The 144,179-nt window shown below is 40.6% G+C and overlaps 2 protein-coding genes across 3 annotated transcripts; both read left to right on the forward strand.

Annotated features, from left to right (window-relative positions):
- The first annotated feature begins 33,332 nt into the window (after window positions 1-33,332).
- CPEB4 (cytoplasmic polyadenylation element binding protein 4) lies at window positions 33,333-117,593 on the forward strand. 2 transcript variants are annotated; one of them, XM_044454372.1, is made up of 9 exons: window positions 33,333-34,107; window positions 34,217-35,368; window positions 59,098-59,179; window positions 103,852-104,025; window positions 106,144-106,233; window positions 107,184-107,302; window positions 109,660-109,774; window positions 110,027-110,208; window positions 113,102-117,593. In XM_044454372.1, exons 2-9 carry the CDS (start codon window positions 34,244-34,246, stop codon window positions 113,327-113,329), a joined length of 2,115 nt encoding a protein of 704 aa, XP_044310307.1. In that variant the 5' UTR covers window positions 33,333-34,107; window positions 34,217-34,243; the 3' UTR covers window positions 113,330-117,593. The 2 variants fall into 2 exon arrangements, with proteins under 2 accessions (XP_044310307.1, XP_044310308.1); XM_044454373.1 differs by lacking the exons at window positions 33,333-34,107; window positions 34,217-35,368 and adding an exon at window positions 40,416-40,746.
- On the forward strand, window positions 59,225-84,247 carry LOC123035786. The gene is made up of 2 exons (XM_044454374.1): window positions 59,225-65,599; window positions 84,236-84,247. The coding sequence occupies exon 1, from the start codon at window positions 62,715-62,717 to the stop codon at window positions 63,996-63,998; it is 1,284 nt and encodes a 427-aa protein (XP_044310309.1). The 5' UTR covers window positions 59,225-62,714; the 3' UTR covers window positions 63,999-65,599; window positions 84,236-84,247.
- Window positions 117,594-144,179: the final 26,586 nt, after the last annotated feature.

Genomic DNA, 144,179 nt, shown 5'->3' on the forward strand with positions numbered 1-144,179 from the left:
TCGGTCTCTATCTATCCCTTTTCATTATCTCATTAATGTATGCACATGCATGTGTCTTGGATGATTCACACCAGTCACAAACATTAAAAAACCCCTAAAACTCCATTGCCCTTTATTTAAATAGGCTAAGGAAGTATCCTGAATGCTTTGCAAAGATCTTTTCCCGTCTCATCCGGGGTGGGGCAATGCATTTTGGGATCTACATGTAATTAACAGGAAGAAAACATGCCTTCTGTCATGAATGGACTGACTTACCTGAATCTTTACTGCTCTTGGGGATGCTATAGTGACTCAGTGTAAATTGCCGCTTTGCCTAAGAGAAGCCTTTTCTTTGCATGATGTGGGAATGGTAGCCTTTGTTCAAGTCTTTCATTACAGTAACCGCAAGTGATTATTGGGGAAGGGATCAGAGATGGGGTAGCTGAACATAACAAAAGTCCATACACATGAACATGGGTCTTCAAGAGAAAAATATTATTGGGAAAAGGGGGGAGGTTGTGGTTGCTGGTCAAACTCTTTGTGTACAATACAGCCTTTGTTCCTCTTTCAGTTAGTCACTCCTTGACTCAGAGGCCAGCCCCACACTGTTAATGCAAACCAGTTTCAAACCTGTTCAACTCTTATTGCTTTCCATGAGAAAGCTGGGATAACGCTGTAGGTCATTGTATGGCTTGAGGACTTTTAATAAATTGTATTAGGTAAGAACCATGACAAAATAAGAGACCTCAGAGCTGTCTTTGAGAAGCACAAAATTTACAACTATTTCAGACAGGTTTAAATTTGTGCCAGGATGGAGGAGACAATGGTGGGGGTCTAATGGAGAGTAAGGGAGGCTTTAGGCCACATACCCCAACTGCTGCCAATCTTCTGCATTTTCTGGTCCACGCAGAGCTCTGAAAAGCAGGATTACATTCATTTGAAAATAGAGGCATGACTCACATTGAAGAGAGAGCGCTCTGCAGCTGCTCCGTTCTGCTTCTGCCTCTCGATGATGACTTGGATGCAGCACTGGCACTGTGCAAGCAGGATACAATTTGTGGAACGGAGCCTCCTCTGCAGCTTCAAGCACTCCCTCCAAATCTGCTCCAGAGGAATGGGGGACACCCTGTAGACAATTTGGAGGGCCTGAGTGGGGAGAAGAAGGGGTGGGAGTGCCATTCCCCGAGCACTATCCTCCCACTTGAACAATGCCAATGCTGGAGCTAAGCCCACGTGAAACGACACTGAGTGAGTTAATGTGGGAGATGCTTGTAGTGAAGCATGGGCTGCAAGGAGTCACATCACTCTATTAATACAGCAGCAAATAATACCCTGGTATAATTGTCATGAGCGATAAGGAACTGTAAATAAAATCAAAGATATGCTGGAGTTGAAAGGTCTTTCTTTACATCAGATGGCTATTCCAGTCAATTTAGAAGCTAATCAGTGTTTTCCTTAAGTGAAGAGTACTGTTGTGACTTCTCATAATTATGTCTGAGCCACTGCTCTGCAATTTAGCTGCACTAAAGCAGGGAGAATTCTACCACATCTCATTCTCATGCTGGGTATTTTTCTGCTGTCAGCTCAGAAGGTTTCAAAGATAAAGCAAGTTTGCTTCCATGCATGTCCTTTTGCACAAGTTGTAGCTGTCATAAGAGAAGAACCTGCAATATAGACCTCTCAGAAATACACACAGATACACACCGTGGCCAGCCATGTTACTCCTAGTGCCAGTGCCATCTTCAAGGGAAAGGCAGCATACGAGAATATACTTTTTGACTCCTTCAATCTTTTGTATATATTGGATTTAATTTATGATGGTGAAAGCCACAGATAGTTTGTGAATACTTGTCACTAACAGATGGCAAGTCTATGGAAAAGCAGTGGCTGAAATCACAAAGCCCTTACTTGGAAACTATTTCAACTGAGATCAAAGAAACTAATTTCCCTGTCAAATATGTAGGATTAAGATGTTATACTGTAGTGTTGCTACTCCAAAACTGTTACTCTCAAATCTGAAAAATGTGAGTTATCTGTTCTTTTGAAATAAGACCTGCTGAGAGCTGAAAAATACAATCAATTCTAGCTTCCTTTTGCTTGTTCTCAGCCCTGTAATATATTGGATACCATGCCATCAAATGTCTCTCTGCATCCATGAAAAATTGAAACTTATTGTTGCTTAGGCCATTGTAGCTTCCAACAACCACCACAGCATCTTTCAGAAAGAAAAAGAACAATTTTAGAATGCACAGAAAGAAAAGCAGGGCCCTTCCCTCTCTCTTGAAGTTAGGTTTTACAAAATATACTTCATAGTAGCAGTAGCAAGTGGTTCATTTGCTCTTGTGGGAAAGGGTCGGTCAACTGCCTCCTTGTGCAGCACCACGGGATCTATTGAAAGAAGAGGCAAAGTTCAGAAGAGGCAAAGCTTTCGTTGGCTGGAGGCTTCTGTTGGTCATTCTGACCCTGCAGTTGTTTGTTTGTTTTTTTCAAGAAAACCTTCTCTGTTCAGTTACAGATTCGTGGCTATTTTGCATCAGTCAATGTCGCTTGCCTGCCCCACCTCCCTGGATACACACCTTAATGTAGTGAGGGGGTTTCAGAGTGTCAGAGAAGCCAGGAGCGATGCTGCCAGGAGGCCAGAATCACTCACCAGGTCAGTCTCCTAGCAGGTTGTCCCAAGGCAGCATGGTCAAAGGAAGAAAAGCTTTGCAGATACCCTAGACCAGGGGTGTTCAACCTGCAGATCAGAATGGCTATGAATGTGGCCCAACGCAAAACTGTAAACTAATTAAAACATTATGATTTTTTGTGATTTTTTTTGTAACTCAATCGTGCAATTCTCAAGCGTGAACTTTGGCGACAACTTCATGTTGCAATGTCACAAAAAATAAACATACGTATGCTCTTGCTATTTGTATGCATGCATGGCTTCAGCTTTATGGTTTTGTATGGCTTCCAGTGTGTTATCAGAGAACCAATGTTCAATTTGGATGCCAGGAAGCACTTCCTGACAGTTAGGACCCCGAGGGCATGGAATGGGCTTCCACGGGAGGTCGTTGAGGCCCCATCAGTGAGGGTGGTCAAGGTTAGGCTAGACATGCACATGGCAGGCATGTCATGAGCAGAGCCGGGGGTCAGACTAGATGGCCCAGGAGGACCCTTCTGACTCACTTTGTTTCAGTGTTTCTATGTTTCTGTCTTCCAAGTGCAGACAATTGAATTGGCACCATCAGATGTTGCATGTGCTTGGCGAGTGAAATGCAGCTATTATCAATAATATTTCAACCTACTGTTGCAAGCAATTTTATACATTTTGACATGTTGGCTAAACACAGCCCTCTGAACAGCGAAAAATATGCAGCCTTGCTTTTTGATTTGATACAAGAATTTGAAAACAGATTTCAAAATTTCTGGGAAAATAAGCATTATATTGGTATATTTGTGACTCCATTTTCAGTTGACATAAATATGTTACCTGCCAATTTTCAAATGGAAGGCAGAGAGCTGCAATCTGACATTCAATTTAAAGAAAAATTTAATCATGGACTTTTATAGGTCCTATCTTCCCAGAGACAAATATCTCTCATTTTACAATTATGCCTTATTCATGTCTTCACTTTTTGGCAGCACCTATATTAGTGAGCGACTAATAGTGAGCAACTATTTTCAAGAATGAAGCACACTAAGAGTAAAATTAGAGCCAAAATATCTGATGAGCACCTTGAGAACTCTCTGAGAATTGCAACTACTTCCAGCTAACCAGATACTGATGCATTAATTTCTCAAATATAACGCCAAATATCCTTTTAGTTTTATGATGCCCTCTTTTCTTTTACTTTTACAATAAAAATATCAAAAAACAATGAAGTTTTATTACTTAGATATCTTCTTTTTCTATATTAGGGATTGCAAACTTGGGACCTGCTCAATGATTTTAAAAGACTCTCCTAACAGGGTGCTGCATAATTAGGATTATTATGTGAGGACTTTTTTGCTTATCTGTGGTAGTGGATATAACAAAAATTGTGCACAGAACTTTTTTTTGCTGTTCAGCTTTCATTAGCGTTTATGTATTTAATGTGTGGCCCAAGACAATTTTTCTTCTTCCAGTGTGACCCAAAGAAGCCAAAAGGTTGGACACCCCTGCCCTAGACAACAGACAAACAATTGGGTCTTAGAGTAAATCAAGCCAGAGTCTTCCCTAGAAGCCAAATATAGTTTGGGCACATCATGAGAAGACAAAGACTCCCTGGAGAAGACATCATGCAAGGGAAAGGGAAAGGCAGAGAAGGAAAAGGAAGAACTAGTATGAGATGGATGGACTCCATGAAGAAAGCCACAGCCTTGAACAGAGTTGAGCAGAGCTGGGCTCCAAATAGTACCCTCACACACACTGCCGTTATTTGTTATATCTCTGGATCCCCTTAAAAAGGGCTTTTGGCAGGGCACAGGCAGTTCCTTAATGGGCACATATAGAGCCCACAGGGCCATATCGACAGGGACACATCTACCAGCCACAGGCAGCTCCTCCAAGGAGCTGCTGAATGGATTGCAGAATGGCAATATTGAAATCCAGCTGTCAAGCTGGCTTTAGTGGTTTCTACCTCCACCACAGAAGCCATCTCAGAGTGCAAAAGTGCCTTGGAGAGCTGGAAATGGCTACTGGGTGTGGCAGGGATGAGAGCAAGCCAATGCCAACCCCTCACAAGTGCTGCTTGGGCACTTATGGGGTAACTGGATTTGGTGGGGCAAAGGGGACAAGTACTGGAAGTGTGGGGAGAGGATCAAATTACCAAGGGAGAGATTGTGCACCTTTTTTGATGCATTCCCTAAGCAGGAGATACTGTATAGCTTTTCCTGCATTTATTCCATTGACCTCCCTTCCTCATTTCCCCCTCTTTGGAGCAGTTACTTCAGGTACACAGAATTTATCTCCATTTATTTCCCAGCCATCATATTTGCATTTACTCCTGCATTTATTTGCTTATTTATTTTTATGAACTGTTAGGAACCTGTAGTAACTGAAACACGAAGTGCTCCAAAAAGGAGTTGTGAAAAATGTGGGGAGCCTATACCTCCCATTTCTGGAGTGCTGGGACTTCTCCGAAACATTCAACACTTAAAATTAGGAGGATTAAATTATTGAGGAGGAGATATTGCTGTTGGTGCACCTTCCTTTACAGCTCCCCCCCCCGCCCAAATTTCAATTTAAAGCCTGGCAATTACAGCTGAGCATGAATTAGCCTCTATGCTGTCTTGCTTTGTCAGAGTCCCTGTTTGCTATGCATGCCACTGCACTGCTCCCTTTTCACAGCGGAAACAGTCAAGGACATTGACTAGGCAAGACTGCACATATTGGAAAAAGTGTGGTTGCAAAAGACCATCACCAACAACATAACAGAGGCCCAATTGCATATTTCTGATGCACCCAAAAAAAAAAAAAAAAGCCAAGGAATGAGAGATGGCCCTTCCAAAATGCTGTTTTGGGACTGATAGAAGTACAATCACTGTAAGATTGTACGGAAAGCCAGTGTGGTGTAGTGCTTAAGAGCGTGGGACTGAGACTCAGGCAATCTGGCTTCTAGTCTCCACCCAGCCATGGAGCCTGCTGGGTGACTTTGGGCCAGTCTCAGCCCAGCCTACCTCAGAGGGTGGTTGTGGGGATAAGATTGAGAACAGGAGGAGGAGAATGATGTAAGCAGCTTTGAGTGTGTTATACAAAAAAGCAGGATATAAATCTAAGCAATCAATTAGATCATGAAAAGCAAGCAGCACGAGTTTAGGTTTTTGTTTTGATCTTTCTTTCCAAGTGGCTTGGCAGCTGATCGCTGAAAGCCCTGATAAAATTGGTCTGCCAGGATCAGACAACACAATAAAATATTATGGGCAGGAAGAACAGTAGAAACCACAGGCTTTCTGCATGGCTTGTTCCCTGAAATATAAGCCACCCTATGGAAGATGCTCTGGGTTCAGATGGCATGAAAATCCATCATGTGGCCGGCCATGGTGAGTTGCTGCATCATAAAAACCAGGTCAGTGTGTAGGCATAGACTAATACCTGGCCTAGTTGTCTTTCTCTGGTAAGAAATTCCACTTTGTGCCTCACAACTTTTACTGACAGGACACCAAGGGATACCTGGGTGCCTTTCAATCTATCAGAAAAGTTCTGGACAGAGTCCAGAACTGACAATAGAAATGTCCAAAAGCAAGCAATTTAAATCATATCACTTCTTTTCATGGTACAGAAAACTTGTGCTGGGAAAAGCTAATGGGTGGAGCATTGAATTCTTGTTTAATTTAATTGCATTTTACCTCACAATTTCTCCAAAGACCTCAGAGCAGTGGTGCCATTTTATTCTGCCCATAACCATATCATGGAGAGACAGTGACTGCCTGGGATGGCTCAAAGGCACTGAGTGAGCAAGGAGGGCCCTGCGTCCAGATCCCTTCAGTTCTGGCTCAACAGTGAGATACTCCACAGGGCACCATCTCATAAAATGTCACCAGCCACATATTATGCAGGGACATTGTACAGTGAAGGGGCTCTTTGTACATTACACCCAGCACAATGGCTGTGCTGCTGATCTGGGCCTGGAAGTGCCCCCTGCTAGTCCTATCCCTTGTTTACACACGGAGAATGAAATGGAGTTGTTGAGGCAGTCACTCAGCACTCCATGATTTCTTTGTAATGGGTATCAACTGTTAGGCCAGAGGGTCAAATCCAGCCTGCTGGCATTCCCCAAAGGACTCTGCCTCCTGCTGGTCCTGCCTCCTTTCTATGATGGCTCGTAATTTGCTTTCTTCTGTTTTTACTCACTCACTCAACACACACATTCTAAGATGTTGACATATTTATCCTAAAGCTGAGATACTAGCAGTGTGAAGTTCAAACTGAAATATGTTGACATTTTTGCCCCTGCCCACCACTGGAACATGGAACCCAAAAAGCTTATTCTCAACTGAATCCATCTTTGGGACCTTTAAGGATTCTCATCTATGCTGGCCTGCCATGGACTAATAATGATTGAAGCAGCTCACCTTGGCTACTCAAAACTCCTTCCTGTTCATGTTTCTGTTAGTAGGCGCTTTCTTCATGGTATCCTTTCTCTCTCCCTTTCTGTCTCACATTCTTTTTTTAAAAAGCAGCATTTATTTATCACAGCACTTCAGCAGAAATGTGCATTTTGCAATAAAGGTAAATTTAAAAAACAGAATGCAACAAGGAAAGGAATAACTATAAAAGGGGGATTTATGGTATCTACAGAAATAAGGTTATTTTTATTTCTAGTCGCAAAACTGGAAGGGAGAAATTGTATCTTGTTTGTTTGTTTCAATTAAGAGTCAGGAGATATGTAAAATAAATCTTTCTTTGTAACCAAGTCTCCTGCTAAACATGCTCTCTTGCTTTGTTTCTGCTGATTTGCTGAGTCACTTCCAGGTTCTTGTTCCCTGACTTCTGTTTATGCCTTTTCTCTGGGTTACCGAGTTAAGCTTCCTATCTGCTCCCTGGATTTTTATTTAGTTCCACACATACTGATAAACTCCTCCTTATTATTACCTTTATAAAGCAATGACGTCACCCTATCACAAACTTCTTTTTCCCTTGGTTGTTTGATATCCCACAGAGTAAAATACTAGACCTGCCTATTAAGGACAGAGTATTGTGGATATACAAAGCTGAATTAATACATGCTAGCATTAAGACACTGGTTCACGTAACATGTTCTAATGGCAGTTTGTAAACAGCAGGGGGCTGAACAAGGACTGAGTGTGGTTTGTTGTCGGAATGATGTGTTATTGTGCTGTTTGATCCCAGCTGCACTAAGAAACTATGGGTTGTAAACCATGAACAGCCCAGCTCAATAAAAAACCCACAAGTTCTCTTCATGGGTTGCTTGTGGCTATGCTAATCCACCCTGCAAATAATCAACCACCTTCCCCTTCTGTCCTCCACCAGGCACCCCAGAGGACTTGGTGACAAAACTGCCTTGCCTCCTGTCCTTTTATGGAAAAATGAAATGTTGACAGCTACCTCTGGTTTTCTTTCAAAATGGGGTTTTTGACAGTGACATATGCATGTATCTGTCAATTCCCCCATTACCTTTGTCAAAAACCTCAATTCAAAAGGAGGCCTTTGTTTTGATAGCTGTCAAAGCTCCACATTGCATTGCACATTCCCATCTTTCTGAGCAACCAGAGTCGCAGGAAAGGATGGAAAACTGTGAAGACACTGAGCCAGATGAGCCAGCTCCAGAAAGGGCAGGGATATTAATTTCTAATAATATTTCTGGAGTAGCTGGAGATCCAGGGAAGAGGAGAAATTGTGGATGGTACTGCCAGGTCAACACTTGCAATCAGGAAGATTACACTGGAAAGGGGGAGAACTTGCCACCAGACCCTTTCTGGTGCATCTACTTCTCCAGCTTTCCCTCCTTTACTGCTGACAACACTGCACAGATTAGCCTAATTGCAGCCTTGTCTTGTCAGTTTATCTATATTACCAACTGTACGTTGCTGCCTTTGACCACTGAAACTAACATGGACATCACCCAGGCAAAATATATCAGACAGAATGAGTGCGCACTGTCCAATTTAAAAAAAATAAATATATAGAACTATGAAATGTTTTGGGGCCAAAAATATGATCCCAGTTGAACATTTCTGATGCTTGAGCAAGGCAGGGGTGGCAAACAAAAAAGAAGAGCAATTATAGTGGGTGAAGGAAGAAGGGTTCAGCTGTAAAGGACACTGGGATACTGGCTGGAGGGCCAAGGGACAAGGAGCAGAACAATCCAGAGTAAGCTTGCTCATTTGCCAGGGACATCCTAGGTAGTTCAATGAACAATCTGCCCATTGTGGGTTATTTGCAGAGTGGCTTGGCATGACATGCCAACACAGCAAATACGGTGTAAAAGGCAAACGTGCTGTTGAAAGGATGGTGCAGTGATTGCCGTGCATCTCTTACAAGACTGAAAGCCTCACAAATGCTTTTTCAGAGTGAAATCAATACAGAAGCCACAGTGTCTCTGAATGTACCCTGGCTTTTATATGGATCCAATCCCAAGTTTCAGATAAGCCACTTGCATAGGAATGAGTGTGCCAAAAGCTAAATGGCTTGGGACCTGGATACTTAAAGGAACGCTTGCTCCCATATATGCCCTCCTGCCCCTTGAGGTCAGAAGCAGAGGCCCTTCTCCAGGAACCCTCTGTGAATGACATCAGGAGGGTGAGTACCCGGAGGAGCGCCTTCTCTGTGGTGGCACCCCACCTATGGAATGCGCTCCCCAGAGAGGTCCGTCTGGCGCCGTTGTTATTTGTTTTTCGGTGCCAGGTTAAGACCTTTTTATTTAAAACTTATTTTAATTGTTAATTTATTCATTTAACTAGGTTTTTTTTTTTAAATTTAGTGCTGAGAATGCACTGAGGTTTTATGGCACTGGGGTTTTATTGTATTGGGGTTTTATTGTATGGTTTATTTATTGATGTTGTGAGCCGCCCTGAGGCTTATTGCAATGGGGCAGCATAGAAATGTTTTAAATAAATAAATAAATAAATAAATAGGAATGAGTGTGCCAAAAGCACTGGGGAGTAGTGTGTAACACCATTCCCTATCTTCTCTGTGGCCGGGTTCACACACTATGGCAAGCAACCTTGTGCTGTTTCTACACTGTATGGACTTTTGCCCAAACTTACCCGTCAGACAATCACATGGTTACACAGTAAAGTGGCTTCCTCACTCCTGGCTCCCTGCTCCATCCTCCTGGGTTTGCAATGCATTCAGGCAATGCCCATGAGCAAAATCCGTGTCCTTTTCTATTCTTGTCTATGGACCACAACAGCCTTCTCCGGAATCATCTGCTGTGGTCTGGAAGCAGGTTCCCCCTTTCTCCCTCCCACGGGTACCTGCATGTTTGTGGAATTTCCCAGTCACTCCAGTGCCCACAACTATCTTTATTACATGAAAATCAATAATGACAAATTCTTCCTTTCTCCCTCTGTGCATTTCCACACTGCCTCCTTGTTTCTAAAAGTAAGCATGGAGATGGACATCACTTGACCATAAAGTGAATACAGTGAACAATAACGTATCTGTTGCTAGAGAGTAGAAGGCAGTAAAGCTCAAAAGCTAGAGGTGGCCATTTCTGCAGCCTCTCTTGCCAGGAGACTCTATGGTGTTTCCATACCAACAACTGCAAAATGGTGGATCTTGGCTGTAGATGATCAGAGGAGCTGTGGAAACCTTAAAACATACCACTGATTCTCTTTGTGGTTTCAGAAAACTCAGCCTACTATGCAAGAACCCCAGAACTGGGTCCAGATCACACAACAGCCCCTCAGTGGTGGTTTTGCACGTTGTGCCAACTCACCCTGTGTGCTGATCACATGACAGTGCAAGACTCTGTTTCTACATCAGCTTTTGGATTTAAAGCATGCCTGTTGTAGGTCACCATGTACAGACAGGATGTGCCGTATCACAGGCAGCAAGCCTACACGTCTTCTAGGTACATTTGCCCATAGCACAGAGCAATGGCTCCATAAAACCTCACAGAAGAAAGAACAGTCTTTCCTGGAACACCAGCATATCAGTTCAGTGCCATGGCTTGGGCTCCAGTGCCTCTTTTCCTGGAAAAGCAGTTCAATTATTAATCAGGACCCTACTGCTGTCACTGGTGGACAATGGAGGCTTTTGCTTCCTTTTATTTACTCCTCTTATTCAGCAGATCTCTCTCTTCTTTCTTTCCTTCATTTTTTACAGCTCAGCAGATTCATGTATGCAGAGGCATCAGCTGATAACACAATGTACGTGCCACTGAGAGAGAGACAAGGAAAGCATGGTCCCATCCCAGTGTATTGAAAAGCACTGTGTGTGTGCAAGTTTAACTGTGGGCGGGTGTTACAGTTTGAGGTGCTTTCCTTTTATTTGCTCTACCACAGAGAGTTTGCTTTGCTGCTAACAACAGATTTGGGATTAGCAAGTGGAGGACTCAGGATCATATCTGCCCTCCCCGCTCAAGAATTCAGAACTATTGCAAACTTCTATCCCCACCTCCCATTCATTAATTCATTTACTGGAGGTCAATTGGAACAGTGTGTAATATGGAGAACAGTGCTGCCAATGGATTCTTATTCTCCCTCCTTTTTTGCGGGGGAGGGGAGGGGTCACAGAGTAGCTTAACCAGGAAGTGGACGAAATTGTCTGGTGTGAGCCACCCTTTCCTTGTCCCAACAAGGCACGCTACATCAGGCTTAACTGTTGCATGCCATGGCAACCTCCATCCTCAGGTCTCACGGAGTGCCATACTTTCCTCCAAGCAGAACAAAGCAAATGACTTGACTCAGTGTGATGTCAGAGTCCCACAAACACAGCACGCAAAGGGTTTCCTTGGAGGCTTCCATGGAAGTCAAAGTCCTAAACTTGGCGGCAGAAAGGAGCTGTGCGCTGTACAAGAAATGGACAGTACCACTAAACATCCTCTGTGATTTCTGCAGGATTCCTGGATCCCTTGTATGAAAGCAGAGGGGAGCAAGTTCTTTTGGCAGGGAAACCCATTACAAAAGGCTATCACCAACACGCTGTGTAGGAAAGGTTTGCAAGATCCTGGGTGAACACAGTGGCTCCATTGTCTTGGAAAATTTCTTTGTGGCCTAAATCAGCCAGATAAAAGGCTTGGGATGGCTCCTGAAGGAGATTAGTTGCTGCTGATCTCCTGAGCCAAGCCCCAGGTGACAAAGGCTCCTAGCAAGGGTCATACAACAGGAAGAATGTGTATACTGAAAAACTTGTTCACTGTTCAAATAGAAAAGAGAAACAGTTTCTATTTAGAGCTATTGCACCACTTTTACAGCTAGAAGTAAATATATGGTTGCCATTACTACAAGGGTCACAAACACACATGCAATTCAGCAAGCCACTAAAGATTCCTGCATTGTGTTCTGAAAGTAGCAACCCCAGCGTTCCACCATTTGCCTGTTTATAGTGAGCAACAAGCAAGTGCAAACATGACACACACCTATCACATGCAAAGCCCTTTTGTAACTAGGAACACGTTGGTTCTACCATACTGCCCAGAGAGAACATGATAATCTTAGTTTTAAAGCATGAATTTAACAAGGTAGTCTTTTACATTGTCAAACAAATACTGGATCGATTAACATGCAAGTCTGGTTTTCTTAGTTCTGTGTGTTCACTTAGTGATGTTTGGCTACTGCAAAATGCTTCACTAGAGGCTGGTTGTTTCCCTCACATCTGGTGACAATAGAAAAGCTCCTGCAGTCCATTTGCTCTTTCTCCCTCTCACACAGTTGTATCTCACCTTTTGTACAAGGATCTTAAGGTCGCATGTGTGCCAGGCCCATTTATCTTAACATGTCTGTAAGGTATGGAAGGCTGAGGAATAACAACTGGCCCAAGATCTCTCAGCTTCATGGCAGAGTGTAGGTTATTAACTGGTATTTTCCCGGTTCTAGCCACCCGTTCACCACCTTCCTTTAGGGCTGTGTTGTATTTCCATCCTCCTAACCATTTGACACCTCTCTGTTCAGTATCCCCCCAACAGTGCTTTGTTCCGCACCACCGCAACTTCCTGATTCCAGTGCAGACAGCCCTGTTGAGCAGGCCACGTTCTCTTAGGTTTCACCTGCTTCTATTGTGCTCTTGGGTAATTTTAGTCTCTGGGACTAATGGTTTATGGGTCCCCTTCTTAGCTTTTAGAGCAAAATATGTATACAGCCTATTTAGTATCCCTGAGGGAAGTAATCTAAACAAGTGTGGTTTTGCATTTGAAACCATGGCAGGACCTTGACCACAGGAAAATTCAGCTTGTTTCTGTTGGCTTGATGATAAGTGTATTTTCTTGTGAATAAGAAACATTTTGTTGTGGAAAAGGAAATGCTAAAGATAAGTATCTGTAACCTGGTACATGCCCAGAAGGCTACCTGCTGACTATAACAAACAAACAAACCCCTCAGAAAGAAAGGAGAGAAGAATGGAAGAAAGGATGCCATCCACAAGCTGTCTCACCTCTTGGGGACTCCGAGTTGTTTGCTGCTGCCTCTGCCACCTGCTTCTCTCTGGGTGGACATTTCAGCCTTTCCTGCACCGCTGCTTGTATTCAAGTGAATATGCTCAGGAGCAAGCACACTCACATCCCGATCCATTCTCTTCACCACACTGATTTCCAGGCCTTTCTGTCCCCTCCCTTTAGTTCTACCTTTCCCTCACGGCAACCTTTAACCTCTCCCACCTGTCCAGCGGTTCCTAAGGTGAGCTTTCACTTTCTTGACATTTCTGGATCCCTGGTAATTCCCTCCCCGCTACTGTATCTTTGGTAAAGAACTGCATTGCTTCTGGAATCAGTGCTCCTTCCCCCTCAGCAGTCAGACATTGGTCTCCTTTAATGCAGGCATTCTTCTCCATGCTATCTGGGTCTCATTCTCCCTGCAGTCCACCTCGCACATCTCAATGGCCTCCTGAACCTTCTACCTTGCTTGTTGCAACTTTTCGCATAATCCCTTCAACTCCCCCCACCCCTGCACACCCGGCTCACATGTTTATGGTGATTCTTAGCATCTGTACATCCATGATGAGAAAGAGCTTTGAATCTGGAAATGAGGGATTTCTTCTCACCAGCACTGTTGTCACCTACAAGGAAATGGCTTCTTCGGTGGGCAATCCTATCTATGGGGTAACTTGTTTAGTTAATGTTTATATTTCAGGGCCTAGGGAACTCTGCCAGTGTAATGCAAAGCTGCACAAGCTGACCCTTTGCAACCACCACCAATTCTGTTTGAACACTTTGGAACCTCCTAGTATCTGGTATGACAGGCTCAAGCATGAGATGAGACCAATACCAGAGACAAAGACAATCATATTTAGTAAAGGGATATTTTGTACATAAGGGATTAATGATATTTACTTTGAGGTTTTCAGAAGAGTACTTAGTAACAGTTCTTCCAGACTGAAGAGAGACTGCTGTTATCACAAGCCTCTTAGCAACTTCTTTTACCTCAGGCAAAATTTCCAAAACCTCTGTCCCAGTCAAATCCACTTAAAGCCATGTCCAGCTTCAAGGTAACCGTCTTCTTCTGATACTGAAATTCCTCCTGTGCTGCTGCTGGCTGCTTGGGCAACCTATCTGGGTGTTTAACTGCTTGCTTCTTTAACCTTCTTCTGGCAAGTTGCTAAGTAAGCTTCCCAGCATAGTACAGCCAGCTGCTTCCTCCATCTGATTTCCACCAGCCAGACACAATATCGAGAGAGAAAGAATAGTTGAATATTCAGGTGTTAGCTGTTCACTTTCTCCTTGGCTTTCTCACAGTCCTTCTAAAACACCACACAATAAAAGCAGACCCACCTTCCACACTCTTCAATTGCCAATTCTCAACTCCCACCTAGCTGGAATCCCTGGCCGAACAGAGTCAATTTTACTCTGCCTAACAATATTCAAAGCAATTTGCTCTCTCCCCACTTTCAGAACGTCACTAAACAACTACTGCAGAGGTCTTCGACAGCAACAAAACAACACCTCAATCCTGTTCAATTACAGTGCAACCTCAGAGGCCACACAAAGTAAACATTACAGAACAACAACCATTATAAACGGGGCATTTCTTCACATCAGTTATCCCTTGTTTTAGTTGAACACGCCAGTGACTATACAACGCTAGCTCTCTTCTGTGTTAATTTCCATCACACTGTGCCATACTTAATATGGGAGGAAAGATAAAAGAACGAAAGAAGACTGAAAAGGCATGTAGGGCTGGTGTCATTCTACTGATGTGAGGCTTGCAGTAAGCAAGCTTTGTACAAGGTATTTCACAAGTCACTGTGTACACTGTTGGACAAGGTAATGCATAAAGTGTTAGGCAAGCTATTACATAAGGTGTGGTGCATGCTTAGAGTCGGGCCTTGTGCAAGATTTTGGAGGCACTTTTCCTTGCTGCTGTTAGCATTGCTGTTGGAGGCCTGGGTTGAGACTGGTCCAAACAAGTTAGTTTGGGATTTTAAAAAATGTTCAAAATATTGAGCCCTTAATTTAGACAAAGAGTTTGCCACCTACCTGGGAGTCAACCCCATTGAACTCAATGTCTATTTCTTCTGACTCGACATGTGTAGGATTGCATGGTGATAGATGTATATTTTAGAGGCTGATAGGCATGAGTCAGTGCCAGCAACGCCCCCCCCCCCTTGTGCTCTGAGTCCTCTGAATGTACATGCTTGACAGAATCAAATTGTTTATTTAATTGTTTTGTTTTAGATAGCACAACCATGCTGCAGCACATGCAGAAAGCTGTGAAAATAATTCCTGCCTAGAATAATCTACAGATAGGGAAAGTAAACACAGTAACAGTTAAAATGGAAAACCTAGATTGATGTGCATAAGAATACACAATATAATGAATGCAGCAGAAAATAGCAAATTTAGAGCTCTGCTGAAAGAGCCACTTCTGGCATTAGCAGAGGTGGCGTTGCAGATAATTGCATCTGGCATTCATTACAGATGCACGTTATTGTTTGCATATGCTGGTCACTGTGAAAATATAAAACTGAAAGAAAAGCAAAACCCATAGTTTTTAATGCAAATATGATCATTTGAATAGATTTTTTTTTAAAATACGCTGTTTGATAATATTGCCTAAGAAAAATAAATTACTAAACCCAAGAGGGCAACAGAGAGCATGATAGGCTTCAATGGGATGGGGAGAAGGGAAACAACTTCTTTCCAAGGACAGCTTCCTATGATGACGCTTTGCAATGTGAGGTGTTCATGCACACCACTCCTGCCACTAAAATCCTCCTGTATCGGAAGATCACATGGGTTAAACCAAGTGATGCATGAATGAACCTGGTCAAAATTCGTAACTGGCTTGCCAAATGGCAAACCAATATTATGAACACAGATAAGAATTCTATGGTGTTATGAGTATCTCCAAATATTAGTGGAATTATGTCAACAACATGTGTCTTAGGAGTACCTTAGGAAGAGGGCTGCTACCTTTTCCATGCCTGATGCCATCATGTCTTATGATGCATCCTTCTCTGTTTGGCTGTTATCACATGTACCTCATTCATTCATTCATTCATTCATTCATTCATTCATTCATTCATTCATGTATTTATAGGCTGCCTATAACTGCCGAGGCTTCCTAGGTGGCTTACAGCACAAGCTGATTTACCTTGGTGACACTAGATGGAATTGGCAGCTACAGAAGCAGCAGCGGTGGTGTAGCTAAAGCTGAACTTCGAGGACAAATTCCCAGGCCCTACAGGCCATGGAGGACCCAAATGACTATTCAGAGAGGTGCAGGCAGTGGGGTCATGGAAAACTGGCCCGGTATCAACACTGGGGCAGCACTGACATTCAAAGTCCCATGGAAGCTAATGCTGCTTGCGATTGTATTCTCTCTTATTTTGCCATCCACTGAAATGTGGTGCTTACAGCATGAAAGTGGGACTCAGGAGACCCAGGGTCTATCCCTTAATCAGCTATGAGGCTCACTGGGTGACTCTGAGCCAGGCATGGACTTTCAGCATAATCCCATTGAAAGGGCCCCTGTAACGATTAAATAGAGGAGGATCATATATGCTGCTTTGGGTTTCTTGCTGAACAGATGATATAAATGTAACAAATAATTAATACAGACAGACTTTCAAAAGGAATATTATTGTTGGGAGCAGCCAGCAAAACATGTACATAAAATGTACAGATGCTCCTTATACATAAGCTACATTTCTACAAAGGAATAGTAATATATATGATACTTCTTTCTAAATTATCAGGACTGCCGGATGAGTCCCCCCAAACAACATACTAGGAATACAGGAACACTTGGTGGGAGGTGGGGGGAAAGAAAGAGAACACGAGTTCTGTGCTTCACAACTGAAGTGACACATAGAGGACCCACGCGGATCCATGAAGTCCAGCAACTAAGATTCCCTAGCTGCATCACTGAGCCAAAGGAGCAGGAGCAGATGTGAAAACGAAAGCAAACATATTACAGGGATCATCCTGTTGCTGATGCTGTCAGGTAAAGGGGCTGCTTCTGCCAATCGCTTAAACTGCTTAGTGTTTTGATGAAGAATATCTAAGGACATCATCTTTTGCACATTTACACAGAACAGGTCCTATAAGGAGGTCCTGAATCTCCATTCAGCTTGGTTTGTGCCCTGTAAATGCCCATCTTGAAAATGAAAAGGCAGCTTTTTTTCTTGCTGCCACTCCATGCTGCCAAAATTCAGTGACAATTTGGTGGCACAATTGTGATTTGCAGGTGGCAGGGGCCACAAAAAGGATCAAGGCTGCATGTGGTTCCTTATATTGCCAATCTTCTAGAATGTTCCTTAAATAACAGTCCAAGGGACTTGAGATTAAGGAGGCAGCCAAAGGGGAGATGCTGAAACTCAGACCTACCTGGACATTTGTGGGGCCAGGAGACTGGCTGTGGAGGCTTAGTAGGAAAAAGGCATTTTGCACACTCAGTGTTTCTGACTTGCATTTTACATCTTTCAAGAACGAACGCTGAAGAGGTCTGAGTTCTGAGGTCCCTGAAGCCAAGGGCATCCTGGTTCCAGCCTTTCCTTCCCACCTGTTTCCTACAACCCCCTCTGCTTATACCACCAGGTTTTGGTCCTGAACTTTGCATTTCCAAAGTTGGTGGTGGTGGCGGTGGCAGCAGCGGCGGCGGTAGCAGCAGCAGCAGCAAAATCAATTTGGAAACTTTAACATAGCACTAGTTTCCTTCACTTCCACCACCCCACTCAGTCTCCTTAGGAACTTATGTTGATAAAAAAAATGTAATTTGGCAAAGGTATTAGACCAAAAGTAATGAAAGAGTACAGGCTCAGAGGAACAGACTGCACTTTGGGAGTTGATTGCAATTTTCTATTCTGCCATCCTCATTTCTCCCCTTAGAACTTGATCTATATAGAACCCAGTTCTGAAAATCCTTACCCTTCACTCATCTGACAAACATTCCTAGGCTAGTGCCTAGAACACCCAACAAATCCAGAAGGAACACACAGAAGAGGCTCTCTGAATTAGATCTTGTGACATTCTTTGTTGACACATCATGACAGTCACCAGAAACCTTTTCTGGTGTTTTCTTTCTTTCTCTCTTTTTCATGCGTTTTACAGTAAACCAAGTGTAAGGAATATTTACTTAGTCATTTGAGCAAATGCAGAACCCAGTTGGATCAAGACAGGCAATTATAACCTGTCTAATGCAATCTGCACAGAGATTTTGAAGTCACACCCTATTGCAAGGTACAGGCAGAGTCTGAAAGCCCCTATTTTATTACAACCCTGCAGAGGCAGGCAAATGTTCAGAAGGGAAGCTAACACCTAGTTGTCTTTTCTCTTCAGATTGCTTATGGGTTGCTCACACCAATAGATTTGGCTGAAGCCCATAATGAAGCAGGCCCCTTTGGACCTATCTGGTGCTTCCCAAGGCTAAGTGAGAGTAAGTGAAGCTGGACCCTGCACAAGTCTTCATTTGTGAATAGACTTTGGAAAGGCAGATAGTCTGTCTCCAGAAACGGTGTCTTTTGCCAGGATTGGCAAATGCTAATGCTACCAGGATTGTGCTGCAAAACGCTACCAGGATTGTGCTGCAAAATGAGTGTGTGTGCATGCAGCGGTGGTGGTGGTGCGGGGGGGGGGGGTAAGTCATCCCTTACTCATTATGGAGACCCGACTTCCATATACACCATTGTACCTATCATGCTGAAAGGTAGCTGTGAGCCATTTTCACAAGAATGGTTCATAAGGAACATAAAGGGATAAGTGTGCCCTTTTTTAGAGAGTTTCAGAATGTAAATGCTATTGTGGCATTAAAAAATCCTACATCTTTTCATCCAAAATTTGGCATATTTGAATTCCTCAGAAGAGGGAACCCTCATTGAAAGCTTCATCCAGTCCTGCAATAGTTCTTGGCAGTTCCTCCCCAAGAATTGATTGAGAGAGGTGGTGTTGCACAAAACTGACTGCACCTCCCTGGAAATTTGATAGGTGCGATCCACTCCGGAGGAGCTACTCTTCCTGCAAATTTCACCAACTTGCAGCTAGCAAGAAAGTTCCATTTTCCAGACTAGTCCATGGGAGGCATGAATTTCCAAATCTCAATATGGGTTTGGTACCAAGTCAAAGCAGATGGCTTCTGAATTGTTTCGAGCAAACTCCAGCCATTTTCCAAAGTGCCAAGCTGAATCTTGCTGTCAATATACATGTCTAAGAGACATGTACACATTTTTATAATGTATTTATTTTATGTATGTATGTATGTATGTATGCATGCATGTATTTATTTATTTGAAAGCCACCTGTTAACATCATGCTAGTTGTATGACCAGTGAAGCTTCATTCTAATTTAACACAGCCAACAAGCAGCTCACTGAATTCAGTGCCAAAAGATATCACGAGAACCTCTTCACAGATGGTACCTTTCCGATGCATACAGGAGAAATATGTGAATGACCACCATCCCATACAAAAATCACGTTCCGATTACACAAGCTTGAATGTTGCAGAGTGCTATAACATTTGGAAAATACAGCACACCACAAAATAGATATTTGCACAATTTTACATTTGCATGAGGCCAGACAATTTTTTTCCTATGAGGTAAAAGGTACATCATTGAATTTTGTGTGTGACTAATTGCAGGTGGGTTGGGAGATGAAGGAGGAATATGATGGGAATGATAAAAAAGCTATTGTTTATCCCACTAATAAAACAGGATTCAAACCAGTTTTTAGCCTCTGGCAGCAGTGCTGTTGTTATAATGAATAATGCTGCTTTTCAAGTACATCTGGTCTGGTGATTTTAGCAACAGTTTCTTCCCACACCTGTCCTGTACCATTTACACTTTAAACTGATTTGTTTCCTATACTCATGGAATATCTGACAATAGCCCTGTGACCTCCAAAGACACTCAGATGCTATCAAATTTAATTGATTTCCATTTGCTTAAGCATTTTGTCACTTTAAAAGAAGAACTTGACTTAAAATAGAATCAAATTAATCAAGGGATGGAAACTGAGTTTTAATATATCCTATGTTACTCATTATTTTAAGAGTGCTTCCAGACAGAAAGCTTCTTCTTCCTCTTTAAAGCTTCTTCGCTTTTCTGGTAAGGGAAAAAAGGGAAAAAAAACAGCACTGGGAAAGCACCAAAAGGGTTACCATTGGAAGACAATGTCATCTGGACTCCTTTACACCTAATAAAATTATGTGAATGAGGCAGGTCAATGGCACAATAAATGTCTTGTCTGGAAACACCCTGTAATTTGTTACCATCCTTAAAGCTTGGGAATGGAACAGTTAGGAATGTAATTAATGTGACATATATTTTTGAAAAATATTTTAGAGTTATCCTTTTTCCAGAAAGATGCAAAAATAACAAATGTCAAAATAAATGGAGAGGATCATAGATCAGAGAACATGCTTTGCTAGAAAACAGCTTCTGTCTACTAGTAGTGCTAGGAACCTGTTCAAAACCTTGGGAAAGTGCTACCAGTGTAAACTAGATGGATCAGTGGTCTGCCTTAGTTTAAGGCAGTTTTTCATGTTCCCAAATAAATGAATGAAATAGTGAAGAGGAAAAGACAACAAATGGTCAGAAATTAAGACTGCTTATGGCTGTATTTCACATTTCACCAGTGTTACGGGCACATGTGCCATGTGTAAATCACTTGGGGTATTAATAATTCAAGCAGTATATACATTATAAATAAATAAAAAACTAAATGTTTAGGAACTCAGTACCTTGATAAGTAACATATTTCCATACTTTTGGGGGGGGTGAGTTTTGTTTTCATATTTAGATTCATATATTTAGTTTCCTATGCCTTAACTGTGACTTGACCAGGAATTGTCTTTTCTCATTTTTTGATGAACAGAAGCAAATTAGAGGTGGAATAGTTAAAGAACTAAGAAACTCTGTTGTGTGGGGGGGAGGGAATAGTCAATAAATGGATGATTTCACGATCAAGAACTACAGTTTCCTTCAGAATGTCTGCATCAAATAATCACTAAGAAATAGAGCTAGTATGATGTACCAGTTAAATGCTGAAATGGGACTTGAGAGATTCAGGTTGTCATCACTACTTAGCTCTGAAACTCACTGGATGACTTTGGGCCAGTCGGGTACTCTCAGCCTAGCCTACTTCACAGGATTGTTGTCAGGATAAAATGGCGAGAAAATCATCATGAACAGAGCTGGCTGGAGCCGGAGGCCAGATGAGATGGCCTGGGAAGTCCCTTCTGACTAGCTCTGTTTCTATGTTTCTGACCTTGTAAGTCACCAAGGGTTTCTTGCAGGAGGAAGAAAAGCAGGATATAAATAGTGTCAAGGATTTTGTACTCCAGTTCTTAGTCATACACTATGCAGAGTGCATAAATGAGTGCTGGAAAATTGTAAGTGGGAGTCACAGTGGAACAGCTGCACAAGTACATTTTCTGTTACCTTTTCTTAACACAGGCACCTTTCAGGTGTACTTACTAACATATTGTCAAAATACCTATCAGCAGTTTCCTATCATTTATGAGGTCTAAAATTTTATAATGCCAAGCTTCATGTTTTATGAAAACTATGCAAGACTCCACAAGTTTAACTAATTCACAGTGCCATACTATGCATATTTACTTGGAATTAAGACCCATTGAGTGCAATGGGGCTTACTCCCTAGTAAGTATGTTTAGAAGGACAACATAAGGACTTATTTCTATACACTAAGAGCAAATTCCATTGAACCCAGTGCATAGGATCAGGCTGTAAAAAGGTATAATTTCAAGGTCCTTTTTCAGACACAAATTGGATTTTAAGCACAGAAATCCTACTGAGTTTGCTGTATCTTCAGGAAATGTTGTGCTAAACCTGTTCATTCCTCAACAGAGGCCTTTCAGAGTGTCAAATTAAGGGGTGATCCTCTGAACTACAGCAACAAAATATTTCATATCTAGATTTTCATCCACTAACAAGAATCAGTTGATCTCATCATACATACATGCCACTGACAGTTGACAGAAGGTCAAGGAAACATTTTCAGCACTGTTTATTTCCTTTTTCCTCCCTTTCACCAAACAGGTATGCCACCTCTACCGCAGTGAATGATGTTGTTCCATAAGTAAGGGAATTTTGCATTAAATCTTTCCTTCTAAGTGGTTAACTATCATTCCTTCAGCAGCAAAAGAACTGACACCACAGCATACTCTACAGTGAGGAAAGAGGTTCTTTAGGTGCTACAGTTTTCCACCAATACAGCCTGGGATTATGCAGATATGGAAGTGCTCTTCAAACAAGTTAATCATCTCAGAAAAAGCCATTTAGTTTCTGACTTCTGCCAGTTCTGAATGCCTGTGCTGACGTATTTAGAAAACAAATGGCTTGTGAATTCTTACAATACTTATGTGCTGTTACACTAGTACAGGGGTAGACACACCCTATTCTAAATATGCATAAACTGGCACAGCAGGTCCTGTGATCAGGCTGTAAGCTTTCCTGTTTATTTGTTAATTAAAGAAGAAGTTACTGAAAGATCTAATGTCAACCAGATACAATATCTGATGGGCATATTCCTTTCTCTCTGCAACAAAGTCAAATTTATGAGCTTACATTTGTCCTCTGTCAGTCATATTTTGGTCCCAAGTACACAGTTTTTAATGGTTCTAAGAATAACGCTACATGTAAGCTCAACAAAAGAGAGGTGGAGGTGGCAGGGTTGCGCCATGGGGGAATCCCATGGCACTCAACTTGTCTCTCTAGATCATTTTGATGCTTGTGTGTTCCATTTAAAAGAATAATCTGTAAATGACTTATTATCAAGAAAAGTTATTTGTTTGCACTCATCAAGCTTTAAACTTTGAAACCTAATGTGGAACTAATTCCTTTTAACTAACTAATCAACATGTTTCATTCATAAGCTGGGATTTATCAATATAGCACATGAAAGGGGAGAACATATTATTATTTCAATTTAGATAATATGCAAAAAAAAAAAAAAAAAGCAGCTCTGTATTTGTAATGACCTGCTTTCACTGAATATAATCAAGCTGCAAAGCTCTATTACAGGCTGGAAATAGCAGCAGCTTACTTTAATGAGATTGCTGGCTCTGGGCCCCAGCTGTTCTGTGCAGGGCTGTCCCTTTGCTCTATGACCTACCAATATGTGCTGTCATCAGTAATGAGACAGACCTGGTTTCCTAGCATGGGGAAAAACTACTAGGCATGTGCTCTTTCTGCACCCCCCCCCCTCCCGCCAGCAGATGCCCTAGCTTCCTTTTCCTACTTCAATGAAGGGAAAAGTGGAATATTAAACATGCGATGTTTCCACCTCAGCCTTTGTTGCACGAAGTGAATTGTGAAAGCCAGACTCATAGATGTAAGCTTTTCATTTTGCCCTTCCAAAGTGTACTGAATGCTCCTTACAGGGCGTTCTGTGGAATTATCTGCCAATATTATACAATTTTATATGGGTTTGTCCCACACACTCCTGAACAGTGACTCTCTGGTATTTGGCAAGGCACGGCTATAGGTGATTACAAATTGTAGACTAAAGTTTGAATTCTCTGGATTTTGTGAATTTATGCTTGATCAAAGACTGCAATGGGAATGTGTAAGGAGAAGCTGAAAAATCTGCACCTGATCTGCATAAAATGTAGCAGATTGCAGATGCTCTTGTTGTTAATACAGGAATGCAGCCTAGAGACTACCCACCCCAACAAGCAATTATCCATCTTCATCAGAGCAGCCGCCTCAGTATGATCAAGAGAATCTGGGGGTTTCATACATACAACCTCTGAATACTCCAGCCCAGAAATCTGACATTGGAGTCTCTCTAAAGTCTTTGTGGGAAAACATGGGGATAAATAGGTTGCATTTAGGATAGCAATATATTTTAAATTCATGGGACCTTAATTCATTGCAACAGATGAAATCAATTGTCTTTACATCACACCAAGATGTACTTCGAGAAAAACACAATGTTATCTTCATCTGCTGCCTCATTTTCTATGTATTTGCAGAAAATTATACTCTCCTGCCGCACACACAGTTCTACAGAGGCTGCAATATCTTATACATCTTTACCCTGGAGTAAGTCCCACTGAATTCCATAAAAGCAAACATGCAAAGGATTACACTGACTTGATTCACATGATCATGTCTGCCATGCCATATCCTGTTTAAGCTTCAGGGAGCTATGGCATGTGCCAGGTAGTTTTTAAATCTTCAAGCCTTACCTGCAGCCTTTTGTCATTCTAACAGGCAGTGGATCCTATGTGGATTATTTAACCTTGAACAACCCATGCTGCCTAGATTTGGACAACCCAACAAATTGTGGCTACAGCATAAATATTTGACCATGCAAACCAGACCTGAGTGTGTGCATGTTTGTGTGTGCGCACACACTTTGTTGGCCTTCCTTAGCCGTCCCTGACTGAGTTATCTCCAGGCAACCGAACAGCAGCTAATATAGACTAGACCAAATTTAGAGGGTATCTTTGTTTCAGATCCCACCCAAGGGAAAATTTGTAGAATAATCTTACATGTGTTTCCTCAGAAGTAAGTCCCACTGTGTTCAGTGGGTCTTACTCCCAGGTAAGACTATATAGGATCATAGCTTTAGACTCTCAGAAACAGGAGGCCATTTCTTTTGTACACACACAGTCTTTGTCTGAAGCCGAATGCAACTGCAGTTCCTGTTTCCTGCACTGTATTGTTTCCCTGATCTGCCAGTGCAACAGCAAAGGCTGGTTCTATATGCTCAATAAACCATATAAACTGGGCAGAAGGCACATTTATATGTGTTAATAGTGTCATTTAATAAAGCCACTTTTGCTATTTTCCTACGATTTGCATTAAGGTACTACGTATCGACACACTCTCATATGTTAAACAAGCTTTTAATAGAATTCACTGCCTTGGAGCCTGCAGTCTCTCTTTCTCTCTCCGTTTTTTTAAAGACATCACTGCCCAAAGAACTATTTCAGATGTAGTAATTATGTAATATTAATGAACAGTATCACATGCAGTTGTATTTGCAAGGCCTTTAATGCGGTGAAGAGACCTGATGCTGTGAAAATGCCCCAGGTTTAACGGCTCATGTAATATATAACAAATGCATAAATAATTGAGAATCAGGAATAGGTAACATTTTCAAGAGTGGTAATACTCACAACTATGTACATTAAAGTCTGGCAATTAATCCCATGGAAACCTCCCATCTCACCAGACTTAGCAAATATATCTTGGATACAACAAGGGAATGAGAGGAGTGTGCCAAAATATGCATTGTCCTGCCGTGTTTTGACTTTATACTTCAGTGATGTTTAACAGAGTCTTTTCTTCTGTCCGCTGTCCTTTCTACCATTCTACATGGAAGACCCACTGTTGTATGTCATGTCAGAAATATCAGGAATATGCATCACTGTACCTCTGACCCCAATGGCTTCCTAGTCCAAACGGCGCTGTATGACTTCCATTCTAATGATCTATCCTTCCCGCTGACACGATTTCAGTCTATTTGAAGCTGCTAATTTATTTTCAGGGACTGTGAATAGATGCAGCAAGACTTAAAAGGTTGATGTTGGACCAAATAATGTGCTCCAGCTGTACCTCAATGTTATTTATTTGCTAAATGTGGACCTCAACGTTCCTTCAAGTAGTGCTTAAGGTAGCTGATAGCAATGAAGTACAGTTGGAGGTGGAACAACAATATTTAAAAAAAAGTAAGAAATCAATAAAAATAACAAGTCAAACAGTTTCAGCAAAACAGTATCTCAAGCATGATAAATAAACATATGTGGCTGACAGCTCTCCGCCTAACCCTACCTCCATTATCAGCAATTAAGAAGTCTGGGGGGTTGTTTAAAATCCAGTGTGCTGACTGACAAGACTGAGAGCTTGGTTCTCCTCTGGTTAGATGATAATCTGACAGTTGTAATCCACACATGGTACTCAAGTTGCCTGCTCCTAAATGAAAAGGAAAAGCACCTTCCAGGATATCATGTTCATTCCAAGAGACACTATCATATAAACGTATGAAAATCCCTCATGCTGAATCAGACCATGGAGCCCATTTAACCAGCACTGCCAACACTGACTGGCAGCAGCTTTCTAGTCATTCCAGTCCTAAATGAAGGCATGAGTCTAGGGCCTCTTACATGCAGAGCAGATGCTCTTACACTGACTACTGGCCAACAAATATATTTATAAAGTAGATTTTAGTGCATGTGCTTTATATTTCAGTATGTTTGAAATGTTCAGAAGTAACATGCTTGGCATCGCTGAGCTGTGCATGGTCACTGAATCCGAATCATAGGAGCTGCCTCCTGGGACAACAGAAACCCCTTTGCTTCGTACTGGCACCAAACAGTTCCCGATGAGCAAGCATCACGATTCCTGAACCAGGATCTGGTTTGGCAGGGTATGCGGTTCACAGCAGCAGGTCTTCCACTGAGTGAGTTTTGTGAAGTGGTGGAATGTGGCCTGTGGCTTCACAAGGAAAGGCAATTTGTGCTGAGGAATCTATGCTTCCTATAAAATTCCAGTCATTCCATAGGGAGCTGAAATATTATTGAATTCTAATAAAACTTGCTGGGTAATGTGTTAGATTCATAAATTTTGATGCAAATGGAATAGCTGCTCAAGATAACGAGTGGTAGATTAGACTAACTTAATAGAGGGAGATAGATAAAGAGGAAAATGAACAGGGAGATGGGTTTCTGCAGTAGGAAGGGGCAACCTGCTTCCCTCCACATGTTTTGGCTTACAACTTCTCATCATCCCTTATCATTAGGTATGCAAGTCAGGGTGGATGTGAGTTGTAAGACAAAATATCTGGAGGGGCCACCAGTTTCCCACATCTCCTGTAGAGCTTGCCACCAGTTCAGGGCTCCGAAGAGTGCCAATCATGGTCCACTAGTCCAACCAGTCATAGCTGGGAATCTTGCAAAGCATTCTGGGTGAACCATAGAATGTTCCGGAAAGCACTTCCTATGTTCCTAAGCAAGAGTACATGTCTAGGATCACTTAACACAGGGTAGTGTCATTTAGATCTTGAATATATATTTTTGTTTTTTACTAGAACCCCTAATTAGACAAAATTAAAAAAAAAACCATGCCCAAAAGAAACCCACACACAACATGTCAGGCCACTCATGTTGTCGTCTATGACCTAAGTACATTTTTAGTCTGCTTCTGGGAAGTAGTCATATGTGAGGGACAATGTGGTGCAGCTAGTGATGGTGTGGGAATGTTGGAAATTCAAGCTGAAATGCTGTTAAGATCACTGAATGGCTAGAGCAGAGGAGCAGCTCTACCCTATGGAAAAGTCAAGAAAAAACTGGGAATGAAACTAGAGGATGTGTAGCTTCCTGCAGAGGTCAAGTGATCCCTGCTTTTCTGGGGGCGGAGGAGCGGGAGTTAACCTGCTTTTGAATGGTCCCCCTCACACCAAATTGAGAACCACTATCTCAAAAAAGGCTGCTCCCTATGCTTCTAGGCAGCAAAAGCGCTATTCCTAGTGCCTTGTATACGTGTAACAAATATACGTTGGAGTTAGCAAACTATTCCCTTATCTTCTTGGCTTTCATGTTACAATCCATGTAGGGAAGGACATGTGTTTTAAAATCAGGAGGTTCCATGTTTAATTTCTCCCAGGAATCATGTTTTTAAAAATCACATAGCAGGCAATAAGAAATACCTTTGAGACCCTTGGTCAGATTAGAAGGTAGTAGGCTCAGTGGAATGGACTGGCCTGAGACAAGGCTTGTTATACTCCTGGAATAAGCTTGGGGCTGGCTTCAACTATCCATTCTTCTTCCCAGTCAACATTGTACCATTTGCAAGACAATGTTATGCATGTCAATTTTTTTAAATATACAGATAGCACTTCTGTGTGAAAAGTTACATGTAATAACCTTCATATGTTATTAACAAACCTACATATGACACTGTGCTGTGCTGATCTTCATAATCAGGGTGGCCTGAAGTGTTAGCACACTTCAGATGTAACAGTGAAATAGAGCATATACACAACTTCCTAGATGGAAATGATACATATACAGAAAAATTTACACATGCAAATCAGCCCAAAGACATTTGCTTAGTAGTTCAGAGGAAGTGAAAAGAACAAATCCATACTACAATCATTAGCAATATTGAATGGATGCTGAATTAATCAATGTTCCTTCTAATGAATGCTTTATTTTCTAAGGTACATAATCCATTGTTTGCACCACCATGCTTCAGAAATGTGGAGTGTATTGTTTATACTCCTTGCAAAAAAACAGAAGTATTTGAAAGTGTGTGTGTGTCTCTCTCTGTGTCATTTGCATTCTTGCAGAATTATTTGCATAGTTTAACAGGTTCTGTGATATGAATATAAATATTGGTGAGCGTGGGAATGGAGAAAATCAAGGAAACTGGAATGGGATCAAGCACATAGGAATGAGGAGAAAAGAAACAAAGTAACAGGATATAAGGAATGAGTTACAATAAATGCATCTAGCCATGTGTTGAGGTGCTTCAGCTTTGCAAATTTAGTTTGCATAACAGAACTCTGGTTTACTTATCTTCAGGGTGTATTGCAATATACATCTTTATTTGCAAGTTCTTTGGAATGGGCTGAGAAAAGGCATTAGGGATTATCACTTATGGTTGTGGATTTTTAAAGGATTGCTTTAAAAATTGCTATGGAAGCTTCCTCTCCTGTAGGTTTCTGCAGTAAAAGCAAATTTCCAACCGGAACACCCACATTTCCATAGATTTACATAGTCTTCTTCATTTATTCTCGCTGTAAAATCTGGGGATTTGCACAACACTGCTGTGTGCTCATCAGTTCCCCTAATGGTAAGGAGTTTCACAGGCAATGCCACAAGGTTTAGTTTCCCTTGGAAAAGAGAATGTAGTAGAAACTTATGTCACATTTAAAATAATTGATTCTAAATGTTCATGTTGGGTGTAAATACAGAACAGGCATTCTAGCAGGAGAGCGGATGCACTGGCCCATGCACTGGATTTCCAGAGAGTAGTTGCTGCATTCCCTTTCTAAAGAATGCACCCCATTTTACCTAATTCCATTTATACCTTTAGCTCCCCCTTTGCTAAATTCAGGCATTTCAGGTAAAATCGTAATGGTAGATAAGGAAAGACAATGTGAAATCCAGCAGTGACTGAGGTGGTAGAAAGGACCTGAACTGAGCAAGATGGCAGGGAGCATACTGTCTAGATTGGTATGGTTACAGAGACTAGAGAGTTTTAGCAACTATAGATGGCCAATGTATCAGCGGGATAAACATATATCCACACTTAGGTCTATAAGCATCTAATCCCACACTCGCTTCCATCACCTATCTTGTTCTGAAAAAGTGATGAGAGAAACTTGACTCATGATATACTTTAAAATGTGGTGGTATTATTATTTATTTATTTTCCGATTTATATCCTGCCTTTTTCCCACAAAGGGCTCAAGGCAGCTTACATCATTCTCCTCCTCCATCTTATCCCCACAACAACCACCCTGTGAGGTACGTTGGGCTGAGAGTCTGTGACTGGCCCAAAGTCACCCAGTTGGCTCCATGGCCAAGCAGGGACTAGAACCCAGATCGTCTGAGTCCCAGTCCCGTGCTCTTACCCACTACACCACACTGGTACTTCATGTCTGGACAACTAAGACTTGAAAAACAGAACTGTAATAAATTGCACATTGCAGGTGAAGGGAGAAAGTGGGACAACATAATGCAAAACATAGAGAGGATGCAGGGCATGATGCCTTGCATTTCCTTTTGTTTGTTATGCTTAATGCGAAGTGTTGCATGTGTTGGACAGCAGGCAATAACTGCTATTAATAGCAAAAATGTTCAGATCAATCCAAAGCATGTTCTATTGGAAGCAAATGCCATTGCAAGGCCAACTCTAGGCAAAATGAGTTTCTTGCACTGATGTTTTGGAATTGAAAGAGTGCTCTGTGGTCTGGTTTTATAATTTTTAGAAACCAAACCATACGAGAAACACTTTTTCACACAACACTCCTACACAACATACTGCTTGGAACTCATGTTATTTGCTACAACAAGAGCATGAAGGGTTGATTCTACATCAGTTAATTTCTGACTGAGTTTAACTACTTTATTTAAAAAGTTATTTACATGAATCCAAATGCATTGTCCCTTCAGATTCACCATTAGGTAGAACTACTTCTTTTTAGATGAAAACTACCTGTGCTATAAAATGTAAAAGTTGAATTATTATCCAGCACATGTCAACACAAATGGTCTCTGTAGTTAGGTCTTCCAATGGGTACTTGAGCTCGATGGTGACTTGTGCTGGAGTTTCCCGTTTCTGAATCTTCAAAAAGGGAGTATTTTGGAATTACGAGAAAACCGCAGTGGGTTGTGGTATGTGCATTTTGAATATTCACCCCCAAGTGTGTGTGGGGGGTTGCCATGGTTTGCCACATCAACCAAATAAGGAGACAGGGTTGTTGGAATGAAAAACCTATAACAGACCATGGAAATACTGACTTGGTTTACGCGATCATTTCAGCCACAGTGTCATAACAGTGCCCTGTTACTCAACAGAACCTGCAAGTACACATGAGCATGAAAAGGTATGCTAGTCTTTCTCTGTGTGTATGGGTGCAAAGGGTTTCAGTGGGGGCCAACCAGGACCCCCAAAAGGTCGATAGTTTAGGAGGCCAAAGGGGACTCAGCTTCTCTGTGTAGTGCCTTCTTGCTCATCTTCCTCCTTCCCTCATTTGGCTTCTGAATGTGGCTGCAAAAATATAATTTCAGACACAGATATTGCACAAACCACAATAATGCAATGCCTGTGTAGACCTCATTGTCCTGGAAAAAGGGAGATACGTATTCTCTAGATTTCCCAACACTAGTAATGGCTCCAAGCAAACAGAACTAAGAGTGCATTCACCACCCTACGGTGGAGCTGAGCAGGTATAACAACCTCAAAAAGTGACAGGTAGTCAGTGCTCAGGAAATAATTCACCGCAAAATCTAGATCAGCGCTCCCCAACCTGGTGCTTCCCAGATATTTTGGATCATAGCATTCCCAGAATTCTAGGTCACTGGCTTTGCCTGGCAACTGAAACATCTGGAGGGCACTAGAATGGGTAAGGTTGGTCCAGTTCTAGCTTTTTCTAGCAGTATCCCAATAGGGGTTTGATGTTCCCCTATCAGATGGTCCACCAATTGGCTATAACAATGGTTGACTATCTGTTTCATGTTACCAAATGTAGGATATGACTTGGATTATAAATACCATGAATGCTTGCCTTACGCCAGCTTTTGCTTTCCAGTAGATGAACTGGGGCAGTGCTGAGGCTGCACTGCATGCAGGGCCACTATTCTGTGTATGCAACCCATGCTCTGGAACTGAACCCCCCTCACATAACCCATTACCTGGTTTAGGAATGGTAAACTCTCACATAACCCACACTTGCCAGATTGATATGACAACAATCTCCAAGTAGGGTTGCATATGTAACCAGCTCATTGTGGGGTAAATAACTCACAATAAGCCATGATGTGTTGACTAAACACAGTCACAGCTTTCCAGTTACAGCCTGACTCAAGTGTCAGCTTTCTCATTGGAGAAGCATTCACTGCCCACCATGCAAACCTTAAGGGCTATTACATGAATCAGGCAGTTCCCTCTGAAGAAAGTGGGTAGGTCAATCATCACCATGATTTCATTCAGTGGTGAAAAACAGGCGCACCCATGCTGTATTTTTAATGAAAGCTGGACATTGGGAGAAAATCGTGCATGGGAGGGGCAACTGTCTCCCGGGGGGGGGGCAAGCTCATGCCGCTGCCTCTAAAATGATCCTGACAAGCACAGCTGCGCACCCTCAAGCCGCTCCCTTCTCAACCTGCTCATCCACCCCAGCCAACCAACCCACAGGGTTCAGAGCAGCTTGGCAGGTCAGGTGCACTGCTTACATAAGCACTTCAATTTTTTAGGACAGTAACTTTAAAAAGCAAACCCCCAAACCAAGCCAAGAGAACACCTGCAGGGTTGAATCCAGGAAATGCTTCCCAGCGAGCATTCCCACCCATACCTTTTCTTTTGAACCGCCCCGAGCCGAGCCGAGCCGAGCCTCGCCTCCCCGCAGCCGCCAGCGGCCTCAGTCCCCTCCCCCCCCCGCTAGCCAAACAACGGACATACAACGGCCCCGAGCAAACGACACACTAGTCCCGGTAACTCCCGCTCACGTGCCTCTACAATGCGCATGCGGGAGCTGCTGGTGATGGCTGTCCAATCGGGGTAGCGAGGTAAGTGGGTGGGTGCCTGGAAATGATAGGCAGCGGGCAGCGCTGGGCTCCGTTGCACCAGCGCAGTCTAAAAAGAGACGACGGGGGCGTGGCCAAGCAGAATCCTCAGGAGCGACAGCGAGAAGCCTTCGCAATTCTGCCCGCGGCTGGCGGACAGGGAAGGGGGCGTGGCCGCTGGTCGAGAAGGAAGAGCGCGGGAGGCGTGGCTTCTCTGAACCGGAAGTGCCGCGCTACTTCTCTCCAGCTGGTTGTCATTTCGATCGGAGGCTTGGTGCTGTAGAGACGACGGCTGCGGTGGCGGCTGAGGCGGCCGGGCCAGGGTGGCGAACTGGCGGATTGACAGGAGAGCCCAGCGCCGCGCGACTTAATAGGAGCTTCCCCTCCTCCGCCTCCCGCCCGAGTAACGATTGTTTTACATGAGGGGCAAAGAACGACGCCGGGTGGAGCCAAGGCGGAGGAGAAGCAACCACAACAGCAGCCCCAGAGCATCGGCAGCGGGAGGAAAACCACGACCCCTGGGAGCCGCTACTGCCATCATCTCCGCCTCTCCCGCCGCCTCCTCCTCCTCCTCAGGAGCCAGCAGGCTTGATACCGCCCCTCCCTGCTCTTTCGCCACTAAGCGATCCTCGTGACCCTCCTCCCTTGAGAAACCGGCTCCCATGGGGGAGAGAGGAGCCCGGCTCCCTGCTAGCGCCGTCCCCTCCCCGACGGAGACTGCTTCCTTGCTGAGGTAAAGTCACTCCCTCTGCGCGGGTGGGGGCGAAATCCCTACTCTTTTCCATGCCCCCCACCGCCCAATCCTCTGAGAGAGCAAGGGCGGCATCAGACCCACATTTCCTTCCCTTCCGCCTCGAAAGAGGCTCCTGTGAAGAAGCTGCCCCCCTCCCGCTTAATATTCTCAATACAAGGATCTGAGCCGGGTTCCCTCCCTTGCTGTCGCACAATAAATTACTCTGGTGACGGCTGTAAAAAAAGTCTAACCTCTGCTCCCCAGGTCTTTTTTCTCCAACCTCCCCTCGAAACACTTGAGTGCTGATTTTCTGAGGTGAAAATTTTCCTCTGCAGGAAGCCACGATTCATCTGAAGGACACGCAAATATCGGATCATAAATAGGCGAGCTTGGAAAAGCAGGAACCCACCCAACCGGCCGCGGCAGCAGCAAGAATCCACCCTTCTCCTGCACAACTCACGCCGTATACATACACGCAACACGCACTGAATGCCGATGCCTAGAGATTAAAAAAAGGAACAAATCCTCCCCCCTCCCCCTTCACGTAGAAAGGCCTTGTCAGAAGGGCATCCGCATAGAGCATATTACTGGTAGAGTCCAACAAGGCAAAGGCAGTAGCAGCACAGGCTGGGGTGGGGGGAAGCCCTCCTGTACAGCCTGCCCCCCCCGTTGAAATCCTGAGGTAAAATCCTTACACTTTCGGCAGCAAAGACTGTTAGAAGAGAACACAGATATATATTAGATTATATAGAATTTATTAAATTATTCCAGATTTAAATATATTTTTGGAGCTGTGAAGGACTGAGGAGTGCCAGATGTCATGGTATCTTTTTTTCCATTAGCGTGTACATGGGCAGGTTGAGGTGGTTGATAAGGCAAGAAAGTTTTTTTTTTAAATCCCTCCTTTTTGTTTTGTTCCCAGGAGTTTTCTTTCATCCCCACTTCATTCTTGTACGTTTCCTAAACCTCTTATTTTGTTAACCAAAGATTTACTTTCTATTTCTTCTGGCTGTCAGAAGGAAGTGAACACCAATTGACCCATGTCAATATTTTAAGTGATCTCACTTATAAAAATCCAGGAATAATACCCCAATCGGATATCTCAAGTGGGTAGGTGGAAAAAAGGGGGTGGAAGATTTCTGATAAAATATATTTTCTATTCTGTTGCTTTAGTAGAAGAAGAAAAACATTTTAAGGTTTGTTTTTTTTTCCTTTCCAGGCGGAATTGAAATCCTAAATAAAATAAATGGGGGATTACGGGTTTGGCGTGTTAGTGCAAAACAACACCGGGAATAAGTCAGCTTTTCCAGTCAGATTTCATCCACATCTGCAGCCTCCGCACCACCATCAAAATGCAACCCCCAGCCCTGCTGCTTTTATAAATAACACAGCTGCCAATGGCAGTAGTGCTGGGTCAGCTTGGCTCTTTCCTGCTCCAGCTGCCCATAACATTCAGGATGAGATTCTGGGGTCAGAAAAATCTAAAACTCAGCAACAGGAAAAACAAGACTCCCTAGAAAAACAGCAGCTTTCCCCTAGTCAAAGTCAGGAAGCAGGCATGCTGCCTGAATCTGAGAAAACTAAATCTGAAGAAAACCAGGGGGATAATTCTTCTGAGAATGGCAATGGGAAGGAGAAAATAAGAATAGAATCGCCAGTGTTAACAGGATTTGATTACCAAGAGGCTACAGGGCTAGGTACATCAAGCCAGCCCTTGACTTCTACTGCATCTTCTCTGACTGGTTTCAGTAACTGGTCAGCAGCTATAGCTCCTTCTTCGTCAACAATAATCAATGAAGATGCGAGTTTCTTCCACCAGGGAGGAGTCCCTCCTGCTTCCGCTAATAATGGTGCTCTGCTGTTTCAGAATTTTCCACATCATGTCAGTCCTGGTTTTGGGGGTAGCTTTTCCCCTCAGATTGGACCCCTCTCCCAGCACCACCCTCATCACCCCCATTTTCAGCATCATCACAATCAGCATCAACAACAGAGGAGGTCTCCTGCAAGCCCTCATCCACCTCCATTTACACATAGAAATGCTGCTTTTAATCAACTGCCTCATCTTGCTAATAATCTTAACAAACCACCTTCTCCATGGAGTAGCTACCAAAGCCCATCACCTACACCATCTTCTTCATGGAGTCCTGGTGGTGGTGGTGGATATGGTGGGTGGGGTGGGTCCCAAGGGCGAGACCACCGTAGGGGACTGAATGGAGGAATAACACCCCTGAACTCCATCTCGCCCCTGAAGAAGAATTTCCCAAGTAATCATATCCAGTTGCAGAAGTATGCACGGCCCAGCTCTGCATTTGCTCCAAAATCTTGGATGGAAGACAGCTTGAACAGAGCTGACAATATTTTTCCTTTTCAGGTAAGATTATTTTACTAATACCAGATAAAGCTGTATTCATAAAATTACAAAAACATTGCATGAATACCAGGGCTTTTTCATTGGTTCTATTCTTAGAATTTCATAATTGAGTACTTCTATTTTTAAAAGTCACACGTAATACACACTTCATCTTGTGACATTTCAGATGTTATGATTGCTCATCTCTGCATCCTAGATGTTTTGTTTAGTATTTGTTAGAGAAATAACTGTAGCCAAATAGCACATCCTACATGGTTAGCTTGCTGTGAAATTAATGTTCCTGATGAATAAAACAGTAGCAAGAGCAATTACTGGAATCATAAGTTGGTTGAATAAAATAAGCCTTAAAATGTTGGAATAGCTGAAAGTCTAAAGCCTTTTAAAAACCATATGGCAATATAGTGCAACAAATAATTATTGGATCCTTTAACTGGTTTCTTAGAAAATATGTCTATAGCTTTCTGTTGTAGAACTTCTCTTTGGATTGGATTGGATTGATGTACAATTTTTCAGGCTACTTAAAATTACAGTTTTATAAAATGTTGAGCTGGTCTCCTCCAGCAAGGGCAACAGATTTTAGTGGTAGATTATAAGTCCTGACTAAAAATAGATGTGAACTCATTTCAGACGTTGGCCTGTTCTGTTCCAATGTGTCCATATGCTGTCAGGAAATCGGCTGTCAAATGTATTGTGAATTTTTCTCCAGTTTGTGAAGATTAACTGCTATTAAAATCTGCTGGTTGGTAATAACAGTGAAAAATAGGAAAATAACATTTTTTGTATTTCTCATCTACGATTAAACTTGGTGGGTTTAATAATTTTATAGATGGAATCTTGAAACCTTAGGATTTCTGGATGGGTTATGGAAAGAAGAAGAAACAAAGATTGCAAAATTACTGTATTTCTAGGCATGGTATAAGCCGATATATATGACCTAGTTTTGTTGTAATTTGAAATGGAAAAACTATTAGTTCAGAAGAAATCCATACTTGTGTTAAATACAGCCTTAAAGAGCTAAATATATTTTATAATCTAGTTACACTGCACGCAGAAATGACATTTCTAGTATTATCTTGCTTGTATGGCCTATGCAGGTTTCTGGTAAGACCACTTTCATTAGTGAGGCTTTTTAGTTTGTGCTACATAGTAATAGGTCTTGAAATAATTGTAAAATCTGGAAGCAATATAAAGGTTCATGCAGAAGACCAAATTTAACCTCAGAAATCATTAGCACTAGGATTTGGCTGTAGGCTTGGAGGGGGCATGCGTTGAACCTCACTGCAGCAAAACTTGGCTCCTTGTTTAATTTATTTGGTACCATCATAATGTAGAGGAGCTATCCCATGACTGATTAAAACTGCATTCCTTAATCCTATAGTTAAGGCCTCAAATTTACAGATTTTGAAAGTAGGTTTTTTTCCCTCTTGGCACAAAAATACTTGGTAGCTACACTTTGGATTATTTTTCCAATTGTGACATATGCTTGTCTGCTTTTTTATTGTGGTCAAAAATAATTTGTGATAGTACGTTGGTGTTTGATTACCAAAGCAATAAATTGAAGGCCATATTATGACTAAATCTGATACAAGGCTATGCCTGTCAAAATGAAAATACAGTATTGAAATGCTTTCTGGGTTTTTCTTAAATTTTTGGTATTACTTGTGTTCTGCACAGAGCAAGACAAGTACAGGGCATCAAAAGAATAACCCAGCATTGCAGATACAGATTTTTTTCAGTGAATTTCAAAATAATCTGGTTATTAGTTGTTCTCCCTCTCCCTCCCCCCCAAACAATTCATGTAGAATACTTTGCACATGGTTGCTTTAAAAATATCTAAAAACAAATGTATGGGCCCTTATTGTTCGAGTGAGTGTGCAAATAATGTTGTTCCAAGCAAAATGTGTGCGCATTTGTTTATGAAGCTTTACAAAAATGTAGGGTCCTAAATGCCGCATTTCAGTTCTCTACTTAGATCTGTGTTTAGTATATAACTGCACAAGCTATCTTGGCAGCTGTAGCAAACAATGCTTGTCTGTAGCAATATCGGTTGTTCCTGATTAACCCCTTTCACTAATGGATACCTTACTGCTGTGATGTATCTCTGCACAAGTAGCAAATATTAAACTAGTTGGGTTGTTTATGAAGAGGGATTTTGCAGTATTTATATACACGGAAGCATCACAAGATCACCTTTTAGAGAAGGTGGCCTTTATTCTTGAAGGACTTCGAGATGCTTATTGGCAAAATGCACTGCTCAAGATACATGAATGGTTTGGATTTTTTATTTTTATTTTTTTGGTGAGAGGATGTTGTCCATTTAGCTAACTAATAAGAACTTACTTAGGATGTAATTATTCCATGCTGCTTCCTATTATGACATAGTACATAAACTGTGAGTATTATCAAAAAGGAGATGGTTATTGACTGCAAAGTTACACTCACTAAACGGCCAGTGCCAGAAGGGTGAACTTGGATGTGAGGATTAAGGGCTTATTAACTGGTTCTTGTGTAAATGGCTAGGCTCTTCTGTTGCACTTCTTTGCTTATGAATAGCTAAGGAGCAAGCAAGTAGTACCCACTGTTGCTTGGCAGTACATTGGACCAAATTTTTGGATGTTGATGAGATGCCAGAAAGTATTCTGTTGACAGAACTCAGTCCTTTCCCTAGCGATGGCTGTTGGGACTACTGCACCACTGCAGTGCTGCATGAGAATTTTTGTCCTGTGCTGCTGGGGAGGAAGCATCAACTCCACCAGTTTTATTACATAGCATTTGCTGGATCTTTTAAGGCCCCTTAGAGCAGTGAAAACTATAGCAACACTGGCTACTAATTAAGGGTACCCCTTGCAGGAAGCTAGGTATGTAGTTGCATGGGGGCCATCGTTACAGCTCTAGCAGTGCAAGCCAGTATTTGGACTGCTGCATCTGAAACAGATTTTGGATTGTGAAAACACACACACTCGAAAATAGCTATGGAGGTTGCCTTTCATCTGGCCAGAAACAGTTGCCCCCTAGTGAACAGATAAGGTGTGAATGGCAATTGCACACTGGTTGGTTTTCTTATGTTAATTTCCCAGTTTGACATCTGTGTATAGATTGGCATGACAATGCAAATTCTGCTATATTTTCCCAACTAGGAATATAACATAATGCAGTATGAGCTGTGCTTATAGCTCTTTATGTTCCCCTCCTGCCTTAAAGAAGCCAGTATTATGAGACCAAAGACAGATGAATGTGTATGCAGAGCCAATGTAGGCGACAAGGCAGAAACACAGCATAAATCTGTGGAAGTTCTGTATGTAGCTCATCTACCCTTTACCTTCAAGGGCCAGTAATCTTTGAAGAGAGCATGTGTACCTCTGATGGGACAGTGTGTAGGACTTCAAGCCTGGTAGTGCCAATGATATCCTAGTATTGCTAGGCCTTACTTAGAATAGAATGGTAGAGTTGGAAGGGGCCATGAAGGCCATCAAGATGCCTTGGGACAGCACAGGAGCAGAAAGTAGCTGTAGAGTTAGGCAATCAGTCCATAGTTATTTGCAAGGTTTTTGTAAAAGTGAAAACAAATTCCTATTGCAGGAATAAGGTCTCATACATTTTGGTTATATTCCCATGACTGGATTGTGTGAGCGGATGTTTGTAATTCCCAAAATATTACACACACACAAATACCTTTTCTTTTTCTATTTTGCTTAGTACTTGCAAAGTGCTTTAAACACTTGAAAGTGCTGAATAAACATGATTGATTTAAAGTATTTATAAGCTGCCTTTTGAGATAACGTGTCTTCAGGGTGGTTTACAAGATAAAATGTTAAAACAAAAGATTACAGTTATCCAAAACAGTAGCATAAAATACTGATGGTAAATTCCTATTTAAGAAATAAAACTGGGCATCTGTCCATTTAAAAGTTGACTAGAACATTCAGGTCATTAAGGCCCATGTAGAAATCATTAGGGAGGGAGCCATGCATACACCTTGTGGAAGGGTATTCCACAAGGGTAGGGCCACCATAGGAAAGGCCCTGTCTCTTATGCCCAGCAGCCTAAAATATCTTAACAGTGAATGTGTGAACAGTACATCTGTAGCTGAACTTGGTTCCTAAGAAGGTTCTTTATAGGTGCAGGTACTCCTTCAAATACATGGTCCCAAGCCATTTGTGGCTTTAAAGGTGATCTCCAGTACTTTAAATTGGTCCAAGAAACAAAATGACAGTCAGTGCAGCTGGTATAAATAGGTGTTATATGTTTTGTCTAGCTGCAGTGAGCAGTGCAGTACTGCATTCTGCCTTAGCCGAAGCTTCTGAATCCTCTTTAAAGTCCGCTTCATACAGAGCACATCACAGTACTAGTCTTAATATATCCAAGGCATAGATGACTGTAGCAAGATCTTTTTCCAGATAGAAATGCACCTATAAATCAGTTAAAGCTAATACAAGGCAAAGGCAGAGCTTATAACTGGTACCTTTTGCATTTTCATGGATAGCAATGAATTCAAGAGAACCCCAGATCGTGCCTTGGTCCTCCCAGGGGAAAGCCAGTCCATCCAACAATTCAGCAATTTTCCCCACCTTTCCTACTATGTCTAGCTTACCTGGCCATGTGGAAAAAGCAGCATGGAAATATTATAAATAATAAATCTTTTGTATCTTTTTAATATTTTCTTATGATGCACAGAAGATCAAACCAGGTCACACAAAATGGAGGCTTAGTACTTCAACAGCAGATTAGTTTTGTTTCACATCTGTTTTAAAAAATCTGTTTTTAACTCCTTTTGTTAGCAAACCATGACACTGTTTGCTTTCCAGATTAGAATGTACTATCCAGCTAATGAGTCAATGAAACATGGTCTTAAGGGGAGGGGTGGTGCTACGGGGAACAGCCACAAGTACAATGGGAAGCTAGTGCTTCATATCATAACCATGGAAACTAGGTCGGTTTAGCACTCTAGAGTGGGACAAGTCAGTGGAGGTCTTTTCTGTGAACTCTGTTCGTTTGTCCCATTTTCAAAGCATTAGTTTCCTGTTGTGCTATCAAGCACTAGCTTTCCATTTCTCTAGTGGTCATTCCCTCAAGTGCAGGGAATGCGTGTAGCACTACAACACACATTGTCTTATTTTCCATTGCATCAGTGTTTGAGACCAGCAGCCTATATTGGGCTTCTTCATAGCCTTTGGGATTTGCTGATACATTTGCAGAACCTTGCTTCCTGCTGTGTGTTGTAAAGAAGTAGGACCTATTTTACAATGAAGACAGTTAAGGTTAAGATAGGAAAATACATCCTTGATTGTAGACAGAAATCTAATTTCTAAAGGGAGGAATTATAACTTAAATTCAATAGTCTGCTGTAATGTGGGATCCTAGAAGATCCATTAACTTAAGTAAGTATCTGTTGGACTTAACAACTTTTTGTTGCTAAAGGTAAATTTCAATCAAATGTTTATTCGTGAAACTGATTCATTTTTCCATAAGCAGTCCCACTGACTGTAGGACTACTTGCACATATGTTACTTCTTAATCAAAGGCAAGTGTGTTCATGGTGCTTGAAAGGCTCTGAATGAATTTTAACTGGATAGCTTAAAATCTATTTTTCTATGTCTATTTTTATTTACCACATACCCTTGATATAATACCATGTTTTAAAAGAAATACAAAATTATGTACTTTGGACATGTGTGGGGTACAGAGAAGGGCAACAGAATGCAGGGGACAGGAGCACAGGGGAGCAGCTCCCCTATGAGTAGTGGCTACAGCAATTGGGACTGTTCAGCTTAGAAAAAAGGCAAGTAAAGGGAGACATAATAGGGGGGTTTAAAATAATGCATGGTGCAGGGAAAGTAGCGAGGATAACACTTGAACCCAGGGTCATCCCATGAAGCTGATTTGTGGGAGGTTTACGAGTAGGACAGATAAAAAGAAGTCCTTCTTCAAACAACGTATAGTTAAACTATGGAATTTGCTGCCATTGGAAGCGGTGATGGCCACCAACTTGGATGGTTTTAAAAGGTGATTGGACGGATTCATGAGGAGGAAGCTATGAGTGGCTACTAGCCTTGCGGACTGTGTGCTACCTCCTTCACCAGAGGTGACTTGCCTGCATGCTCAAGTTGCTGAGGAGCTTGGGCAGGTGAGGGTCTTGCACCCATCCTGCTTGAGGGATCCTGTGGGCAGCTGGTTTGCCATCGTGTGAATGGAGCGCTAGGCTAGATGAACCTTTGGTCCAATCCAGCATGGCTTTTCATGCTTTTCCTGTGACATCATCAGGAAAAAGTAAGCTGGAGATAGCTAGAGAAAATAATTTTAGAGGGGCTGATTTATATGATTTATCCAATAACATCTTTTACCCGGGAAGCAGAATGTGTTCTATATGTTGTTTTTCCTCCTGCTTTTGCTATCTATGATAATAAAATACTACACTCTGGATTATAAATTGTGACATCTGTTTTTCAATATTTGCCATATCTGATCCTGCCCTTGGATATGGCCAGGGTTTTAAAATGCTTTCTGTTGTGAAGCTCAGGATGGTGCTTTAAGGACTGCAGGGGTATTGCTTTTTTATACTGCTCAAGCGGATCCAGATTGTGTTCATTTCATTTAAAACACATGCACACAACTGGTTGTACAACTGAACCTAGAACTGAAAATTACTCAGATTTTTATCTGGGTTGGTACAGCTTGAAATGTGTTCAGCAAGCGTGAGACAATTTTTATTTGGGCAATAAAGCCTTTTTTGGGGGAGCCCTCCCTTGTTTCTATATAGCTAAAATTAGTAGCAGAATTAAGAGCTCTTTTAAAAATCATGTACCGTTGGGACAGTGGCTGAGGTAGTTTTGTGGATCTGTAACCAGGCATACATTTTCCCTTTCCTGTTCCAGCATTCTAAATCTTCCTGCTTCTACCCTGCAATTTAGCATGTGAAGCTTGAATAAGAGTAATTCCCTTGTGGCAGGAACCTGTTAGGTGTTGGCTATGATACCATGGAAGCCAGCCTACTTCCTGTTCCCTGAGCCTTTTAGAGCAGAGGTTCTGGGAGACACTGGGAATCCATGAGCTCCATTCAGGCAGTCTGCAGATAGCTTGCAGAATGGTTAAGAATATCTGTACTTGGCACTGCCCTTGCTTTATTTCTTCTGATCTCCTGACCAAAGTACATACTTATGAGTGGCATTGTGCTCAAGTCCAAATACAGAAGGAGAAGAAACATTAAGCCTGACCGAATACTAAAGCTGACAAACATGACATCCAGCTTTATGGAACTTAGCTTAAAAAAACCAGGTACATCTATTACATTAGAAAGGCAAGATTACAGTGATTAAATTATGAGTTTATATCAGCTGTGGTTTGAAGAAACAAAAAGCAATTTAATAGGCTGCTGATAGTCATGGCAGTTTTAAAAGAAGGCTGGACAAATTTGTGGAGGATATGGGTCAGTGGCTACTAGTCCTGCTGGCTATATGCTACCTCCATTATCAGAGGTAGTATGCCTGTATAAATCAGTTGCTTGAGCACCCTGTTTGTGGAATCCTGTGGGCAACTGCTCCCCTGCCATGTGAACAGAATGCTGGCTTAGATGGACCACTGGTCGGATCCAGCATGGCCCCTCTTCTGTTCAAGTGCTTTGCAAAGAGGTGGGGGTGGGTTGAGCAGTGCTGTTTTACAACATTTTAATTTCTTGTTCCTTCCCCCTTTTTAGGACTAAAATTAATTGCTCATATATGTGAATGTTCACATACCAACTTTCCTGTTTTAAAGTAGGGGCATACAGCACGTCTGCCTGATTCCTGGGCCATCTGCTGCTCGGCCTGCAGTGATTTATGTATGTTTATGGATGTTGTGATTCCAGGATCAAAACTATGGGAGAATATTTTGTAGTCCCAATTCTGTGGTAGTCTATTTCTCTTCACCTTACATGGCTAACGGAGCTAATGATCAAAGCAAATAATTTCACCAATGGAGTTACGTTGTTTGTTACTAAGAATGTTTCAGTAAGATGCTTAAGATGTGTTATACCAAGAAACAAAGAGCAAAAGGAGCAGAAATATTTGGATCAACATAATACTTTATTACTGCAGTAAGTACATTTTGAAACCTCCTGGCTCCTTAGTTGTTCTGTAAATTGGCAATTATACATTGGAAATATTTTTTACAGCTGTAACTATAAGGGTTCTTTAAATAATAGTTTTAAAATGTTTGTTTCAGAACTCTAAAGCTTTTTCTTTGGAATTATGAGCACTATGTAATACAGTACATAAAGCATGATGACTGAACAGATGCCTGTTCTATACATTCAATTAAATTATTTTCATCCTCAGGAAACTTGGTTACTAATGCCTCAGCCTTCAAAGACTTCAGTTTAAAAGGTGCATCCCTGCCCTTGCTTACAAGCAAGTTTATCACACCCAGACAGGCATTTGATTCTACAATGTTCAGTGTTCCTGTTGACAATCTGAGGATGAGATTTTTTCCCCTTGGGGAAATACCAAATAGAAATCTTCAGTGGAAGCTTTCAGGTGTTACAGTTTGGGTGCTACGGGTACAAACTGTGGTACACCCTGGTTCTTTAGTCTGAGTGCAGGTATACTTCGCCTAGGTTAAGAGTAGGGTGAAAAGTATCAGCACAAAAATCCATTGTGGTGCAAGGGGTTATACAAAAAGTAAATGTCATAATTTTATGCTCTTTCTTCTCTTGTACCACACTGCATTCTTGCTTAATTCCAAAGGCTAATGCCAGTGTTCCTTATTTGGTTCTTTGCTGTGTTGTCTTAGGGGATGTTTTTAGTCCTCAACTTCCAGGGCCCCAAACCTTTAGGTTATGTGAGAACCTCTTAGAAATTGTTTTTAAAAGCTATGGTGGGGAGATTTGGCCAAAATCGGGTGGTTAGAGGGCAAGTCTTGTGGATTTTATGACGGCTCTACCCTGCTTTCTCCTTCCATGATTTGAGCATGAGCTCTTCCATTTTAAATATTGTCATGCTTGTGGAGTAGATGAAAATGGAACAGTTTTGCCAGCACAGTGGGAGTATATGCAATTTGCAGACACTGTGCTTGTATTCAGAACATCCCAGAATAAGATTTGACTGTGTACTGCTGCAAAAGATGCAGATGTTCCAAAGTTGTATTTACAGCAAAGCTTTTGAAAGCAAAATATGTGGCATAATTGTGTGTGTTTTTTTTTAAATTTCTAATGCATTCACCAGTACTGCAATGCACACTCTATAAGCTTTGAATCTTGGGACTATGTAGTCTTAAACAATGCCTTCATTTTTTCTCTTGTAAAAAGCCTTTATGATTTTAAACTATTTTCTCTGGCCCTTTTATTTATTTATTTATTTATTAAAACATTTTTATGCCGCCCCATTTGCCGAAGCCTCGGGAAGGCTTACAACAAAAAAAATGTATCAAAAATCAAAATGAACTTACGTTATTCTGTATACATTGAGAATTAACTGAGAATTCATGGAAATTGAAAGCAGCATAACATGTGCAATACCTGAGCTAAAATAGATGTATCCTTACACTTCTGGACACTCTGATAAGTAATGTTACATTTTTAAATATTATTTCTAACCAGACTTGAGGAAAAACAACAACTTAAATTTTCCTTCAAGTAGTGTGAGATGTAGAATACTCACAGAAGTTTTTTGCTATATATAAAATATTTCTTTATTTCCATCAGTGTTTCCCTTTGCAAAAATACTTCTTAAGAACTGTGAGGTCTAATTAATTTCTTATAAACTTCTTGTGTCTTGAAAAAATCTATAAAATAGTGTGTTAATACTTGTATGTTTATGAGAAAATAGCAGCTTTTTTTTTTACCTGTTAGCAGTTTGTATTTGTTAATGGGGGTATGTAGTTATTTATTCATGTAATCTGTATTAGCCAGGCTATTAGTGCAATTACTTACTGATTCTTCATAGGCTTTCCAGTTCATTCTCTTTTGGGTCATTTGTTAAAGCAAAACTTAAGATATACTGTAGCAAACTAGTAAATTCCAGGCACTAATGCTTTCTTGTGACAGTGGCCACCAATTTAGTTATACTACAAAATATTCTGTCAAACTTCATGTGTTTAGGTACTCTGTGGTCATGAAAGTGATTGTTCCACTGCATCATACTGGGTGGAAATATTGATCCATCAAGTAGCAGCTCTTCAAGTTCTCTATTGGCAGTACCTGACACTTTTTTAAGCATAAGATGATGGGAATTGCAGAAAACGAGTGCTCTGCCTCCAAGCAAAGTGTGTTGTCAGCTCTCCACAATGAAGCAAACATTTGCTTCACAGAGATAAATGAGTTCCCTTTTTGAATGCTACAACATGAAACAAAAAGTAGAATTGCTAGTGCTTCACAGAACTGCTTTTTGCTGCATATTTTAATGTGTTATTCATGGACACCTAATTTAATGTAAATGGTATGTAAGAGGCACAAGGCAAATTTCCCCAAAATGTAAACCCACTTCTGTTGAAAAGGTTGGTTTGATTCCTTTTTTCCTTAATTTCCCCTACAGTAAAACTACTTGATAACTGGTTCCCATAGTAAAGTGTGTGTTGGCCAAAGTAAAAGTTGCTTTAGGATTTAAAGGGTTAGCACTGGTTTATTAGGCAAGTTAGCTGACCTCTAAAGGTGACTTCTGATGTTACACGAAAACTAGGTCCTAATTTGCTTTCATCCCGTTGTGCTCAGATATTTGAGGTGTACAGTAAAACCAGCACAGCGACTGGCAGTTGGCTTAGGATCTTGGCTGCAAGGTTGACCATGTGTCTTTTGACATACACATTAATTTTTGAGCGTACAGAGAGCGTGGTGACCTGTTGTGGAAATGTGTGGACGCATCCTGTCTCTCTGTCAGTGAAGCAGCTTTTAATGAACAAGAGTAGGAGGAATATGCTATATTACTTCTTGGCAGTAAGATGTATGTTATGTTATTACCATATGAAAGTTCAATGCATTTTTCCTAGTAAAACTATGTATATTTTAATTTCAAGATATTGTTCAGTTATGAAGGTTCTACCTGAACAGATGTATTTTGTCTATGAAAAATGTTTAGAAATCATTATAGAAGTGTTTCACTAACTGTGGCCTGGCCAGCTTTACCTGTGCCGGAAAAAGGGAAATGGTCTATGGTGGTAGCAGAATAAAACCTTTGGATATTGAGAGAGTGAAAGAAGGAAAAAGAATGGGCTGAGATCCTTTGGGGAATCATTCTGCCTCTGGGGAGTCATAAAGAAGGATCAGTGTGAAATCAAAAGAATTACATAAAGAAATAGAGGAACAACCTGTTTGTCTTCAGTGTTTCCTAATCAGGTAAAGAGAATTTACATAGCCTCCATTTTCTGACTCAAGGCAGTGTGTGCATACATGAGCTGAGTTTGGAGAAAGGGTGACTATATTTAATATCTACTAGTGTCTCCTCATATTTTAAGAATATTAAATTAGTATCTTTTGTAGACACCTTGCAAGACGTAGTGGAGTAAAACTGGCCCTGCACAGACTCTATGACCATATCTAATTAATTATGGTGCCTAGGTGACTAATTCCTAAGAGTTTCAATCTTTCCCTGATGCTCTGTTGTCCCAGATGTAAAAAAAAAAAAAAATCACGTGGCTTTTTCTCCCTTTCTATGGCTAGAACAACTTGCAATTGACAGGTTGAGTAGAATTCTTGGCACCTTGACTCTGCTAAAAGGCACATGATAATGCCTATCAGCAGCGGCACAAAATGAGTTCTGGTGGCTCATATATTTGATCTAAGTTCTTCACCGAAATATGAGAAAGGTAGAGTTCTTACTAAAATAAAGCATTCTGTGAATATGCTCAAATTTAATTACACACTTCTCTTCTAATGGGATTTAGTAGTCTTTCTTTTGTTAATCTTTGCAATTACTCTGTCAGGTAGAAACTTGCTTCCTTTTTGACTGGTGGGGAGCTGACACTGGTAGAAGGTGCCTTGCCTAAGGCTACCTGTTAAGTTGGAGGTTGGAAGTGGGTAACTTTGGCTGGGTGACTTGTGGCCCTATGGATGTTATGGCTTGTAATTACCAGCTCTAGCCATCATAGCCAATGGTGCGGAAGGATGAGAACTGTAGGACAACATTTCTGAAAGGCAATACATTGCCCACCTCTGCTATGTGTCCTCCTTTATTTGATTGACTGGACCAGGTGGGCATCTATTCTTCACAAAATTTTGACCTTTTCTTGGAGGATCGTAACATTGTCTATTCACCCACATTACCTTCTTTTTTGAAAAGTGAGAGTTGAGGTTCATTTACTTGCTAAGGATTCTAAATAATTCTCAAATTATGTTTAATTCCACTTGCCCCAAGCTTTTCAGATCTTTCTGATACACAGATATGGATATAAAATAGGACAACTCCTTATTCATTTAAGGTAGGCCATTATACCCTTTCTTCCCACATGTTACAATTCTTCTGTTTTGATTGTAAATGGCCTTTTCATAGTTTTATGTATAGAGTGCAATTTTGAGCAGTGAACATGCCCAGTCATGTACCTACTGAATTTCAGATGGTGCCTCCAAAGTGTACTAATGTCTCTTAGTACTTCAGGAATGCAAAATACTGTTTGGGAATCTGGTGTAGAAAGAGGATACAGAGAATATAACATGCCTGTAACAATAGCATGGTTTTGCTCCCATTTCCAAATTGCTATTTGAATTCAGGGAATTTTTTTAAAGAGCAGTTGGATTATTCTTGGGATGGCAGGCAGTTTCTGAAATGGTGAATAGTCCAGATATGCATAACCCCTATGAAACATGGCTGTACTGTAAAATTTAAATTGCTAATGTGATACTGTTCAACACATAAGAAGTTTTGGGTCTGTCTGGTTGAGGGTCCTGAGTATTTCAGTGGAAGGCTGTAAATGGCCTGAGGAACCATGGAAGCTGAGATCACCTAACCTTTAAAGATTTTGCGTCCTTCATATCACATGCTGACACAGCTTTATGCTGTTCTTAATGCAAGGTAGTGTGGTATTGTTACTCCAGTGTGCCAGTTCCTCACCCAGAAGAAGGGTGCTTTGCCTTTCATAGTTAAGTGGTGATGTGATACTGGGTAGGTGTGACTCTTCTTGTTGCAGGAGGACTGCAGCGACAGGATAAGGCCTACTTGGTAATCTCTCTACCTTATAGGGAGGAAAGTAAATCACTCTTCAAGACCAGTTAGTAATTTTTAATGTTTATGCAGCTGTTTTTGTAAGTATTCAGAGCAACCTTACATGTTAGGGCACTATGTTAACTCCTATTGAAGATATAAAGCAGGGAAGTAATACCTGCCTATCTGTTTGTGATTGGCTGAACCAAGGAACATCAGATTCAGGGCTCCTGCTTTTCAATATTAGGTTAGGGTAGAAATAAGTTTGTAGAAACAATGTATGCAAGAGACTAAAATGCAGAATTCATTATTTTTATATGCAGTGATGAGAATGCCTCATGTGGAACATCAGTTACTAATAATTACTGCCATGCTTGGCCATGCAAATATTCCTTTAAAGAATAGCACCGTGCTCTTATGAAATAGTAAAATATTTGAGCTAAGCTATTGCCCATTCTGGGCACAGTGATGCCAAGCTGGTAGAAGTTGGCAGCTGAAGACTCAGCAGGGAAGGTTCAGAATATTGACCATTCACTGAGGAAAAACTGCTGCATTTTTAACATAGGAGGAATAGATAAATATAAACCTGGTTCACACGTAATGCTATCCATGGCTTATAGTGCCTTGCAGAGTGCTGTCTCGCCTTTGACTTTTCAAAATTCTGTTGTGCTACAGTCTAGAACGAAATTGTAGTCATCAGGATTGTTACTACATACTTGATGTGAACAAGATGCTCCACACTGTGAAAGGATAAAATAAAAAAATGTGGCACAAATGTTAGCTAAACAAAAGCAGACAGTCACTTGTTGGTTGCCTAAGTATTCATCTTCTTTGCTGTGACATGCCTAAATAAACTCTGATGCAACCCCTATCTGCAGAAGTCACACGCTCTGTATAGTGGAATGGAGTCCACTTGTTTGCAATTAGAATATCGCATGATCTCAGATTAAATACTCCTGTTTCTGGAAGTGCGCAGAGTTTGTTGGAAAGGATAACTAAGCAAGCAGCATCAGGAAGAACAAGGACTTATCAAAATAACTTGCAATAAGTTAAGAATAAAGTGCAAAAGCACCAATCTTGGTTGGGCTGTTAAAAATAACCTAAATTATGAACATCCCCATAGTATTGCTAGATCCATTATTACAAAATGGAATGAATATGGATCAAATATTAATCCATCTAGAGAGGGCTGTCACCAAAATTTAGTGACTCAGGAGGGCATTAGAGAAACAACCAAGAGGCCAATGATAAATCCAATGAGCTGAAGAGAACTGCCATTAAGATGGGAGAAACCATTCATGGAACAACTGTACTTGGGCTTCCCACAAAGTTGGAGAAGATGGCAAGAAGAAAGTCACTGCTGAAATCAACCTCTATTAAGGCCTGTGCTGAGTTTTCAAAAAGTCACGTGGGAAAAACAGTCCATGTGAAAAAAATGTTATCTGGTCTGAGGAAAAGAAATAGAGCTAAATGCAGGGCAATACTAAAAGAAATCCGTTTTAGTCTACAAAGCAACAGGGAATGAGGTGCCGATTCAACTTCCAGCAGGACTATAAGCCTAAGCACATAACCAAAGTAACTCTGGAGTGGTTTAAAACCAAGAACCAGTATGTCTTAGAATGGCCCAGTTAAAGCCCAGATCTTAGCTGGATAAGAATTTGTGGCAAGACCTGAAAAGAGCTGCTACTTCTTAATGATTCACATCCAACCTGACAGATCTGGAGCCATTTTTCCAGGAAGAATTAGCAAATATAGCAAGATCCCGATGTGCAAAGCTAATGGAGACTTACCCAAGAAGACTCACAGCTGTAATTGCTGCCAAAGATGCTTCTACCAGTGTTGACTTTTTGGTTGTGTAAGTATTCATCCCACTAAGTCCCAGTTTGTTTTGTTTACTTAAATTTTGTGCCACAATAATAAAAAAAACTTTGCACTTTCAACATGTTGAATATCTTGTTATATTGAGTAGTAACAGTGCCAACCACAACCATTTTAATCTTGGTTTGCAATATCTAGGGATGTGGAGGAATCTATATTAGGACCAGCAATCCAACAAATTCCTTGGGTTTGGCTCCCCGGGCTCTGGCCCTCTTTGTCACGCCTGTGAATCCAAGTTCCTGGTGAATGTGCCCAGAGTTTGTGTGGCGTTCGCCAGGAATCAGGCCCTGTATGACCGATGCATGAGCAGCATCCCACTTCCATGTCTCATGTAGCAGCCTTTGTTTGTGCTGCTGCACGTGATGTGGAAGAAGGTTGCTGGTTGTTCCACTGTCATTCTGCAAACGCTAGAGGGGTGGATTCTGCAGAGTTTTGTCGCAACATTAGTGAAATAACAAAATGTGGAAAAGTCAAGGGTGCGCATGACTAACCATGCAAGGCATTATATTTAACTCAGAGTTTAACTTGGTGGTTATTTAACAAACTCTTTTGTTGGATTGTTTGTTACCCTCCTTTGCCTTCTTCCTTCATGTATCTTAAATACCTTTGTGATGCTGTATTATAGTGTGTGAAGTGTTTTGTTTTTGTTTTTCCTACCACTCTTGGTTGTTGCATCTGTAGTCTAGTGAAACAACTCACCGTTCTGGGTTCATTAATAATGTTAGCCCACGGTTTAAGCAAGCTAGAATTCACAACAACTAATATTGGTTTGTTAATGCAGCTGGGTTCACACAGCACTTCATTCCAGATTTTGACAACTCATGAATTATGTAACCATGAGTTAGCGTTATATGCAAATCATGTTATAATGAAGTGTTGTCAGGCTAGCGAGAAATGCTAGAGTAGGACTGGTGTCAATATTTTGCCAAAAGTGGACTTGTTTTAGGTATCACCTTTACAATTTCACTTTCCTCCTCTTCCCTATTGGTGTGGTGGAGGCAGTTCAAGCAGGTGGTTTCCACATCATATGGAGAACTGTGTCGTAAACATCTATGTCTGATTTGATTTCAATATCTTAGTCTTCAAAGTAGATACTGGATTATGATATCTTTAATAGATTATAGGCAGTCCCTGGGTTATGAACAAATTTTCTTCCTGACAAAATGGATATTTGCCTTTAAATCATATGTCAGATCACATGTGGTTGGCCCTCCATGTTTGTGGAAGTTAGGAGCATAGGGCTCCCATGAAAGTGGAAAAAACATGAATATCTCTAGCCACCACCGCTGCCCCCTGCCCCCCTCAAACTCACTAGTGCTTCCTCTTTCCAGCAAGGAAATGTCAGAGGGATTTCCCTCTCTGGATAGGTGGGGCTGGAAGTCATGCTTTGGAGGCCTCCCCTCTCCCCTTTCACTTTTTCCCCTCTATGGTGGTGATGGTTTTCCGCAGTGATTTTAAAAAATAGTATTTATGGCAGCTTGTTCGTAATATCGATTGTTCATAACTCAGACATTTATAGCTTGGGGACTGCCTGTACCTGACCTCTTGAAGATGGGTGTGGGAGTAGAATTTGTAATCTTGTAACGTAGAATGGTATTCCAAATATGTATGCATCAAAGTTTATTCTGATATTTTGACATTCAAGAGTTAGAATGTTTATAAAAAGAAAATGGAATGTTGCACAGGGTAGTGCTTCTTTCTGCTTGGTCAAAACATCATTGGTCCATGTTTATAACCCTAGCCACAGAAAGCTATTCTGAATATAGTTGTGTGTCACTTTGGAAAGATGCTTGGAATTTGCTGAGTTTTCAGGAGACAAGAGTTCCATAATTGTCGAGGTGACTCATGGCATTCAAACATGGTGCATAGAGGGCATTAGCAACAAGGCACCCTTTCTGGTTGTACATAGATACAGGGGAGACTTTAAGCAATTCATACTTCACTTAAAGGAACTTTTAATACCAGGAATACCATGCTTTAATAGGAGTAGTAAAACAAACAATTAAATTGGAGGTTTAAAATTGGATATTTGCCTATACAGTAAGAGATGATTCCAACATCCACCAAACTGCCTGGGCTGAACCCAGGCATGTCTGTCATGAACAGAAAGTCTCCGTTTGTTTGCAGGTGGAATTCAGATCCCTCAGAGGCTTACTGTTGGAGGGGCAGAGTTTTTAGGTTATTTGAATCGGAAGCTCCTACTGCTACCTCCAGTGTTATTTTAGAGCCACAGTATTCAAGTGGAACTCCAGGGTTCTGTGAGAATCATCCAGGGGTTTACTCTTACGATTACAGTGAAATTGTAAGATCTTCATTACTTTGTTTTGTTTAAAAGAGAAAAATCTGTAATAAGGTAAAGTCTTCATTCATTTAAGTTCACACAAGCCATTAAAAGCAGATTAATTTGTTTTAAAGCCAAAGTGGTATTGTTTGAGTGGATTCAGATTGTAAGAAATATGCAGTAGTGACTCTAAGCAATAGTAGACTCAGTCCCTCAAAGTTAAGAAGACATATGAAGAGAAGTACCCACATTTGATAGGCAAAAACATAGAATAGTTGAAGCATGACTATGAAGAGCTCAAATGCAAGAAACAGTATTTTTCAAAATTTATGTACAATGATAAGAAAATTCGCTTGAATCTTCCTGCCTCATTAGATATCATTTTGCTAAAGAAGGGGAGGCATATACACTTGGTGAAAAAATAGTAAAACCTTGTGCCGAAGATCTAATTACCTGTTAGATTGGAAAGAAATCTGCCAAAGAAATGGATAGCGCACCACACAGATACAATTGTTGCTAGGTGCATTAGCAATATAGCACTTTTTTGTGAATTGGTCTCGTTGAAAATATTTTCTCCATGGTTTTACAATGCAGTTAGTTGAATCTTTCGACATTGCTGGTTTGGCTATTTTAATTGTTCTCGTATGCTATTTTTTTTAACTGTCCGTGAGAATATTCTTATGTGCCAGCCTCTTAAGGTTAGAGCTACTGGTGAAAACACTTTTGATGTTATAAATACATGGAGAAGCATGGACTATCTTCAGATTTATGGTTTTCCATTTGTGCCAACAGAGAAAAATCTTTATTGGATTCATAAGGAGGAGTCATATCAAGAATAAAAATAATAGCCCCATGTATTCAACATGCTCATTGCTCTCTATACCATCATGCGCTGAAATTAATGCCAGAGAAAAAGACATTTTAGATGATGTGAAAATCATTAATTTTATCATGAGTGAACTAAACGCAAGATAATTATTACCTTGCAAGGAACTATCTAGTTCTCACAAAACAGAGGTACACTAGCTATTCTGAGGACCGTTTTTGAACAGGTTGTATGAGCTGAAAGAAGTAAAATTTTTAAACTCAACTGAAAAAGGATTATTGCTCACAATTATTTGACAACATATAGGTTCAGATTATGGTGTATCTTGCAGCTCTATTTTCAGTTTTAACCAAAGTAAATATATTCCTCTAAGGGACCCAAATGCATATATTTAGAGTTAATGATAAATGTCCTAAATTTAAAATTCAATTTAAGGATTTCATACATATGAAAAAATTATGGAAACTGTTTTGAAAATTTAAGTGACTTCATGATAAAAATGAAATGAATCTTCATAAAATTGCTCAAGAACTCATAATAGAACATTTGTTGGATCTACAAAAAACCATTAAGAGAATAATTCCAGCACAACAGAATCCTATGTATAGATTAAAAGCCCATTTTAATCATTGTCAAAATGATTATTTATCAGTGAAAGACAGGAAACAATTAGTTGATATATTTATAGATTGGCATTAAAAATTAAGTCTCAGCAAGAAGAACTTCCTGATTTTTGGTTGCAGGTTTACAGTGACGATTCTGAAGTGTCCATGCAATAAAGATTCTTGTTCCTTTTGTTACAACTTATTTGTGCAAAAAGGCTAAAACGGATGCAGAATCAGAAATACACTTAAAACTATCATCAATATCACCTCAGTTTGATTTTCTTTGTGGCAAAAAACAAGCATATCCAAGTCATTAAGATGAAGTATATTTTTCATATTTTTCATTAGTGATGCTATACTAACATTTAGTAATATATTCAGTAAATTGAGTATTGTTTAGTTTCTAAGTAATAAATGGGTTTTATGCATTTATAAATGGTTTCTGTTTGCATTATATGAAACGTATTATTGCAACATTAATTTTGTTCAAATAAAATGCATTACATGAAATGTTCTGCATTGATTTTTCACATTGAGAAGGGTTCCTTGGGTATCTCAAGTTGAACACCATTGTTCTGTTCCTCCAGTTCTCTGCGGCAGCTTTTCTGGAGGCACAGAATCTAATACAAAGCAGAAGTGGTCTGAACACACTGACCCAGCCACCTCGTTATAGGTGGTACTTCACTGAGCAAAATTCTAGACCCATTCCCCTGGTTCTGCTAAACCTGCGAGGCTGCAGTCCAAAGCACAGTTCCTACGGAGCACGTTTCATAGTAGTTTTTTTCTTAGTAAATGTGGTTAGGATCATGTTGCACATGACGTCCTCTAGTTAACAAGCAGAAAGAGCATTCATACTGAAACTGGGAAGTAGGATATATTACTGTGCTGTTGTTTTGGATGTTTTACAGTGGATTTATTCTGACTGTAGCAATCTGCTGAATTACTGATGCAGGAATTCTGGATTCTAGTCTCCATTCAGCCATGAAGCTCACTGGGTGACTTCTAGCCAGTCAGTGTCTCTCAGCCCAGCCTACCTCACAGGGTTGTTATTTATTTATTTATTTATTTATTTATTTATTTATTTATTTAGACAACTTATATGCTGCCTCATTGCATGAGCCTCGGGGTGGCTTACAATCATTAAAATCCTGTATAAAATGCAAAAAATTTATCAAATCAATAGAATACATAAAATTGTGAGGATAAAATAACACAATTGTGTTATTGTGAAGATAAAATTAAGAGCAGGATGAGACTTCGTAAGCCACCTTGACCTTTTTTCAGGATAGAGGTGGGATATAAATATAATGAATATAAAATACATTTTGTACTTGCTTTCAAGCTTAGTATGCTAGTTTCAAGGACTGTTTGTGTCTACCTGAATTTGCAGTTGTTTCATCAATGTCTTCAGCTCCAAAATGAATAAATCAAATTCCATTTACTGGCAATAGTAAAAGCCAGTACTAGTAGGGAAGTAATAGCAAGTAATCAGTAATTTCCTTGCATGTAGTTCTACAATTTTCCTCATGGCAACTTACATTAACAGTACATGAAATACCTAATATAGGTATAAAAATAGTTAATTTTTAAATTTGAAGTAATTCTCTACATATATTTTAAAATTTTCTAAAGACTTCTATTGTAAACATACTTGGTGGCTAATAAGGACTGCGTCTTTAGTAATATTCCTCCCACCCCTGACTATGACAGATAATTTTGTATAAAGCTGCCAACAGTATTCCCTACAGGATGGTCTTTTAAATGTTTTTTCTTATTCAATTAATAAACAAACATTTCTTGGAAAATTACAAGTTGACCTCAAGAGCAGAGTCAAGAATTGCAGGCAAAACCTTTGCATGTAGTTAAACAAAACCTCATTGTTAACCTAGTCGTATCCTGAGCAAGTTTATAATGCTTATCTGGAGGGAAAAGACAAGATTTTACACTTTAGATAGGTAAGCTAAGTAGCATATTTGGACAAATATTACTCTCATTGAAAAATGCATAAAAGCAATCAAATAGAAATGCAGCTAAAAGGACTGCTGTTCATATGTAGGAGTTGATTTTAAGTGTTGGTAAATGGGATAGTTAAGTTTGATGCTTCGACTAAAATTATTCTGAACAAATGCATTTATACATATATGCATGTATACATTGTTGCATTGAAATAATTGTATAATTTAAAAATTATTTGGTAAATATTTAATATTATCAATCCAAACTGTATTACTATATAAATATTTAAATATGGATAGGCAGGAAGGCTAAATTTGGAAATTATATGTCCACAGTGATCTTTTTGTTTTTTGTTGAGCGTTTGCTGTTTTGCTCAAGAAAGATTGAACCATGAAAGTATTTCCAAAAGGTGGCTTTAACTACTGTATGTGAGAATTCTTGGTAAATGTGTTACAGATGGACTTAGACAACAAAATAGTAATATCTACAATGAAAGTGATCCGGTCTCAGTTAAATATTTATGTAAATTGCAATGTTGGTCTGGCTACCCTGAATGAAATTTCAAAGGGTGCCCTGTAATCCTGTTATCTGGAACACTAAGCAATTTGGAATACCAATATTTGCAGGAAATAGAATTCCAAGACCTGCTGTTTTTATTGTGTAGTATTTGAAATTACTGATAACTATAGCACAAAACAAATGACGTTCTGTACTGAGATTCTTTTTAAAGGTTTAGTCACTGTTTCAAGCAAAGTAAATGGATGAGCTTTTTGTTAGGGGTAGCTTTGTGCTTACTGTCAGAAACAGTTGTTTTGTGTATGATTTACAAATGCTTCAAATTTTTTAAGGATTATTTTGATAGATGTATACTGTGGGGAGAAAAGATAAAATGGCAATCTACCTGGAATAAAAGAGACATCAACAAGATAAGCCAGTGTGGTGTATTGGTGTAGTGGCTAAGAGCATGGGACTGGGACTCAGATGATCTGGATTCTAGTCCCCTCTCAGCCATGGAGCCAACTGGGTGACTTTGGGCCAGTCACAGACTCGCAGCCCAACCTACCTCACAGGGTTGTTGTTGTGCGGATAAGATGGAGGAGGAGAATGATGTAAGCTGCCTTGAGCCCTGTGTAGGAAAAAAGGAGGATATAAATCAATCAATCAATAAAATAAGGAATGCATTAAGAGCTTTGTTTGGAGAGGACTTGGCCCTCTTAGCCGGAAACATATCACCACTTAATTTATATAAATATATGGCAGCCTGGATATTCTTCACTAATTATGCAATCCTGTAGGAATGCCTGTGCTTAAGTAGAATTCTGTATGAAGCCACTGAAATCTGTTTTTTAATTAGGATTTGAAGAGTCAAACTGGTTTTAGTTGGCAAAAGAAACCTTGAAGCAGATATGCTAACATTGTTCTGTGATTCCTAAATGTCATGCATTTACTAAAATTTCAAAATTGTACAGTGGTACCTTGATTCAGGAACTCTGGTCACAACCCGAATTGGTCATGAACCAAGTCAAATTTGCCCATAAGGTTCAATGTAAATAAGGTTAATCCATTCTGTAAATATTTTTTATCACAAAAATTTGAAACAAAGTAACAACCATAAAGTAACAACTTTGCCATCTTGTACTCAAAGGCCAGATCAGTCACACAAATACCATGCTCATGCTTTTCTACAATATCCTCCTTCAATTCCTTATTTTCTTCAAAACCTTCTTACCATTTTTGTTCTGCACGTTCTGGTCACCTTCATTACCGCTCTGCATGTTCTTTTTATCACCATGCTTGCTCTGCACTTTCTTTGGAGCCATTACCAGCAAGTGACCACAGGTCTGTCTGCGACTGTGAGTGGGGAAGATGGCTGCGATTGCGATCATGCTAATGCAGGGAAGATGGACACGATTGCGATTGTGTTCGTGCAGGAACATGGCCGCGATTGTGGTCATTACCCGATGTGGAGTTTGCGAACGGAGGCAATTTTTTTCTGAAATTTTTGTTCGTGAACCGATTTGGTTGTGAACTGAGGGGTTTGTGACCTGAGGTACTACTGTATTTCCAAGCAGAGTATGTTTAAGGTAATTTGCACAAGTTGCCATGAAACTTAAGAGGAGATCCATGCTATGTACAATGACAATGAAATTATCCCATTAAACAGGAGAATTAAAATTTCTTCTAGAATGAATGTTTTTACTTGGAATCTAAAGCAGTAAGATGCAATCCAGTATTCCTTGCAAAAAACTATGGAGGCTTAGTTTGTACATCACAACCACTTGAGTTTTTTTTCTTTAATTCTGTGTTACTGAGAACAAATGAGTTTCCTTCTGTTTGCTTTTTGATTACTAAATAACCCAGGAATGCTCTGTGATGTTTATTGTGATGTGTGAATCAAGGACACTGGCTTGCCTCTCCCCTGAGAAGATAGTTAGAGAGAGACAAGCTGTTCTCTGGGTTGTTGAGCAATCCTACTTGTAGCAGGAGCGATTCAGTAGCACATACCAGTGCACACTGCTGTTCTTAACAGCCCAGTGTTTAAGTAAAATCTGGGCTGTCATTCAATGAAAACTAGGATATTGTATATTCAGATCTAATTCTCCATGGAAAAGAAACCTCTTGACTTGATTGCACAGAGATGTGACACTCATTTAGGAGAACAGGTTTTCTTAAAATGCAAGATTTTTTTGATAGTATATATTAAAATCCTTTGTCTTGTTTTGTTTGCCCTTGCTTTGTCCTATTTATGGGCAAAATAAATTTCACAGCAGTGAGCCTCATACTGCATATGAATAATTATCCAAATGTGGTTTTGATAAAACATATCTTATATTTATAATTTCACTTTGATTTGGGGTCACCAGTTGTCTCCCTTATACCCAGTAATGCTTCAGAAAATGCTGCAGCCCCTGGTGCTTTATCTCATTCTCTGAGTCCCTAATAGTTTGCTTTAATTAATTACTGCTTCACAGCCTTTAAAAAAGTATAATTATTGGTTCTTTTTGAAATCTAATTCAAAAAGCTATTTGTTTTATCTGTTGGTAGCATTCTCTTTCTAAACTAATATATGTGTTTATTTACAGGAACGCACGAGAACCTTTGACATGCATTCACTGGAGAACTCGCTAATTGACATAATGAGAGCTGAAAGTGATACACTGAAAGGTAAATTTAGATTGTTATTTTCCTTCAGTAAATAATTAAGCTGACATAGTTGCACACAGTATGACGTTTCAGTATATATAGACTAGTTGAACAGTTGCTTCTTCCTTCTACTTGCTATTTTGTCCAGACCTTCATTTTTCCATGTATCTCAAGTTATAACACATTTGTATATACCTAATAACTTCTTTGTAATAATAAAATTTAGGGGCATCATTTCCAATGTTTTAAATGACTTTGAATTGGTAACACTTTTAAAGTATGGGATTTAAAATTGAGACTGATCCATACAATCCTTCTAGTCAGTTGGCATAGTTTCCTGAAAAGATTATTTATACAATTAATATGGCTCAGGCAATTATTTCCTTTTGGTATAGCATAAAATAAATTAAAGGATGGTTAGAATATTAGATGTTTTGTTAAATTAGAAGGGAATCAAATGAGTTAGTTCTTGAGCTATGATAGTAATATCTGTTTTGAAAACAGACAGCTTTGTAAATGGACAAAATGGTCCAAGGCATCTATCAGTTACAGAGCTGATTAACTTTGGATTGGATGAAGAAAGTGACTGGGTTCACGCACTATGATAAGCCATGGTGGCTTATAATTAAGGGTGGAATGCTATGTTGTCTGAACCCAGCCAGAGTGGTTAACAAGCCACTAGTTTTTAAGCTTATCATGTTGTGTGAATCCAGTTTCTAGTTAATGCTGTGTTATACTGTGGCTCTTTTATGTTAATTGATTTATCCTGAAGTACAGTGTGCTGCAGAATCCGTCCCTAAATGAAAGTATGAGTTTCTGATAATTAGGGGAAGGTAAAACATTCTGTTTTCACTTCATAAAAAATTAGTTAGTGTTGCTTGACATTTTGGAAAATATAGTTCCCATGTGCCTACAGGCATCCCTACTACAAGGCTTGGAGGTAGGGTGTCTCCTATTTGTACCTGGAGACTATGTTTCCCAGCAGCACCCCTGAACACTAGGAATCCATACCACTGCTGCTTAGTCATCTGAAGTGAGGAGGCAGCAACAAAGGTTTGAATCCCCATTTTCCAACCTTGACCTGCTCAGTAGTTATTACTTTTGCCTGGATCCATTTCATATTCCTGCTGACTTCATTAGATCCTGATCTCATCCAAAATAGAAGTTGGGTTCCTAACCTCACACTCAGTACTTAACTCTGGTAAATCCTGACACTACACCATTCTACAGAAAACTTGACAGAAACATGTCAATGGCAGCACTTGGTCGTTCTTCTGAATGTGGAGAATAAATGAAATGTCCATCATCTGACAAAATAAGCAACTCAATATGTAACAGCAAAGGGATTTATGAAACCACATAAATAACCTGCCCTGAAAATGGTTAGGAATCAAAACATAGCTCCAAGATACTAATGTACAACTCCTTAGAAACAGCACGTTATGCAAGTAATTTGTCTTGTTTGGGGTCAGTGTTTAAGCAATAAGCTTAATTTACATGTCCCAGAGTTTCATGTGTCTGGCTTTTTATTTGCCCAAGGCTTTTGCTGTTATTCATTATTGACCTTGGGGTGGCTATAACAGATTTATGATCTGCCTTGAAAGTACATTTCTTCTATTGTCAAGGTTGTTGGTAATAATGAAATAAATGTAACACTTCAATGGTGCTTCTTATCTTTGAATGATCTTAAAATGCTTGATAGACTAGAATAGTTGCCATCCTAATCCAGAATGAAAAGCAATAGATAATACTGTTACTGTCCCATATAGTGATTTAAAGTATGGAATCAGTTGTTCACTTGAAACATATGGGTGACCTGAGTAGCAAAGCATTTGCTTGCCACAAAAAAGAAAAAAAAAGGTTAAATCAAGGCTTCTCTGACTTCTTGTACCATGATCTTTAGAACAAGTGCAGTTGAATGTTCAGAATATTATGACCAGGTTGCCTTGTGTGCAAGAACAAACTACAACAACCTCCTCTCTTTATGGAGAAATCTGTTGAAATAAAAATGTAACTCACCATTTCTAGAATCTATTTCTATCCAGCATAATTGAGTAGTGTGTTGTAACCAGCTTGAACAATAACAATGAGCATTCTTTTCAGCTGGATATTTTTGGTGTAGGTCCCCAGAATCTTTCAGGAGATGCAAGGCCTTTTTTCATATTATGTATTAGTTTGAAATGGTATCTTTTCTGCTTTGCTTTTTTGGGAATGAGAACCTCCAAGCATGTGCAGGTTACTCACGCCTCATCACTTGAATATCCAGTGTTAGTTTCCATGTATCTGGGATAAGTGAAGAAGAATTCTAAGCCAGACAGGCATACTTTAGGGTGTACAAAGATTTCTGTTATGTCCAGTTCTTCGTTGTGGCCTCTGTGCATCACACATACGGGTGCTGTGCCTGCGCAGTGCTTGTAGCCGGGAAGATTTGAAAACTTAATGGTTTTGGTGGGAACTCCGCACCCCTCCCCCCAATAGAATAAGAAGACGGAGTGCCCGCCGTTTTCCCAGCCCGCCATTCGCTGCGCCTCGAGCCTTTCATCTCTCAGTTCGTAGCTATATTGTGTATCTTGATCCCCTTTGAACCGTTGCTCTCTGTTCTCTTAGCTTTCTTGTTAAGATTTCCAAGTTATTCATCTCTCCCCATTAGAAGTTTTCTTCACATCTCCCCTTTTTTACCCTCCCCCCCCAAAAATAAAGTTTATTCTCTTCTTACATTTCTTGTCTTCGCTATCTTCTCTTTTTCAATCTTGATGGCTCAATGTGCAGCTTTCCACAGGTGTTCTCAGCATGGGGCCAAGATGTCCCCCACTGATCCGCACAACCTGTGCCTTCTTTGCCTTGGAGAAGGTCACAGAACTGATAAGTGCAGCAATTGCCAGGCCTTCACCAAGCGGGTGTGAAAAAACTGGGAGAACTGCCTGCGCAAGCTTCTCTGGGACCAGGCCTTGGTCACATCTGACCAACTGGTGGCCCAATGCGCTGCACAGTCCTCCTCTTCGGCTGCCCCTCCACCCTGCCCATCGGCTGATGGTGCTGCTCTGCTGGAGGGCAAACACTCCTCTAAGTCTCATCAAAAACAAAAGGAGAAGAGAAGGCACAGCACATCCGACAAGTCCTCTGGTCATAAGAAGCCTAAGAAGGACAAGGCAGACAAGACGGCTCACAAGTCCAAGAAGGCCGATCAGCCCCGTCATCGTGATTTGGGATCGTCTGCCCTGTCGGTCCCGATGGTCGTTTTGGTACCAACACCAACCGGACCGGCTCTTCAACTGGCAATGCAGGTGACCCCACCAGGGTTCCCGCGACAGATCACTCCTTCCTTCTTGTCCTCCCCAGAACATCAGGAGGCAGCCATACTGGGATCAATTTCCGACGGAGAGATCTGGGACTCTCCACAGATGGCTCCCCTGATGGCATGCTCACTTACCCGGCAGCCTTTTCCTGAGGCTTCCCCAAGGGCCCTGCCTCAACAGGTGCGGTACCAACAGTGTGCTTCTGTCCGTCGCTGCAGAGAATGGGTGCAAGCGCCGCATGGATCTGCCCATCGTGAACCATGGACGACTATGCACCATATGGATATTATCCATCAGTACGCCAGTGTACACTGTCTCCGATCCCGAGGGATGCTCCATCGACATCTGCAGCAGTTCAGACCAGGCGGCCTTCCTTGCTGGCTGACTCCCGCTCCAGTCCTCTGCTTCATTACGACTTGGAGTCAGAGGATTCTGATGTAGCATCCACCTCACCGGATACGGTGATCACCACACAGGGTCCCAGCTCACCTGAGGAGTTGTATTCGACATTTGGGGAACTGATGGCGAGATTGGCTAGGTCACTGGAGATCGAAACCCAGTACCACTTTGATCCCAGTACCAATAAGTTCTATAACATTGTGAAGAGAGAACAATCCTCCACCATCATTCTGCCACTCATCACGACGCTTAAAGTTTACATTGCCACAATCTCTCACTACTGTGGCCAGGTGGCTGGCTTATTGGTATTCTCTAACATCCTTATTCGTCGATTCCTTAGAGGCTTACAGAATCTCCAGCCACCAGTTAGATCAATCGTTCTGATGTGGAGCCTCTCTGTTGTCTTTCCAGCGCTCACAAAACCTCCTTTTGAGCCCTTGGCGACTACCAACTTACATCTTTTGTCATGGAAGACTGCCTTCCTTGTTGCTGTCACATCAGCTAGAAGGGCCAGTGAACTCTTTGCACTTCATATAGACCCTCCTTATCTCAATTTGCATAAGGAGAAGGTTGTTCTGCGTACTGACCGGGTGTTCCTTCCGAAGGTCATGTCACCCTTCCATGTCACTCAGGACATTGTTTTACCAGCCTTTTTTCCTACTCCGTCTATGCCCATGGAGCGCTCGCTACACTCCCTTGATGTTCGTCGATGCCTCACCTCCTACAGGTCTTGTACGGAATCTTTTCGCAATACCAGACGTCTTTTCATTAAGTATTCTGAACGTGACAAAGGGTTCCCCATTGGGTTCCAAAGACTCTCGAAGTGGATTGTTCAGACCATTGAACTGGCCTATCAACTCTCTAAACTAGACTTACCTGTCATGCCCAGAGGTCATTCCATGAGGGCTGTTGCAGCTTCCTCCGCCTTCTCTACTGGCATTCCGCTTCATGACATTGCAAGGCGGCCACTTGGGCTACCCTTTGCACATTTGTCAGACATTACCGCCTTGATCTACGTGCCAGACAGGATTGTTCCTTTGGTCGCACAGTCCTTTCTTCTGTTCTTCAGTGATGACACCATCCCGCCTCCGGGTCTGGTAAGCTTGCTAATCACCCATATGTGTGATGCACAGAGGCCGCGATGAAGGAAGGCAGGTTGCTCACTTGTAACTGTCGTTCTTCGAATGGCCATCTGTGCATTCACACAACCCACCTGTCAGCCCCACTCGGTGTCGGTGACTGGATTTCTATGGTACCACGTTTCGCTTGGTTACGTATCCGTAAGGTGTATCTTCATGTACATATATACTTACCTTTAGTGTCTTAAACACTTGATGTGTAATACCTTTTGCTTCCGCTTGGAGGTGAACAGTCGGTCTTCAGTAGACTGGGAAAATGGCGGGCACCCTGCCTTCTTATACTATTGGTGTGGGGAGGGACGCAGAGTTCCCGCCAAAACCATTAAGCTTTCAAATCTTCCCGGCTACAGGCACTGTTCAGGCACAGCACGCATATGTGTGATGCACAGATGACCACTTGAAGAACGACAGTTGCAGATGAGCAATCTGCCTTTCTTCTCCTTCCTCAGATGAGAAATGATATTGTGGCCTTCCTTTAGATGTATTAGACTAATATTTATATTTGTATGCATGTATCTCTGTAAATAAAAAGCAACTGGAAGAAATCTCTGTGGGCATGTTAGTAATTAAAGGTATGACTGTCACTTGATCAAAGACAATCTTAACTGATTACTTGACTGTAATCAGTGTCTTACTCAACTGAACCTACATAGGGATAAGCAACATTGCAGAAGAGAAAAGTATAATTTGTTTTTATAGACAGTGCTTTGTGTCACAGAAGGAGCCATCTTAAAGGTGCTAGCTTGTTTCACGTTCTGTCATCCTAAGGTAGTCCCTCTGGCATTCATGACTGATGTGAATGCTTGTATAAAAAGTTGTTTTTAAGATCTGCTGCCTGGCTATTTGGTGAGGTAGACCTTTTAAACAGATTAATCAGACTGCTCAGTCAACCAAAGCTTGATTCTGATAAGTGATGTGACAATTTTCCAGTGCTTTATTTTTCTGGAAAAAAAATTACATTTCATAAGTTCGTTAGTAATAAGGAATGGATACAAATGCAGTATTAGGCAAAATTGGCAGTTTCAAAGCTGTGGATGAATGGTTGTCATTAGGCATAGTCATTGGGTCAGTAAGTTTTCAGTATGTTTGTTTCCACTTAAGTTTAAACAAGGTAAGAGAAATACATCCTATTGTCTTTATCTTTTTGCAAGTAATCTAATAAAAATGTCTACGTAATACAGCATTTAAATCACATTGACATGGTTTGCATGACATGACAGCCCATTGTGCTTTAATTTACCTGTGGGGGCTAAGTGTTGTGTCAGGCGCCTGCAAGTATCATTTGCATAGCTCAGCAAGCTGTGGCAAGCCAGGTGACCATGGAAACTGCACAAAAATGATACTTGCATTTAGTACTACTTGCATCATGTAGTATTCCTGATGGATGAAAATCTATGTTGGGCTATTCTGACATTTGAACTGTTTCGTTAAGTAAACTTTAATTCTACCCCAAGAACTTAAGGGCATGTACTTCAGTATATCAGGACTAAAAATAAAGAAGGCGTACCTCTTAAAGCTTTGTTTTTATTATTATTATTATTATTATTTGTTTGCTAAATACAAGTAAAATAAACATACTAATTTGATTATTATGTGATTATTATGGAGTCTTTTCCCTTCTGTAATCTCCAGATTTCCTGGACTTCAACTCCCATCAGCCTTACCCAGCATGACAAATAGTTAGGAATGCTGGGAGCTAAGGTTCAAAATATCAAAAAAGGAGGACACCAGGGTAGAAAACTGTAATTTTTCCATTCCAAATCACCTGTGCAATGTGAAATTTGCTAGAAAGTTTTTATATAGAAATTCAAGTTCAATTATTTTTTCAGGTAATTGAGCTCATTAGTTCTGAAATAATGTTTGATCTATATAAATTAATCTGGAATAAGTTTTGGCTTGTGTGCTTCCCTTAATTTAATAATTTGGACTGAATGCCTTTAAAAATGATTTCTATGTGCATTTCAACAGGACAAGGCAAAACCCTAAAAAGAAAAAAAGGGTGAAATTCTTGCATAATTTGAAATGACTCACCTATAGTAGGTGTACTGAAATGTTTACTTGGCAGTATATATGTCAAAATATATGGATTTTTGCCTTTCTTAAAACTTATGCACAAGTTATTTTATTGATAGCTGTATTTTTATATTTGGATTGAATTCCTTTTCACTTTTAAAACAATTTTTCACATGACAGAAATGCACATTGTATTGTTGATACATGTTAACTTGTGCTTGAGGTGGAATATTAATCTAGTACAGAATGCTGCTGTTTTAAATCTGTGCATGTGATGATTCAATTTAAGAGCAGTGTTTCCCAAATTAATTTGACTATGAAACACTTGTGGGGTCTAAATATACTGACCTGGTTTGCACGTAGATACAAACCATGGTTTAATTAACCATGCTTTGTTGAATCATGGGTGATTGTAATGTATATACCCAAAATTATGGGTTAGCTGTGGGTTGCTAACCACAAAAAGAACCTGTGCTTTGTTGATGAGTTGTGAACTGTGGGTTGTTATGTGTAAAACCAGAATTGTGAGTTGTTTATACATTGTTTTGCCAGGCTACAGAGGCAGAAAGCAAGAACATTAAAGCAAAAACAGACAAAAACCAGCAGCTGTACATGGTAGTGCTACAGAGGGGGAGGGGATACTGGGCAGGAAGCAAGCAAAGTAAGGGGGAAAAAACAACCCTTGGGGTTAAATAAATATGGGTTCTTACCATGGGTTTCATGAAAGCAGGCCACTGACAGAACTGAGCCCTACTTGGAAAGGTGGGGCGGGGGCTGAACTCTAGCATTGAGCTACAGTGGTACCTCAGCTCATGAATGCCTCAGTTCACGACCAAATCAGGTTGCGAACAGAAATTTAGGAAAAAATTTTCCTCAGGTCACGAACTCCACATTGGGTGACAATCGCGGGCACACTCGGGAGGGGCAGGAGATGGGTACCATCGTGGTTGTGCTGGGGTGGGAGATGGCTGCGATCGCGCCCATCTTCCCTGCACGAGCGTGCCTGCGATTGCACCCGTCTCCCCCCGAGTGCGCCCGCGATCGCGCCTGTCTTCCCCTCCAAGCGTGCCCGCAGTCAAGACTGTCTTCCCTGTGATTAAAAAATATGTATTTACAGAACAGATTAACCTTATTTACATTTAATCTTACGGGGAAATTTGACTTGGCTCTTGACCAATTTGGGTCACAACCAGAGTCATGGAACGGATTAAGTTTGTTAGCCAAGGTACCACTGTACAACCTTTCCTTTACAGGGCTGACAGCTGCACCCAAGCCTTACAAATTTCTTTACAGATCCTAGAGCTCTTAAAATTAATTTACAAAGTTAGAGCTGTACCCACGCCCTAACAACTAATTTGTTGAACCTAGAGCTGTACCTAAGCCTTAAAAATTGATTTAAAGGTCCTATATCAGCAACCAGGCTGGAAAAAAGAGAAGAAAAGAAAAGCTTCCCTGATGCTTCTGTCTGCTGAGCATATAAGAGAAAGGATTCAAGCTGGCATCAGGTTTGCAGGCTGCCCCTATCACATAGATATGTATAGAATTCAGCAGCAGAGATCGCATGCACACACACACACACACACAGATGCTTGCTGCTGTTGCCTATAGGAAAGTCTGAGCTGAGGTTCCAGAAGTTGCTTTCTGTGAGACTGTCTCCTGGGCCTTGACTCCTGCTGTATACACTAGCCATATGATACAGATGCTGTGCTCTGATAGACCCGTTCCTTCCCAAGGTTGTTTGTAATGGCCTGAGGAGGGGACACGGTTGCTAGTTTGCACAAGCCAATGCAGTTTCATTAAAGCCATGACACATAACAGCCTTTACAGTCTAAATAACTATTCACCTAAGCATTTTTGAAATAAGATCTTAAATATGAAATTGTAGAGTTAAAACTGAACTTTTTTCACATAACCCTTATTCATGTTGCAAAAACCATAGGGTTCTGTGGAATACAGTTTGGGAAAGACTGGTCTGGGGCATAGTCATGTGCAGGGGCACATAAGGTACTACTCTGGCAGTATTTGTAGGTGTTGTTGGAATTATTCAGCTTATGAGTTGCTCAATAGCTGAAGCTCTCAGTGAGCCTCCCAGCTCCGAGTCTCCTGGCATCATCAGAACACCTGACAGTGAGGCAGAATCTTTTCACTTTCACTGGCACTGTAAAGAAGAGAAGAAACAAGAAAAGTCTCACCTGCTGTGCGGAAGAGACTATTTCATACCTTCTTTGATGCACAGTGCTAATAAAAGTTCTGGGGAAGGGGTCTTCGTGCCATTGAGCATCCTGTTCTCTAAAGGGCCAGGAGCACTCGGATCTACTGTGGTCATGATTTGTGGATGCCTAGTAACATTAGTCAGAACTGCTTGCCTGGGGGAAAAAAAATCCATGCATTTTTGTTGTTGTTTGCTTCATTCTCATAAGGGTAATTGACTGGACTTGAGAAAACAGGCATGAGCTTCTTTCATAAACAAACACTCTAGGTTAATGCTCTCCAAATAGATCTAATCTAAAATAGAATTGCTCTCCAGGTTCTTAACCATACAGGCTCTGTGCGTGGACATTAGCTATTTAATCTGAAAAGTATATTACACTTCACTTGTGCTATTGCTATTTTGTCATTGCAAGCTTTTAAGAGTGGATTTACTGAAGTTGTTCATGTGTATATTTGCAAGGAAGCCATCCCAATGCAATGTAGATCTGTAAATCTATTTAACAGTTAATCAATCATTGTGTAAGCAGGAATATAAATACTTCATTCCAGATACTACAATTTTAAGATTTTGTTTCCCTCAAAATAACCAGGGAGGACTATTGGAAAGCTTTATTGCTTATTAGTTGGCCAGCCATAAGAACTGTAACCCTAGAAAAATTTTAAATCCCATGAAATGGGATTGGCACACTGGGTATAAGTAGTACAATCTGATTGAATGCTTGGCTACATGTTACATATGTCTTGTGAAAAGTAGGTACCTGTAAAGTTAAGTTCTGACTGGTGAGATTTCTGAGTTTCCCTGGGTCGAACTGCCAGGCAATCAGAGGAACTTAGGAGAAAGTGTCTGTCTTATTTTATCAGATCTTATTTCCTTTCACAGCTGTAGTAGTTGAGAGGGGAGGAACAATTAGCAACTAAATAAGAGGCAAATGAGCAGAAATGGATCATGGGTGGATAGGGTAAGATGGCCAGTAGTTCCTGCTCCTCTGTACATGTGCCTGCAATTCTCCCCATCCCCTCAATCCCTAAACAACTTGAGACCAGGATATCAGCATGATGGCCTTCTCTCTTCCCAACCTGCCCCATCATGAGGTCATCAGATGGCATGTTTCTGATGCATCCATATGGTCCAGTTGGAGCCCACCCAGGGAAAAACTTTCAACACAGAAGTTCAGTTTCTTTGGAATCTCCTGCCTCTTAAGGTCAGGCAGATGCTGATGTATTGTTTTTGGCACTTCCTTCCTGATCTAACCAGTCACAACTTTTTGATAAACATTTATTGAGCTTGTTTTTTTCATATCTTTTTCACTCTTTTGCTTGTTTTATTTGTCATTATTCACTGCTTAGAATTCTCCATACTGGAATATGCAGCTGTACACAAATCTTGTAAATAGATGAATAAAAATATATAAGACCACGGTCCAAGCTCACTACAAATGTGAGCATTATGAACATGCAACTTTTGACCAACAAACTGATTAATTACAAAATTCACTACTTCTTAATTAATGAATGTTGTATGTAGCCAGACTTATATTGGAAGAAATGTTGACTTAAATGTCAATATATGTTTTGCTGACATCTTTGGTTAATCAGTCATTTCTCTCCCAAAGTTAAGGGACTCATATCATTTTTATTTCTTTTGTTTTTACACTAGTTTGGTGTGCAAGAGAAAGATTTTGTAGTTGAAAGAACTTCTTATAGTCTTAAGAGTCTGAAGGGATTTCAGGAAAACTAAAAGTATAGATAATGAGCTAATGAGACATCCTAGACCCAGACACTAGTTTTGAAGTACACTTCTCCCTCTCTCTCTCATTGAATGTTGTGATCAACGTGGCTATTGCTAGATAGTTGTATATTGATGGCTGGCATGTTGACTTGCAGTTGGCTAGTTGGCTTCAGGTAGCAGATAGGTATACAGTGATTGCTGATATGACTGCTGTATGCATCATGGATGAGGTGTGGCGTAGTGGTAGTGCTGAGTTCTTGCATATTGCTTTAGATCCTGGCTTTTGAGCGTGAGTTGATTAGGTTGATTTAGTTTTCCCACTGTACAACAATGGTAAGAGATGGGGTATAGTCTTCAGGTTTGTGAGCTCCCATCTGTGTCTCTTATGAATTGAGTTCCTTTTCTGACTTCTTAGCAGTGGTTAAGGATTACATCTGTATTGAAAAACAAGATTCCCAGGGTATCTAGAGTGTTTCAGATTTTGGCTGTGATGAGAACACTGTTTAGCATTTGCCATGGTCAAGGTACAATACAGAAACATTTACTCTCCTTTTCCAGCCCAGGGAACACTTTTGTCTCCATGCTCAGAAAGACAAGAGGTTGAGGGTTTCCTTCTCAAAAAGTAGGAATTTTGAGAGAGAAACCATGGAATCATGAAGATCAAAGCAACAAAAGATGCTCCAGGTTTCCTTACTCCATTGTTTCCCTCTCAGTGAAATGAAAGTATGGTGGACCAGAGCACAGAATCCATTTGGATGACAGATATACATTGAGTGAGGTGTAAGGAGGGGAAATTGGGGGTGGGGGTGATGGCTAGGGTATTGACAAGCTTCAGGTACCCCAGAAGCTAGGCGTTGTCCGCATGGTATGTAAGCAATAGTAATAAAAGAATAATCTTGGAGAGGAAGTGGAGTTGGGGATCCAGGTTGTATATGGATGCTGGTTTTTGAGAAGCCATAGGAGTGATTTGCTTTAAACTTTTGCTTTGCGAGCCCAGATGCAATATCGGTTGGATGATAGCTTCAGAATACCACAGACCTTTTGTCTGTGAAGATGAATTCTTATTTCAAAATACCCTTGTAGAAATAACCTCATGCATTCTTGATGGTGTAAACAAGTAAGTTTCCATGGCCCTTCTTTGTGCATTGTGTGTTCAGTTTTGTTACATAAGGCAATCTTTCATATTGGCAGGAGGCATAGAGTTTCCCAGCCATAGCCCACTGAATTATTGTCAGTTGTTAGAACTTAGTTTTTGCCAAGCATCTTCCTGTATCCTCTCATTTGCCTGGCTTGAGCAGCTGTCATTTTCACAATGATATGTATATATATATATAAGAGTATCTGCAGAAGTCTTTCTGTAGCAACCTGATTTCATTTCCTTTATGAGATGTTTAACTTTCATGGGGTAAACTTGACAAGAGAGACCTGATTCCCCTCCTCCTAACTCACGTTATTTGAGATGGCAATTTGAGCATTGCCAAATTAATGATAAACTAGACCATATGCTTGCTTGTTTCTCTAGAATACTGTATTTTGTCTTGAATAAAGTGAATATGAATAGAGTGGCTTTGAAATGCACATCAGTTGCCTGAAAGTAGTACTTGAAGAAATGGCTTAATTGGAAGAGTAGCGGGGCAGAGTAAAAAACATAAAGAGAATCCTGTTGGATCATACCAAAAGCTTGTCTTATGCAGTATCCCATTTCCCATAGTGGTCAACCAGATGTCTTCAGAAAGCATGAAACAGCTTTCCCATGCTACTCTGTGACCAGCTTGCACTTGGTCAGATACTGCGCCTAAAGGTGAAGGTTCCACTTAATTATCCTGGCTAATAGCCACTGCAAGACTAATACTGAATGATTTTATTGAATCACCTTTTATATCCAACTAAGTTAGCAGATGTAACCATGTCTTGTGGCAGTGAGTTCTGTAAATTCTCCATTGCATAAAGTTATATTTTTTTGTGTTCGTTTGTATAGACATGTCGATTTGTACTAAACCTTCCACTAATCAGTTACATTTAGGTGATTTCTAGTTCTAGAATTATGAGGGAGGGAGAAACGTTTCTTGCTATCCAGTTCATCTCAACCATGTATAATTTTATAATCCTCTTTCATAAAGACCCTTCTTTGCCTTTTGTGTTTCTAAACTGGATGACCCTGCTATGTTTTCACCAATCCCTGTAGGGAAGGTGTTTCAACCACTTGATTACCCCTCTATGCATCTTTTCCAGTTTTATGATAAGGGGTGCAAAGACACCTACACAATATTACAAAAGCAACTTCTCCATAGATTTATGCATTGAAGTTACAATACCGATCTTACTTGTAGTCCTTTTTCTAATAATCCCTGACATGGAATTTGCCCTTTTTTGTTGCCATCACTACACACTGAATGGACATTTTTGTTGAATTCTCCACCACAGCACAAGATCTCTACGTGTTAGGATCCCAGCTTAGTTCAGATTCAGCCTTCAGCTCTGGAGAACTCTGTTGAAGGATAATAGAAGCAACAAAAGCAAAGCTGAAGTACTTCTAAAACTGCAAAATAGGTTGATGACAGTGAAGAATGAAATATTGTACTTCTGTTTTAGATAAAACCTTTTTATTTTATTTTTGTATATACTTGTTTTGCACTTCAGCTCTCCTTTTCCATTTATTCTGAAAGGTATGCAGTAGGAGTGTTTTTATATTTATTTATTACATGTATAGCCTGCCTTTTTCTTTTTTAAAGAACTCAAAGTAGCTTACATAATTATTTTCTTTCTGCTCTCAATCTGATCTCTGCAACAATAACTCTGTGAAGTAGGTTGGGCAGCGGGTCTGTGATTGGTCAGTCAGGCAGTTGGTTCCATGGCTGTGTGGGGACTAGATCACCTGGGACCCAGATCCATCCTCATAACCACTATACCACACTGGATTTTAGGACTGTGGAAGTAGTGAAAGAATGAATGAGAGCAGATTAATCTGTTGAGGGAGACACATGTTGACTGTGGTTATTTGTATGTTTACCTTCAAGGGATTTTATCGTTTACTGAATTCAATGGAATGTATAGGTGGGAATTACTCCAGAGTAGGCATGCATAGGATTTCATTGTGAATATATCATATTAAACTGGTAAAATACCAGAAATGTGCTTTGATGTACATTAACGTCTCATCAAACATAAAATTCCTGTAATTTTCATACTCTCATTTTGTAGCATGAAACTCGAAAGATGCCATTTTCAGATGAACAGTGACAAAGTATAGAACTAGGCAATGGCTGTAATATAATAAACAACAAGAAATCACATTAGTAGATTTCTTGAAGCAGCAAGTAAATCATTAACTGGTTGTATTTTTGTGGGTTAGAAGGAACGTAAAAATATTGTGCTTGCATCTCTCTCTCTCTCTCTCTCTCTCTCTCTCTCTCTCTCTCTCTCTCTCTCTCGGTCCATCTCTGCTGCTCAGGGAAGGACAGTTTTGGTGGTGACAAGACTGCTGTGCAGAAAAATTTGAGGGAAGTTTGCCTTCAAGGTGTTCTATGCTTTCTCAGCCTATAATTCTGGAATTGTGAAATGCTGACTCTGGAGTGAGTTGCGTGATATGAAATACTATGTGCAGCAAAATACAGTTCATAATGTTCTATGCGAATGAAGAGACTGTTGCAGTTATTGCAGTACATGCACCTTGCTACCTTTTTTTTGGGATATGACAAAATACTTTAAACCTTGAGATGTGGTATTTGGAGGAAGGAGTTGGAGTAAAGGAATGCCTTGGATACTACTGTGATGGGTCCATTACAGTTTCTGAGTTGCTGCTGTTTCCCTGTGGTGTCTCTTACATTTGGGACAGTGTTATCTGTGTGAAGGTTATGTGGTTATGAACTTCTCTCTTGCAGTTGGGGAACTATGTATCCAGTTGCAAGTTTTTTACTGAAACAGCAACCACAGACCAATTTGAACATCCTTTGACCAGGTTTTCAGAAAACCACAGCCATTTGTGTGTAACATCAAAGACAAATGAGTGGCTTATTTAATATCTTACACAAATAACATATTATTGACCAAAACTTGATTTAAGATACAGGCTTATTCAAGTGGCTGTTCTAAAATATAGGTAGGTAGCATGATGCCTTCCAGATGCTTTGGATGAGAACTCCCATCAGCCCCAGTCAGTATGGCCAATGCTCAGTAATGATGGGTTTTGTTATCTGAAACATCCAGAAGGTCATGGTTCACTTGCTCCTGTTCTAAAATGACTTAAATAGCTGTGTCCTTTAAATAAGACATACTGCTTTGCTTTTAACTTATAACATGTGAACATATTTACAGAGATGTACTGGATACCAGTGAGCTCTGCTTTAGGAAAGGCTATGAACTTCCCCATTGTTTGCGTAACATGAGGAAGCAAAATACTTAAAGTTTCACCTCAGGAAACAAGGTTAAACTAAGCATGAATTACACTTGGAATTTTAATACAATGGAATGAGTAACTCAAACTACAGATAATTTAGATTAAAAACCCAGTGCCCGGGGAATATCTAACCAGCCTGGCTGGTAATTAGTTCCTAGGTTTGTTAATTTTCAAGAAGTGGAAGATACTGCAATGTTTGGGAACTCACTGCAGATTCTTGACAATGGTTCTGGAACACAACTTCCTTTGTATCTTCTGCACATCTCAACCCTCTTTAGTGGAAAGTTGCTCCTGTGGGAGAGCAGAAAGGAAATGGAGCATGTGTGTTAAAATTCAAGTCAGAAAGATACGTGTTATAGGAGAAAATCAGCAATTTGTGAACAAAGAAACAAGAAATGACTTTGGGAAATGGCTAGAAGGATGCTGTGATGTGGTGCAACATACCTTGTGCTCCAGGACAAACTGGATTAGTGACGTGAGCTAGAACAAGGGCTTTGCAGAGGATAATTTCTGAGAAACTTCAGGAGAGTGAAGCTGTAGTCTGATTGTGGAATTAGGACAACAGCTGTCAGGAGCTGATATGTACTACTTCTGGAATTTTCAAAACTGTGGCCTGTTTTCCAAGGAGCTGTAGAAACATATTTCATACTTCTGAAACTCAACTTATTTACCACTGTAAGAACATGGAAAACATTGTGCATGATTTAGAACATAAAACTATATTCTTTTGATTATGAGATTTGAATAAAATAAGATGTTTATACTTTTAAACAAGAATTACCAATGTATTCTTGCAAGTTGCTTCCCACATCCTTAAAATGTGTACAAATATTTCAGGTTTTATCCATTAGGAAATGAAGACTAGAATAAAAGTTGAAAATATAAATCCTCAATATGATAATAAACAAAAGCAAGGCTTTATTATCTGGGCTTGGAAAGGTGGGGCTTAGATCCAAAGAGCTGTGTGATTGATTTTGGATATCAAAGAATCAATCTTGGGCTTGTTTTCTCAAGCAACAGCTCCCCCCCCCCCCCCGTAAATGTGTTTTGAACCAGGGGAATTGTAAAAGTAGTTTATTTATTTATTTATTTATTATTTAGCAAACTTATATGCTGCCCCCTTCGCATAAGCCTGCCATTTTTAAAAAGTGTGTGTGTGAGTGATCCCATGTTTCACACTCAAGCTCTTGAGAAATACCTAAAGCTGTTCTTTGGATCCTGGCCATTATGTAGGCCTCAGCATTATCATGCGGAAACAGAGCATATTCTATTTTTAGAGGAAAATCTGAGAAAATAAACATCCTTAGAACACAATTAAACAAGTAGGAGTGCATTTAGATATTCAGTTAAACTTTGTAACAGCAAGTTATTCTTTTGTAATACATCATCATATGCAGGCTTCAAAGCTATGTACCTTTATCTGGGTATGAGACCAATTGAACACAATGAAACTTGCTTCTGAGTAAATTGGCAATGTTGTAGTACAAATATCAGTAACAAATAACTCATCCTATGTTTACATATTATTTACTTCAGTGTTCTTCTAGTAGTTATACCTACTGTTTCTGAACTTAAACCTTTTAATTTTGCATCTAAGACATTTGCTGCTTTGTGAATTGCCCATAACAATATTTCTTTAAAACATTGTTTTTAGGAGTGTTTCAATCATTCTTTCATGTGTTAAAGCATTCTTTCAACCCTTCCCTGCCCGAATGTCTAACGTGTTTATTCAGGGAGTGATGATGAAGTTTTCTCATTCTTCCCCTGCAATGTTGACCCAAGACATCTTGATGCTAGAACTGAGTCTTATTTTTTCTTCTCAGGCCAACACCTGAACACACAGAAAAAATTACAATAGCTTATACAAATTATAAATCATAAGACCTGGTTAAACAAAGCCCCAGTAATTTATTTTAATGCTGTGTGATAGAGGACAGTCTTAACCTTTTGTCAAAAGGATTTTAACTTTGGCACCAGGTAGGCCGCAGTGGACATCACTGAAGAGGCCTTTCTTGTTGCTACCATCTAAGCTTCACTTGAAGCTGGATGCTGGAGACAGGCCCAGATGCAGATTGTAGGGACTGGGTAGATAGAAGTCAGGAGAAGGGTTCCATCAAGTATTATTGTCCAAAGCTATGTATGTCTTTATAGGTTAAAATATTAATTGTGCTTGGAAATGTATAGGCAGCCAATGCAAGCAGGCCAGAATCGCTGCTGTGTGCTTGGAGTTGTTGTTCCCTGTTACTAATCTGGCTGGTGCATTTTGCACACGCTGCAGCTTTTGAACTTTCTTCAAGGGCAGTCCCACATAGAGGGCATCACAGTAACCTAGTTTAGCGATTAACAGAGCATAGGTTACTGAAACTAAGCTTTGCATGTCTAGATAGGGGCATAGCTGAGTTGCTAGCTGTGGCTGGTAGAAGACATTCCAGTGCACCGAGGGCACCTGAGCCTCAAGTGACAAAGATGCGTCTAAGAGTATCCCTACAAACCCACTCCTTTAGGTGGAGTGCAACCAGAACAGGTCAAACATCCACCATCTGTTCAGAGGACCACTGCTTCTCACAAAGAGGTGTTAATCATCTTCCTGAACCAGCCTGCTGTTCCCTCGCTGCAGTTTTTTATTAGCCCTAAGGAATAAGATTTCAGAGTTGAGGTGATTGTATGAACCTGTGCAAGCACGGTGTCAGCAACCTTGAGCTGCACCAACTGAATCTCACTTAATAAACAGGCTAAGTATAATAATTGACACATTGCTCCAAAGACGTAAAGGACTTAGAGTATAATATATATATAGAGAGAATTGAATATGATTATATTCAGAAACAGTGAAAAACATTTCTACAAAGTGCTTGTTCAACAGTGAACCCTTGTACTGAATCCTGTGTTCAAGTGTTATTTTAAATCCGTGATTGCACCTGTGAAATGGTCATTTGCCATTCTAAATGTCAGCACTATCTAATGACTGTATATTTCACTATCTTGGGTCATGTTAGTCAATGTTGCTGTTAAATTTTCACTTGGCTGTATTTTTTTTAACATGCCCTATCTAGTAGGCACTGGATGAAGGGGTGTAGGAATTGGTATGTAAGGTTCCACTTTTAGGAGACCAGCAAATGTATCTCAAACATGCCACTTAATCAAAAAATTGAACAGAATCATGAATTTTCCAAGTTCATTGAGCAATAACAACTATGCAATTGCCAGTGAACTAACAAACTGCTGCTATGATGAAACCTGCTTCTCAGTTTTTATGTCTGAATACTTTCAAAATTCCTGCAAGAAAATGCTGCTGTCTAAAGAAAGGAATACTGTATAACAATAAGGATATGAGGAGATGGAAAATGACAGAGTCAAGACATCTTATTTTCCCTTTAGAACAGTTTCTGTTTTTCAAAATTAATTTCATTTGTTTTTTCACAATGTTCTATTTTACCTTTCTGGACAGCAGTTCAAGCTAACTGAAATGAATGTGGTTGTGTTTCTACTGGTGATTTCCTTATTTGGTTTGAGATGATTTGATGTTATGCGTATGGTGGTTGGAGTTGCTTCTTTTTATAAAATCACTTTGTATTTGGCACTTTAGATCTGCTGAACAGGTCCCCACACAGGGAAAAAGCTCTAAATGGAAACTCAGCCAATTAAACAAAGTCAGCTGGGATGAGCAAAATCACTTTAAAGCAAGCTCTGCAAATCCTTTATATGAGCTGACCCCAACCAGGTGCACACCAGATGTTTTGGACTACAACTCCCATCATTTCCACCCAGCATGGCCCATGGCCAGAGATTATTTAGACTAGAATTACAGTCTAAACATCTGAAAGGCCCAGGTTGGGAAAGGTTACACAATATCATAAGCTCCAGGATTTTAAAAGATTGACATTTCTGAAGTGGCAGTGGCATGGAATCTTCCCAGTTCCAACAGGAGATATGAAGGCCTGAAGGCAAAGCCTGGTTGTATGTAATAGGGTAAAATGATCTGTATCAGGTGTCAGTTTCCCCAGTTCCTCTTAAAGATGGTGATTTCAGAGATCCTTTTTCTCATGCTGTCATTGTTTCTAGTACGTTTGCAGACCAATTATTTGTTTCTTCCTGGTGAGGCTTTTGTTTCAAGGACATTTCCTTTTCTCAAAACTGCTTCTGAATCTTATGTATAGGTTTCATCTAGCTCCAACTATTGCTATTGCAGTAGTCAAGGGGAATGTGTTGCTTGATTATCACATACCTCTTAGCCCCTGATTGTGACATGATGGGTCACATCACTGTGATTTTGTAAAATTTTATTTTTCTGCTTTTCTTCTGAGCTGCAATTCTAATGTTAGATTTCTCATGCAACAGGAATGGTAGAAAAAATGGCTAGCCCAGGTTTTGCAACCTGGTATTTGTAAAAAGAAAATTGCAATCCAAACCTTAACCTTTCATTTTTAATTTGCTTAATTCCAGCTTTTCTATTATACAAGATTGGAGTGATAATCATTTGGAAAGTACTTATCCCCAAAACAAAATCTGTCCCTTGCATGAAGGCAAAGTATTACACTCTGATTATTCACTCAGGTTTTGTGGGTAGATTACACTGAATATGAAACTAAGGTAAAGCACACTTTTTTATTTGGATCAGGTAGAAAGACCTGATGTTTGCCATACTGATTCTTTTGGTGCAACTTCTGAAAAAAATGTAGAAGAATAGGTTGCAAGGTGAGTTTCCACAGAGGATAAAGAATGAGAATTGTTTGCTTAAACAAACAGTGGAGGAAAAGATGGGAAAATGGCATTAGAAGTACTGCTCTCCTACCGCCCACCTGGCTGATACACAGGCTGGAGGCATGTTCTGTGTGTACTATCATTGGCTTAGGCTCATGGGAAACAAAATTGCAGGCTTCTTCCTGAACTGTGTGAAATTCCACAGTGCCTCTATTAATTTTTTCTTTCTTCCTTGACTCACAGAGGAACTTCAGTGCATGCCCGATAGAAGTTGCATTATTAATACAAACTCTTTCCATATGCAGCATCACAATAAAACTTTGGGCGATTTCAGTGCAGTAAAATTCCTCACCAGGACCCTGTCTTAGTATTTGTTTTTGGCTGAATGCTGCTCTGCTGCTTTTGGTTGGTGGCAAAAATAAATGTTCTTCAGAAATGTTTTTTCATAATTAGGGAGACAAGTTATAAGATTACAGTTTTTGTCAAACCCTAAGTCCAGGAAATTGAATCTAGAGATTATGGAGATGTGTTTCAGCATTTCACATACCTGCTACCAAGAATAATGTCTTTTTCTGAAATGTCTGTAATGATATGAGAATGCTTCCCTTTTATGATGCATCTGTAAGTGATAGGAAGGGTAATTAATGCAACACATATTTTTTCTAAAAGCAGTGAGGTGTTGACTTGACACTAGTATCCATACCAAAAGAAATAGGTACTACTCTGCTGGCATTTGGAGGGGGTGAGGTTTGACTACTCAGCACCCTCCTTCAAAATTTCTGCTTTTCTGTTATGGGTGAGTTGATCAGTTTATTTACAGTCCATGTAAGTTTTGCATGTGTGCAATCATAAGTCCTTTCCATGATCTTTTTGCATTAGAAGAAAAAAACACTGAAAATTCTACATTAAAATTGTAGGAGTTTTCTCCTAAAATATGCATTTTTGTATGCTTTTCCACTGTTGCAACCTGATCCCAGCCTCTCTCTCTCCCTTCCCAGCAAATCAAGAAGTTTCTAATTGTAGTTTTTTATTACGTTCAAGCTGTCTAGCCAGGGCTGGCTTTGTGACGTGGAGAATATCAAGTTTGTTAACAAGAAGCATCTATCAAGTTAATGAGCCCTCTAATTGTGTAATTAGTTCTACCCATGTGAGAAGTTGATTCCAAATTGAATTCCCCTTCTCCTTTCCCTACCAAACTGAGTTGGCACCACCTTCAGGGAGGGTTTCACTATTTGGGGGCAAAAAGGTGGGAACACTGGATGTTACTTAATCAGTCCACTCATTTGACTTGACATTGAGTTACCAGGCTAATTAAATGACATGCCTCCCTGCCCCTCCCTGTTCCACAGTGTTTTCTTCTGAACTAGAGGTGGTCTGGTTCTCACCAGCCACTTGGCTTATCTTGACGCTTGTTGGCTTTAGCAATTCAGCCAAGCATTCCAACCCCACTTCTTCTTTCGGTTGAGATCCAGAGTCTGAAGTATCCACCTTGGAATGCTGTATTTTGGGAAAAGTGGGCCCAATCCCACCATCACCTACAATGTGCATTTTTAAAGCCAAGAATTACATTGTAATATTTGAAGTGTGCAGTATGAAGGATAATGCATTCCACTCTACATAATAGTATGGGAAATGTGAATAAGGTCAGTCTGCTTTAAAATGAAGATCAAATGAAATTCTCCAGGATTGCCATGTTTCACAGAATATATACTTGATCAGTGTGTCATTGCATGAGAGCAGAAACACTGAAAACCGCATATCTACCTGCTGAGCCCTCTGAGACCTTTCTTTCTCTTGCTTCCTATTTCCCTTCCCACTGAATATGAAGTTTCTGCCTTCAATGCTAAAACTAGAATTGTAGCAGAACTGAGCAATTAGTTGCTCAGCAGTGCTGCAGGTGCTACACAAATGTCCAGAACTGCAATGAAAATGGCTAAGCCTCTTTAAGATAGATATGGAAAATTGCAGCTGCTGTAATCAGAACTGTTCCCTGATTACTTTAAATTCTCTCTAGATTTCTGTTCTAATCTGAATTACAATTTGAGTGTACTGTAAATGAATTTGTAAATTGGAAGACCATGTTGTAACTTGCCCCATTGGGAGAGCTCATGGTTCTGTTCTAATTAAACTGATAAGGGATCTTGAAATTGTGGTGCTCAATAAAAATTGTAGCCCAGTCTGTGAAAAGGACAAATTCCATGTTGGAAAAGATATCAAAAATAAGTCTGCCAATATAATACCTTTATATAAATATAGTTTATTTATTTATTAGATTTGTTTGAAGGCTGCCATTAGCATCATGCTCTCTGGTGGCCATTACAATAAAATGTAGCTATATGTAGCTACACTTGGAATATTGATTCCAGTTCTGGTTGCTGCATCTTAGAAAGGACATGTAGCACTTGTAAAGATCAGAAAAAGGCAGCCAAATGATTAGAAGTCTTGGAGCAACTTACCAGTGAGGAGACATCTTTGGGGCTCTTTAGCTTAGAAAAATGAGTAAGGGGAGATATGATGGAAGTGCAAATTTTTATGCATGGTGTGGAGCAAGTGGAATAAATTTTCTTGTCTCCCATGATTCTACTACTCATCATAATACAATAATCTGATGAAGTTGAATGGTGGGAGATTGAGGACAGAGGAAAGGAAGTACTTCTTTACACAGTGTATAGCTTAATCAATTTGCTACCATAACTCATAGTGATACCCACCATTTTGGATTGTTTTAAGGGGATAGTAGACAAATTCATGGAGGATAAAGCAATAAAATGCCTTCAAGTCATAATGGCTATATATTACCTCCAACTTTTGTGAAAATACAGCTCCGAATACAAGTTGCCAGGGTACATGAGCAGGTGGATATTATTGTACTCATGTCTTATTTATGTAATCTGGTTGCTGAGAAAGCTATACATTGAACATTCTGGCTGATTTTTAGTTTAGTAGAAAGTAAGCAGCACTGAATTCTCTCAATAAGTGAAGGTGAAACAATATGAATAATTTTGATGTGATTTATTTGGTATAGTATGTTCCTGTTCCTTCAGATGTAAGAGTGCTGTCAAGGCAGAGTTATGAAGCCTCAGACTGCAGCTATGACAATGCTAGATAAGCACAGTATCAGTAGAGGCAACTCAGCACCGACATGGGCAAACAAGCAAGACTGGATAAGAGGCAAAAGGCTGAAGCAGCTCTAAATAGGTATGGGCAACTTACAGCTTTTCAGGTGTTGTGGGCTACAGCTCCCATCACCTCTCGTCAGCATTGGCTATAGTGTGGGATGATGCACCTGCATCAAAACATCTGGAAAGCAACAAGTTGCCTACTCATTTTATAGACAGTGAATGGAGGGATAAGAATGCTTTAGGTTCATCCCTCTTTGGAATATCTGCCACCTTCTCACTCTGGTTCCATCTTGGTCTCCACCTGTCATATTTTGCCCTCAACCTTAACGAGTGTTGGGTTGGTACAGTTCAGAAGGTGAAAATAGAAACTGGAAAATGACACAGTGAACCCCAGAAAGCTTAACAATCATCACCACCAGAGCCTCTCCCATTTGTTTGGTAAGAGATTTGGGCTGTTTTAGGGGTTGAAAAACAAAGTGTTCAATCTATTTTAAAAGGTGCTGCTTTCCTCAATAAGCTTATTCCTGTGCACCTTCCCACCCCCCCCTTTTTTTTTTTTTTGGTTTTTATCATGGTTTGATAGAAAAAGCTGGATATGGCAGGTTGTTATTTATTGCTCTGGTGGTGTTTGTAGGAACCCAGCCGAAGGTCTTGAAATTTAGTGCTGTGATCCTGGATCATCCTATGAACACACATATATCAAGAAGCCAAGGTCTGCTACAAAGCTGCTGGCCACTCTTTCCATCTGTCCATTTTGGCAATACTATTGCTAGAGAGTAATGCTAGCTATTCCAGCAAGGGCGTGTTCAGCTGCATATCAGGAGCGCTATATTGTATGTGCCACCTTCTGCCAGCATTGCTCTGCAGCAATCTTTGTGTAGGAGGATGAACAAAGAAAGGAAGAATAAATATTTGTATCTTTTTAGATACTTCAGTTCTGACTTGAGTCATAGTACTTGCAGCTTGCTTACCATACGTAACATTTTGCAGAGTTAGTGAAAGTGATTCTCCTATTTAGGTGCATAGTAGGCTTCTTCAGACACAATGGAAAGATGAAGCTGGTTCAAGTGTATGAACCTGGAATCTTTCGGAAGAGCTGCTTGTGTCACTGGAGATGTTGCTTGCCTACTGGAGGAATCTTTTGAGGATCTAGAGCTCAATGCCATGGAACTATCCATGTCAAGAGACCTAGGAGAGCCTTGTCCCACAAGCAAGAGGAAAGTTCTACTTCAGAGACAAAGAATGAGTGGCCACCTAGTCCCGGAGACTGTCATACCTCAAGAGGCTATTCAGTAAGATTTGTTTAAGAGCTACCATGCCCTGTAGAAGGAGGCAGGAACATTCCAGGAGGAAGCCTTATAACATGCTGCTACTGAACCTTGGATGGGACTCAGGAGCTCTGGCAATATAAGCCTGCATTCTTAGAAAGTGGACTGATCCAAGAGAAGGTTCACAAATACAGAACTCTGGTTGTGCAAGTGACAACAATTATCTGTGTCACATGCAACATAAGCAAAGGCTGCAAGTTATGTGCCCAAAGGAGAGACTCCTCTTGTGCGGCGGTCATGTGGGGCTTAGTAAGCATCACGTGGACTCTTGGTACATTCCCCAGGAAGTCAGACTCATGGCCTTGAGAAAGAGGGCCAGAGTCTGGGGAGCCAAGCCAAGGATAAATTCTCACCCCAAAACAGATTCCTTACACATCCCTCACTCCATTACTTGTGTTTTTAATTTTTTAATGATCTCTCTCTCTCTCTCTCTCTCTCTCTCTCTCTCTCTCTCTCTCTCTCTGCTTTTCTGTGTTCCATTGCACAACAAAAAGGGTGCTAGAATATAGCAGAATTGTAACAATACATGAACTTCCCATAGCATGATTTCCAGATAATAGCACACTTTGCTTCATCTTTAAATAGCCGTAGAAATGGTTGCAAAGCATGCAAGAAACGCATCATGTAAAGCACCCACAAAGTACTAATCGGGCCCACATGATAAATGCCTCATGTAGTGAAGCCCTTAGCCACCTTTGCAAGATACGGATAATAATAATTCCCTATCATAGGTTAATTATAAGGATTACAGAAGGATACTGGGCTGGATCTGGATTTAGTCATGCTTAAATGGATAGGGTGATTTTTACCTTGGATCAGCTCATGGGTGGCAATGAGGGGTTTTTGTTGTTCTCCATTTTGCAGGCTAAATATGATTTGCCTGAATGGCAATACTTGTTGTTGTAACACTTGTTAGTATCCTGATTTGGCCCTTCTGCTCTTACAACTTCAGTGGCTCTCTTGCTGTTGGGCCCTGTCAGACAAATTAACTTATGATCCATTTCTATAAACATTATTGATGGATAAATAGGATACACAGTGTCTTAAACAGGAATGGAGTAAGGAACTGGATTGTCCCATTTTGCTTAATGGATAGTTGCCTTGCTAGCTCCATCTGATGTCTGTGGATCTCAGTTTGCATCTTATTTAGAAAAACCTAAAACCTTTTGTTTTTATTGGACAGCATATTAAATGTCTCTTTAATAAGGGTCTGTCTGTCTCAGATATTTGTTGGAGGTATAATGCAGCTAATACATACCAGCATATGTTTGGGAAAGGCCTAGGATGTGCCCCCTTTAAAAGGAGATTATGCTGCTATTCTTTGTCATGGAACACTTCTTAATATGTAGATGCACCTTTAAATTATCTACCTGCTTCTTGGAAGTTAACATATGATCACCACAAATGTATTCTCTGTCCTTCTGATAGCTAAAGGCTGATAGTACAACCTTGGAAAGATAAACATTGACCTCCTTTAATGTGATGGACTAAAGACCTGACTATGCATTCATATTTGATCAGGTAGTTGACTTAACATTGGGTAGAAAGCTTTATGTATCCTAATCTCTGTTTTGGCCTGGACAGTGCCTGGGGGTAGAGCTATTACCAGTGATAAGTGCTAAGGTGGGACAAGAGAGACTGTATGAAATGGTTTTACTGAGGCTTTTGTAAATTGGGAATGTGCCATCTCTTGAACTTTAGTGAAATAATGTGGATTTCACACACAGACCTGCTTTGCAAATAAATTTATTTAATGGATTAAACAATGCTGTTGAGAGACAGACAATGTAGAGTTTTCATACACGCACACTCCTTCAGAGTTCTAACTCTAGTTTTGTCTAAACTCTGGGTTGTTTCTTCTCTAGCAAAGAGGTCCAGGTTTGAATGTTAGATCGAACAACCCAGGAACAGGGTTGGTTTAAGCTGATTTCAAGCTGAAGTGGTGAGTCTACCTCAGACAGCATGCTCACTTGCTTTTGCCCAGTCTTTGGCAAAACTATTTGTGGTTTAAGCAATCCATGGATTGATGTTATGAGCAAACTTTGCCAAAAAGTTCTGTAAAATCTTTTGAATGACTGAACGTTATCAGTGAGCATGAGGAGCCTAAACTGATAAGAATAAGGAATTTCTATATGGTTGCAAAAATGTTTATTTTTGGAAACTGCAATCATTGCAATATAAACTTACTCTGCAATTACCAAGCCTGTTTAGTCAGATGTAAGAATCTGCATGGTTTACTTTTTGGTGAATGTTCATAGGATTGCAGCTGTGCAGCACACAATAGGAGCTCTGAGGTTGTGTGGAGCCTACTGGCAGGAAGATTCTACAGCTAAGCATTAGTTTGGGTGGGAGCCTCTCCTCTTGTTCCCTGCATCAAATGAATGGGGAATTGCCTAAGAAGGCAATAAAGCAACACCATATAAATGGACACAGGTTGCACTTTATCTCGGTGTGGGCAGCTTGTGGCTCTGCAGTTGTTTTGGCCTATAGTGCTCATAATCTCTCACATTAACTATCCTGTCTAGGCCTGATGGGAGTTGTGAATGGAAACATCTGGAAGACCACAAGTTTGCCCATTCCTACTTTACCAGCTGACCCAGTGGGTTACAAAGTTGTAAATTTGAACTCGAAGTGGTTAACCAAATGAACATTTACCATTACATTTTTCTTTGAATAAGAGTGCTGTATGTCCTTGCTTTCTGTATGGGTTCCGAGAATCATACAAGAATCCTATTAGCACTATTTGAGTTTGTTAATCAGATGCTTTAGCTACAAATTGGTGTGCATTTGATTCTGATAATTCTCTTTCTTGTTTTTTCAACATGACCCAAACCAAGTGGGTCAAAAGATGTAATTACATTCCTGTTTGCTGTGAGATCATTTTGGTCCCAGGCAAACTTTCCCTTGAATGTATAAACATATCCATCTGATTTTACATTTTGTTGAACCTTAAACACAACAGTGTAATTCTAGCAACAAGCTTTGTGAATGAATCATGTCCAGGAACTGATTTTGCAGTTATTATTAAATACTTTTGAAGAACATAGTCTTCGCGTGCATTTAACTTGTGGAGTATGGGAAGAGGCCAGTACTTGCTGGAGGGGAAATGTTCTTATAAAGTGTTGAGGATTAAGTATTTGGTTACATATAACCATATATATATATATATATATATATATATATATATATATAGTTTTGGATACCAAATTGAAAGGTTTTTTTTTCTAAATGCATTTGGGCTTCCCAAACATGCCAAGCTGTATTGTTGTGTTAAATTCTGGGTTTACACAACATGGCAAACCATTGTGGGTAGCAACCTGTGATGGTTTCTCATGTCAAGTGAACCAGGTCATAGATTCTAATCCATTACCATTTTTCCCACAGTTGTGTCTTAAAATTTGAGAAAGTATCTGGTTTGGCCATAATTCTTACCTAGTTAAAAGCTTGTTATAGGTAAATGTTCATAAGAGGTGCACTGATATGCCTGTATCTCTGTGTGCAGTGTACCTTTTCCAGTACCTGCTAGAAATTGATTTATCGCTGTACCCTATAGGAACAGGAAAAAATGGACTACTAGTGATGAGTATTTGAAATAACTGGATTGATTCATTTAAAAGGGCTGCTGACACCACAGAGATAAAGGGTTGAACATTTTGGAAAATTTCATACTTCAAAATTTTGAAATAAAACTCTATATGGCATTTTTTAAAATGCTAATATCGCATAACTAATTCCCATTAATTCTCAGATTCATACAGGTCCCTATATTATTATATACCTTGGTACAAATAAGGTAGACAAAACGCAAAGTATTAATGTATATGATGAGTTTAAATTGTCAATTGTTGAAATTGCCAGTCTACCCTTACTAATGTTTGCTTTGCCATTTATTAAATAGCCTGATACCTGTTGGAGTATTTTCCTTTGTAAAATCAATGTAGGACTAATTATTTTGCATATGGAAATTTCCACAGAGGAAAGAAAAGGTAGCATTCAGTTAAGTACAGTGATTTCAAGCAAATATCATAGAATCATAGAACAGAAGAGTTGGAAGGGGCCAGAGGCCACCAGGTCCAGTCCTTTGCTCTGAGGACACTGACTTAAGCCATCCTTCTCAGATGGCTCTCTAGTTGCATCTTGTATGCCTCTAGTGTGGTAAAGCCGAATTACCACAACATCCCTAGGTAATTGCTTCCATTGTCATACTGCTCTTAACAGTCAGGAAAAGATGTGGCATTTAAGAGGACAAACAGGAAAAAAAAGAAAAAATGTGAAAAAGAATTGTAGAACATGAGTGGTTGTGAAAAAGCAAACATATGATCCCTGATTCTTTAACCAAAGATTCTCTTTAAGTGAAAGTGGCAATAGACTTCAGTAAAAAATTGTGGGATACAGAACTATAGTAACATATAAGATAAGTACATTTAACACCATTCTCTGTGTGCACACAGTAAAAGAAAAGGGAGGGAGAATGAACTGAATTAGCCAGAAGGGCAATCGTTCCTAATATCTTAATCCTCAACCTTCTAAACTGTGTGAAAAGTGTAAATATTGGTAACTTGGGCACCATCTTTTTATTGGATGGTGCCCAAGTTACCATGTACAAAAGCGTTAGCAGCACACAAAATACATGTGTTTGTTGGCACAAGAGAGATGAAGGTACTGCTAGCAGATGAACTACTGTTTAGCAATTGCCTAAAACTTCTGGGTTTCATTATATTGTGTGTCCTTAAGGTATTGACACACATGTCAAACATTTAATAGCCACATTTGCTCTAAGCATTTTTTCCCGTGGAGATATGACTGCATTTCTTCATAAACAGCATTTTACTGCTTTCTTGTGTCCTCACATCTGCAATTTTACATGGGCCCAAAAGGTGGGATAGAAATGATCCTATAAAAAATAAAATTAGTATAAATTTATACATGCAATAATGTATTTGGCTTGGTTATTATCTTATTCCTAATCAAGGGCTTATGCTGGGTGAAAGGTTATAAACATATACACAAAAAGCTCAAATACCCTACACATGTATTTATTAAATATCTACTCTGCCCCAGCCCAAGAAGACAGGACAGTTTAAATACAGTCAAAGGAAATGTTTATGTTTCATTTATAAAGAATTTCACATAAGTTTTTAAACAAATATCTTAAATCTCTTTATCATGCTATGCCCTCATAAAGTTGAGATTCAGTCATCAATGTATCATAAGGTTGGACTTAAGTCAGAATTCTATTCCTTTTTTCGACAGAAAAAAAGTCTTGTAACTCTAGCTGTGGCAAACAGGGAGTTGTATTTGTTTCGTACTAAATATTCATGATTATGCCTTAGATATGCTTATCTAAATTAATGAGATTTAATCTAGCCATTGCTAACTGTTGTTTCCATCCAACCCACAGTGTCTAATTTTGTGAAAGTCTATGCAAGTTAGAATGCAACATACAAACCCTGGTTTATGGACATACAAACCTTATTTTTTTCTGAAATTCTGATTTTTATTTTTTTTTGAAACAGGCCCACAAATGATGTCTTGACTTAGTAGCCAAAAGATGTCTGTTCAGCTGTAGAACATATTAAAATGGCCTCTGAACACATGCAAAGTACCTTTTGCTTTCTACCCTGCAAGTGAACCAGTGTAGTGTAGTGGTTAAGAGCATGGGACTGGGACTCAGAGGATCTGGGTTCTAGTCCCCGCTCAGCCATGGAGCCAACTGGGTGACTTTGGGCCAGTCACCAACTCTCAGCCCAACCTACCTCACAGGGTTGTTGTTGTGGGGATAAGATGGAGGAGGAGAGATGATGTAAGCTGCCTTGAGCCCTTTGTAGGAAAAAGGCAGGATATAAATCAATCAATCTCTCTCTCTCTCTCTCTCTCTCTCTCTCTCTCTCTCTCTCTCCATATATATATATATATATATATATATATGAGAGAATGAATGAATGAAAGCCTATATTTATTTTATATATACACACACACACACACACACACACATATATATAGGTTTTCATTATATGTGTGTGTGTGTGTGTGGGGGGGGCTTTATTTTATATATATATATATATATATATATATATATATATATATATATGAGAAAGAGAGAAAATGAATGAATGCATGCATGCCTGCTTGCCCTTTGCATAGGAGAAGGGCTAATAGTACTTTTTTCTGGTAGTGTATCTTAGCTACTGTAATTCAGCCTCTTCCTGGAACATTCTTGCTTGCAGTGATCAAAGATTTTCTTGCCCTTGGCTTGTTAACTTGGTTTGAAGGATGTGTTAAGTAGCTTTTCACCTCCATCCTGAGACCAATTATTGTTCTTCTGATTAAGGTTCACTAATCAGATAACCAAACTGTTAATGAAAGATTGTAGAAACTGGCTGCATTTTGTTTTGTATTTGTGCCCTTTTTAAAATGGTAAAATACTACTTGATTCTGGTTTAGTAAAATGGCTCAGATATTTTAAAATGTAGCCTCTCTAACTGGTATACTAGCTATTTTTCACATTTGCTCTTTGATACTGTAACTTTAAAGAAAAATATTGTCTAATGATCTAGTTATAATAGTCTTTATACAATAAGTAACCATATGTCTGTGTTCAGAACTTTATTTGCTGTTAAGCATAGGAATGGGCAGATGCTACTTCTTCATGGTCTGTGCAGAGCCATATTTGGCTCTAGCTTCTAGCTAAGAAGTTTTGGCAGGAAGTTCACCACATGTTCAGGAGTGAATCTCCTCCCATTCCCACTTAGTTCTTTGGCTGCCAGGTTGGTAGTCTCATCAGGAACTTTATCCTGTTCTTGCACTCCTTTAGGAGATATTGCTGAGTATGGGATAGCTTTCTGTTGAGTTTTCTTTCCCCTTGTTTTCTTTATGGTTTTTGCTTGGGAGACGGACAGGGGCAGTACAACCCTGTTGGACTTTCCAGTGGCTTTGGATACTGATGGCCAATTTCCAAAGGTGGTGCTGGGTGATTATTGCTCTTTACCCTGACAGTTATTCTGCGGGTTTCACAGGGCTGTTTTATCCCCTGTGCCGTTTGACATCAACATGAAACTGCTGGGGGAGGTTATCCAGAGGTGTAGGCTGAGGTGTCATCAGTATGCCCAGGACACCCAGCTGTTTCTCACGTTTTCATCAATTCCAGGTGAGGCAGTTGCTGTTCTTACTCAATGACTAGGTGTGGTAATGGACTGGATGAGGGCCACTAAACTGAGACTCAGTACAGACAAAATGGGGTAGCTTTAAAAGATAGTTCACTTGGCTATATAAGTGATATTTGACTGGTTCTGGAGGTGGTCACACTCCCCCTAAAAGGTAATGTTTATAGTTTGCTAGATCCAGCATTGGCCCTAGAAGCACAAGTAGACTTGGTGGCACAGAGCACCTTTTATCAGTTTAGATGGATATACTTACTGCATCCTTGTCTGAACAGGGTTAGCCTAGCTATAATTATCCATGCGCTGCTAATTTCTTGGTGGGATTGCTGCAATGTGTTATACATGGGGTGCTTTTAAGAATGATCCAGAAACTTTGGCTGGTCCAAAACAGGGCAGTAAGATAGCTAAGGAATACTGACCATTATGATCACACTAGATTAGTACTTTACCATCTGCACTGGCTTCTACTCAATGTTTGGGACTGATTCAAAGCCACTGGTATAAACATTGAGAGCCCTAAATGGCTTAAGACCAAGTTACCTGAAGGATTGTCCCATCCTATGTATACCTGCCTGGTCCCTAAGATCATCCTCAGTAGTCTTTCTGTGGGAGCCCCTGCCAAGGGTGGTCAGGTAGGCAGCTACTAAGAAGAGGGTGTTTTTTGTTATAATATTCTGACTATGGAACAAACTTCAGAGAGGCTCACCTGGTAGCTATTGTTGTATTCTTTCCAGTGCGAGGTAAAAAACCTTATTTTCCCAAGAATTTGCCTAAATTTTTAGGTTTCAGTCTGTTTAAAATTTTGTATTGTATTTTAAATCTTTGTACTGCTTCTAGGTCTTACTCTAGTTTTTACTTTCAGATTAGTAAATTTTCTTTCAGATTAGTATTAATGTTGAGGCCTGTGTACTTTCTAGCACATATGTTTCTACAATTAAGACATTGTTTTCATCATAATACAAAATAGAGCTTGGTGGGAAAAGAAGGATAGAGGGGAAAAAGCAAAACAATGATGCTAGCAAATTCCTCATTGTCTGAGCTAATCATTATATTCATGCATTCCAGTTTTACCAGCAGTAACTGTTTTACAAATAGAATACAGCGTTCAGAAGCTAAATCAGGCATATTTTTCATGACTTTCACTTGACTTTTGGCCCACTTTGTAACCTGGTGACTTTTCAATACAGCATGACCTAAAAATAAGGAGTATTTCTGTATTTCCTGCAGTGAAAAACTGAAAGTGTCAGTTTAATATACTGTGCAAATGAAAAAGGGAAAATTAGGCTCCAAGTACACAGGATACCAATTTTCAAGGCTTGATGATCTTTCAGTAGGTTTCTGGACTTAATTAAAATTGCTGGTGTTGACCTTTAGAGACTAAGCTATCTTGGTCTAGGATACCTCAAGGGCTAGCTTCTCTCATATGATACTACTTGTAATTTAAGATCAGTTTCAGAGAGCACACACTGGACCCCTTAGACTCTAGTGTACAGTGATGAGGAGGAGTTAGCTGCAGGAGGATCTTCGCAACAGTAGTACCAGGACAGTATAAATCCTGCCTGGACTGTTCACCTAACATCTTTCTTTGATTCTGGCAGAGATGTTCCTCTTGAAATATTTACTGTCCACTCATTGTACAGTACATTCACTGAACTTTCTGTACTACCGAGTAGCTGAAGCCCTCTGGGTGGCTCACAACAATTCATAAAAATCACAAACCACAAGAATAATAAAACAGCATAAAATTCCCATAAACCAAATGCAAAACAGAATTTAAAACATTTTTTTTGTTTAGTTGCAAAGTCGTGCCCAACCCATCACGATCCCATGGACAACATTCAGGCTCTCCTGTCCACCATCCCTCAGAGTACACCCAAGCTCACACTGTCGCAGTGACTCCTTAAAACGACTGGAGCAACTTGAAACAATTTCAATGCATCTAGGCTGACATATGCCTAGATGCCATTAAATGTCATTGAATGCCTTGAGGAAGAGGACAGTTGTAACCTTGTGTTGAAAGGATTACAAGCATGGAGCCCAGATGAGCCACAGTAGGGATACCGATTCTCAATTGTGGGGGCACTAATGAGAAGGACCATCTGCTTGTTGCCATTCTCCAGACATGATTTGGAGGTGCCACTTGGAGCCATTGTCTAGGTAGATTCAGGTCAGAAGGTGCTCTCCTTCAGGTATTGCAATCCCAAGTGCTGTCATTCCTTATTCATGGTTGCTTATGGTTATTTAGGTGCTGTACACCTTTCTCTTTCATATATCTTTTGTTTTGGGCTTATCTGAAAAAAGCTTTCTTGTTGCTTTTGGCATCCCTCATTCAGAAGATTCAGAGAAACCCAGAGAACATATTTCTTAAGATACATTCCATCTTAGACCATTCATGCTTTCACTATGTGGCAAAGGTCACTAGTTCAGAGGGCTTTTCAAAAAAGCACTAGGCACATTCATAGAGATGAGACTTGTCAATGACAACAAGCAGTAACTGCTGATAAACCTGACTAGTATCTTTATCACGTATATTGGTTGTGAACTTTTCTGTGATATTTGACCAATATTTGTGGGAGATCAACATTGCTGGTTTAGATGAATCTGCTGTGATCTAGTTAGACCCTTCTTATTTTCTTGCCTTCTAGCAGATCCTATTAAGAAATTTAAGCAAATGCTTGCTTCCATAAAATGTGTAAACAAGCAAGCAAAACAAAAGAATTGCAAGATCTTAGTTACACATAATTTTTGTTTGAAGAACTAATATGTTACTTGCCATATAGGACACTGCCTTATACCAGTTCAGACCATTGCTTTGTCTAGCCTGGTATTGTCAACAATGATTGGCATTGGCTTTCAAAGGTTTTGAGCAGGAATGAGCCTGGAACAGTTTGCAGGCAAGGCATGTACTTTACCACAGAGCCATGACCTCAATGTGCCTCAGCCACATCCTCAGTATGCAAATAGGGGTGGAAATCAGGAAATTTCCAATAGCAAATATTGATGTCGGCTCACATGGAAACATTTAATAGATTGCATGGTGCTCAGGACTTTTATAGTTTCTTGTGCTGGCTTAATTATCATGCCCTTCACTCGTGAAGCTTCTGGATACACACCGCTACTTACTTCAGACATCAACAGTCTTTGCTCTGGGACACAAAGGTTTCCACACTGTAAAAACTGAGAATGACAACTTCAGGTGTTTGCTAGCAAATAAAGCTATTTTACTTGGCAAATCATTGGTCAGTCTAGGTGACTGTTTGCTACTCTGACTGCACTGGTGTTCTGAGGTCACAGGCAGAAGGTTTTTTTTTTTAGTCCTCCTGTTTGAGATCACATGCTAGGGGTTTAACCTGGGAACCTCTGTTTGCAGGAGACTGATCTCTGTGTCTTGCTCTAATCAAGAGCCCCTGGCATGTATATATGGGTGTCTTATGGCACACATCTGTCATTTACACTTTATAAGTTTGCTACAGGAAATGTTGATGAACACTGGTACACTCCTGACAAGCATGCATGTTGCATTAAGTGTGGAGCTGCTCAAAGGTATAAGTGCGCATAATGTTATATAATGTATTGGGTAATTTGAGAAGTCAGTTCTAGCAGCCTGCTGCAGTCCCCTGCTTTATGCAGGGTCTCTTCTCAAATCCTGTTCCTCCTATAAAGCTTTTATTGGACCTTCATAATTTCACCTACTGCCACTGCCTTGTTTGTTCATTTACTGTATTTTTGTACTGTCCAAATGACAAAGCACTCAAGGCAAGTTCCATCCCTTTTTAGTAGTTGAGCAAATTCTGTTTATCTCTTTTAGTTCTGGCCTATCTGTCTCTTTCAGGTTATAAAACCTACAAACAGGGGTCAAGTCATCACTTCCTTCTGTGACATGTTTTAAGTGCTGATCCTAAATAAATGAAGAGTAGTAAATGGATTGGATATTATCAATAATGGTAGAATGCTCAATAGGAAATTTTAATTTCTCAAAATCCATCCTTGAATGCTGGATCTTTTTCAGTTAAAACCTGGATCTATCATATGTAGCTAATGTCATTTGACCCAATACTTTCCAAAAGATCTCCTTACTCTAGGGCTTTTTATTTTTGACCTCTGACCATTATTTTTAGCCTATCTTTGTGCAAATGACCCTCTTTTTTGGGAGGATGGCTACCAGGACTTGCTTACAGGGCCTACTCATGTGAACCATCAGTTTGCTGAGGGAACCAGTAGAAGGGAATGACAGTCTATGCAAATGTTTTTGGATAATGTGAGTGGATGTTTACATGCTCAGGGGTAAATGCCTTAAACTGCAGTCATATGGTTTTTTAGAGGGTATCCTAAGAGCCATAGGATTCTTTGAATTTCTTCTCCAAAGGTATTTATTTATTCATTATAAGCATTTATATCCCATCATTCTGCGGAAGTGTTCAGGACAGCTTACATATAAAATTCTGAATTACAATATTAAAACTACAATTATTAAAGCATTTAAAATTGAACATTATAAACTAAAAAAGGAAAATAAAATAGAAAGTGTGACTGTGAAACAAAGAGAAACATAAAATCTTAATGTTTAAAACACTTAATTGTTAAAATGATGGTTAAATAAAAAGGTCTTTACCTAGCACCAGAAGGTGTATAACATGGGCACCTGGCAGACATCTCTGGGGAGCACATTCCATAGACTGGGTGCCACTGCGAAGAAGGCAGAGAGAGATCCAAAGGTAGAGAAAGATCCACTCTCAGTGGGATGTATCTTGAATGACCTGGCCCAGCTCCAAGGAAAATTCCGAGACACACTGCAGAGGGCACCCTCTCAAATGTGGGAAGGGGATAGTGATCTGCAGTCACCAGACATCTCTTGACAAAGGTGCTGGTCTGCATCAATTGTGGAGTTGGCATAGATAATCCCCTTCCATTGGTTTCAATGGGAGGAATGAAGTGGGGCTCCCCATAATGCTGCTACTCTCCCTCCACCTTGCCAGGCTCATGCCAACAGGATTTTTATTTCCTGGAGGCTCTGGCATTGTTGCTTTCTGCAGCTCAAAGTGGGATTGCATACAAAGCAGGGAACAGAGATAAACAAACACATGTTTAAGGTCACAAAGACCTATTTTCTGTAATTTCCTGAGTTATTTTTTTTAAACATTTGTATGCCACCCAGTTGTGGCACAGCACCACTGGGAGGCTCACAATTACAGGAGAAAAACACAATAAAACCAGTAACACAGTATAATAGAATACAATAAAATACAAACAGAAAATACAAAACAAAGGTCTTATGACATTAGTTGTTAAAATGTTTTTAAAAGGGAAGGTCTTCAGTGGCACTGAAAAGAAAGTAAGGAAGGCACCAGGTGAATCTCCTGGGGAGCAGCTGCAGAAAAGGCCCTCCTCCTAGCGACCATCCCTCTCACCTCCTTAAGGGATGACTCACATAGCATGGGTCTGAAAGGCTGGCTAAACCCATATGGGCGCTCCCTAAGATAATGGGGGCCTAAGCCATTTCGGGCTTTATATGTCAACCCAAGCACCTTGAACTGAGCCCAGGCCACAATTGGTAACCAATGAAGATCTTTCAGTATAGGTGTTATGTGGGACGATCTGGGGGCTCCTACCACCAACTGGGTGGCCCTATTCTGTACCAATTGTAATTGCCGACCATCTTCAAGGGCAGTCCCACATACAGCACATTGCAGTAATCTATTTTGGATGTTACCAGGACATGGATGACTGTTTTCAGGCTCTGTCTGTCAAGGTAGGGATGAAGTTTCTCATAGCTGGAGAAGAACCCCTGGACACTGAGCTCACCTGATATTGCAGGGACAAACCCAGGTCGAGGAGCACCCCCAGGCTATGGACCCTGTCCCTTAGGGGGAGTGCAACCCCCTCAAGGACAGAGCACTGCCCTGCCAACCTGTCAGATGACCCTCCTACTAGCAGCACCTTGGTCTTGTCAGGACTGAGCCTCAGCTTATTGATTCTCATCCAGTCCATTATCAAGCTCAGGCCCGGTTCAAGACGGTGACATCCTCACCTGGGTGAGATGTAAAGAGAGGTGGAGCTGAGTATCATCAGCATATTGCTGAGTCCTCAGCCAAAACCTCCAGATGACCTCTCCCAGCAGCTTCATATAGAAGTTAAAAAGCATGGGGGACAGTACTGAGCCTTGCAATACCCTATGGCACCACTGCCATGGTACAGAGCAACAGTCCTCCGGGACTAACTTCTGGACTCAGCCAGCCAGGTGGGAGCAGAACCACTGCAAAGCAGTGCCTCCAACCCCAACCCTGGTCATCCTGTCCAGAAAGACACCATGGTCAATGGTGTCGAAGGCCGCTGAGAAGTCAAGGAGAACCAACAGGGTCACACTCTCCTGTCCCTCTCTCTGCACAGGTCATCATACAGGGCAACCAAGGTCATCTCCATTCCAAACCCAGGGCTAAAGCCAGATTGAAATGGATCCAGATAATCTGTATCCTCCAAGAGTGCCTGCAGCTGCCCAGCTACCACCTGCTCCAACACTTTGTCCAAAAAGGGGAGATAAATAATGGATCACTAATTATCCAGGAACCCTGGATCCAGGCCTGGCCTTTTTAGGAGTGGTCTCACTACTACCTCCTTTAATGGGGCAGGGACCATTCCGTCTCTTAATGAGGCATTGACAGCCTCCTGGACCCAGGGCTGAACACCTTCAGATCTCCCAATCAACAAAGGTGGGCAAGGATCAAGAAGGCATGTGGTGGCTCGGACTGAGTTAATGTGGCATTCCATGGAAATAAAATTGCTTGATATTTTAAATATGTTTCTTAGGGTGGATCTGCTTATTCAGTGTGCCAATAATGAAGTATTTTTTGTTAGGGAGATTCGGTGATGGCTGGTTTTTTACGTTTAGTAAAACAAGTTTAATTTTCTGTGCAGATTTTAGAATCAGCCCATTCCCACTTGTGGCCCACTTCTTTGATGAAAGCATATTTTAATAAATTTGAGCTTTGGCACTTCTAAAATAGTAGACTTTCCAAAATACTGAAAAATGCTTTGATAAATATGATGGGTATTTTCCTAGTCTGTCAAAATCTTTTGAGAAAATCCTACAAAGGGTTCCAATGAGATAAGATTGTCTTTGAGCTAAAGCAAGCAAATAAAATTTAAATCTGTATGTGAATTGGAAATATTCAAAAAGTTTGGAATCATTCAGTGGAATGATACCCCCAAACCCAGTCCCAGAAATGGTTTGAAAATTGTTTCTGGCATGGTGTAGATTATATAAATACGAATGACGTAGATGTCACTGTATTTTCAACAAGCAAATAAATAGTTCAGAAGATATTTAATAAAGTGTTCAAAGTTGTGGTGTTTGGCTGCAGTTTCTCTGAGAAATCTGGATTTGAGGCAGCTTGGAAATCTGCCGGAGAAAAAGCTACCACAGGGCTGTGGTACTGTTTCTTTCAAAAACAGGCTTGTAGTGACATACCAATGACAGAACAGGGAGTCTGCCAATTTAATATTGCCCTTGTGAGCCTCAAGAGGAATTGCAGCAATGTTAACCAGCTTGTCAGTGCACCAAACAAGGCAAGTTGTGTTGTATATTTGGTTTTGTTAGCCAGTTATAGACCACAAGCAGGATTTTATTGGTTTTTAGGCAGCAAACTCTCTGAAAACACTTGAGGCTCTGTCAGGCACACACAAGGGAGAGTAGTGAGCTAAGTTTTTTCATTCAGGAATCACAGAAACACCCTAAGGCCTTTCTATATCTATAAACAATGGAATACTTGATGTGAAACAGGAATTATTGCTAAGACCCTCCCTTCCAGGAAGGTGATCCTGCAATTTAAATTTTCCTATCACCAAACTGTTCATCGTTTTCTCTGGCTCTGGATCCTCTGCACACTGCTGACTTGCCCTGACTGCACAGTCAGACTTTACAGACTGAAGGGCATTCCAATTTGTCTGAAGATCTGCAGAAAGAGAAAGGTGGAGAGAGCAGCCGCCAAAAATTGACTCATGTGGGTAGCTGGACAAATAAAAACATTGGAGCTGGGCACATTGGGAACAAAAGCTACAAATCTTTTAGAAGAAAAGATGTTTGGGTTCTCTTTCTTTTTCTTTTCATTGTTGACATGCTTATAATTCTTAGAGTTGAGTTGTGAGTTTTTTTCTATGACTTCAAATGGTGAGAGGATGTTAGGATGTAAGGTGCTAAGCCCTTGTTCTAGAAATTAGAGAGAAAATCCTGTTAGTGACTTTCATAGGTAAAAGAGAACCATTGTTGGCTATTGCTTTGTGCATGAAGTGTATGCTGATGCTTGAAAGCTTTTTAACAAGGCTGTAGCATTCCTGCATTTATTCCTTTTCTTAATTGGCATTGCTGAGTGTGTGCCCATTAGTCAGGGGCATCAGCTAGAGCATTAGAGCACTTTATTCTCCATGGCAAGTCAAAGCTTAGGAATAGTAAACTCGGGAAGTCCCAGGAATGTAGCTAGAAAACAGCCTCATGCATCATCTGTAATCTACAGAGCTCTTTAAATGGTTTGGCCCAATGGATAATGTGTTTACAAAATGATTAGCTAGATGCTGGGCTAAAAGTTGTAGACCCCTAGGCATTAACCTTCCTATCTTCAGCTTCACATAATCACATAGTTTTTCCTGTGCAAAGAGATTAAGTCACTGAAACAAAATTGCATGATGTTTAGGAAACACATAGAATGCAAAGATCAGAGTCAAATGATGCAGTGTCTTAGCAGTGAGAGAGAAACAGTCATTACTAATAAAGTTGGAGATCCATGCAGTGCACTAGTGTACACAAAGTAGCTAGTTTTCTGAATGAGATCACTTTGTTAGCTTCTGTCTCAGTGCTGTATACCCAGTAACAAAAGATGTGGGTATGGGAGGAAGGTTTTTTCCCCTTTTAACTTGGTCTGCAGTGCACTAACACTTGAGAATCACTGACCTGTCATGAAGGAGGTGAAACAAAAAATATTTTTAACAATGTTGAAAGGTTGTTTTTCTTCTTTGACATGCAGCAAGGACATATGGGAGAAGGCGAGGTAACAACATTCCTCTTTAATTTTCTAATGTTTAAAATGTGCACAGCTAATGCAAAAGCTGCTTCTGTAAGATAGTCTGGAAGCAGTTTTGTTTTTTGTTTTATAAGCCAGGCCTCCTCAATTTGCATGCTGTGGTAACCTTTGATGAATGTAGTATCTCACACAATAAGACTGTCTAGGCAGAACTGGTATAATTCTATCAAGTCAAAGCAATATCTAACAGTGTTTCTGCAATGTAAATCTGACTTTTTTTTTAAAGATAGGTTTAATGGTGTGTCTTGCAGAAGGTGCATTGCTACTTAGAGAAGCACCTAAATGACTTGGTCTTCCAGGTCTTTCCCCGAAAGGTGGCTTTGGCCATGAACCATTGCAAGTATTAGCATTGGCTTTGTTCTAAACATTTGTTATGCTACCCAAGGAAGGGCCACATTGTTCGCAGCCACTGAGTCACTGAGCATTCCAACATCAGTGGTTTAATACTGCTAAAGTAGTGTGCGCCTGTAGAGTCAGATTGCAAGTCTTGCTCTCTCCTGTGATTGAGGCAAAGCTCTCTGCATCTGAGATGCCTGGAGCCTTAGAACTGCATTTGTTGGTTCTGAAGGGCCTTTCAGCATTGCAGAGTTGGCTTGAAGGTGCCGGCAGGTTCATCATCTGAAGTTTGGGGAAATTTTACATCATTTGTGAAAATGGAACCTGGCAATTAAGTCACTTAGGTGCTTTTAAAAATAGAGGGAATGAGAGAAGCGCATTGCTAGGACTGCATCGTCTAAATATGCATGCTGAGTCAGTAATCGTAGATACATGCCACTTTGTTAGCTTCTCAATATTGCCTGGTTTGGGGTTGGGAATTTGCTATTTTAAAAATTCTCCAGTGATAGTTAGAATTGTAAGAGGAGATAATTCTAGAGAGGAAGGGCACTCTGGGATTCAAAATAATATTGTTAAAAGAGAGCGATCCCTCTCAGTTGTTTTCACATCATTACTTTTGTGGAGAAAACAAATGTTCTGGAATTTAGATTATGATTAGTATTGATGCGCTTATCTTCTAATCAGGAGTTGGGTTTGGTAGGTCATGGTAAACTAGGAAATTGTAAAGTTTTTATTCGTGACTCGAATATTACCATGTTAGACGGTGTGCATAGTGGGGCTAGAGGGAGACACATCTCAGCCTTTCCCTGTCCTAGCTACTTGATCAAAGAGACAAGGGCTTGGGGAGAGAGACAGAACGCTCTGTCCATTAGCTGTTCTCCCTCTCTGCCTTCACCTACCCACTGTGACTCCAGGGGCTAACTCCTTGTAGCTGCCACTTCTCATGTGGAAAGGAGGCTGTGGCACTTTGACTGCTGCCCTTGTTGTTGAATGCTTGCAGTGCATGCTCACAGTGGAAGTGTCACCAGGCTATATATAGTATTTGAATTTCAGAGTTCCTTGTACCTATTTTTACTAGTGACTGGTGAAGTGTTCAGCTTTCCATATTAAATATATATGGTACGATTTGCAAAGCTACATTTTAAAACTCTTACACTGATCATTTAAAAATTCTTTCTTCAACCATCTTGAAGTACTCCAATAAAACTGCAGTGTGGTGATTCTTGGAAAAAACATTTAAGAGATTTTAGCACATTTTTTCTTCCATATGAATAGTAATCTAAATTGAACTACAAAAAGCCAGAAATGCAAGCTGCTTCTAGTATGCCTTGAAATAATAGAGCAAGATATGTGCTAAAGTGATCAGTTTTGTACACACACACACATATTAAGTGGGTATAACACAAAACATCTTTCTAGTAATATACACAGCAAGTATCCTAGTAAGGGGGACTTCATAGAATAAACAACAGAAGAATATTGGCAACATGACTTTTCTAGACAATCCATGGACTTGTTGTATGTAATGTCAAGCTAATAATTACTGCCAAGAGAAAGCCACCTATAGTTCAGTTCACTCTGAAGCTGTAAATCTCTGTCTCATGTGTACCACTTCTCATTGGCATGCTAGTCTATAGAGGAAAATGTAATTCTGTGAGCTCTCTTCTACTCTGGAGTGGCATAGCTCAGACTAGAGCTGGGTGAACCTCCTGACCCATGTCAGGTTGGATTAGAAATAAGCTGAGCTATTTACCCCAGCAGTCAGAATTGGCTAGCTCATTTCTGAGCCAGTCTGAGTTCCTCTTTGCCCATAAAGCCTTTCTTGCAGTGTTGTAGTGATGGCTAGGTTCTGGCAGTTGTATCAGCAAACTGTAGGGAGAAGGAAGGCAAGGAGGCCGTACCCTGCCCTTATTCTTCTCTAGTGCCCGCTTCTAGGAAATACAGTTTTCTGATGGGCACTGTCAGGAACCCTTGGGAAAACTGTTTTCTGAGGTGACTAGCTGCCAAAGTGAGAAAGGGAGTGTCCTCATTTCCTTGCCCTACCTGACAGCAGGGGGTGTTGAACCTCTTTCATCCCAAAAACCAAATTCCATTTAGGAGAAGCGGGGTTGGATTCCAGTGGTGGGTGCCCAAAGCAGACTGGCAAGCCCCAAATACTAGCATAGAGTACTTATTGCCAGTAACTCTGCTTTAGAAACAACTTTTCAACTTGTTTAAATAGCAGAAATGTGCAAAAGGCGGGAAACCACTGAATGATTGGCAGTGAGAGAAAGGAGGTGTGGCCATTGGAGGAAACAGAGGAGGGCTAGATAATGTTTCTAGGAGGGACAGATTTGGCCCCCAGGGCTGAAATTTTTCATCCCTGCCTGCAGCTTGCTGACACCAGCAGTGGGGTGGAAGGGAAGGGAAGGGAAGGGAAGGGAAGGGGGAATGTGCAGAATCAGTTGGTGTGTTAGAAGGGAGAGAGTGGGTAATAGGTTGGGGTTGGCTTGATGGGAACAGAATTGTACCATGATCAGATTGAAATCCAACTGCAGTTGTATTAATGGGTCATAATAATATTTACTTTATGGTTAAGGCAAGTATTATGTTCCTCTACTGCCTTTCTTCTAGAGAATTTGAAGGAGGATATATGTTTTTTCCATTCAACTCCATTTTATCCTTTCTACAAGTGTGTGAGGTATTTTAGGCTGAGAGATAATTAATAGAAACAGAGCAAGTCATAAGGGGTCTCCCGGACCATCTAATCTGACCTCCGGCACCAGCCGGCTCTGCTCACGACATGCCCACCATGTGGACATCCAGCCTATCCTTGAACACCCGCACCGATGGGTACAAGGATGACTGGTACAAGGACATGCCCTGAGATTCTAATAGATTAGAAATTAAAACCTGGGTCTTCCCAACAAGTCCAAAACACTAACTAGCCTTCATCAGCCTGGGACCCACCAGTTGTTTTGAACCACAACTCCTAGCATTGCTGGCTGGGGCTAATGAGAGTTGCAATCTAAAACATCTGGAGGACACCAGATTGGGGAAGACTAGTGCAACTGCTGCACTGCACTGCCTGACCAGTATTATGAGGCTTATGGAACAGCTAGCATTAATTATGGTGATCTCACTAGTTTGCTCCTTCACTGACAACTAAGATAGCTCAGAGTGAGCTAACACATGATTTTAGGGTGGTTTTTTTGTTTTTCCTGAACATGTTTTGTTTGGTAGACTATTTTTCCTGCCTTTGTCAGATGGTGGCTGTGAGATTTAAATGTAAACTAGGTATGAGATATCTTATTTGAACTATTAAGCCATATGGATAGGGCAAAAGTTTCACAATTTGTAATGACTCACTATTCTTATTTTCATTTGATATTGGGGAAAATCACTGGGAGTGATTCTTCATGGACTTTCTGTAGTTTTCTGAGGCATATATTTAGGAAAAAGTTTAGTGTCAGTGATTGGAACAAAAACAGGCGATTTTAACCATGGAGAGTTTGGAATAAGTAACCATTTAATAATAATTTAAAATTTTCATTCCCCCATATAGTGTAATAAAGTTGGTGTCTGATAATGTTCTGCTCTGTGGAATTAATAATGGGTCTTTGTATACCAAGATGTCGGTGTGTGGGAATAAGAAAAACATGTAATTATTTTTCATTGATTCATGATGGTAATGGGAAAATATACTGACATTGAGGTTAATGAAATAATAGTTGCTATTCTGAAAGAATATTGAAGAATACTTAAATATAATCTGTTAGTATGTTTTGGATTTTTTTGTCTTTTCCATTGTAGGTCAGTCCTCACTATTCCCAATGGAAGATGGGTTTCTGGATGATGGACGTGGAGATCAGACCCTCCATAGCGGCTTGGGCTCTCCACACTGCTTCTCGCACCAGAATGGCGAGCGCGTGGAACGGTACTCCCGCAAGGTGTTTGTAGGTGGTTTGCCACCTGATATTGATGAAGGTATACCCGGATAGCAGTATAGCCAAGAATATAACCAAGTGCCAAAGTTAATTATGACATGCGGGGAGGGAATGGAATAAGTATTTCAGATTGCAGGCATCTCATCTCCTGACTGATTTTTTTTTTTTAGGCTGTGAAAATAATTACTTAAACTATGAGCTGCCAGACACACAGGCTTCTGGGTTATGAACTGTGAGGATAAGAAGTTATGAGCTGCACAGCTCATGTGATAGATTTTCTCTTCATCTACTTCAGTTAGTTGGATATTATGCAGAATGACATAATACAACTCTTTATGAAGGGTTTTTTAATTTTGGAGATGGCTGTGCTTAAGACTTCATGTTAAAGGCATTAATATAGGTATACATTTATATCAGTGTCTGACTTCGAAGTAGAATGTAGTGCTTCAGATTTAACAAAGCAGCATGCAACCATTGCCTCTTTGCAACCACCATATATTTCACTGGAGGAATGAATCATTCCTACACTTTATTAACAGCCCATTTAAGTATAAAGATCTCTGCTGGGGATGTGACCAGCAGTGGTGTAATGGTGCTAAGGCTCACAGGAATGTAGTACTAGAACTTTTGCATTAGCAAGAACATTGACATCTTCTATTTGCCATTCACCTGAACCTCAAAATTCCCAGGTTCAGCTGCATTCTTAGTAGCTGGACGGGAATGCATTTTCCAAGCAATAATTCTTTCAGTGTTTTAATGCAAAATATTTTGGTGTGGCCTGGTCTTTGATAGGTAATTTAGGCCCCTGGGCTTTACAAAAGACTTGCTCCTAGCAGAGATGAGGACTGCTAGAACAGGATTTATTGCTGCAGCTGACTGCATGTTTAGACTCCTGAGGGCTGGGGAACAACTGTAGTGTCTGTTCAGAATGCACCAGTTCACTGGTAGCCAGGAGCGAAGAGTGACGATAGTATACCCTTTTATGTGAAATGGTGCTTGGTAGATGGACTTTGCTTAAGACAACTAGTCAGAAGAATAGATAAAAGGAACACTATAGTGTAAAGTAATTACTTAGGGATATCTACCCCTAAGGTGGTACATTCTGATAACCTGGAGAACATTTCCTATCTAGCTGCAATAATACAGAATCTCTCTCATGCCTCCTTTCTCCCCATGTTGTGCAACTCTTGCTTGCATGCAGATGAAGGAATCTGAGAGGCTTATAAGCAGGTCAAAGATCACTGCCTTTCAAGTGTTTAGGGGAAAGAAATTCTGGTATGGACTGTGTGAAAATCTTGAGGTTAACTTGGACGGGCTCAAGTGTTTTCAGTGGTCCTGATACTGTGTTAGTGCATGAGCACAGAATTTTCCTATTCTGGAAATAGCTTGAATCCTGCACTTTGTTTAAAATTTAGGCCAAGTGGAAGAATTCCATTCCGCTCCTCAAAAGAGTCTGTGCAGCAGTTATATTTTTGTAATGTTAGCCAAACATGCAGGTCACCTGAGCTGAATTTTGAAATGGAAGCAGACTTTGAAATGGCTGCAGCATTTGCTTTCTGCTAATGTGATATGCACAATATGATGTGCATCCTTATCTTGATAACTGTTACACAACTGTTTTCTAAAAGCATTGCTGAAGTTAGTCTGAGGTCAAGCTCAGATAATGTGCCCAGATGTGGCTTAAGCATGTGATGAGAGCAGTAGGGATGACTAGACCGTGTGATACTTTCCCCTTTCTCCCAGCCTTTTGGAAGGCAGCTTGCAGAGTAGAATGCTCAGCACTCTGATTCAGTCTCTGCACGCTATCTGTGGGAGAATGCCTGGAGCTAGGATGTGGTAGCTGCTTAGATTTAGTGATTTCATTTCATTGAGTGGGCCGCTGCACATCTTTATTTGTAACCTGAAAGACACAGCTTTGATATCTATATTGTTTTTTTCATTTTTAAACGTGTTTTTACTTGCCAAGCCACTCTTTTGACAGTAGCAGCCGTCTCAGTCTGTTAGGTTGCCCAGAAATACTTGTAAGCTAGATCATATTGGTATTATCAGAGTACCTGAAAGTGCTTTACTTTGGGCAGGGCTTTTTTTAAATTACTCTGTTAAAATTTTCTCTCCTTGTTCCCCCTGTGCCTTCCCCCACCCCGCCCTACATTTGCAGATGAGATCACGGCTAGCTTTCGTCGCTTTGGCCCACTGATAGTGGATTGGCCACACAAGGCTGAAAGCAAGTCCTATTTCCCTCCTAAAGGTAAGGAAGATCATTTTGTTGGTTACACTTGCATTCTGCCCATCTTTCAAACTGCTCCTGCCAATGAATGATTCCCCCCTGCAAGCTAGACTAAGTTGAGAGATGGTGACTTGTTCCACTTCACTCCAAAAGCTTCATGGATGAGCTTACTTTTGATCCAAGCTTTTGCCAGTCCAAATCCAACAAACTGTCAAGCATAAAGACTGGTTTTACTGCCATGCAGGCATTTTCTTAATGTACCGCAGATTAGAACATCTTTTTGCATGCTAATTTAACACTTTTGTTTTTGTTTGTTTGAAAATGTTCTTCATTGCTGCTTAACCATAATACCCTGCTATACTTCAGATGTTGCAATTAGGCTGTAGATAGAATGATCTATATAGCTATAGTTTCATTAAGTTTTCCTTCTTTTCTCTTTTTCAATAATTTCTTTTACTTCTTTTAACTTGTCTGTCTTCTATTCCTTGTTTCATTTTACTTTTTCAGTGATAAAGCAAATGGGCTACAATAACCATTTCCAACCCAGCACCCTACAGCTATATTGGACTACAATTCTAGTGCTGATTGTGAAATGATGGGAGTTGTAGTTCAACACATCTGCAGGGTGCCTGGTTGGGAAAGGCTGGGCTGTAACATATATTGTATAGGAAATTTAGCAATAGAACACCGGCCTTCAGATTAAACTCTTCAATGATGAAGGAGAAAGCTTTGACTCTTATAGTTTACTCTCTGTCTCACTAATAACAGCATTCTGCTTACTTCAGAGCTTTTTCTACTTTTTCTACAAAAAGATTCAATATGTATATGACAATGACATAGCCTTCCCGTTATGTTTTCGACATTATGTCGAGCCTCACATGTAGATATTTTTAATCAACAAAACAGATTAACTTCAGCTCCCAAAATTCCACAGAATTTTTGCATGGCTTCTCTCATTTTCTTTATCCTAGGATATGCATTTTTGCTGTTTCAAGATGAAAGCTCTGTACAGGCTTTGATTGATGCATGTATTGAAGAGGATGGAAAACTCTACCTGTGTGTTTCTAGTCCCACAATTAAAGACAAACCGGTAGGCCAAATGACCATATATTGGTAGCTCAGTAGAATATATAATAGAATATAGGTGCTTACATACTCTATGGATGCATATTGCTTTTTTCATTTAAGGTATATTTGGACACATTTTTGACAGTGTGACATTCAAGATTATTTCCCCAAAGTACGGAATGCCAGATGTTACGCTAACAAAATTAAGCAACTGAAGGTTCAGGGGCCAATTTCCTCCCATGCACACTCAGATTTACTTTACTCATTGCCGCTTTCAATCTGAGGTAGGCCTCCACCACAGTGTTCTTCTGGAGTTCTGTAGGAGTTTTCCCTTACATGTACTCCAGCTGTTCACTTCCATGCTCAAGCCAAGACCTTGACAAATGAGAGTAAGAATCATAAAAGGAGGAACTCTGGCAGAGTCTCCATGAGAGGGAATTAAAGGGTCCTTGACCTCTCTCTTGGCTCATGTGGAAATGTTTCAACAGGTGAGGCCTACACTCCTGGCTCGTACACCTGTGCTAAACTCAACATTCAAAATCAGTTACCAATACACACTTTATTGAAACCATTTCAAGTGTGTCTTTACTTAGGCAAACTGTATGGACTTTTTTTCCCCATAGAGTGCACTCATGTGGAAGCTATAGAGCTCTGCATCTCTGAGCTCTGTGGAACCTGTGCATTCCCGAGTAAACCCCATTCGCTAATGTGAACCACATCTGCTGTCATCATATTACTTCTGAGCTTGCCCTTCTGGGTGTATCGTGTGTGGTGTGTGAATGGAAATGAGATGTGTTTTTGTCTTCATGGATGGACCGATATGGAACATAGCTGTATGTTTATGGATGAATGGTGTGACTCCCGGGCATCAGTTCTGGTGACCCTGCCCTCTGCCTTGCTGGTCCCAGTGGGCTCCAATATTTGTTTAAATCTCTTTGGAGCCAATTACTTTGCTCAGAAGACTTCACACAGTGTTGCAGCTTTTCCCAGCCTGGCACCCTTCTGATGTGTTGGACTGCAACATTGCCCATGCTAGCAGAAGCTGATGGATCCTGCAGTCCAACACATCTGGAGCGCCTCAGAGTGGAGAAAGCTGTAATAATATAGCACAGGCCTTTAATCAGTTAACAGGTATTACAGTGGTCTAGACTTGAACAAGGCTTTGCTTACAGGAGCATATTATGATGTTAACATATTATGGTACTAGATATTAACATCTGTATTGTTGCGATAGTGGAAAAATGCTAGTGCAAACGTCAAAATCTTGTGTAGATTGTAATAATGCTCGTCAGGAAAACAGGAGGCTTAGAATACAGTACAAATAAGAGAGAAGCAAATATCAGATATGTCTTAGCAATTGTTCAGTAGAACTCCAGATCCAGTGAACTGCTATAGTTGGAATTGAGGACGAGACTGATTAGTGACTTATTTTTGGTGAATTATTCTGCCATGAGTTTTAAATATCATTTTTTACCATCTTGTATGAATATTCAAGGCAGTTCTAATAATAATTTTAAAATTTAAATGATTCCTGGAACTGAGCAGGCATTTTGTATGTTCTGCTTGCTTCTGGTATCCACTAATAAATATAATGTGACTTGATCAGGGTTGGAGGGAGAAGATGAAGATGTGCATATTTAGTTATAACCATTCTGGCTGCTGGCTCAGATAGTCCTCTGGTAGTTTGGAGCTCAAGTTTGCTCCAGCCTGGAAGTTACTAACCCTGATATGTGACAGGAGACTTTATCCCAGCTTCCACCACTCCAGCTTTTGCAGAGCAATCTAGGCTGTACAGCTGCTGCATCTGAGCCCGGAGCAGTTCTCCTGCAGAAGGGCTATTGAGGCACTTGGACTCAGCTTAGTGACCCTTTTCCCGACTGACAGAATAGTTCTGTAAGGAGCTTCTGAGCGAGATCCTCACCATATTGATCCCATATTAAGCACGGGGGGACAGAATTCTTGGGCTGATTCCAAGTGACCTTCCCTCACATCCTTCTGCCCCCCCCCAACAGCTGGTCAGTTTTGTGAAAGGCAGCTCTCAGAAAACCCTTGCAGTTTCATTCTTGCTGTTTAGGGGTAAAGAGCATGGAGAAGGGCACTCTCCTTGACAGATGTACAAGCAGTATAAGCTGATTGCTTCATGCATACTCCCTTCCCATTGCAGTTTCCCTTTGTGTTCCCGCCAAAGCAGTTTCATAATGTTGAAGAATGACTGTGCTAGTGCTTGGCTGAATTAAAATGGCTGCTAATACAGCAGGCTCTAAATGCTAATGTATATGTTGATCATAAAGGAGTAGCTGATGTGATAATTAAACTTAAGAAATCAATTGCAACTATCAACTTGAATTGTGAATATAAAGTCTTGTTTTCTGCATATAGGTACAGATCCGGCCTTGGAATCTTAGTGATAGTGACTTCGTGATGGATGGCTCACAGCCTCTGGATCCACGGAAAACCATTTTTGTTGGAGGAGTTCCACGGCCCTTACGAGCAGGTACAGCAGGCAAAAAACAAGAAAAGTGGCTCGTTGCGTCTGCCCAAGCGGTCTTACTGCTGCGAGGGAACATTATGTCCTTATTTCTGTTATAGAAATATGCCAGTGCTTGCTAAATTTAACTTTTGCTGACACTCCAATTATTTCCAGATACAAGAGTACAAATAAACATGCTTGCATGAGGCCTACAAAGAGAGGGAATTTGTATGTGTAAAATATGTAGGTGAATTGTTTGTTACTACTTTATTTCAGTGGAGCTTGCAATGATAATGGACCGACTGTATGGAGGAGTTTGCTATGCTGGAATTGACACAGACCCTGAGCTGAAGTACCCAAAAGGAGCTGGGCGTGTTGCATTTTCTAATCAACAGAGTTATATAGCTGCTATCAGTGCCCGCTTTGTTCAGCTGCAACATGGAGAGATAGATAAACGGGTAAGAGCTGGAGCACATTCCACTTATTACTCAGCATTCTTTTGCTGGCTTCTTTCCATGTGAGAGCCCATGTGTGTGGTAAGAGAATAGGCTTTATTGAAGGAAGAAACTTTTCTTTCTGATTTTCCCGGGATATACACTGAAAACAAACAAACTGCTCAGTCATCCCAGAGCCTGATATCTAGTTTAGCATTTGCTTTTTGCTGGCACCTTCTAAAACAGTTGTTCCCCCAGAGACATTTCCTGTAGCTCAGCATAAGCCTGTGTTCCTAATGTTATCCTGTTACCTATGCATGACTAGCTTACTGTTGGCCTCTCTTTCACCCTGCCTATGTTCTTAGAAGTAGAATAGTCAGCTGGTTTATCAAAGTGGAAAGCATACTGTTGCACTGTCTCCATTAGTTTTGTGAGTTCCTTGCACAAATTCTGCTTTAATTCATTGTAAGGCATAGAAAGAGAGAGAGAAACAATATTTTGTTACCTAATCATCATTTTGTGTTGATGTTAAAACTAGTTAACTTTTTCTTGCTGCCTAAGCCAACAAAGTATCTTTGTCACAAATGTTCCTTCTTCCCCTTAGCTCCATGATGTACTATTGTTTTATCCTTTTCTGGCTTTTCTTAAACTTGATTCTGTGAATCAGCAATGTGAATGCCATGATGTTTTAGGTAGGAAAAACAATGGATGAATACTGAATTGTGTGGCTGGTCCTTCTCTAGGCTTGTCATGTTCTAATTCTTAATGCATAATATTGGCATGCAGGTTAGATTTATATGTGCTAACAGGACATGCCCAAAATCCAAGTGAGGAATGAAAACCTTTCCACACATATCCATTGCTCACAGGGCAGCATAGACGGTTTGGATCCTCTCTGCATAGGCAATTCCCCTTGCTAGAGTTTTATGCCCAGAACCAGACTCTCTGTATGGTACCCAATAGAGAATGGAGCCAAAGATGTATGATCCAACAAATCATTTGAGGCATTTGTGGCGTGGGATTGGGGAGAGGATGAATTTAGCCAGTGTTAAGGCTACCAGTCACAGCCATCTGTTTGACAGTTTCACATTCAGAGAATCTTGTACTTAGCAGCCCTCATGCTGTAGTACATGAAAACCTCTGCTCCAGTTTTGGACATAATATGGCTTGCCTTCTACTGGTCTATAAAATTCCTGCTCGACTTACCAAGTTGTGGATCAAGGCCCTCTTATGAAAATTTAACTTTTTGAAATTAAATATTTGTTACCATGCTCCTGAGCTCTGTGAAAATCTACACTTTGGCATTTTCAAGCATTTAACTTTTGTGTGTTTTGTGTGTGTGAGTGCATGTATACACCTGTATTTACAGCAGATATCATTGCAGCCACTGCACATAGCATATTAAATGAAAGCAGGAATTAATTCACTCTTCTAGCATCAGCAACTCTAGTAAATAATCATATTTTATGAACTGCTTAATACAGATCATAAATAAAATGGCACAAGATCCATGATTTGCTCTCCTTTTCCTTTTTAAGAGAAGTGAAGTAACTGGGGCAGGGGATCAATAACAGGAGGGATTTTTTTTTTTTTTTAAATCTCACTCTCCCATTTTTCTTATCTGCATTGTCCCTCTGAAGTTATTTTTTGTCTCACATATGGTAGCTGTATGATTTGTTCTGAGGAGCAAATAGAGGTTATTGGAGGAGTGCAATATAGGTTACAATAGCATGGAGCTGCAGAAAAGGAATCAAATTTAAGCCATCTCTACCTGTGCTGCAGTCCTGATCCAATTCAAGCTTAACTTATCCAATCGCAGATTTCCCTTGCAAAGTTGCAGCTTCAGATGCCTTCCTGTAGTGGAACTTAAGCCCAGCTTAAAAAAAAAACAAGTTTAGTTTCAGCAGAACATCTGAATCTTCTGTTCTTATTGGTATCTTGAATTCTTTAATTAAAAATACTGTCACATGATCATAATTGGCTTCATATATTGCCAATTCAAGGTAGGATAATAGCACTCCCCTTTTACAGTAATTCAACATTAGACAGTCAAAATTTCATGCTGCTAAACTGGGAGTTCCTCTGTGTTCTGTCTCTCATCAAGTGCTTACACATCAGTTACTGTTTGCTGTGTATTGTGTAACCTAAAGCAATTTTTAATGCGTACATTCACCCTAAGAAGTATTAGGGAATTATCTCTTGTAGTAGGGATGGGCAGATTGTGACCCTCCAGATATTCTAGGCTACAACTCGCATCAGCCCTCTCCAGCATAGCAAATGGAGAGGAATCACTGGAGAAAATTATACACATATTTCTCATGTCTTCTAGGATACTTCCAAAAGAATCATCCCTAGCTAGGATTTTTTTTTTTTTTTTTTTTTTTTTTTTTGGTAAAGTTAGGTAAATTCATGGAGCAAAAAAGTTCTCATGGTATCTGTTAGTAAAAGAGGTGTGCGTGTGTTTCATTCTGTCCTTTAGGATAGCACATAGTTTTCTCCATCTCCTGCTGTTTTACCTTCACAACAACCCTGTGAAGCAGGTTCAATTAAGAGGTTATGCCTCGTGCTTGGATACTCAGTTAGCTTTGTGTCAAAGTGTGGATTTGAACCCAGTTCTCCATGGACCTAGGCCAACATGCTAACCACTGCAGCACATTCCGTGTTTAAAGTCAGTGTTCTGAAAACAGGATGTCAGGCAGGGCTTTTACGCCCTGCTTGTAGGCTTTCCAGGGGCATCAATTGGCTGCTGTCAGAAACAGGATACTGGGTCCAGTGGACCCTTGCTCTGATCCAGTAGGGCTCTCACAGCACAATGGAGTATTTATTGAGGCATCTGTATTAACATTTGGATTGCAGGGGTATCTAAAGAGGCAAAGAATGTTAGGAGTGTAAACTTTCTCTCCTTCTTTCAACACAGGTGGAAGTTAAGCCATATGTCTTGGATGATCAGCTGTGTGATGAATGTCAGGGGGCCCGTTGTGGTGGAAAATTTGCTCCATTTTTCTGTGCTAACGTTACCTGTCTGCAGTATTACTGTGAATATTGCTGGGCTGCTATCCATTCGCGCGCTGGCAGGGAATTCCACAAACCCCTGGTGAAAGAGGGAGGAGATCGCCCGAGACATATTTCATTCCGCTGGAACTAAGTGATGACTGCAGCGTGTTCATATGCAGGCCTCAAAATAAGTGCACTCTTCTGTTATCCTGATTCCCTTGCCCTCCCTTCCTCTTTTCTCTCTTACTCAAGATAGCATGTCCTACTGTTGTAGTCTGTAATTTAACAATAGTGTAACAAAAGAATGACCTATAATCATATAGGTATTTTATAGAATCTTGTCATTAAACTGTATTGGGAACTCCTTTTCATATGGATAACACAGTGCATGGAAGCTAGGTTCTCTTACCTTTAGTTATCCAGAGGACACTGCTTTCCTGCTATCTTTTCTTGAAGGAAGAGAGAACAATGTTAAGAGAAGAGAAATGAAATGAGAGAGTATTTTGTTTTTTAATTAAATTATTGCTAATAACAAAATCAATAGAATACTTTTATTAAAGTAACCATGAGATAGGAACACTATGAGTCTATTCTGACACTTTGCCCAACCCACCCTTTCCTCACTGACTCCCCTTCCCTGCCCGCACCTCTGGGAAGCCTGTTTTCTTGCCGCCTATGATTTTATAGCAATGGAAACAGTTAGCCGTTAACCTAGTAACAGGAAAGAGCATGTTTAAAGCAACAAAAATGCATGAGCAAGGTTTAAAGCAGCATTAAGTTAATTTTTTATTTAAGGGTTCCGAAGCAAAATTTTTTAGCACAGTATGTGTCTCACCGTGCCTCCGACTTCCCACCACATTCAGACTTTTCTAATTGAGTAGGCAGAGCTTAAATCTGTGTTCTTCATTCAACCAATCACATTTTAAAAGTTCCCGAATGTAATCCTGGGTCAATTTACTACTGGGGGGTGGGTGGGGAGTGCACTTATTCTTTGTTGTTGTTCTTGTTGTTGTTGTTTTTAAAGAAGAACCTTCATTTTCAGAATACAGCCCTAGAAATCCTACCAAAGCTAAAGTAATGACAACTAGTGAACTGGCATGTCCTCTCCTGAAGAACAAATGTATAGATTTTATTTTTGATGGTTATATAGAACTCTATATCCTAATGTACTAATGTTAATCAGGGGCCAGCTTTTGCTCTCCATTTTGACATGAAATACAAGAACCTAAATATATACCTCAAGATTATCATTTTGATTTCCCCCCTCTAAAACACTAGTGATCCACTCTTAAAACGCAAATCAAAATTTGGCTGGTTATTGGGCTTACTGTGGGATGTAAAATGAGTTTTAATCTGCTCCTAATGAAGCTGTATCATAGAAAGCAGAAGAGGGCAATGTGAAGTTTGTTTCCAGGGATGTTTTGCACTGTTGGCTGAATGAACTGGCACGCATATTTGCAAAGAATATACTTGCCTTTCAGCAGAGAACAATGAATATGGGGAATCTTAGCAAAGAATTGTTTTTGGAACTTGGCACAGAAAATGAATACAGGGCTTTAAAGTACCCAGTTGCTGAGTCATGCTTTGGGTGTTGTAAACCTCTAGAACATAGTGGGAACACAGTGGGTATTAAAGGTAAGGCACCGGGTGGAGTTGGTTGGCTTGAAATAGTCACTTGATGCTCTGTAAGTCTGAGGAAATGGAAAGGAGTGAATGTGTTCGGCTCTTACTAAATGACTTTGTAGCACTGTGCAAAACAACCCACTCCATTGGCAATCTGAACTGGTGTGGTACCACCATAGACTCTTAAACCAAAGACTTGCCTTAGCACAGCTACAGAAAAACAACTCTTCAGTAAGCTCTTCCCTTCCCCATTCCTTCCTTCCCAATTATATTTGAGGAACAGCTTGATTTTCAGTATGTTAGGCATACCTTGTTATTTTCCAAAGGTCAAAATGGAGACATTTGCTGTCTACTCGTCAAGTAGAGAAAGGGAGCTGCTTTTAATGAAATCCCTGCAAATATTGACAACAGTAAATGCAAATGGAGAGTGCTCTTTTGTAGACTGTCAGGGACCTTTTTCTCTGAAGTACATAATTATAGTTGGAATATTCCTTTTAATTTTTTAAAATGCTTGTAGGTGGCTTGGGGTGTCTTATTGTGCCGATCCTACCCAGTGAACAGGTGAGATGGGTTACCATTACAAGAAATAACACTGTTTGAGAAGTAGCTTTGAATAATAATTTTTTCCCTTTGTACATGACCTGCTGAATTTCGGTACAGTGTTTTTGTAGCTAACTTATTTTGTCATGCACATAATGTATATTTGTTATGCACTACTTTTGTATATCTTGTTTTTCCAACAGTGAGCATTTTTAGGCACACTTTTCACTGACGGGATATCTCTTTATGCAATACCTCAATTTTTCATATTGCAAAGAGTAGCTTTTTGTACTTTTATTACTGAGAGATCTTCATATACTTCATTTTTTAATATAAATAATTTTAATAAATTTTATTTTCTTATATTCTGCTTTTTATACATTTCAGTGCTCTGCATACATTTTGAATTATGGATGTTGTGCACTGGCAATGCTATTTTAGAATTTGCAGAGAAAAGAAAGCATGTTGCTTAAACATCTTTAGCCCAGCACCAGGTATTTGGTGTACATATAATTTAAGAAATACTTATATGTAAAGTTGAGACTTAAAAAAAGAAATTTTTAAAAAGCATGAAAGTGACAAATGAGAGAGTTTGTCTTTAGACCCTTGAAATTTAATGCATAAGCATAGAGTAGAAGTTTAACATCCCAAATTGTCTACCGCTTCTTAATAGGTTTTTAAAGGTAATACACAAATGCAGATGTTTTTGGTGAATGTTTAGCCATTTTTAATCTTAACAAATTGATGTTAGGTGTTTGCAGAGATGTGTCTGCTCTTTTAAATCATATTTAAGGAAATAAACCCAAGCCTGCCCAGTGGTGGGTATGTAATGTTAGTATGCATGACTAATATTAAAGAAAATGTTATTCTACTAATATTCACTTGTGGTGATTGTGTGAAAAGCGTGTTTACAAATTATTTGGTTACACTTCAATTTACAGGGCATAAATGATTATCTATATTACTCTGTACTCGAAATAGTGTTAATATAATATGTCCTTCTGATTACATGGAAAGTGGAGTTGCCATGTCGCTCCAAGCATAACTAACATGTAATTAGTTTAAAAATCTTAGGGTATCACTTTATTTTAAAGGGGTGTAAACAAGCATGTAATTTTCTCTCACAAGCATGGCACTGGCCGTGTACTTACAATGTAGTTACAGAGTAATTACATGGTTATTTTTGCAATGTAAAATAAAGTGTTTCTGATTATTTTATATGTAAAGGAACCCCCACTGCCCCGTGCATTTTTGGTATATAGTATCTACTTCTCCATACACAGACCTCTGCAGAAAGCAAATCTAAAACTTGCAGTGAATGACTTTAGTGTTTTATAAGGATGCTGTTGGAAAGACTTGATAATTCACCCCTTTTTGTTTCTTGAAGAGTTAAAGCCTTCTGTTTTAAAAGGTGATTTAAAACTTGAATGTGATGAATTGTGGCAAGTTAACTTCAAGTTATGTGCAATACTTATTTCAGACTTCTGGAAGATCTTTGCAGTGTAATTCTTTGTTTTTAATTGCAGACATTTAAAAATGTCATTTTCTACTGTTCTAGTAAATCCTCTTTCTTGCTGGTGTTTCTAAAGAAAAGAATCAGAAATCAATCTTTCTACTAATGTAAATTTGAGATTATTTTTTAAAAAAAGGAATAAAAGAGGTTTTGGTCATTTGCTTTATTTTATTATCTTATTTTAAAGCTACTGTGATTGATAGCATTGTAAGAATTGGGACAATATTGTATTCAACTGTTTTATTTTTTATATTTTTAAATTTTAAAGTATAATTAGTTTTTATAATTTTCATCAGATTCTTTTGTTATATTTTTTGGAAGTGAAACTTTTAGCAAGTGGGTGTCTAGTTTTTACTAATCCCTAATATGTTTTCCCCCAATGTAATGCTCATATTATCAGAAGGAAAAGTTATTTAAGTATGTCAGTTACTTGTACTACTTGGCTGAATTTCCATATAGTTTTTACTGTGTATGGGGAGGCTGTAGTATTTATTATAGCATTTTAAATAAGGGTAATTCATTTTTTATTAAAGTCATTTTCACAATTTAAGTTCATATTTTTGTATGTTCTTCTCTAAGTTATAACACAAGTTTCTTTTTTAAGAGAGTTCATTTGTTGAAGTGCTAGTGGAAAATTAATGTTATTAAATAGTTTGCAAATGACTATTTATACCAGTATGCATATAATTTTTAAATATTTGTAATGTGAGATGTTGAATGAATAAAACTTTTAACTCAATGACTGCTCAGTCTGTTACTTGGATCTCTTCAGGGTAAGGACAGAACTGCTGCTCTTATTTGGCTGGGTCACGAGTCTGACTAGCCCATCTCAGTGTTCTCCAGATGTTAGACTAATACTCCCATCATCCCCAGCCAGTGTGACAGAGTGGAAAGGCTTTTAGATGTGCTTGTGCAGCACTCCCATGATGTGCAGTGGTTAATCTTAAAGCAGGTTGTATCTCAGCCTTATTCTCACTTTTGTTATTACTACTAATGGGAACTAGTGGTAAAATACGTCATATAATCTGTTGTGAAATCAGTTAACATTTGGTCTTTGGCAGTGTTTCATTCTCAGCTTCAGCTGAAGCATACAGTGGCACAAAATAAATACATATAAATTACCCACCTAGTAAATAACTTAATTTTCCAAGTAAGCAAACCCAAAAATGACAATCAAAAACAGCTATAGAGGCAGAAAGATGGCAGGGCTGTGGGAACTATCCAGTGTATTGCACTGAGTGCCACATGCATGACTATGCCAACTACACAGAAGTTGTGGGTGTGTGCTCAGTGTACTAAACTTCTCAGGGAACAAATTCCTTCCCTTGAAGCCATGGTTACTGATTTGCAGACAGATATTGGGAGCCTAGTAGTGATGTCCCAGTTCTCTGCTATCATGGAGAACGTGGTCTGAGGGAAGCAAGATGTCATTCCAAGGAAGAGGGAGAAGATTCCTGAGAGGAGATCCAATACTCTGTCACATGAGGCTGTGCCTTGGGGCAGTAGTGAAAGATTCAGTCATTAGTCGCATAGACTGCTTGGTGAGTCATGGGCATACCAAGAACCACATGGTGAATTCCCTGCCTGGTGTGAAGTTTGCAGATATCACACGCTCTCTGGGTAAATGCGTATGGTTGAATGAAGTAAGTTGTCATGGTTCATGATGATGCCAGTGAAAGGGGGAACCGTAACTATGAACTGGAAACAAATGTAGATGACTAGCTAGAACACTGAAATCCGGGACCTCTATTCTGCACTAACGTGTGAGGAACCTGATACGTTGTTACTTCCCCTCCATGATTCAGCCTCCGGATGCCAGTTTGCTATCCCTGCACTGTTGCTGATTCACTGTGGTGTGAATTGAACCAGTTCATGGAGTCCTGCTTCTAAGATTCGCTCAAATTGCACAAAATTTGAATATAAAAAAACAAATTTAATGTGTAGAAATCACACTTGAATGGCATTGTTTGTGGCTTATAATTCGGACAAATTTCCTTAGGATTTTAAAAAAGAAATATGCGAATCATAATCCAGGAAATTATCTGACTCAGTGTACTTCCTGTTACTGGATTGGGAGCAGGCAGGAAATCCAGAAAGCTCAAACAAGCCAGATTTCCCTGTATGGGCACTTTCCTGGGTAGCTTCCTTTGAAATGTTTCCTGTTTCATATGCAGGAAGAGCTAGATAGGAGAAGTGGAGGAGTCTCAAGGTATGGAGGAGGAGGCAGTGGTGAAGGAAGGAAGGGTTCAGATTTGTTAGATAATGGGACAAACCAAACTACAAGAGAGATGGGCTCCATTCAACCCAGCATGGAACTGGAGTGCAGGCATTTAACATTAAAAAGGCAGAGCAGCTTTCAGATTTGAACCCTAGGGCAAAACTCAAGGGAGTTGGGAAGCATCCAGTTTGGATTAAATAGGCCATGTGTATATGGTGAAACATAATAGTCAATATAGTAGAAAATATATAGGTGTTCCAGTGCAACTGTTAGAACCCCCTGAGCCAAGAGAGAATGCCTGGTTTTAAATGAGAACTTGGATAGAGTAGACATTACAAAAACTGGGTATAATGGAGAGAACCAATGGGATGCGGTCATTTCTGGTGTAAACTCTATAGGAAGGCATACTGGAGGAGCTTTTCCTTTGTATGTCAAGAGGGCAGAGAACCTAAACATTGCAGGCTCCCCTACAGGAGTGCAAGTATGGTTTCATCCCTAAACCAGAACACTTAGGGTGGTCTTGAGATGGAAAATGAAATCAGGGAGGCATCCAAATGAAGAGATGTTAATTTTCAGGTACATACATGTTCCAGTCATGGTTAGGGGTTAAATTTCTCAGTGTCCTAAACCAACTGTGCATTAGAACCAACCACAGGTGATGGGACCATGGATTTAAATGTTAAGCCAAGACCTAAGTATGATATTTGAATCTTGTCATATCAACTAGAAACAATGACCGCAGTGCTATCAGATAAATGGGAAATTGCCAGGGAAATCTAAGATAATAATATTAATTTCAGAAGATCAAACTTGCACAAAGGAAATGCAAACAGACAAGAGGTGCAAAAAAGCATTTTGAGGAGCAGATGACTAATAACGTAAATGCCAATAATTAAATCAGAAGCAGGAAACAAGTTAGTGAGTGAGTTGGACCTCTGGATAACAATTGAGTTAAAGGCAATCTAAAGGAGTATAGGAGCTTGTGGGGAAGCTGAATGAATTCTTTTCATCTGTCTTCACTACAGAAGATGTATGACCTGTGGCTGAAGGAAGGAAGCCTGAGGGACTGAAAAAAATACTGGTGACAAGAGCCGAAGTTCCCAACTCCACTGAGAAATTGAAAGCTAATAAATCACAGGTCCAGGTGGCACGCATGCTAGAGTTATCAGAGAACCCAATATGAAATTGCATATCTTCTAACAAAAATATGTTACCGGTCCTTAATATCAGCCTTGGTATGAGAGGCCTGGAGAATAATCAATGTAATTCCAATTTTTAAAAGGGATCTGAGGGGAATCAAGAAAATTACAGGCCGATTAGTTTAGTGACTGTGCTGGGTAAATTTTTTGAAAGCATGTTTAAATATAACATTAGTAGATATCGAGAAAAGTAAGCCCAACTGAAAAAGAAACAACATGGCTTCTGCAAAGGTAAGTTTTGTCTTGCTAAGCTGTGAGAGTTCCTTGAGAACTTCAATAAAGGTGGTCAGGGGTAATCTAATAATCATTGTTTACTTGGACTTTTAAAGGATCTTCAAGAACTGTTCACCAACGACTCCTGAGCAAACATAGCAGTCATGGAATAAATACTTTACAAATCTGGTTAACTAGTAAGGAACAGAAAGCAGAGATTAGGAATAAATAGTAAATACTTCCAATGGAGAGATGTAAACAATGGGGTCCCACAGTGATGTGTACTGAAATCAAAACTTTCCAACTTATTCATGAATGGTTTGGAATTAGGAGTGAGCAGTGCTTAAAGTTACTGGGGAAATTAAAATTATTTATTTAGGCTGATCGAAAAGGATTATTTGGGGCAGTTGAATAGTGGAGAGCTTCAACAGGAGCTCCAAAATGAAGATATCCAAACTGGGAGAATGTAAGCAGGTATATGATGTACATGGGAGCAAAAAACCCCAAGGTCACAAATAAGCTCATAGCAGATATTGGTGAAAGATCTTTTGGTTGTGGTAGACTGCTCAATGAAAATGTCAACCCAATACATGGCTGCTGTGGAAAACATCAAATTCTATGAAGATTTAATTGGGCAAGTAATTGAAAATAAAACTGCCCAAATCACACAACTCTTCAACAAATCTATGGTGCAGTCACATTTGGAATACTGTATACAGTTCTGATTATTGTACCAAAAAAGAAAAAAATGTAGAGTTAGGAAAAATGCAGAAAAGGCCAACAAAAAGCATCAAAGGACAGGATCAACTCCCTTATGGGAAAAACTTACAACAGATGCAATTGTTTAGTTTAGAAACAAGTAAAGGTAGGCATGATAAAGGTGTACAAATTTATTGATGTGTAGGAGGGGCAAAATGACCCAGCCAGAAGCAGGACAGACGCTGCGGAAGGGATTGACTGAGATTATCCAGATGTTTGCAAGTACATGAGGCTCCCAAATCAGTAAGCTGCTTGATAAGAGCTATTATTAGTGATGTTGTAAAGAAAAGGGAGACAATACTTAGTTATAAAAGTGTAAATAAATTATTGTGCTGAGGCCCACAGGCCGACTTTTATTATTTTATTTAAAATGGTGCTACATGGGTGTGGTGTATGTTTAATTTTGTTATGTAACAAGTAGAAAATACTGAGTCAGTCTAGCAGAGTTTGTCCCTCATTTTATAGATCACAGATCCAAGCAGCAGTTCTAGAAAGAGGGTCCCTCTTCATCTTATGTGTAGAAGAAGGGGAGTTACATTGAGCTAAAGACACTTAAAGCATCTTGTGCATTTTTCTTCCTGTGTTGCTCCTGTAGATACTCCATTCAGCCTTCCTGTTCGCGTTCAGTGTACTTTTTTGGAAGGGTACTTATAAAACTGGAATTGGGCTGTTAAGTACTTGTTACAAATTGTTTTATTATTTTTCTGATAATATATATTTGAATATTTGATCTGATTTTTTTAAAGCAACTTGTGATTTAAGAGCCACACAAGGTAAAATACGTGAATGAACCCTGCGAGCTGTGTCAGCCAGTTGGCAGGGTTACACAGGGTGTGGAGAAAGTGGAGAGGGAGACGTTTGCTCCCTCTCTTCCACTTTACAACCTGGGACCATTTTGTGAAGCTGGCTGGTGAGAGATTCAGGATAATTAGAAAGAAGTACTTCTTCCCACAGCGCATAGCAGACAACAAAGTGAACCACAATCTGGACTTAGACTGGGGAGATCAGGATCAGAAAAATCTGAACAGTGTACTGTGTGTTACTTATCTTGACATATTCCAAGGCTTACAATTCTCCTTCAGGAGCATTAACTAACCCCAAACAGTCTTGTACCCTTCAACTTATTGAATAGCTCTTTATTGCTCTCCTAAGTGAATGTCCTGAAGTATTATTGAATTTCCTAACAGAAGGAGCCATTTTCCTCATTTTCCTTACTGCAGTGTAAAATGCATGATGCTGACATTTGTTTGTTTGAATTACGTAGAAGTCAAGGAGGCTCTGGGAGCACCTTTCTATCGTCAGCTATAAGTCTGCCCCGTCGACTTACAGTCTGGAAAGACACGGCGCACAGGGAGAAAGGGATGGGAAAGTAGTCCTTCTTTCAAGAGGGTTGGGGGAACGCTGCAGCTTCTACCTCTCCTCTCCTCTCCTCTCCTCTCCTCTCCTCTCCTCTCCTCTCCTCTGTACAGCCTACGGGAATGGCTAGTGGTGGTGACAGCTGAGAGAGGAGGAGGAGAGAGGCCTTCGGCAGGTACATACCAGGTCAGCAGCACATTTGCCATCTTCAGTCACATGAGAACCTCTATGTCCCCCTCCCCCAAGTGCAATGGGATGTGTTGCCTCTCATTGATGTCAGCTGTGATGGGACACTGGATCAGTCTTAGGCAGATGCAAGCACAACAATAGGGGATAGACCTAAAGGACATTTTTGCCCAGACATCAGTGATCATGGAGAGTGTGCTATGAGGATAAGCCTTCAGCTGTCTGCTCAAATGTCACCCTGGGGGAAGAGCCAAATACTGACTATTTATATTTTGTAAATTTCGTACTTGGGGAAGATCTGCTGTCTCTGGCTGGAGTCTCATGTGACTTTGGCACTGATCTCCGGCAAACTCAGCATCCTAGCATCTATTTTTAACCATGCAGCCTTCGGTATGTCAGCTAGCCCAAAACAAGCAGCCCAAGTGTTCAGTCACCTGCTTCTACTTACTGCTCTTTTGCTACTTAATAGTTGGAAACAAAGGAAACCCCAAAGCATGGTGCTCAAAACAAGGGAATGCTGGATGAGCCGGAAGGCAGTGGAGTTGGCCACATGTCCAAAGCAAAGAATGCGAAATACGGGGCAGCAGAGCTAGCCGGCAGGGATTGCACGGCGAGGCTCCCTTGTGGATTTCTCTCTTATCTCCGAATCACACTGCGGGGAAGTAGAAGACTTTTATGGACTGTCCACAGCTGAAACTTTGAGCTACGCAGTGGATGATGTATTGCAACACTGAACTGGCAGGGTCTTGAATTTGCAGTTTCTGCCTCCCTAAGTGCATTCATAAGATTTGAGTGGAAGCCGAGCATTCTGGATTCTCTCTGGAAGTTTGAAGTTGAAAGCTTGTAAACATCGGCTTTCTAGGGGGAAACTGTTCATGGCAGAAAGCAAGGAGGAAAGAAGCTCCTGGAGCATCTTTTCTCCTCACTTTCTGCCATGAAAAGCTTTCTCAAATAGCTGAAGTTAAGAATTGCACACATATTCAAGGGCATATGTCACAGGCATGTTTTACAAATTTACAAATCTGAAGAGCACACTTTAAAACATAATGAAGTGGCTTTTGTTCTGTCTATGAAAGGAGCAGATGCTTGCACTTTGCAAGTGCATTTATTCCCTGTAAAACCCACTGTTGACCTATGGATTATATACATTGTCTTTTGAGCAGCCCCTGCTCTGTCCGCTCTGTAAATGTTATTAAGATGTGAGTCACTTCTGAAAAGTGCTTCACATTTTGAGTAGGTGCATGGGAAGCCAAATGGCTTCAACTGTTTCATTAATCCTATGGAATAACTATTAGTCACCCCGATGATCTTCCAGAGGGCTACATTTCAGCTGGAAGGTGTTCCTCCTCTGAAGCCAAACACTGCCCTTATAGCTTTAAACCCCCTGATGTAGCAAGCAATCATGCAGTGCTGGCTTCTCCTGTCCGCTCCCCTCTGGGACCTGCCATTGCTGCAGCAAGGAGGGTTCTAGAAGGGCCATCTAGTGAGCGTGGGGGGTGGGCGTAGATGGCAGGAAAGGGGAAGGAAGGAAGGAGTGAGAGTGACTTCTTGGGGGGGGGGATTGGAAGTGTGCTTCCTGACTGAGAGAAATTGCGACCCCATTTCCCAGCAAAGGTGATGCAGTCTGCTTGCTCTGAGGACATCTGATGGGTGCCTCCGGGGTCTCCTGCTGCCTTCTCAGGCACAACTGCTGGGGACAAGTGTTTGTGTGTGTGTGTGGGGGGGGGGGCGGTTATGCTCCCATGTAGTTCAGAAAAGCTGTACTTTCCCAACAGACTTATCATTCACTTGTTTTCTTTTTGTTTAGCTCAGTCTCTCATTTTAATGTATAGTATATTATTATTTCATTGCATTTATATCTCCCCTTTTTTCCTTTTGTGAGGAACCCAAAGCAGACTGTAACATTTTATTTCATTTTTATCCTCTTAACTACAACCCCGTGAAGTAGCTTAGGCTGTGAGTCCTTGGTTTGCGCAGAGTCACCCAGCGAGCTTCATGGCTGAGTGGGGCCTAGAACCTGGCTCTCATGGCAGCTACGTGATATTTCTCTCCATTTTATCCCCACAACAACAGCCCTGTGAGGTAGGTCAGGCTGAGAGGCATTGACTGGCCCAAGGTCACCCACAAAGCTTCATGGCTGAGTGCGGACTAGAATCCACATCCACTGAGTCCCAGTCCAACATTTGAACCACTGCTCAGCGGCTTTCCTGCTTTTGATATGCTAGCCACTTGTTTATATTTGCACTGATGTTATTTTCTTGGCTGCTTTGCTGGGCTTTAGTGCATGCTGTTGTGTTTCAATTGGGCATGTGGACACTGGAGAGGTCAAAGCAGGATACACATTTTCAAATTGTTACAGCCTAGTTTGAGCAGAGTAATTTAGTAATGAACAAGCCTTTTTCTTGGAGTCAGCAGAATTCTTGTGACTGCTCAGACCTGACTGCAAGATTTTTTTTCCTCTCTGCAAGTTCCTGTTATACTTCCCCCTTCTGCGATGTTAGTGTTAAAACAGTTTCTATTGAAATACTAGCTGGTCATGTTAGAAGAGATTATGCAAACACGGGAGTACTCTAAGTGTCCTTACAAGGTAAGCAGGCAGTACACACAGAAACACATTTTAAAATAAATAAATACATGTGGAGATACTATTGAACAAGGGCTTTGCTGTGCACAGCCTGCAGAAGCCTTCATATGAAAATCTACTTTTTTAAATTGTGGCAGTAAAATATGCTTAGTTGATCTTGCAAGTGAAGTTTGGTTGCTTCTAAAAGCAAAAGAAGGAAGAAGCAAACCTGAACTATGTCCACCCTGAGTTTGAAAATGTTCATACTTTAGCAGTAGTATGGATCAGACATCTGACAGTACAGCGGCTCTTGAATTTTCTTGGTATGGGATCCCAAGGCTGTGGTTTTATTTCCTGAAAAATTGGAAGTGCCTGGAAATTAATATGGAGGCACCTTACTTGCCTCTTCCTGCCCAGGGTTGAAGTGCCCACCTGCGGACTGATATGTAATCTCATTGCTGTTCCTTCTAGAAATTTACAAAGTGCTACCCAGATTGCCATCAGATATAAAACAGTCATCCTCAAAATAGGTAAGTTTAGAAAAAACTTCCAGCCAGGTGTACAATATAATTAAAACAATGCCAAAACCTAGCCCTTGTTAACCTTGCGATTCTTGCTTTGTCCTGTTGCTGACGACCATGTTGTGCTGTTGCCTGTGCTAACTCACTGGTGTTCTATGATCTCCCATTTGGAAACTGCCAGTTCAGCATTCTGGATGCAGCTGAAGGCAGAAGACGGTGAAGGCACACCGACCCAGCTGGGTCTCTGGTCAGTGCCTGGATGGGAGACTGTCTGAGAATCCCAAGCACACTGTTTTGAGTTCAGCTCCACTATTACATTGGTTCTTCCACACCAGTGCTACCTTTGCTTTTCTTTTATATTCCCCAAGGTGAATTGGGGGAGAGGTAAATGTTGTCAGCTTTCAGGGCTGGATTTACTTATGCAAATAGACTAATGAGTAATCTTTCTTGGTTAAAAGCTGGACTTTTTCATTCCCCTTGCCAGTCATGTTGAACTATTTTTTAAATTATTTTTAAAGAATGGTTGAAGTAGCAGGGAGACTATATTCTCCCAATAGGTCAGAACACTGCTGTTCTCTTGATAGTGCAACCTGCTTTGAATCTTGTCTTACTGTATGAAGCACTAGAATGCCACGTTCCTTCTTTTGGTAATGAAGCAACCAATCCTCTGTTTTAGTCCTGGTCATGAACTATCATGCATATGTGAGCACACATACCACTGTCACATTTTGGGGAACGAACACAGAGTAGATCTAAATGAAATGGAGTCTCCTCCCATTGCTTTATAAAGGACTGCTCAGTAGAAATTGCTGCCCAGCCAATGCTTATGAAGCGATTCCTCAGCTGCTCTTTATTCAGAATCGTGAAAGCCAGCTTAGACAAAAGTCCAAAAGGCCCACTGCCTGCCTACAGGAAATCAGAGACAAATAATGGCCTCAAAAAGGATAGTGTAACAGAAAACATTGACATCTTTTCTTCTCGGTAAAATAAGCCAATTCAGTGGGTCAGTGTGAAAAACAGTATCTGGGATGAGGCTCTGTACGCAGCTGCCTCCTAAGGAGTAATTAAAAAAAAAAAACAACACCATTCAAAAGGCGTAGGTAAATACCTTTCAGCTTTTATCACCACAATGCATTATAATGACTGTCTTTGTGTAATCAAGGTGTAGTAAGCAGGTTGTTGAAGTGTGTATTTTTATCTAACATGTAACAAGATCTGTAGCACTCAAAGGGAAGCACCCCCTACTCCCTATGAAATTGAAGACATCATGCTCCCTCTGCTGGGCTTACTGTAGAATTCCACTGCTGCTTTTCTCAGAAGTAAGGGCAGAATTAAAGCCAGGCCGAAATGTCCCCTCCAGTTTCCTGAAAACATTCTCCCTCTGCAAAACGGAGATATTAATTCTGGAGGCTGGGAAGAAGAGATTCTGCTGAACGTATTTTGGAGGGTGCAGTGTGATATATCTCTACTGGTCCTGCAAATTCTGTGGCCTACAACTCCCATCAGCACTGGCACTGGTGCAGAGGATGGAGGTCCCGGCGAAACATTTGGAGGGCCACCGTGCATTGCTGCCAAGGCATTCCAAGAGAAGCAGCCAGTGCAAGATGTGGAGAGATCCCTGTGCTGTTGTGTGCACTGCATGGCTATTTTATTGCAGTAAAAATGGGAGAGAAAAGAATGGACAATCCCTGCTCATCCCGCTCTTCACTGAAATGTCAAAGAAATTCTTCTCAAACACAGCCTTCAGTAAGTAGGCAGTGGGTGAAAGGTAATTTCTCTGAAAGGTAATTTCTCAGCCCATCCTTCTATGGAACATACTACACTGCCTTACACAATTCAGATTTCTTGTCCAGCTTGCCTTGTATTATCTCTACTCTGACTGGCAGTGTGCCTCCAACAGAGATCTTTCAGTTACTTGTTACCTGATCATTTTTAACTTGGAGATGCCAGAGATGGAAGTCAGGAACGTGTGCAGCTACACTAGTTTTGTAGCCAAGCATCTCAACGTGAGAAGTAAGAACTCCTCAAGGAGGTATGTCAGAAGTAGCTGTCCTTGGTAAAATACACACATATATGCAGAGGATGTGCAATTATATATGCCCACACACTTTTCTTCTCTGTAGCACCAAGGTAACTTTTCTGCCTATTGCTTTTATAGATGATTTGCTTCTTTATATAGTAGGTTATTATGTTGTATTTCTTTTGCATGTTACTGTTGTCAGCCTCTTTGTGCACCATTTGGTGAAATGCAAATGTTAAGGAATAAATAAGCTGAGGTACATGATATTCAAAAACAACCCTTTATAAAGTTTAATTGCTGAGGACCCAATTCTATGGATATTTAAGCAGAGTAAAGGCCTCTGATTCCCAGGATGCCACAACCAGGAGCTGGAGGACTTTTCTCCGTCTCTGCATAAGCGTGTGCCTTTACCCTTTAGTGGCAACAGTCGGTCAGTGTGACTGGGCTGCTTGCTCACTGGAATCCCTGAGCTCTGTGAAACCTGCTAAACAAACCTAAATATTCACTACACTTTAATTTGAGATGTACAAGAAGGCTGGGTTTCTAAATTTGCCTTTGGAGGATGCAGTGGTGCCATACCCCAGCTCCATGGGCGAAACCTGTGTTGGGATGCCAGTCTGGCCTTCCAGGGTTGCCCAGATGCCCTCGCCCACCTATGCCGATCATTTGGCCTTTTCCTGTGGTTCGCACAGTTTCCTCTCCCTTCTGAAATGTGAAAGTGGCACTCTCAATGCTTAGTGATTGCCCTTCTGCCCCAAATCGCGCCAGTTGTCAGCTCTCTGCTGTTACTTTCCTGACTTTGAAAGTGCACGGCTCTTTCCATGTTGGCTGTGAAGGCTGGGATGGAGCCCCCGTTTCCAGCTCCAAGGTCAGGGCACCATCTCTGGCCTTGAATCTGAGAATGTGAAATATCTTATGGCCCTCCAGATGCTGCCTGGGGGGCACGGGATTGTTCCACAAGAGCCTTAAGCTAAAATACGCTGTTATTTACCTCTACCTTTTTGCTTTCAGCCCTACCATGAGATGGGAGCCTTTGAGAAAGTCTCCAAAATTAAATTTGGCCCTTGAGCTGAAGTTCAACAGTCTTGGAGTAAGGTCATATACATATACATATATATAGATAGGGAGGGAGGGAGGGAGGGAGGGAGAGCGCGCACGCTAACTATTGCCATTAGCACCTTGCATATAGCATAGTCACACAGATACTCCCAGCATAATTGTTGGCCAGTTTATCCAGAATGAAGTCTCACAAGATTAGTTCTACTGCTTCTGTTCTGGTAAGCAGGACCATGTTTCACATGGTAACCATCATCAAGTCATCAGCAAGTCCAGGGACACAGCCAGGAAAGAAAATGTTTCAAGGACAAGTTCAAACTATCAGATTCTTCTGTGTGATTATACATGCAGGTACATCCCACAAAAGGCCAAAGTAAATTTAGATATGTATACAAGGAACTGTCAACTGTGGCACTGGCCCTTAGTTCCATGTAAGGATGTAAGAAAAATCTGTAAAGGAGTCAAATGAGTTCAAATTTCTGTGAATCCAACTGGCAGATTCAACACTGGACCAGCATTTTCTAAGTCATGCCAATTCCATGCACATCAGGACCAGCTTTCTGCATTTTCTGCACAAATTCATACTTTCACTAACATGGATTGGTGCTAATGTGTATTATTTACAGCAGATTCCTGTAAATCTCTAAAAAAATCTGATTCCATCAATGAGTAGATGATAAAACAAAAGATGCCTGATGATCAGTGGGACAGACAACAGGTTTAACAAAATCCATGTATCCCTAGTTCCATTTGTTAATGAGTGGAATGCAGATGTTTTTGGAAGAGATGAACAATTAACCAAATGGATACATTTCAGTTGCAGATATAAACATATATGGACCTATGCTTCCATATAGCCTGAAGTATCTGATCCTGCCTAATTTTGGAAGCTAAGCAGAGTCCGGCCTGGCTGAAATCTGGATGGGTGACTTAAATGTGAACTGCTGTGTGTGGTATAGAAATGCAATATAATAATAAGGAGATACGGTGTTGATATGTTTTCCACTGAGATAAGAAAGACACACTGATCTTTGCTGGAAGTACAACATACCTTATTGACATACTTGGGACATGTTCTGGTAACCCTAATTTGGAAAATCAGATGGGTTGTTTCAGAGGAGCTGGGCTATAGCTCAGCAGAACACTGGCTTTCCATGCTGGAAAAAGTCCCCGTCTGAAACCCTGGGGAGCCAATGGCAGTCAGTGTTGGCAGCACTGGGTAGATGGACCCATAGCCTGTCTCCATATAATGGATGGGCAACATGGCAGGGAAAAGAGCTCCTCTGTAATGGGGGAATTTCAGTTTGCCATCATTTTTTGCAGGTTGATGGCAGCAAAAGAGGGGTGTTTTTCAGCAGCATAGCAGGGCAAGTAGTAGTAGGGTTGTGACCCCTGTTGAGATGCAGGACAGTGTGGCCCCAGCAACCCAGAACACATGCATTTGTGTGGCATAAAGCAGGTTCCTGTGTTTCCGAGCTGGGAAGTCACCTTCTCCGGCAGTCTTCAAGAGTTTGGGACCATCTTTGTGAGTGCTCACGTATTTACTGATCAGCATTTCCTGTTCTGATTGCAGGAAATCAGAACTCTCTATTGGAGGCTCCTTCCATATATGAGCTACGTTTGGGGATCAGCTTGTTGAGCAGTGCAGGGAACCACCATGGGAATAGGGTCTTTGACAGGTTCCTGAGCAACCAGAAGCTCTCTGTGTAGCACTTTAGAGCTAGATATGCATCTTCTAGGGGGTGTGCAGACTCTTGCCTCTGCAGAAGGTGGCCTGCCGTTGCCATCACAGTATTCTTAAACGCTCAGTCTGTAGGTGGATAATCTGTTCTTTCTTGGTATTATGTTTCACCCAAGGCACTCTGTTACATGAGTCAGCTGCAGCTTTTCCTTCCTATGCACTCACAAATGTTGTAAGTGGAGAGGCTCATTTTGGAAATGGTTTGGAACCAAGCTTTAATATCTCTGCTATGGGGATATAAATGCTCTGCAGAGAAGATGCGGGTGAAGTCACAAATTGGCCCCTGCATGCTTCTTCAAAGCCGAATGTTGCCAGACTTGCATAAAATGAGACAAGGCACGTGGACTTGTTCTGAGCCTGCTTGGTTGTAGAGAGACCTCTGAGGGCTGGGAGTGAATCAACAGATTTGTGAGCAATAGGATTTCTGCAACAGGTGGTTTCCTAAGTGTTGCTGAGCTTCATCTTTCTCACTGCTATCATCACACCATTCCTCTCCTTAAGTTTCTGCATTGGCTTCCTGCCACAGTCTACACTAAGCTTAAACTTCTGAGTCCCACAGTCCAAGCTTTGTGCCCTCCAGATGTTTTTGACTACTACTCCCATCAGCCCCAGCCAGTATGCCCAAAATCCAATAATTCTGGCAGCTGTGGTCTAAAACATTTGGAAATTGCTATTTTAGTCTTTATATTGAAACATCTTTCTATTCTGCAGTTAGATCTCTCCCTTCGCCTTTCTCTTTACTTGCTCCAATCTGCACCAGCCCATCTGCTTTGGCCCCTTTGCCACCATGCTTACTGCTTTATCTGTTCCAGCTATAGTACAATCGCTCTTCTGCCGCGAATCATCAACCCACTTCTTGATTCTGTTGCCAAAGCTTTCTTGCGCTACTCTAGCCGTACCTTATTCATATTCTGCTCCTCATACCCAGCCCAATGCTCATTTGCAGGTAATTTGCTTCTTGTCTGCTAACACCAGCTATTGTATACATTGAAGGCTCCAGCAAGCTCTTTTCAGCTTTACCTGCTGCATGTTGTTGGCATTAAGGCTATCGTAATGGCTGAGCTGTATCTTTCATATAAAATGTAAGGGAATCTCCTTCTACCTCAAGGAAAGTTAACTGGCTAATCAGAAAATAAAAGGCGATGATGACATTGAAGAATATTATTTCAGTGGCTGTTTAATGGAGCCAAGAAACTTTTGCCTAACTGCCCAGCATACAGAACAAACCTCAGCATTTTAAAATGCAAAGTGGAGCCCTTACAGCTCGGGACTGGTAAAAGACTTGACTTGGTTTTGGCTGCACTAGTGCCTGAAAAGGGAGAGCTAACAGAACAGCTTAGTCTATGTTTTCAGAGCTTGTCACATTATGGAAACTAGACTGAATCTGGTTTGGGCACTGGGTCCTATAGTCCTGTCGCTGCCTTGCAATCTGCACATTTATAAGTGTGTACACGAAGATGCGGCAAGACTCAGCTGCTCTCTTCCTCCTGGGAATGGCGTGTGCTGTATTTCTGAGCTCACAGCTCAGGGAAGGAATGTATATTAGTGCAGAGGTGGGCAGACTTCGGGTGTAGGATCTAATTGCTTTTTTCTCTGGAATTGCAAGGCCACCAGCAGGAGCTAGATGGAAAAGATGGGCAGTTATACACAAAGAATTAAGGGACAGGGTGCCTTTGAGTACATGCACAGCCCAGGAATATGTGATCAATACAAGAACTAAGCTCACAGGTCCTCTCAGAGCGAGAGGAAGACCGAGAATGCAAGAGCAGTTTGAAGTGGTGCACTTGCAGTGGAGGGCTCTGATCACTAATCATCAAATGGCATTGTGCTGCTACTCCATCTTTTCTTCCTTAATAGGTTTTTTCCCCCTCCTGGTAAGCAAAAGATGGAAGAAGAATTGAGGAAACATGGTGGGCTACAAACTGAATAGGACATCTGGGCACACGCAAACACACCCCGGTTTCTGTGAACAAGGCAGGGCAATTTCACAATAAAAGCCTCTTTGTGGAGCCCGGAGAGCAAAAGAATGAAATGTGCCTAAAATATTTGAATTCACAAACAAGAATATATAAGTAGAGCCTTTCTGTTCTTGATTAAAGCTGTAACAGATTCTTAAAGGGGCATTGTTTCTGGGATTGTGGTATGTTTCCATTTGTTCAGTATAATATGAACAATAATGAACAAATGATATGTTGTATCAAGTTGTATTTTAAAGCCTTGGTTTTTGTGAGCTGCTCAAAGAGCTTTGGCTATGGAGAAGTATTGAAATGCCATCAACAAACAAACAAAGGTCACTGAGAGAAAATAAAAGAATTGCTGGCTTCTTATCAAGTGAAATATTTGTATGACATATGGACAATATGGGCAAAAGACTACTGTAATGGCTGAGCCATATCTGTCATATAAAATGTAAAGGAATATTGCTTTAAAATAATGCATTGTATTCTCATTCATTAAATGCTTGCAACCTGCTCTGGGAGCTGTCTGGCTAATGGGGCAGGCTAGAAATCTAATAATTGATTAATAAATAAATGGCAGTTGTATGCCTTGTCTGTGGTTTTATTTTTACCCAGTATCTAGAATTGCTGCAACAGGTCCAGATCAGTCTGTGGGAAACAAATAAACCTATTGCTCATAGCATACCATTCTGCATTGTTTCCTTATGTTATAGTTATGCAATATGATCAACATAAGCATATTTTCTTTCCTGGAATACTGTAGGGATAAGTTTGTATAAAGATAGCTTCTCCCAAAATCTTATTTTGATATTTCATTTAATCAGGTTCTCTCTTCCTCGCCCTCCCTCCCTCTCCCCCCTGACAGCTAAGGCTGCCATCTTATGGTATATTGCTGAATAACAGTTTGTCTCCTTTTATTTTGTGACCCTGGTTCTGTGACCCAGATGAAGCTTTTTTGCATGTAAGTGCTTTTCCATGTTTATACATGGAAGGGGGTCTATATTCTATCTTCCATGTTTTCCCACTGCTTCTTCCATCTTTTTTTTAACCACAAAAAGAAAAAAATGAAAGATGGAATCTATTGTAACTGGTAGTGCTATAGAAGCCATCCATATCAAAGCATGCCTGCAAACTATATTATATTTCAAAGCAGCTCTCTAAACTGATGAAAACTTCATGCAAATATATGCATTTTCTAAAACTGACCTCTATGAAAAATCACTGTGTTTTAAGGAGCTTGGCATGTTTCAGCTGGGGTCTTCTATATGGGTTGAACATTTACCTGCAGTAAGGTAGGTGATTTGAAAACTGTCCAATGTATCTGATGTGTGGGATTCTGTGGGGAGGATTCTACAGTTAGGGTAAGCCTTTGTTCCTCATGAAAGGGCAAAATTAAGAGCTATATAATCTATTCTTTCTTTTCTCTGCTAGAAAAAGGGATAGGTAGCTAAATAATACAACCAGCCTGGAGTTCTGTGCCTCTTGAATGGGGAAGGGAGGGAGCAGCATATGTTACTATACCTCAGGCAGCAAGATGTCTTGGGCACCCTGATTTTGCATGCTGGGTGAATTTTATGATCCTTGGGAGTGAGGGAGTCCCACTTCTCCCAGGCCCTTTCTGTGCCTTTGCAGTAGCCATTGCAGACTCTTTTGTCCCCATCTCTTCTATGAATCTGACAATCTAGGCATCTCTGTGTTTAAATGTCAAGATTGCGTACAAATCCATTAAGAGTCTGGCATCATATGCCTCAGTGGTAGAATAAAAGCATATCCGCTCTTCAGCCTAGCAATGCCAAATGGTTTGCAAACCGCAGAAAAAGCGCTCCCTCAATATGATGAATTGGCCGGCGTGCCCATGGGTTCACATGCAATACTGCCTCCCCTCCTACTAATTCATCTTTTCCGCAGAACCAAAAACAGAGGTGCTGACATGATGGTTATAGGAAGATATTGATGTTTTTATTTGCAAATGGCATTTATCAGATAGGAGAAAGAAAAAGAAAACAATACTGCAGTCTGAGTGCTTCTGCTCTTACATACCAGCAGTTCATGGCCTCTCTGTGCTGCTGAAATGGTTTCTGTTTGAAACTCTCCCTGTCAGATTATATTCGTTGTGTAAGTATGTGGTTTCTTCACTCTAAGGAGCTGAAAAAAAAAAGTAACATCTCCTCTCTGAAAACAGCTTGCTTACTCACTGCTGCTGCAGTATGAGTCATTCACATGTACACCCAGTGCAACAAGTGTACTTTTCTGCCACGCTGGAGCAATGGTTGTTTCTCAGTCCTGCCCCTTCATTCTTACTCTGTGGTCTCACCCGGAGACCCCCCCCCCGCCTTGCTCATTGGTTCAGCCGGGACTCCTCCCTGTCATGCTCATGAGGGGAGGAAGGAGCCTTTCAGGCAGCCCTCTGAGCTGAGTGTGACTCCTGCTGTAGGGCTAGCTAGGCCGCACTGAGGATGAGGCCCAGTTCCGGCCGCCATGTTGGCCGTGAGAGATTTCCCATAGTGTATGTGAACAGTTTTGGCCGGCACCGTTGCGGTGCTGTGATTCATTATGGCAGCTGTGGCCACCACATTCACCATGAGAAGGTGGGCTTGGCAGATGGCCATCCCTGCCTCCCAGACAAGGCACTCCCAGCCATTTCTGATGAAAGAGGCTCAGGGGGGACAGCCCCTCTTTCCTCTAGGGACCTAATGAGCCCCTGCTTTGTATTTGGAGAGGCTAAAAAGGTGCAAGCTAAAGGAGCTGGGATATGTGGAAGCCAGGCACCAAACAAAGGCAAGAGGCCTGAGTCTAGAAAGGTCCCCAAAACCAAGAAGAATGGGACTCTATCCTCACCATATAAAGACTGGAGCTCCAAAAGGGTAGCTGTAAGCTCTGCAGACTACAGCAATCAAAAACCAATAGGTATGGGCAGGGTACAAAGTCTTCCATGCATGTCGTTGTTGCAATAACAATGATAAACCCTCTGTCACAATGGCTCCCTTCTCCCTGTGGCTGGGAATTCTATGAGCTTAGGTAATCAGGATCAAGAATCTGGGTCAATATCTTTTTTTGAATTTTACACTGGGGAGTAAAATTCTCCTTTCCCATAAAGCATACATAAAACAATTCTAATTCAGTGGCCAGCAGTTCTCATGATTTTGGGGTATTCTAATTTCTAAAGGCTTTTAGTGCCAAAACTTGCCCTCTGAAACTCATGAGTTCATGAGAAAATTAAGAAGTTCTAACCCTTGTGAAAATTTGCAAAATTCCTTTGATAGGTGTCAGTGCAACAGCCAAAAACTGCAAAGAAAATTAACAAGGTACATTTATTTGCCTACCCTGCTAAATTCAATAGGGGCCATGTCTTCAACTTGTGTTACTTCATAGCTAGATAATGTGGTAATATTTGCACACTGCCTCTCCTGTCAAAGATGCAGAGAAACTGCATTTGCTGAAACTCTTCCTGGGTTACAATTATTAATGGCATAGGAGTGCAGTGTCCTGTACTGAACCTGGTTGTTCACACACCACAATCCAATTTGTTTTTATTTAGGGTTAATCATAGTCTTTGTACACTTAAGGGGATAGGTCAATACTGAAATGTATTAGGCATTATTGCAGTCCTTTATATGTGTTGGGAGATTATTCCTCATATTAAAAAGTTAATATGCTTCTGTTTTCCATAGGAAATCCTAATATGCAACATAGTGTATTGTCTAAAACAGGACATATATTGTCATATGTAGCTAATGTGGTGTAGTGGTTAATAGGGTAGGATTGGGATTCAGGCAGTCTGGGTTCTAGTTCCTGCTTGGTCAAGGAACCAACTAGATAACTTTGGGCAAGTCACACACCAGGACTAATTCACACGTATTTTAAAATTCCCAATGGGTCCCCAAAGGTGTGGGTGGTGCAGATATAAGGAAAAAGAAAGAAACATTTGGTATGTGAATTCTTAAAATATTTGCAGAGTGAAAAAATCATATTGCACTAGCAGCAGGCAACATACATGTTCAGCAGTACCCAAACATTTGGGTTGGTGTGTGTATTGGGAATTTTGAAAGCTTCCCACCAAGCTTTCACAAAATGGTTGTCATGATGGAGCCTTGCCCATTCAAAATTTGCCGGTCATAATTGGTGAGGCCAGTTTTGAAACATGAATTTTCCAGGAGGCAAACATGTAGCTAAAAGAAAAATATTTTGCCCAAGAACCTAAGTAGAGGACAAATGTGGAGTCTGAGTTCTAAACACAAAACTATTCTTTTAAACCCACAGTTTTTGGCTGCAACACTTAGCACAGAGAAAGCAAAGCAAATTGATGAAGCTCAGAGACAAATACCATTTTTAACCCAATTAACAAGGTAAAATTGGGGTATGAGTCCTAATACCAGATCACAACAAAACACTGATTTGGCAAGACCCAACCAATTCCCTGGTGCACAGGTACTTGTGTGTTCCTTCTCCCAGTTCTGCTGTCCCCAGCGCCATTAGCCCTTCATCAGGATCTTCAATCCAGTCTGCAATCCAAACCAATCCAGCTGCACAATGGTGTAACCTGACACAAGGCAGAGCTAGACCTCCTCTTTCTTTTTCATCTTGTAGCACCCTGAATCTAATCCCTGGTCTCCCATTTCAGCCATCCCCACCTTTCCTGTAGGATCACCCTCCTCCAGCAGAAAAATTGGCATCATTTGAAAATAAAAGCTCAATCCTGGAAGGACATTCGCCTCTACAGTGGAAATTCCTCCCAGCTAAGACACCCCCAGTATAGACCATATTAGTGCCCACAAGCACCATATCTGGGATCTGAGTACCAGATTGTCAACAATCACCTACTTTTGATTTAATTCTTCCTTCTACTTCTAGTTGCTAGTGGAGAAAAAGATGAGTTATCAAGACAGCATCATATAGTATCCTCTGGATGCTCATGCTTTCAAGTGATATGAAGTATTGATCTTTCAAAGTAGTTTTTCAGAGATTGGCATTTAGACGTGCACCATGATTGCACTGGAGGAGGGGAAATAAGATTTCAATTAGAGTTGTGTGATCTGATTTAACTTTGTGATGTTTCTGAGCCACATGGCATCAGTTTGATATCAGTAGCTTAAAGTTAGAAGCACAAAGTAAATACAATGCAATTGTTAATAGGTGGCTGTGGAGATACTCAAGGAGATGTATTTGAATTCCCTGCTTCCTTGGAAAATGTGATCAAGCAACAAAACAAAAAGGTAGAACATCAGTATAATAGCTTTAGAAATAAAATGTGAAGGTGCTTTGGATTCTGCTCCAGAACTGGTTAACCATTCTGGCATGCTATAAAGCTGACCCTCATCAAATTGGGCCCTGATAATGGTTGATTATAGGATTTATTTGTTCTCTGTACTATGTGCCTGTTTGGAACTTGATAACATGTTTAGAAAGCAGTGATGTGCCTCCAATTGTGGGGCAAATGTACTGTTCAGAGAAGAACATAATGGAAATTTCTAAGAGGAAATGCCAGAGTTCAAACTTGCTTTCATTTCTGGTAATAGAAAAGGTCCTTGCCCTAATGCCAGAGCTGTGAGGTCCAGTGTTGATGAACAAAAAATACCTTGCACATGTTCAAATGCACCGTACCTCACTTATCAAGTCCCAGCAGACATTGAAAACAGCTTCTGCAGGGCTAAGTTTAGCTCAAATTAAGCACATCCTTTTTTCTTGATAGTGTACCAGATACTTGGAACAGATACACTGAACTGTGTGAAAATGCCCATGTTCCTATGTGCCTGTAAGATTGCCTCTTTGGTTCAGTTTAGATTATTAAACAACTCATGGTTTGCTAACCGCAGTGTTAAAGTGAGGTTGTTTGCAACTGGGAGTGAGTGAACATACTCCACAAGAGGTCGTTGAGGGTCATCGGTGAGGGTGTTCAAAGATAGGCTGGACATGCACATGGTGGGCATGTCGTAAGTGGAGCTGGCTGGAGCCGGGGGTCACTAGATGACCTGGGAGACCCCTTCTGACTCTCTCTGTTTCTATACTCTTAGGTTCAAACTCTGGGCTGTTTCTCCCTCAGTAGCCCAGACTTCTGGGTTCTAATGTCATAAGAACATTAAAAACCCATGCTGGATCAGACCAAAGGTCCACACAGTCCATCACTCTGTTCACATGGTAGCAAACCAGTTGCTTACAGTCTCCCTCAAGCAGAATGGGTGCAGGTGTTCCACCTGCTCAAGCTGCTCAGCATCTGGTGTATGTAGGCATACACCTCTGATGAGAAGTAGCCATTGATAGTCTTCTCCTCTGTCAATTTGCCATTCCCCCTTTAAAACCATCCAAATTGGTGGCTATCACTACTTCCTGTGGCAGTAAATTCCATAGTTTAATTATGAACTGTGAAAAATACCTCCTTTCATCTGTCTTGAATCCATTCAACTTTATGGGATTCTAGCATTATGGTGGTGGGGGGGGGGAATCTTTCTCCATTTTCTCCATAACACTTCTGTCATGTTTCCTCATACTCTTTTCGAAGCTGAACCACCTCAGTTGCAAACATTTCTCATGGGGGACTTGTTGCAGCTCCATCGTTTTAGTTGCCCTTCTCTGCACTTTTTCCAACTGAGCAATGCCCTTTTCCGGGTGGGAAGACAAGCACATACCCAGCATTCTAATTGCAAACACGCTATATATTTGTATAAGGGAATGCCAATTTAGTGTTTTATTTTCAGTTCCTTTCCTAATTAAGGCTAACATGGAATTTAGCCATAACAGCTGTGCACTGAGTTGACACTTTTTCATCAAGCTGACCACCTTCCCCCTCCCGCCCCTAGATCCCTTGCTTGATCAGTTACTGCTAGCTCAGGTCCCATCAGCTTTTACTTGAGCATGCTTCGCCACTTCCATGCCTACTCCTTCTAGATAATTTATGAATAGGTTGAAAAGCACTGGTCCTAATACAGAACCTGTGAGACACCCCCACCCATCTACTGAGAGAAATTTCTATTTATTTCCACTCGCTGCTTTCTGTACTTCAGCCAGTTACTGATCCCCAGGGTACCCATCCCCCAGCACAAACACTCATTCCATAACTGCTAAGTCTGCTCAGGAGTCTGGTGAATGACTTTGTCGAAGGTCCGAGTAAACAATGTCTATTGGATCACCCATGTCCACATGCATATTGGTGCTCTCAAAGAACTCATAATTGGTTAGTGAGACATGACTTACCTTTGTAGAAGCCATGTTGATTCTTTTTCAGTAAGGCCTGTCACTCTATGCACTTACTGATTCTATCTTTAGTATGCTTTCAAACAATTTATCCAGAGCATCTGTTAAGCTAGCTGGCTCTGGATCCCCCAGATCTCTTTTTTAAAAATTGGTGTCGCTTTGACTGTTCTTCAGTTCTATGGTACCAAGGCTGATCTTAGGGACATGTAACATATTTTTGTTAGAAGGTCAGCATGTATGAGTTCTTTAAGAACTCTATAATGAATAAAATCTGGGCCTTATTGACAATGACAATCCCCTTTTGTCATTACTATCAGTGTTAATTGCTTATACTCTGTTACTGAATCCTTAAGTTCAGGGAAAGCTATCTGTTCTATATCCTCACCTGTGAAGGCAGATGAAAAAAATTCACCCAGCTTCTCTACAATCTCCTTAACCTCCTTTAAGGTTCCTTTACATCCATTAGCATCCAGTCATCTCTGTTTATTTCTTCTGATATAGTTAAATAATTGGATGTGATGGTCTAGCTATATGCTTCCCAAAATATTTATTTGCTTCTCGTACATTCTGCGTTCCTCTCCCTTGCACAGCCTCGTGCTCCTTTTTGTTTTCCTGATTTGGGCAAGATTTCAATTTCTTTAAGGAAGGTGTCTTCTCCGAAATAGGCTCCTCGACTGTACTTCTTAACCATGCTGTGACCCCTTGAACTTTGTGCTACCATTCCTAATTGTGGTTCGCATAGTACCTGTACCTCTGTCATTGTGGTTTTGAGTAATTGTCAGGTGTTTGCAAGGGATTCAGCTGTGCTGACTCTCCTCTTCAATTTCCTTTTTTATCATTTCCCTCATTTTAGATAAATGTTCTCTTTTGAAATCAGATACGACTAAACTGGGCCTCTTTAGCAGTCTTCTGCTTAACTGTATATTAAATCTGATAGCATTGTCATCGCTGTTTCCAAACAGTTCAGCGATGTTTACATCCTGTACTGGGCATCCCCTCCTGAGATTAAATTCAGGATTGCCTCCCCTCCGGTTGCCCCATGACCAAACATTCTAGGGCACAGGCATTTAGAACACTGAGGAATTTAGTATCTTTGTCTGTATTGGAACATATATTTATCCAGTCAATGTAGGGGTAGTTGAAGTCACCCATTATTACAGCACTGCCTTTGTTTGTGGCCTCTCTGATTTCATGCCCCATCTCAAGTTCACCTTGAGTATTTTGGTCTGGAGGGTGATAGCATATTCCTATGAATAAATTAGTTTTGGAGCCAGGCATTATCACCCACAGTGCTTCTGTTAAGGAGCTTGCACATTTGAAGTGGTCCAGTCTGGACTCAATGCCCTTTTCGATGTACAGAGCAACATCTCCCCAGCATGCTGTGCCCTGTCCTTCCTATACAGTGTATCTCCAGAGATGCCTGCATCCCATTGGCTCTTTCCATTCTGCCAGGATTCCATAATGCCCACTATATCTAACTTCTCCTTTAGTAGAAGACAGTGCAGCTGTCTTATTTTGGCCCTGAAGCTTCTAGCATTTGCATAGAAACACCCAAACATTGCACCCCCCTCCAGATGTATGCAACTTCTGTTTTGGCATTTAGGCCTCTCTGCCTGGTTACTGTGTCGGCCATAAGCTTGCAGCTTATTTCATTGAATCCTGTGTTTGGGCAATCAGAAGATTTTCTTCTATCTCCTATGGATGATTTAACCTAAACTAGATGATTTCCTGCTCCTGTCAACATTTCCCTGTCAGGCCAAGCAACCCAGGAAGAAAGCACTCCTGGGTCGTTTAGCAAAGCGGAAGCAGTCAGTCAGGAGCCAGCTTGCTTAGTTCTGCATGCTCACAAAATCCTCATGATTTGTTAATAATGGGTAATATACTTGACTGAACCAGAGTTGTGTGTCACCTAAGTTCAGGTGAAGAGTATGCAGTGAGCCAAGATAGGAAGGCCAGGCAGGTAGAACTAAACATTGCAGGAAACATGATATGCAATCAACACAAAATCCTGAAACCAAGTTTCCTGACTCTGTTCTGTCCACTCATCACCCATATCACTAAACTGTCACTTCGTGTGTTTCCTTGCTTCCACTTGACAACTATGGCTGCTCATGGTAATGGTAGGGAAAATATGATAATACAGAATAAGCATTCCTACCCATGAAATAGAAGACATATAACTTCATCCTGACAGCTGAATTCCTAACCACTCATTGTTCTTCAAGACTGCTTCACATATGATGCTTTTTCATATACAAAACCAATCTCTCTGAAAGGGGGAAAAACCCACAGATAGTAGAGTATGATGCACTCTTCTGTGAGTACTTGGTAGGAAACCAAAAAGGACTTGCATACATGTGGCAAAATAAAAGCTTGTCATACACTTCCCATTATTTCCCATACACGTATTTTATTTCTGTGTAGGAAAAACACAATATGTGAAGTGGCTCTTAGAAGCCTAGAGAAAGCTATACAAGAAGAATTTGGATGAATAAGTTGTTCAGTTTTGTCCTTTAGGTCCCTGACAGGCCCTCATGCCGGGAAAGATAAGCATGGGTGATGAGGATGAAAGGAAGGGAGAAATGCCCCGGCTACAATACTATTTAATATCTGTTCACCTTGACCCACGGACAGCAGCAAGGTGATTGTCACTGTGCATGAAACTTCTGTACAGTCACCTGCTAATTGGATGGTTGGTGAAGGTTTGGAAAAGAGAAAGTCCTAAGAGGGCAGGTGCATGTAAAAGGGTAGTAAATAAAGTTAGTCTCAGTTCAAAAAGTTTGGGAAATACTGCAGTGAGTGAATCAGTTTATAGGATTTGTCAATCAGGGAGGGGACTAGACTATATTAGTGGGAAGACACATTTTATTCATCTCATAAATGTTCTCCTGTACTCTCTGAAAAGTTCACCTAATGCCTGAAGGTAAAACCAGACATATTTTCAAAATTGATAACTCTTTATTAGTTTTATTATGTGTAAAGTAATCAACTCAAATTTAATATATCCAAATGTCACAGATACATGATTTTAAATAAGAGGGAAAAGTACTACCTCTAGCAGAATAATTCAAGATCTCTTTATATAGTAGCTATTAAATATTTTGCAACTCTGTCACCAATGAATGTCTCATAATTCAGCATTGTAAGTGTGGCAAAGTTAAAATTCAGTCTTCTTCAATCTGATGCTCTATGGGTGAGTTGGACTAGAAGTCCCATCTGCCTCAGCCAACACAAACAATAGTGATAAGAGGAGTTGTAAGCCAAAGCCTCTGGGATTCAGAAAGTTGTCTAAGGCTCTCATTGTCCTGTGTTATCCTTAAGCTTCACATTCTCTAATAATGAATCAAAACATGCCACTGGATAGGGCAGCCTTTTTATTGTGTTAAAGTACAGTGCTGCCCATGTGCAGGCAGAAACCCCGTAGCACCCTCAGCTTTTCCCAGCTGTCATCATTGTAGGCATTCTTCCTGCCTAAACATACTGGCAGGCATGAGAAACGGGGCCTTCTCAGTGGTGCCCCACTGAGCCAGCTGACGTGTGGTGTCCTCAATCAGAGGGCATATCACCCTAGATATATATGTGTTTTTTTCCTAGAGATATGTGCAGTCTTCTTCTAGAGATATTAGTGGTTTTCCCACTTCCACAGGGGTCCTGCACCCCTAACCCCACAAATTAGGGGGGCAACAAAACCCCACCGGGCAACTGCAGTTAAGTAAAACCGTGGCAACCGAGGCAGCGGATGTGGGATCCTGCTGTAGTCGCCTGCCATGAAGTAGCTCTAAGAGTGGCTGATTTCTGAGCAATCTGCTGCTCACGTCTTTCCCTTAAGAAGGTGTTGCAGTCTACGCCACCTACTTGGTTGAATCTATTTTCATTCACTTTTTCATGCAAAAGCTTGCTTATAATTGAAGTACAAAATACACTGTTAAAGGGCACAGAGCATAAGTCTTTCACTGGCCATTTTCCTAACCATTGTCATGCACACAACCTTCATTACTTGACCCTTTCTCTCTTTCTGTGCAAGTGGACACCAATAATTCGGTCTGCCGATTTCTTTTAGCAGAAGCCAAACATAGTTAGTTCTACATATGTATTTTGCTCTTTTTCCGGAGTGGTGCAGTGGGATTCTGATTTTATACTTGCAATAGTAGGTTACATTAGCAAGAGAATGACTTGCCTAAGCTAAACTAAGCCTCACTTATATTCCTCCTAGCCAAAAACCAACAATAAAACCATTATGTTACACAGGCTCCATTCAGGATCCTGGAGCCCAGTTATTTCACAGTCCTATTTCATTTCCCTACTTTTTAGCAAATGGCATCAAATTTATCCTGACATTACTTGCAT

This window comes from Varanus komodoensis, unplaced genomic scaffold (assembly GCF_004798865.1).
Source record: "Varanus komodoensis strain SLA01 unplaced genomic scaffold, ASM479886v1 scaffold7_3, whole genome shotgun sequence".
NCBI lineage: Eukaryota > Metazoa > Chordata > Lepidosauria > Squamata > Varanidae > Varanus > Varanus komodoensis.

Bases quoted from the DNA above. Each gene is read 5' to 3' on its own strand.
- LOC123035786 (XM_044454374.1), top strand. From the start codon at position 62,715: ATGGACGACTATGCACCATATGGATATTATCCATCAGTACGCCAGTGT.
- CPEB4 (XM_044454372.1), top strand. From the start codon at position 34,244: ATGGGGGATTACGGGTTTGGCGTGTTAGTGCAAAACAACACCGGGAAT. The intron at 59,180-103,851 runs GTAAATTTAGAT...TTTCCATTGTAG, and splicing joins TGAAAGTGATACACTGAAAG to GTCAGTCCTCACTATTCCCA. The intron at 109,775-110,026 runs GTACAGCAGGCA...ACTTTATTTCAG, and splicing joins TCCACGGCCCTTACGAGCAG to TGGAGCTTGCAATGATAATG.